A 144179-nucleotide genomic window follows, 5' to 3' on the forward strand; every position below is an offset into this window, starting at 1 on the left:
TCAGTAACAGTGGCAAGCTAAGCCATATTAAAGCCTGAGAAAAAAGGAAAGCTAAGTAATACTAACTTTGTCCTCTTTTTGGAAACTGAAAACACATTTTAGTATATTAGGGGCTTTGAAAAGTACTGCAAAAAGTTCTATTCAACTCTTTTCAGTGCTACATATCCCAAATGCATTTAACCGCACGTTTTTGCAAGCAAAATCTTTAGAATATTTTTCAGGACAAGCTAATATATTTTACTATTTTTTGACTGATAAAGAAACCAAGGCATTGAGAGTCAGCAAGATCTTTCTAATTAGGAATAAATGAATGAAAAATGTTGTGAGTGCATCCATTCTTTTCTTGTATGATTAAGTATGGTATAAGGAATAGCTTTTAACCTTTAATTATTTTTTACAAATGTTAGGTAACTATAATTACAAATTAATCAAGAACTGTCTGTGAATATGATTGCATAAATTGTAAGGAATTTTGTTAAATCTCTGCTGACTTCAGGGTAAAAACAATACCCTTCACTGTATGGGAAATAAGCATCTAAAAAACTGATCTTGCTGCCAACAGGAGTTATAAGATCTAGACAAAATACAAAAACAACTACACAAGACTCTGGAGACTGAACAAAAGCAGGCAGTTTTCGGAGGGGAGCTAAAGCCTACAGCAAGGAACACCATGGAACACAATGAGTTTTCACTTTATGTGGCTTTCCTCTGAAGGTAATAACAAGAAGATGAATCAATAAGAAGCATAGAATCTGAACAACAGGGAAAAAGAACAGAGCCTCACTGATCTATGGAACAACTTCAAAAGATCTAGCATAGTGGAAATGTAGTCAATAAAGGAAAGGAGAAAAATAATAGGACAGTAAACATATTTCAAGAAATCATAGCCAAAAATTTCCAAACTCTGGTTAATGACTTAAATTTACAGATTAAACTTGTTCCATGAATCTCAAACAGGATAAACTTGAAAAGAATCATGCTTAGGTACATCGTGATCAAACAGCTGTAAACCAAAGATAAAGAGAAAATTATGAAATCACCCCAAGAAAATGATCCACTATATTCAACAGTATTTGAATAATGATGGCTTCTCATCAGAAACCAAGGAAGCATACAGTAAAACGATAACTTTAAAGCATTGGTAGAAAAAAAAACCCTATTAACTAAGAATTTCATCTTCTGCAAAAATGTCTTTTAAGAATGAAGCTGATATAAAGATATTTTCAAATAATGAAAAACTAAGGGTATTCATTGCCACCAGACTTGTACCACAAGAAATGTTATACTGAGTTTTTTAGGCTGAAGGGAAATGATACCACAGGAAAATTCCGAAAAGAGTAAACATAAGGATACTTATAAAAGACTATTTCTTTTTTCAATTTATTTATAATACAGATGACTGTTTAGAGACAAACTTTTAGCATTGCCTTATAGAATTTACAATGTATGCATATGTAATACATATAGTAACCATAATATAGAGCATGGTAGAGGCATAAATGAATAGACCTAAATAATTGTAAGGATTATATATTTTCTATAAAGTGGTATAAGACTAACTCTAAATTAACTCACACTATGAAAAAGCTAACCATAGTACATCAACTAGAAAGATTGCACCAAGAAATATTCCTAAAAATCTAATATAGAACATTAAAAATGAATTATAAAATACATACAGATAATGCAAAAGAAAGAAGAAAGAGAACAGCAAGGGAAAAATGGGCAGAGAACAACCAAATCAATAATACATTGGTAGGACTAAATCCAATCATGTCAGTAATTTCATTAAATGCTAATGTACTAAGCATGCCAAAGATTATCAGAATGGATTATTTTAAAGGCAAGATTAAATTTATGTTGTCTATAAGAAACATATTTTAAATATGAAGACATAGACTAAATATAAAGATGGACAGTAAATAGAAGAAAAAAGAAATACCATGTAAATAGCTTAAGAAGACCGAAATTGATATATTAAAATCAGATAAAACAGACTCTCAGATAAAGAGTAAAAAATACAGTATTGTGCCTTTTTAGCTCAATTAACTGGTAAGATTTAATGATCAAAAATGTGTATACATGTAAAAATAGAGACTCAAAATACAAGAAGTGAAAATTGATACAACTAAGGCAAAAATAGACAATAGGAAAATTATAGTAGGAAAATGGAACACTCCTCTCTCAGGAATTAATAGAACAACTAGACAAAAGAAATCAACAAAATGTGATATCTCATTGTACTTTTGATTTGCAGTTTCCTGGTGATTAGTGGTGGTGAGTATCTTTTCAGATATTTTTTGGCCACTTTTATGTCTTCTTTGGAAAAACGTTTATTTAAGTCCTCTGTGCATTATTTAATGGGGTTATTTGTTCTTTTCCTATTGAGTTATATGAGTTTCTTATATATTTTGGATATTAACTCCTTATTGGATACATAGCTTGTAAATATTTTCTTCCATTATATAAGTTGTCTTTTCATTTTATCAAGTCCAAAAAATCATTTCTGTGACAGAAACAGAAAAACAATAGAGAAAAATCAATGAAAAAAAAGTTGGTCTTAGAAGAGATCAATAAAATTGATGACCCTGTAGCAAGACTGATCAAGGGAGAAAAAAGAAAACACAAAGACATTAAAAGAAAAATAAGAAGATATAACAGACAATTCTATGTCCAAAAATTTGATAATTTACATAATTAGTTCAATGTCTTGAAACATATAAACTACCAGAACTCGCTGAAGAAGAAATAAATAACTCAGATAATACTATATTTATTTTAAATTGGATTTGCAATTAAAAACCTTTCAACAAAGAAAACTACAGGCCTAGATTGTTTCACTGGTGAATTCTACAAAACATTTAAGGAAGAAGTAATACTAATTGTATACCGTCTCTTCAAGAAAACAAGAGAGAGACAACTTCTTAACTACTTTTATAGTTGGTCAGCTTTACCTTAATACTCAAACTAGACAAAGACATTACTAGAAAACAAAACTATAGACCAATATCCCTCATGAACATAAATGCAAAAATCCTCAATAAAATATTAGGAAATCAAATCCCGCAATAACTACATATGATAATATATCATAACCAATGGGAGTTTATACCAGGTTTGGTTTAACATTCAGAAATCAGTCAATGTAAGTCACAATATTAACAGACTAAAGAAGAAAAACCATGTGATTATGTCAATAGATACCCAAAAAAATTCGGTAAAATTCAACGTCTATTTATGATTTTAAAAAAACTTTCAGGAATTTAAAAAAATAAAGAAACTTCCATACTGATAAATGGCATAACAAACAAATAACTATAGCTATTAATGTTGTAAAGCTAAGTACTTTTCTCCTAAGCTTAGAAACAAGGTAATGATGCCCCCATCACCACTCCTATTCAGTATTTTACAAAAACTCCAGCCAATGTAGTAAGATTATTTTAAAAGATGATTGAAAATAAATACAACTCTCTCTGAAAACATTATTTTTCCTCTAAAACATTCTAAAAATCTATTTTTAAAAAGTTCATAGAACTAATAAGTGAGTTTGTAGGAGTTGCAGGATATACAATCAAGGTACAAAGATCAATTGCATTTCTATTAGCTAGCATAGAATTCCAAAATATAGAGGTCAAAATTTACAAAACATTGCTACTTACAATAACATACAAAAAGTGAACTAGTTAGGTCTCAATCCTACAAAATATGTATAGAATTTGTATGCAGAAAACTACAACACATTGATAAAAAAAAAAAAAAAAAACAAGATCTAAATAAATGGAGAGACATACAATGTTCATGGAAGATTTAATCTTGATAAAATGTCAATTCTCCCCAGACTGAGCAATAGTTATAATGCAATATGTATCAAAATCTCAAAGGTCTATTTCTTAGATAATAATGAGCTGAATCTAAAACTTACATGGAAAGACATAGGAACTAATACTGCCAGAACCGTTTTGAAAAAAAAAAAAGTTGAATCACCCACACTACTTAATATCAAAACTCATAAGTTTAAAGTTATCAATATATTGTGCTATTGGTAAAAATATACACATATAGACCAGTCATATAAAATAAAAAAATGCAGAAATAGATTCTACAAATATAGTTAACAGGTTTTTGGCAAATGTGCAAAAGCAAACCAATACAGGAGAGTTCCTCTTTTCAACAAATGATGCTGAAGCAATTGGATAGTCATCAGCAAAAATACAAGAACAAAAAGTTAACCTCAATCTGTATCTTACATCTTACACAAAAATTAACTCAAAATGCACCACAGAATAAAGTTAAAAAGTGTATCTATAAAGTATATAAAAGAAAACATATAAGAAAATCTTTATAACCTTGAGTTAAGCAAAGAGTTATTTAGCTATAACACCAGAAGTATGATCCATAAAAGAAATAAATTAATAAATTAGACTCCATTTAAATTAAAATGTTTTACCTGTTAAAGACACTCTTCCATGAATGAAAAGACAAGGCACAGGCTGGTAGAAAATATTTTCAATAGATACATTTGACTGAACATTTGTATTCAAAATATGTAACTAACTCTCAAAACTCAGCAGTAGGTTGAGCTCAGTGGCTCAGGCCCTTAATCTCAGCAGTTTGGGAGGCTGAGATGGGAGGATCTCTTGAGCCCAGTTTAAGACCAGCCTGAGCAACATAGTGAGACCTTTGTCTCTACAAAAATGTTTAAAATTAGCCAGATGTGGTGGTGAACACCTGCAGTCCCAGCTACTCAAGAGTGGGAGGATTTCTTGAGCCCAGGAGACTGAGGTTGCAGTGATCCATGATTGTGCCACTGCACTCCAGCCTGGGTGACAGAGTGAGACCCTGTCAAAACAAACAAACACAAAAATTCAGCAATAAGAAAACAACACAATTTTTTAAAAATGACGAAAGATCTAGACACTTCACTAATTAGGAAATATAGATGGCAAATAAGCATATGAGAAGATGCCCAACATCACTACTCATTAAGGAAATGCAAATTTAAAACAAAAAATTACTACTACGTACCTATAAGAGTTGCTAAAGAAAACGGCAATATCAAGTGCTTGTGAATATGCAGAACAATCAGAACTCTCCTACATTGTTGACTGAAATGGAAAATTATGCAGCTACTTTGGAAAAACAGGTTGATAGCTTCTTAGAAATATATGCATACTGTAATTCAGCAATCTCACTGCTATGTATTTACCCAAGAAATTTATTTATTTATCCATGAAATGTATGTTTGCATTAAAACCTATACACAAATAGTTGTACAAGCTTTATTTATAATTGTTAAAAACTAGAAACAGCTCAAATATCCATCAACATGTGAAAGAATAAATAAAATGTGGTATACTTTGAGATATTTAATGCGATATTACTTAGAAAAACATGGGATAAACTACTGATACATTCAATTACATGAATTAATCTTAGAATTTTTATGGCGAGTGAAGGAATTCACATATAATAGAGTGCATACTTAAGATTCCATTTAGGTAAAATGCAAACTAATACAAGAGGTAGTTGAAAAGTTTGTGAACAAAACTGAATGAAAAGATAAAATAGAAAATATGAACTTTATTTCTCAACATAAGTTCCATCAAAGTCATGACACATTTGTATGTGATGGTATCAGACATTTAGTTCATCCCTAAAGAACTGAAAGTCCTGGGAATTTAAACAGTCAATGCTGTGTTTTGTTTTGTTTTAACACTGTTAGCTATAGAAAAATGCGTATCCTTTACAGACTTTTTTAAGATTAAGAAACAAAAAGAAGTCAAGAGCCAAATCAGGACTGTAAGCCTAACAATTCCCCATCAAAACTCATCTTGTTGGATGAGAAGAATGAGCAGAAGCATTGTTGTGGTGGAGAAGGACTCTCTGGTGAAGCTTTCCTGGGTGTTCCTCTGCCAAAGCTTTGGCTAACTTTCTCAAAACATTTTCATAATGAGCAGATGCTATCATTCTTTGACCCTCCGGAAAGTTAGCAAGAAAAATGCCTTGAGCATCTCCCAAAAAAACCATTGCCATGACCTTTGCTCTTGACTGGTTCAGTTTTATTTTGACTGGACCATTTCCACCTGTTGGCTGCCATAGTTTTGCTTGTCCTTTGTCTTTAGGATCATACTGGTAAAGCCATGTTTTATCTCCTGTTATAATTCTTCAAAGAAATGCTTCAGGATCTTGATCCCATTGTTTAAAATGTCCATTGAAAGCTCTGCTCTTGGCTCCAGCTTATGTGGGCATCTTTCAGTCAGAATATGTAAGCTGAACCAATTGAGACGTCTGTGGTGTTGGCTATTGTTCATGTTGTTAATCATTGGTTCTCTTCAGTTAGAGTGGAACAAGATTATTTTTTCCCTGACAAATTGATGTTATAGTCTGCCACTGCAGGCTTCATCTTCAACATCATCTTGTCCCTTCTTAAAATGAGTTATCCATTTATAACTGTGGATTTCTTTGGGGCATTGCCTCCTTAAACATTTTGTGAAGCATCAGTGATTTCACCCTTCTTCCACCCAAGTTTCAGCATCAAATGGATGTTTGTTCTTGCTTCAATTTCAGCAGAATTCATGTTGCTGTGATAGGGGGTCTTTCAAACCGATGTCTTTCTTATTCTTCTTGGTGCCTCAAACCAGATCCTGTTCAGGTATGCTGTAACTAGCTAGCACAAGTTTATTTTGGTGCAAAAAAATATTTTGAATCCATCACAGGTTTTCCATAATATGCATTTTCTATGACTTACTTGAAGACTCCGCATATGTACTGAAGAAAAGAAAATCAGTGGTTGTCTATAACCATGGGTGAAGGGAAGAATGGACTGTGGTATGAAGAAGTTTTTGAGGGTAAGGAAATCTTCTGTATCTTGATTGTAGTGGTTGTGACATGGGTGTATACAACTGTCAAATTCATTGTATTGTATACTTGAAATAGATGCAGTTTATTGTAAATAAATAATTTCTTATCAAGTAGATTAAATAAAGATATTTCTAATACCATTTTTCTCTCTTATGTTTTTCTTTCTCCTAAAAGTAAATGAAACAAAAAATTTTTTCTGTCTAATGAAGTGATTTGCATAATGAAGTCATTGATATATGACCCTTCTAGAGTTTCTGACCAGCTAGTATAGTTTCATCTTTTTTCCCTCACCTGCTCCCTTGAATGTGAATTGTTTGAGCACTGGCCCCACTTCTGTGGACACTGTCCATCCCCTACCACAAAGAGCCAGCTCTCCCCAAAGATGCTTCCTTGTGTTGCCAAGGCGATATGTTCACCGCACTTGACTCCTAGAATAGCTGTGGCCCAGAATTTGGAAGTTAGTGCTCCAGGAGATACAGTTTTCCTTTGATTTGAACTAAACTTCTTGAGTCTTGCATTTTTTTACTGACTCATATTCAGATATTACTGGCTCTGCCTCAGAGCTTAATGCAACTGAATTATTGATGCCTCAGAAAATTCTACACAGACCTGGATTGATTCCCATAAACCACATGAACCTACAGGCCAGGTTGGCCCAGGCAAACTGGTGAACCAGGAATTTTATATTCAATGCCTGGCATTTAGAGTTACAAATCTAGAAGGAGCCTTAGAGAGCCCAAGTCAAAACTCGGGCCTTTGTTCAACCTGAGCTTCCCCAGCAAGTCATCCTCCAGGCTCTCTGGAACACTCCAGTGATGAGGAGTTCACAATCAAGTGTGTTGTCTTCTTTGCAGTTAATTAAATATCTCTCCTCTGAAGTTTACTCCTTGTTACCTTCCTGGCCTCCCCAGTCTCTGGGGTGCCCAGAGTTCAAACCTCAATCCCACTTGCTCATGTTCCCATCTGTGCACCTAAGCACCCCCTACTACCAGAGGGCACCCCAAGTACCACTCAGCCCCTTCCCTCTGCAGGCTTCTCCCCTGCTTCTGTTTCCTCACCTTGTTCTCTGCCCTGGGACAAGGGATCAATCAAACCATTTAATCCCTGCCAAGACACATTTAGTTTAGAGCAATTTCAGGTCACCTGGTGCTTTAACTTACGTAAAAGTGGCTGTCTCCCATAAAGAGTGCCAGAGTAGGAATTTTTGACCCCACCGGTGGTTAGAAAGGAAGACATTTGTGTCATAGGACTCTTTTAGACTTCTTTGAATCAAACTGCAAGGAGAGGTAAAAAGTTAGCCTTTTACAAGATATAAGCCAATGACCCTGTCCTCAGTGTTTAATGTGCATAAGAAGCATCTGGCCCACTCTCTTAATTAAGATTTATGGACAATCCCTTCTGTATTAGTCTGTTCTCACACTGCTATAAAGAACTACCTGAGACTAGGTAATTTATGAGGAAAAGAGGTTTAATTGACTCACAGTTCTGCAGGCTTAACAGGAAGCATGCCCAGGAAGCCTCAGGAATTATAGTGGAAGGTGAAAGGGAAGCAAGCACGTCTTACCATGGTGAAGCAAGAGAAAGAGTGAAGGGGGACATGCCACATGCCTTCAAACAAACAGATCTCATGAGAACTCACTCACTATCAAGAGAACAGCAAGGGGGAAATCCATCCCCATGATTCAATCACCTCCCACCAGGCCCATTTCCTGATGTGTGGGGATTACAATTCGACATGAGATTTGGTTGGGGACATAGAGCCAAACCATATCACCCTCTATGGGAGTTCCTCAAGAAAATGACACTTGTAATGAGACTTTATGTCACAAGATTGTTTCCTAATGTAGGGGAATTCTGTGTAGACCTTAAGTATAAAGCTGAAAATGCAACATAATCATAGGACAGGTTGAATTGAGGCACCAGAATGAGAGTTAAAATGTGGAACTGTGCATGTGTGTGTGTGTGTGTGTGTGTGTTTAAAGGGTTAGCATATTACTTATGACTAAGCAGCCCAGCCTGAAGGCCTGGCCACACTTGACAAGTGGCCAACCTATCCCAAAAAGAAGGAGCCAAATGACTGTCTGTCCAGGACTGCCTGAGGCATCAGAACATGCACGTCATCCAGTGGCCACTGCCAATCTTCCACTACACCTGCCAGGACCTGCTTGGACACTATGCTCTATGCTTGATTGGATGACACCAGGCCCAGCCCCCTTGGAGACCCACACGATGATGCAAACACCACCACCTTCTCTATCATGAACACGAGTCATGTATTAATTACTTGGAATGTCAAGATCTATCCAGCCTTTAAAAACCTATTCAGCTTGACATTCTTTCTTTTATTCCTCCCAGGTCTCAGGATGATGGGAAGCAGGATTAAAGCTTGTACATGTTTTAGCCATGTTTAGGAGTCCTTTTCTCTCCAATACCCCCTCATTTAGAGAAAGGAAAATTTGCTTCTAGCTCTTCCCATAGTGTAAATATTTACTAAGCTCTCATTTTATGCCAGGCACCCATGCAAATACTGATGACACATGAGAGAACGAAGTGCACAAGTCCTTCCTCTCAGGGGGCTTATAGTCTAATGGGGAAAGACAGAGAATGAACACATATACTAGAAACTATCTTGTGTGTTAGACGGTGGTAAGTGCTCTGAAAACCATTATAGGGATAAGGCAGAAAGCGTACCAAGGGTAGGAGCGGGGCGCTATGTTGAACAGGATGGGCAGGAAAGACCTTTCTTACAAGGTGGTATTTGAGCAGACACCTGAAGGAAATGAGAGATGAGCCATGTGAGTATCTAAAAGAAGAGCATTCCAGGCAGAGGAGTGAGCATGTGCAAAGATCCTGGGGCTGTGGGGGTTTTGAGGATCTTCCAGGAAGTCAGCATGGTACTGGACAGTGGGCCACACGGAGAGCAACAGGAGATAAAGTCAGAGAGGTAATGGGGCCCAGGTTCTGTAGAGCTTTGTAGGCCACTGCAAATACTTACTTTTTGGTCTGGGTGAGATGGGAGCCCAAATACTGTTTTGAAGGTGATGCGAAAAGATTTACAAGTACTTATAAAAGTGTCACTCTGACTGCTTGCTGTATTGAGAATACACTATGGGGAAGCAAGTATGGAAGTGGGGAGATCAGTTGAGAAACTTCTATGACAATTCTGAGAGATAGTGGTGGCTCTGAAAAGGTGGGATAAAGTGTGGTGAGAACCTAACTAAATGTCAAAGTAGATCAGACAGAATAGGAGCACCCTGGCAATTCTGATGAAGGGGGTCCAGAAACCATACTTTGAAAAGCACGACCATAGGGCAACTGTTGGAGAGAAAGTTCATGGTTATAGGTGCTCTGCTAGACTGTCTGGTGTTGTCTGGTGTTGAGGACTGTCACAGTCCTGAGCCTCCAAGTTTGTGCATCAGTCTCATAGAGAACAGAAACAAAAGTAGTAACCCAGGAATCAGGCTCACAGCTCCAGCCCCTCTCTGCCCTGTGGCTGGACCCCTTTGAGCCACAACTGAAACAATGGGTATAAAAGTCCAGCCTTCATCCTAGAAGGTTTAATGTAAGTACCACTTCGAATGATGTATATGAGTGGTCTTAGATAAGGTCTGGACCTCAAATTAGTCCCATTAGCTGTGTGTGGTATTTCACCATAAATTCATTAATGTGAACCTTGAAGACCTTCCATTTTTAGGCAAATGTTCCTTCAGTGAAATGCAAATATCCCCTGGACACAATCAGACCTTGTGCTATCAATAGCTAACACTAACAGTTTGGAGATTTTTCAACAGATCTTCTGGCATCATACCAGAAAGTATGATGCCAGAAGAAAGAGGATAATCATTTGTTCACATCAGATTTCACCCACTTCACAGTTTTCCAGATGAGGACTAACTCTCTGCTTTCTCTTTATGCATTTGCTTAAGAAATCTTCTCTCTCAATTTCTCTCTCTCTCTCTCTCTCTCTCTCTCTCTCTCTCTCTCTCTCTCTCTCCCCTCCCCTCCCCTTTTCCCCCACCCCTCCCTTATGGGACTCTAATTACACATATTTTTTTCTCTCTTTGTTTCAGTTCGGATAAATCTATTGATCTATCTTCAAGTTTACTGATTTTTTACTGTATCCAGGCTGCCAAGCCCATTAATTCTTTATCTCTTGATATTGTGAGGAGATTTGTCAGCATTTCCCTTGGAATTTGTTTAGTTTTTGTCTTTCTGCTGACATTCTTCATCTGCTCATGCATGTTGCCCACATTTTCCTCTAGATCCTTCTATATATTAATCATAATTAGTTTAATGTCCCCATCTGATAGTTCTAATATCTGGACCACTTCTTTGTCTCATTCTATTGACTGCTTTATCTCTTCACAGTGGATTATCTTTTTGTTTTTTGCCTTGTTTTATGTATGTGTATGTGTGTTCATACTTTTTATTCAATGTCAAACATAAAGGAACAGTAGAGACTGAGGTAAATAGTATTTATACCCAGAATTAAGCTTGCCTTTTCTACCAGATCATAAGTTGGGAGTTGGGGGAAGAGGCTAGATTTGGGGTTTGTTTTACTGAATTAACTTGGAATGCACCACACTCTTCAGATTCTTTCTACGATGAGCTGCTGCTGCCTTGTGCTTACTGGGAGACCTGGAGGGCCAGAGGGGCCACTCCTTGTTTCTTCTCTACTCTCAGCTCTCAGCATGCCTGTGCCACGTGGGTGGTTCTCTCTGTGTGCTCCCCAGCAGTAGAGACCAACTCACCCCAGTTTGCAGGGGACTTTTCCAGTTTAAGCATGGAAAGTCCTGTGTCCCAGGAAACCCCTCAGTCCGGGGCAGAACAGGATGCTTAGTCAACTGAGTATCTGAGGCTCCCAGGGATTCTAAACACTCATGCTAGGCCCCACTCAACTATTGATAATCTGTCAAATTTTCCCTTCTTTTCTTCTTTGCTCTTGCTCATTATTGGGTGTGAGGTGTGTGCTGGACTTAGTATAGTTCCTAGTTTCTAGGTGCCCCTACTCCAGCCTCAGTCTTAGGTGAGTCCTAAGGGGCCAGGCCACTATGGTGGGAAATGCTCAGCATACCTGCACCATATCCCACACACTGCAGCCGAATGATGGACTGTGGGGGAGACTTAGTCAGGAGGGACCCCTAGTGATGCAGACCTCTTCTTTGTAGCTCCACAGGCTTCTGTCCTGATTGGGTTTCCTGTCCTCTCCTTAAGGACAGACAGCTTCTGTGTCTACCCCACCATCAGCATCAGAGCATCAGTGTAACATTGCCTGAGACTGGGGCCATTTCCTGATGGCCTGCTAATGCTTGCTACTTGGCACAAGGCTCCTGGTGGGAGTTGGTGGATTTGCTGCCTGCTCCCCACCCACCCCCTTAGAAGAAATAGTTTTTGCTTCTACTCCTTTCTCAGTGACAATATAGCAGGGGATGGGGCAGTTTTCTGAATGCCCTCTTTTCTGGTTCTTTTTTGCTTTATCCCCTCCCCTAGAGTCAGTGGACCTTTCCCTGGGTCTTAGAGAAGGAGGATTTCCTATCCCTCTCCCAGAGGCTTGCAGCTTTTGCTTTCTGTAACAGAAAGGCCTGGAAGAGGGTGGGTGATACAGTTTGGCTGTGTCCCTACCCAAATCTCAACTTGAATTGTATCTTTCAGAATTCCCACGTGTTGTGGGAGGGACTTAATTGAATCACAGGGGCCAGTCTTTCCTGTGCTAGTCTCATGATAGTGAATAATTCTCATTTTTCTCTTGTCACCGCCATGTAAGAAATGCCTTTCACCTCCCACCATGATTCTGAGGCCTCCCCAGCCGTGTATAACTGTAAGTCTAATTAAACCTCATTTTGTTCCCAGTTTCAGGTATGTCTTTATCAGCAGCATGAAAATGAATTAATACAGTAAGTTGGTAGCAGTAGAGTGGAGTGTTGCTGAAAAGATACCCAAAAATGTGGAAGTGACTTTGGAACCGGGTAACAGGCAGAGGTTGGAACGGATTGGAGGGCTCAGAAGAAGACAGGAAAATGTGGGAAAGTTTGGAACCTCCTAGAAACTTGTCGAATAGCTTTGCCCAAAATGCTGATTGCAATATGGACAATAATGTCCAGGCTGGGGTGGTCTCAGATGGAGATGAGGAACTTGTTGGGAACTGGACTAAAGGTGACTCTTGTTATGTTTTAGCAAAGAGACTGGAGGCATTTTGCCCCTGCCCTAGAGATTTGTGGAACTTTGAACTTGAGAGGTGACTTGGGTACTATTAAGGGCATTCAGTTCTACAAAGGAAGCAGAGCATAAAAGTTTAGAAAATTTGCAGCCTGACAATGTGACAGAAAAGAAAAACCCATTTTCTGGGGAGATATTCAAGCCAGCTGCAGAAATTTTCATAAATAGCAAGGGGCCTAATGTTAATCCCCAAGACCATGGGGAAAATGTCTCCAGGCCATGTCACAGACCTTCATGGCAACTCCTCCCATCACAGGCCTCGAGGCCCAGGAGGAAAAAGTGGCTTCATGGGCTGGGCCCAGGGTCCCCATACTGTGTGCAGCCTAGGGACTTGGTGCCCTATGTTCCAGCCGCTCCACCCATGGCTGAAAGGGGCCAATGTACAGCTCAGGATGTGGCTTTAGAGGGTAAAAACTCCCAGCCTCGGCAGCTTCCATGTAATGTTGAGCCTACAGCTGCACAGAAGCCAAGAACTGAGGTTTGGGAAGCTCTGCATAGGTTTCAGAAGATGTATGGAAACACCTGGATGCCCAGGCAAGTTTGCTGCAGGGGCAGGGCCCTCATGGAGAACGTCTGATAGGGCAGTGTGGAGGGGAAATGTGGGGTCAAAGCCCCACACAAAGCCCCTAATGGGGCACTGCCTAGTGGCGCTGTGAGAAGGGGGCCACTGTTCTCTAGACCCCATAATGGTAGATCCACCAACAGCTTGCACCATGTGCCTGGAAAAGCCACAGACACTCAACACCAGCTCGTGAAGGCAGCTGGGAGGGAGGCTGCACCCTGCAAAGCCACAGGGGTGGAGCTGCCCAAGACCATGGGAACCCATCTCTTGCATCATCGTTACCTGGATGCCAGACCTGAAGTCAATGGAGATCATTTTGGAGCTTTAAAATTTGACTGACCTGCTGGATTCTGGACTTGCATGGGCCCTGTAACCCCTTTGTTTTGGCCAATTTCTCCCAGTTGGAATGGCTGTATTTACCCAATACCTGTACCCACATTGTATCTAGGAAATAACTAGCTTTCTTCTGATTTTACAGGCACATCGGTAGAAGGGACTTGCTTTGTCTCAGATGAGTCTTTGGACTGTGGACTTTGGGTTAATGCTGAAATGAATTAACACTTTGGGGGACTGTTGGGAAGGTATGATTGGTTTTGAAATGTGAGGACATGAGATTTGGAGGGGCCAGGGGTAGAATGATATGTTTTGGCTGTGTCCCCACCTAAATCTCAACTTGAATTGTATCTCCCAGAATTCCCACATGTTGTGGGAGGGACCCAGGGGCAGGTAATTGAATCACGGGAGTTGATCTTTCCCATGCTATTCTCGTGATAGTGAATAAGTCTCACGAGATCTGATGGGTTTATCAGGGGTTTCCGCTTTTGCTTTTTCCTCATTTTTCTCTTGCCGCAGCCATGATTCTGAGGCCTCCTCAGCCATGTGGAACTGTAAGTTCAATTAAACCGCTTTTTATTCCCAGTTTCGGGTATGTCTTTATCAGCAGCGTGAAAACGAACTAATACAGTGGGCTTTTGTGACTATGCACCACCAAAGAAGGATTCTCTCGGGTCTCCTACACTGTCCCCAATCCACCTCATAAGCTCCAGGTGGAGATCTGGGTAAAAGACCCCGCAAAAGACCCGGCAGAAGACCCGGCAAGCAGACCAAGGTGGCCAGGTCATCCCGGTTTGCCTAGGACTTTCCAGTTTGAGCACAGAAAGTCGTGTTTCCCGGAAAACTCCTCATTCTGGGGCAGATCTGGATGCTTGGTCAGCCAAGTGTCTCAGTCCCCCAGGGATTCTAAACTCACGCTAGCTTCCACTCAGCTATCGAGAATTCATTGAAATTTCTGTCGTTTTCTTCTTTCCCACTCTTATGGCCATTACCCTCTTCCTTCCATACTCTGCTGAAAGTGAAACCATTTGTGTGCTTCCTTTGAAATTCCGTTCTTCTGGTTGCTCTCCTATCTCGGTTCATTAAAAGGCTCAGAAGTTATAATTTTATAGACTATCTGGCTTTTTCTCATTTTTAGAGTAGGGATGGTTATCTGGTGGCTTTCTACATCCTAAGTGGGAAAAAAAAACAAACTCCTCATCCCCTTTGCTTCTAAAGAATTGAGCTGCGGCATTAGAATGTTGCCCTTGTGGAAAGACATTATAAGAAGCTGCACAACGTGACCCCTGCATTTACTGTAAAGATGCTCTCATGAACGTGGTTCCCCACATCACACAGCGTAGAAATGTATCATGAGTCTTAGTACCAGTAATAGTTGTGTTTCCCTGGTCAAGTTGTTTTTCTTTTATGAATGTTGTGGATTTAGCAACTAGTAATTTCCTTCTGTACTTTGAAGACTCAGGACCCAATTTATGTTTAGATTTAGCCACTGTACAGGATCTTTCGGACGGCATTTTTGCATTTTAACTTTATCTCTGGCTTTATTTTATTTTATTACTCCTATTTTTACTTCCCCTCACTTACTTATCTGTTGAGAGCTTATCCTGTTATAAACCACCAGAAAGGATTATTTTAATGAAATAGTATCTGAAAGGCAACTTGTAACAAATGAAGGCATTAATGAATTGACAAAATTTAATTGATTTTACGGTAATGCTTTCTAGTCAACACTGTAAAAATGCATTTCTAGAAGGAAGGATCCTTTTGTGGGGAGTGCATCTGGAGTAAAGGAAAACAAAGGCCTTGAAAAGGGGAACCCTGGCCGTTGCTTATTCCTCTGGATGCTCCCATCTCCCCGTTGGCCTCAGCCGACTTGGATGCTGCCACACACTCTAAGAGCAATTACTTCACCTCCTTCTCACAATGTCACTGCCACGCCGAACTAAAACTATCTTTATGAGGTGAGCAGACAGAAATACAATTATTTATGGTGAAGTACAGCCATATGGCTTGTGTTTTTTAAAAGTCAGCTTCTTCTCTTATGAAATGGAGCTCTAACAAGTGTTTATTCTCTCTCTCAGAGGGACATCTTTTCCTGGGAGGATAAAGAAGGGATCAGGCTTGTGCAGCCTGGACACAGGAAAGGCAGGAAGCCCACTCTGTCAGTGGGAGGCCCCTCTCTCCCAAGGGCCTTCAATGCCAACCCTCCCTTGGACCCTCCCTTATGACTCCCCTCCTTCCTCCACTTTCTCTGTTGTCCTCCTCCTCCCAGCCAGCTTGCCATGTCGGAAGGGATATTGGCTATCCCTCCAATAAAGAATCTAGATTGTGACTGCATTGAGCGAAACCAAACCCTCAACCCAAAAAAGACAAGACTAAAGAAACTAACACAGCTTGGTGCATACTTTAACCTTCTCCAATTATTTATTTTATTCACCCAAATCTCAAGCCAAGGTTGATGGGGAGAAATGAGGCACAATGCAAATAACACAGGACTTTTTAAGATCACAACTCCATGGACTTGCACAAAGAATGAACAAATCTCTTACTTAGAAATTAAATCCACTCAATGGCTTATTAAATCACCCAAGAACTCACATTGCCACCTGGCTCTATGCCTCTTTCTTTCATCACAGGATAGTGTAGATGCTATAAAATAATCAGCATCCTTCTCTAGAAAGATTCACTTTACATTTGCCGTTACCCTCCTTGTTTTCCCTGGGTGGACCTCAGCTCACAGCTTATTAGAGAACCAAAAGGCCAAGCGGGAAAGGAAATGAATCTTCATGAATCTATTCCTTCATGTGCCAAGAGCTTGCTCCCCTGCTTCTTAGTGAGATTGCCATGAGGTAACCACAAAAATCCAAGAGAACTATTATCAAACTTCAGGGTTGTAAAACCACAGATGTATTTATTTGTTCCTGAAAGGGTCTAAGCCGCCTAAATAGCTGTTTAATTGTGTATTTCTCATTAGAGCTCCGTTTTCCTTTTAGAATACAGGGGAGCCAGTGTTGTTCTTTATGAAAGTAAGCACTAGGGATAAAGGGGTTTATGACCTGAAACCTTTTTCCATGCTGAACACACATGTTGTCTTGACTACACCAATGAGGGAAAACTCTCTATTCTGTCAAATAGGTTTATGAAAGGGCAGAGCCTGATGCTCCCACAGAGCGAGGAAAGCCTCACACACACACAGGCATGGGACAAGAGGTGTACAAACTGAATTGTGCAACAGCACTTAAGCTCTGGCTATTTTTCTCCTGCATGAGCTCTGTAGAAATCCAGATGGCAGCCCTAAAGGCTGTGCCTTAAGCAGAAAAAAACATACTTCTGACCCTCAAAGGGACAAAATGAGATGGCTGCTCTGACCAGCTCTGTACCAGCTGTGAGGAGGCCTTTTAACTCTGTGGGTCTCAATGTCACTACCTATCATATGAAGTGGTAGGAATAGCTGATGTCTGAGGTCTGCTTCAGCTCTTTAATTCTGAAAAACAAGCAAAACTCAACATTTTCTTCAAGGTTGGCAGGAAAACGCCTCTTCTGTGAAAGCTTCAGCAAGACCAAGATAGAGTATCTTGTGAGCTAGGACACTGTTAGATTATTTTAGCCAAAAAACACTCCACAGAAACCTCAATTAACTATAATTTTGTTGCACTCTATTTTTAAAAGTGGGAAGAAATATGTTTAGAGATGAGTACACGTTCAGATCTTTACTGTATTTAATCCACATACATATCCTAGCCCTAAACAATGACAAACTGTCATTGAACACAACACCCCTAGAACACTGAGAATACCTGAATTATCAACGGAAGGTTTCAGCTTTCATAGAGTTCACGCTACCCTGCCCCATATTCAGATGAAGAAGTTCCACAATCATGCTAACTTGAAAGGTCCACCATCAGGCAACAGGACTGGGGTCCCCCCAATATGTTAATTACCTAATTAAATCAAGGTTGGACTAAATACTATTTTAGAAAGCGCCCTCTTGTGGCAAGAAATGAAATTGCCAAATGGCAGTTTTGTCCTGAGACTGTGAGTACTGCCATTTATTGTACACTTATTTCATCTCAAGGATCGGCCTGGATGTTTTACATGGTAGTAAAATAAAGGACTTTAGCAAGGTAGTTTTCAGAGTCATGGAGAGAACTGGAAGTCTTTTGTGTCTCAGAGCTCAAGCTACACCTGAAGATTTCTTTCACCAAGTGTATTCATTCCCCTGTGTATTCCTCAGCACCAGGAATGGTGTCTATCCTCAGGACATTTTCCTGCACGTTTATTGTAGTTCCTTGTAGTTCTGAATTGTGGCTGAGAGGCTCTATAAGTCATACTTCTTTATTTCCAGCACACAGCCCCTAATTTCATGAAGAGAGAAGAGAAGAAAGGAAACGACACTACAGACAGGGTGAATGGGAACGGGGGAAGGAGGGACAGAGAAGCATACCTCAATATCTTGTGAAAATCTCCAGAAGTCCCAGGATATTTTAATTCAAACAAAATTACTTAACATTCATGATTTTTAAGGTATTTAATGAACAACAAGAACATTTATTTATATGATTGCAATTTGTATTTTTCAGTAATCAACATCATCCTCAGACCTTCCAAGTTTCCTATGTGACTTATATAGTGAGTTTCTGTACTTAATACCACTGGTGCTCATTTCTCAAAACAGTTTGCTAAATATTGACAATGCGTTCCACAAACATAGGCCTGAGAAGACAAATATTTCCATATATTCCAATTACAAGCGTTCGGCCCCTTCCTTAGAGAGTCCATATCTCAGCACCCATGCCGGCGTGACCGCTTCACAAGAGTTTGCAAACTCAAATGCTTACTAGCTACGTAGTTCCAGTTCTGGTGTGGAAATGTGGGCTCTGTATGCTCAGATCCTCCAATTTTTTAAATGAAATTAGAATGCCAGAGTTTTATGAAGGAATCTCCTAATTTTTAAGTTTTTGAAACTTTGTAAAAAGCAAGAAAATGTCTGAGGCAAACAAAACAGGTTTTCTGCCCAGATGTGCCCTTCTGTCTGCAACTTTCAGCCTCTGCCTGCAGCTCGTTTGAGGGAGGTACTCAAGCTGCCCCTAGGAGACACCTTCTTGAACAAGTTCTGAGAACTACAATGAAGAAGTTCCAGGAAAGGAAAGTTGCTTGGGGCTTCTGCTGTACTTCACATCATTGTGGACATCTGGTGGAGGCAAGCAGCATGTAACCTCATCATTAATTCTCTTTGTTTTACACTTTTTTTTTTTTTTTTTTTTTTTTTTTTTGCCACCAGTTTCCAAGAACATGAACGTTTGCAATCTCTATTGTAAAACTGTTCTCTATCCTCTTAGTAGCCATCCAGGATCATGCTGTTCTCCACTCTCTCAGCAGCCATCCAGGGTCATGCCTTTTTCTTTGTGGTTATTAAAACCTGGCCTTCAAGAATAGCCATACCAGTTTTCCAGGGATTGTGAAATCTTCTGGAAAACAGAGGCACTCATCAACTAAGACACTGCACAAATTTGAAATGAGGTCAATGCATCAGTATCTTTTCAGCACTATGAGGAGAGGGCTCCTGTATTCAAGGTCTACCTAATAATTTCTCATCTTTCCTAATTCACCAAGGAAAAGGAAGACGTGACTGGGGTTTTCATTTGGGAGTGGGTTTGCTCTGGGTCTGTGTGGCTTCAGAGTTTAAATCTCTGCTACTCTGTATGCGTACAAAATGCATACCTTTAATAAGGTCTATAAGCACTGCCTTCAAGCCAAAAAATTCTTGATTACAGAGTTGTCCTACATTGACAGGGAGTGGGTATGAAGCCACGTGTACTTGGATTGCCCCGTGAAAGAAATAGGAGAAGTTTGTACTTTCTCAGAGCAATGCCTAAGAAGCAACCGTTGCCATTTGGAAAAGTGGCTTTTTGAAGCTTCGGGTGGAGATCAGGATGGGGTCCCTGGAAGGGTAGGAGTAAACTCGAAGCAGGCACCACTCAGAATCCCCAGGCCAGCTGGCAGAACACCAGGAGACCAACTGTTATATATGCACATACATATATATATATATATGGAGGACTATTATATCATGGAAATGACAGTTTCAGCAGCTTGACCGTTTTCATCAGCGTTGTGGGAGCTTTGCTCCTTTTTAATTTGGTTTCTTTAAAAGATGAATGGAATAAGGGCTTTCCGAGATTTGGGGTAGTCCTCAAACATCTTGAGGTAGAACCTAAAAGACAAGAAAGGAATCATTGTACATATAATGGGGCAGTGGCTGACAGCTGAGGTTTGCTGTTAACAAAATCCTTGTTACAAGTCAACCTACAGTTATTTCAAGTCTGACTATTTCGATAGTCATTTATGATTCTTATTTCTCCTTCCCACAGCCTATTTCTTGTAAATGTTGAAGCTTCTTTTGCTGGGAAATGAAAAGTAATAGGCAGAGGGTAGTAGTGATGGCTGTGCAACATTTTGAATGTACCTAATGCCACTGAATTTTACACTTAAAAATGGCTAAAGTGGTAAAATTTTTGTTATGTATGTTCTACCAGGAAAAAAAAAAGTATCTGGAAGGAAGTACTTGTTTGGATTCAGCTGGGAAACAGAAGGAACCAAAGACTAAGGGCAAAGAGAACCAGCAATGTTCCCAGGAAAATATCCTTTCACGAGGCCTGGGAATGCTAGCAAAATATCACCATGTATCATGAGTTGAATTTTGTCTCGTCAAAAGATATGTTAAAGTCCTAACTCCCAGTATCTGAAAGGGTAATTTTTTTTTCTGGAACTAGGACCATTGCAGATAAAATTAATTAAGATGAGGTCATACTGGAGTAGGGTATGCCCTTAATCCAATATGGCTGTGTCCTAAAAAGAAGAAGAGAAAAGATAAAGAGACAGAGACAGAGACACACAGGAGAGAAGGCCATGTGGAGACGGAGGCAGAGATCAGTGATGTCGCCATAAGCCACAGAACACCAAGGGCTGTCGGCCACCATTAGAAGCTAAAAAGAGGCAAGGAAGAATTCTTCCCTAGAGCCATCTTGGGGGCATGGTCCTGCCTACGCCTCGATTTCAAACTTCTAGCCTCCAGAACTATGAAAGGACAAATCTGTGTTGTTTTAAGCCTCCCAGTTTGTGGTCATGTATTGCAGCAGCCACAGGAGACAAATGCACCTTATAAGAATCCTTTCTCCTTAAGTTGCCAGGCTGTCCTCCTAACTAGTTGACACTGGCAGCACTCAAGGCATAATCAAGATGATACACTCTATTAAAGTACCTTAGTTTGAATTAGGGGGCAAATAATAAGTTACAAAAGGTGGCTAGTTTTTGGTACTGTGATGTGAGAAGGCTGGTGGGCTGCCTCCGCCGGTGCTGCCTCTGCTGTGAGTGCCTGGCTTTGTTTTATAGGAGCCTTCACAAAGTCCTGTTAGCCTGTTAAAAACTATGCCTTCTGGCCCTTCTCTGGGAGGTATGAGATCACAGAATGAAGCCTCAGTTTGGGTTTTATTGTTGCAGCAGCTGGAAACGTCTGGTGGAATTACAGCCCCTCTCCTAACCAAGCACGGTAGAGGCCATGCTTCCCAGGGGCCCTCCAAGTGCTGAGTGATGCCTTCTCTTCTCCTCTGCTTGCTCTGCCTCTGGTGGGCAGCAGACCCAGCCTGAAATGGTAAGAACTGTTATGACTCTCTTATGGGCTAGGAACCCTCTGCCACCTTTCCTCGCAGAGTCTAGGAGGTGGTAGGAATAGGTCATGAGCTGTTGCTTCATTGCAGAACGTTGTCCTCGAACAATTCTACTCAGAAAAAAAAGGAACTCATTCTTGGTTAAATCTTCAGAACTAGGCATTGAGTCATAACCCCAGGGTCCTGCTTCCAAGACCATTCATTCCCTGAGTATCCACAGTCTCCAGTAATTATAGGCTTTCTGTTTCCACAAAAGCCATTTTAGGGAAAGGATCTGAAATTTACACTTGGTAATTTAAAGCCTGTCAACAACCTAATATATTACCTTTCACTTCGAGCAATACTGTTAGTTAATTCTTTTGTCCCCACTCCACCCCAGGGGTTAGTGAAGCTTTAGGCCAGACGTTCAGAGGGAGGGTTCCGAAACACCTGCAATTCCTGGAATTTCCCAGCAGATGGAGCAGTCCTAAGATTGCCCCATACATGCGATTTCTTGTCCTACCTTCCTCGGAAGCTAGGGTTGGCCTTGTTTATGATTTATAGAGGGTGGGTGTCAGGGAAGGAAGGCAGTACCAAAATAAACCCTGGCATTGCAGAGATTCCAGGGGAAATAATCCTTCTGGAGTTCCAGGGCTCTGTGATTACCTGAACTGTTAGCACCAAATCTTGTAGCTAAAAATAGCAGCCACATAGTCACCAAAATAGTACTTTTTCCTAGTGGCTCTCTAGCCTGCTGTGCCTCAGAACATCCGTGGAGGCCAGGCGTAGTGGCTTATTCCTGTAATCCCAGCACTTTGGGAGGCTGAGGCGGGCGGATCACTTGAGGTCAGGAGTTCAGGGCCAGCCTGGCCAACATGGTGAAACCCTGTCTCCACTAAAAACACAAAAAGTTAGCTGGGCATGGTGGTGGGCCTGTAGTCTCAGTTATTTGGGAGGCTGAGGTGGGAGAATCGCTTGAACCTGGGAGGTGGAGGCTGCAGTGAGGCAAGATCGCCCCATTGCACTTCAGCCTGGGCAACAGAGTGAGACTCTAACTCAAAAATAAGTAAATAAATAAATACATACATAAATAAATACATACATAAATAACTATCTGTGGAGCTTTGGAAAGTGCTGGCCCTGGTCCTACCTATGGCACACATTTCCAGAAATGTGGTGGGAGGGAATGAAATTGAAGCATGGAAATGGAAGCAGCTTCTTCTGCTTCTTGAGGCTTTTTCTAACCATCTCCAGGTAAGCCTGCCTGGTGGGCACAGAGCCTGGGTCAGCTAACTCATGTGGGTGCAAGGCACTTCTCGCTGGACAGCCTTCTTCAACAAGTCAGGCACAGGACCTTCCTGGCCGTCACCTCAGTTTACATGGACTTATGTTTGTTCTTTAAAAAAATTTCATTACTGCTACTCTCATCCAGCTAACTTCCAACTTCAGTACAAGCCCAGTAAGTCAGAATATGCTAACCCAGATTCTTGTATCAACCTTCCCTTAAAAAGATAAATATCTTTGGTTTCTAAATCTTCCTCTGCGGGTTCAAAGCCTGTTTGGAGAAGAAGAAAGCTACATGAATGCCGCCGCTTTTATTGAAAAGTTTACCTATGGTGGTGAAAAGCTCGCAGCCCAAGGAAACAAACTGAGAAAAAAGCAAATGCAAGTGCTGGGAGGGACCAAGTGGCCAGCGCATAGCCGATCCATTCAATGATCTCACCGAGGAAATTGGCTCCGGAAACATACATAAACACGCCACCTGCGTGCAGAGGAATCAGAAGGTCAATCATTGCAACTGAATCATTGTGACATTAAACCCATCCGTGTTGTTCCAAAATACACAAAGGCAGCGAGAACAAATGTGGGGCTGGAGACTCCCTCCATAGTCGTAGGAGTCTGGTGGAATCCTCTTGGGGAGATGGGGAAACAAAGCAACAACAGCCTGTTGCCTGGAGTCACGAAGAGTGGCCTCAACTGCTTAACAGGCTCTATCCAAATCTCTAACAACTGCTGGACCACTAGCTTTGGGTAGGACAAGGGAGAGGTGTAGAAGGCCTGGCTTTTGTTTCGTTCTATTAAGGAAGGTTTTGGGGCCACTTCTTACCTCCCCATTCCTTTCCTGGACACCCACACTTTCACATTCACAGTCCCAAAATGTGAAACTGCACACTACATTAAAATAATAAAAATCTGAACTTATGGGAGAAGGAATTTAGATTCTCTTATGGGATTTGCCCCTCCCCACCCATCTGCAAAACACTCTCCTCTGTTCATGTTTAAAGTAGAGAGTAGGAGATGCAGGTATTTGTCCTGCTGGAAGCTGGTGTAGTCAGCTTCTTGATTTTAAATGTTTCATTTTCTATCCAACCAGGTATTTCTTCTCTCAGGACTGTATCTAGAAATCAGCATATTTCTAATGATATTAAATATATCCACACTCAAATTTTATTACCCACATTAAACTGGGGATGTTTAAACCAAAACAATTTTGTTCTTTCTATAGTTATATAAAAATATTTGTTTTTAAATCATTCTCTATTATAATTCAAAAGTTGGAAACTAATCTTGGCAACTGGTTTTTAAGCGCTTTCTCTGCTCTTCTTTATTTATCTAGTTATGGAGTGAATGTTTTTAAAATCAAAGCCCCTTCGAGTTGAATCTTTCTTGAAGATGAGCTTGCATCAGTGGTTCCCAGCCTGTGATTCTCTAGGACCTGGGAGGAACCATAGGTCTAATGCAAAGGGCCTATAAATTGTCTATGAATACAGTAAATGGCACATCTTAACCTACTAAATTATTTTTGTTTGATGTAGATACTGTTAGGATATTAACAACATTCAAATTCATTTGAATATGTTACTGAATTCATAGTAACTTTGACATTAATTTCTTAATGACTATTAATGTGCACTAACATCATGTCATAATTGAGGAAATTTTTTGATGTGAATAAAGGGTTGTATTTACATCAAAAAGGGTAGAAGCCAAGGACCCACACAAATGCCCATCTAAATCTATTGAAGGATGACTTGGACTGATTCACTCCCATCTGCATATATTTGTCCTTCTCATACCCTGCTTTCTTTGGAACAGTTAGGATTACAAACATGCTCACCTTTATCTCCAAAAATGCACTTGTGCTGCTAAGATCTCCCATCCTAAGTTTTTATTAAGTAAATATAGTTCTCTACACCTTTAAAAGTATATACAAGTGGCAGGAAATACACAAGTTCTAGCCTTAACTGCTCACAAGATAAGTCTAGATCAATTGGAGGGGACACATTTATTGGCCAAGCATTCAGCATCATTTGCAAACCTAGAAAGGATCAGTCCTCTGTACATGACAATCTTACCTGCCCTCTGTACGTGACAATCTTGCCTACTGCAATGAGGTTGTAGGTAGCCGATTCCAACCCTACTCAAATCTCCCCCTGTCTCCCACCTTCCAGGTATTGTGGTCTCGCACCTTACTGAGGGCTCTGGTAGCTCTCTTGAGCTTCTGGGTTCAGGTCAGAAATGCAGACGTACTGTGATGGGACTAGGTATGCAGGGGAAGTCAAGAGCAAGCTGAGAGGTACTGTATCATCTGTGCCCTCAGCGTCCCCTCTCCATCTGCTACCATAGCATCATCCCTGGGGCAGGCTCAAGGGAAGAGTGAGAGTCTGGGGGCAGGGGAGACATTACCTTGTGGAATCCTGTAGGTGATTTCTCCAGGCTTCCTGAGCTGGCGCAATATATAGTCACTATGGATGTTGACTCCCATTCCCAAAATAAATAAGAAGACACCTTGACAAAGAAGAGAGAAAGGAGAAATGTTTTAAAAAATGTGTCCAGATTTTGGTGCCTTTTTCACAAGCTAAGCTAAAATGAAAGGAGGGGCATTTAATTCCTAAAAATGAAGGGAAGGGCATTTAATTTCTAAAAGAATGGTCCTAAGATATGGCAGAAAGTGGGGAGGGCAATGAGTCCTGGTCCTGAATGCGGAGCACTGGGTGTGCTGTTTCCTAGACTCAGGCTGAAAATGCACAGTGGCACCACCGATGGAGACAGGTCAGAAAAGAGAGGACAGCAGGAGGCAGCACCATTGTCCAGTATTTAAATACAGAAACAAATAAATGAACAGATCATAATAGTAAGCCTTTAGCTCATTCACAAAGAGTCAAATCGAGGTTGCATATCTCAACAGCCAATTCCAGCCCCTTTTCTTTTGCCATCTCCCCCTATAGAGGTTGAATTGAGAAAGGTGGTCACAGGAGCCAGTTCCACCAATAAGATGTAAAGTGAAGTCTTGGTGGGGGGACTTCCTTGGAAATCGTTTGCTTTTCTGATAAAAGGTACAGGCAAGACCGGTGCCCCTACTTCCTCCTTCTTCCTGTCTTGATTGCCAGATGCAATGCCTTGAGCTACAGTCAATGTCTTGCAACCATGAAGTGACTAACAAGAGGACCACAGGTAAACATGCTAAGAATAGGGGAGACAGAAAGTGCCTGAGTTATTAATGGTGTCGGTAAGCAACCACAGGAATGCAGAAGCCACCTACTTCGACGCTTGTTGTTATGTAAGAACTATGAATTCTGCATTATTCCAGTCACTATTATTTGGTTTTCCGAGCGCATTCCTGACTGAAACACCCACTCTCATAAAAAATAACGTGAGCTAGTTTGGAGGCGTGGCCACTAACAAACTGACTTCCACCACTACCACACCCACACATACACATTCTGACATTAAAAGTAGCATACTACACACACTGTTCACATCTTTATTTTTTTTACTCAGCCACATATCCCGGAGGTGTCTCCACGTACACTATCCACTGGTACAGAAAGGGCCCTGTTCTGAGGTGAGGAGAGCCAGGATCGGGGATGCTAGTTCCTGCATCCCAAAGGGCATTACTACAACCCAGAAACACTCACCGTCCCACATAAAGGCTCAACTCAACCTCTCAGCAAAGCACATTAGTGCTTTTCAAAATACATCAGGCAAAAAGCAAGAATAGTTTAGTTAAAACAATCAGGTCTGTTCTCACCTTATTTGATACAATATAAAACAAGGATTTTCCACCTTGTCTAGTCAAATGATCATTGGCCGGGAAGAAAGGGTATCTGGGGAGGGATGGCAGGGGAGTGGGGAAGGAAGGGGGACAGCACACACAGCAGTGTCTTCAACTATTTTAGGTAGGGTGGTCAGGGAAAGTCCCTTTGAGGAGGTGCAAATTGGTGGGGAACTAAATAAAGTGAGGAATCAACCCCCATGAATACATGGGGGCAAAGCCTTCTAGGCCAAGCTTGTCCAGCCCGCAGCCCAGGACAGTTTTGGATGTGGCCCAACACAAATTCGTACACTTTCTTAAAACATTATGAAATTTCTTTTTAGCTCTGCAGCTATCATTGGTGTTAGTGTAATATAATACACTAACACCAATATATGTGTAGCCCGAGGCAATTCTTCTTATTCCAATGTATCCCAGGGAAGCCAAAAGACTGGACACCCCTGCACTAGGCAGAGGGAACAGTCCTACACAAAAACACTGGGGCCGGACAAGCTTGACAGCTTGTGGCAAAGCAGGAAGGCCACTGGCACTGGAGCACAGAAAAGGAGGTGCAGCAAGCCAGGAAAAGAGGCTGGGAAATTGGAAACACCAAGGACATTTAGAATTTAAAGGCAGTGGGAAAGAATTTGTATTTTGAAAGTAAAGGAAATCTACTGGAGAGTTTTGCAATGGGAAATGGCATGATATGTGTTTAAACAATCTCTCTGGCTACCATATAGAGAAAAGACCAGGGTTGGGGTGAGGGAGGGGAAGATGGGATCATTAGCAGGTTATTGCAGTAGGGAGAGGCCATGGCGACGTAGACTGTGGGAAGGGTTGTTAACTGGGGAGTAGGTGAGAAGTGGCTAGATTCACTTACCTAAGCAAAACCGTATGTCTGTGTACCACCCATCAGGGTATTCAGCACAGTAAATCAGATAGTAGCTTTGAAGGAATCCATTTCCAGCGCAGAAGGCAATGCCTCTGAAAATGAGTACAGCTGGATAAGGCCTCCCTCGATTGAGCAGTGAGTACACAAATGTCCTGAGACACATGGGGAGGAAAGGTTAGGAATCACTGTTAAAAAAGAACATGGTCTCATCCCCACCTCTTTCTTAAGCTCACACCAGAAGGTACCATACCTGAAAAGTACAACCACTAAGAAATAATCAACAACATAGAATACACAAATAATTTGCATAATAAATAATGAATAGCATGTACCATGTTGGTACATGTACCATCTTGTACATGTACCATGTACATAATTCCACAAAGTGGAATTATCATGACAGAATAACAATTTTAAGTAAGTACAATAAATATCCTTAAAGAAATGTTTCCTTCAAAGCAGAAAAAAATACTTGAAAAAGAACTAAATAAAAATAATTTGTCAAAAATTATAAAGCCTATTAGTGGTAGAGTAAGAGCAAGATCTAGGTCTTCTGATAATCCCAGTTTTCTACATTAAACCTTTCTAATTACTCTGGAATTGGCATTTTCAAAAAGATGTATTGTCACTGTATGCGAATGAGTAACAGACTCAAAAAAGAGAATCCATAGTTAAGTAAGTTTGGGATCTATAACATCAGACAAGACCTAATATTTACTCATTGTGGGATTTCTTCAAGCCACGGCATGCTAAGGACATGATGACTCTCTCAGAAGGAACCCCTAGTTTGGCACATTCATCACAGAGCTGGAGCTCCACTCCAGAAAACACTTTCCTAAACAGGGCAGATAATCCCATGTAGACAATTGGGTCCTGAAGCTTTGAAAACTGATATTTGATTCTGTAAATTTTACCTTCATTTTTCTTTCTCTGTCTCTCACACACAAACACACACACATATGCACGCACACACACATGCACAAATGCACACACACACACTCATGCTAGACAACCACACACATCTCCAGAGCATTCATCTGATCTTTTGCAGACAAGAAAGACTAGACAAGATCTGCAGATTTCACAGATAATCACAGTTGCATTTTGGATAGAAACACCTCTCCTTCAAAGTCTGGGAGGTTTGTCATAGATCTCCTTCTCAAAAACAGGAAGTCTAAGAAATGCCCTGGGCTTCATGTCAGGGATGTGGGTCACCATTTTTTTGTACCTAGATCATATGTGAGTGTTGCCTCCTAAAATTGATGTGAGGATGAAATTATCTAATTTGATGCTTCCTATGAAGAAGCATATTTTAAACTATGGAGTGACTGGCAAAAGTATGGAGACAGGTGTTGCACTATGTGTGAGTCAATTTATTTATTTTATTTTTTTTGAGATAGAGTCTCATTCTGTTGCCCAGGCTGAAGTGCAGTGGGGTGATCTCAGCTCACAGAAACCTCCACTTCCAGGGTTCAAGCAATTCTCCTGCCTCAACCTCCCAAGCAGCTGGGACTACAGGTGCCCGCCACCACGCCCAGCTAATTTTTGTAATTTTAGTAGAGACAGAGTTTCACCATATTGGCCAGGCTGATGGGGAACTCTTGACCTTGTGATCCACCTGCTTTGGCCTCCCAAAACACTGGGATTACAAGCATGAGCCGCCGTGCCCAGCTGAGCCAAGTTGTATAAACATAAAACATCAAGGTTGTATTGAAGACCTGCACTTTCCCCCTTGGCAACAGCAGTTTCACATCTTTCCTCTTGGCTTGAACATCTACAATTCTGCTGGAACAGGGAGGCTGCTCAGGTGTTCCCAGGATGCTGAAACTCCTCACCTCTACCATCTGCTCTCCTGGCCAGTTAATGGACTATGAGGATCTTTAAGTGTTTGTATTAAAAACTTGAAGGGGAAAGAAAGGTTAGCGTCCTGTGCTGTCTCCCTAGAAACTAAATGCTATCTGCTGTCTCCCTCTCCCCTTCACACCTGGACTCAGGTCTACTATGTCATCTGTAGAATGCCTCCCACCCCACCCAATCACAACAGTACCTGCAATTCATGTCTTTCAGTAAATAATTACCTTCTCTGTTTCTCACCTCCTTCAAAACACAAATACACACAAGGGAAAGGAAAATGAGTCGCTAATACCAGAGTGTACATAAGTGAATTAGATTAATGAGCTTTTCTTCCTTCCCCAGAGGGAAAAAGAACAGAGTGAAGATGCAGTGGGAGAGCAAGTGCTCCGTGGTTAAAAAGTTCAGGCTTGAAGGACTTCACTATTTCATAACTCTGTGATCTTGGACAAACTCCTTCATCTGTAAACTAAGGTTAATTATTAACCTCATTGGATTAATAAGGTTGGACTCATTGGACTACTATTTTATGAGAATCATTGGATTCCTATAAAAATTAAATAAGATGATGCAGGAAAAAGTAACTGATACAGGATTGTTGCTATTTGTTTCTCCTTGCATTCACACTCCATGAGAGCTTTGGGAGCCTGAAGGTGACTTCTTAGAAGAAAAGGATCCTGAAAGGCTACAGAAAGGTATTTAAAAAAAAAAAAAAAAGTTGTATTTTTGTTATACTTGTAGTAGAAGTATGTATTAATCAGGGCAGGCTCACTACTGTAACAAAAAAACTACGAAGTATCAAAAGATCAACATAATAAAAGCTCATTTCTTGCTCATGCCACAGTAAGATCCTATTCAACTTTCTGCTCCACAGCCATTCAGGACCCAGGCCCTTCCAAGGAATCTACCACATCTATCCAGCAGGCAAAGGAAGAGAGAGGACAAGGAGGATTGTGTAGAAGGTTTTCTTAATGACCATGCCTCAGGCTGGAAGTGGCATAAATTCCACCCTCATTCTTTTGGCCCCACCCAACTGCAAGGGAGGCTGGGAAATGTAATCGATTGGGTTTCCCAGCAGCAAAAAGAAGGAGGTTTGGTGAACACAGGGTACAGACAGAAGGCTTTGGAGAGCTAGAAGTCCCAGAGAACAAATAAAGTTCATCTAATCTGAATAACTTTGCTATTGGAAAGCTGGAAGTAGTTCAAAGCTTGTTGCACTTTAGAAAAAGACAAAGACAATGACGAGAAGTGGGAGAGAGTCTATTAGCTCAAGAGACTGGCAATTGGTGCTGTAGAGTTGTAGGCGAGTTTCCCCTTCAGATCCCATGCTCCACCTATGGGCTGAGACTCAGTTTCCCTCGTTTGGAACCACATCACTTTAATTACCTCCTACACCTCTAATATAAATTTTCGTTCTTTTATGGTTTGTTCTTATAGAGAGACTGATAAGTACTCTGTAAATATAAAGTTTTCTATCATTGCTAAGTAAATATTCATTTGGGGGGATTCATTGGAAAGGGTTAACTGAAATTGCAAATCCAAATTAAACCAAAGAAAAAAGCTTTAAAATTACACATCTTGCATAGATCAACTCATATTTAACTAAGTCTTCTTCAAATATAAATGCTATTGCTAAGATTATCAAGCCAATTGAAGACTTTTCACTATATGAAATTTTAGACTCATTGTCAATCAAAATAAATTCAAACTCTATATATAAATACAAGGTTTCCATGTATATATTTAATTATTCTGTATAGTAATTACTCCTTTCTTGACCCTGTAACCTTGTTCATCTACTACTCCATTTTCCTGCTTTCCTTTATAGCAACTCCAGAGAGCTGCCTATGCTTGCCATCTCTGTCTTCTCCTCCACTTCTTTCCTCCTTCTCCCTCCTCCCGTGGAAACAAATCTTGGTGAGTCCACCAGAGACGATCACATTCCCAAACCCAAGAATCAATTTACAACTCTCTTCTTATTTGACAAATTAATCACTCCCTCTTTCTGGAAACACTTTCTTTACTCAGCTTCCAGCACACCACACTCTCCTGGTTCTTCTGCTTCACTGATCTGTTCTCATTTTCCTTTGCTTGTTTCTCCTCATCATCCTGACCTCTAAATATGAGAGTGCCCCCAGAACTCAGGACTCTTTTTCTTCTTTATTTACAGTCTCTGTCTACGTGATCACATCTAGACATATCATTAAATATCATTCCTATAATCTGAATGCATCCCCCAAAATTTGTGTGCTGGAAATTTAATCCCCAATGCAACAGTGCTGAAAGGTAGGGCCTTTTAGGAGGTGTTTAGATCATGAGGGCTCTGCCAACATGAATGGATTAATGCTGCTATAAATAGGACTTGAGGAAGTGGATGTGCTCATTCTTGCCCTTTCACCTTCTGCCTTCCTCCATGTGAGAATACACCAAGAAGGCCCCCATCAGATGCTGGCACCTTGGTCTTGTACATCCCAGCCTCTAGAACTGTGTGAAATAGATTTCTGCTCTTCATAAATTACCCAGTCTCAGGTATTCTGCTAAAGCAGCACAAAACGGACAAAAACAATCATCTATAGAACAGCAAGTCCCAAATTGATACCTCCAGACAGGATATCTGCAGTCCTTAGACTCAGACTCATATGGGCAACCTCCTACTATACCTCTAGTTTAATGAATATTTCAATTTTAACACAGTCAAACCCAAACCTCTGATTCCCCATTCTTCTCCAAACTCGCACTTCCCTCAGTCTTCCCCATCTCAGTAAATGCCAAGTGTATTCTTCCAATTGCTTAAGCCAAAGACCTTAGACCATCTTTGATCTCTCTCTCTCTCTCTCATACCCCACATAAAATCTGTTAGCAATTTCTGTCATCTTTATCTGCAAAATATTTTCAGAATCTGGCCACATCTCACCAACTCCACTATTCCATCTGAGTTTCATCTCTCATTAAACCTCTCCTGGGTATTTGTAAAAGCCTCCTCATTTGACCACCACACTTACTCCACGGCAATCTATTCTCCATACAGCAGACCAAGTAAAGCTGTAAACTGGATCATATTACTTCCCTCTGAAAACCTCCTTCGTGACTAAATAAAAGCCCAAATTCTTGACTGCCTTCAAGACCCTAGACAGTCTGATTCCCCAACTACATCTCTGCTCTCTTCTACAACTTTTATCTTTGTCCATCTCACTGCAGCCACTCTGCTCAAATGTTAGCTTCCCTGACCACCTTATGTAAAATAAATAACCTCCAATGCCTCCAGCACTCACTAGCCTCATAAATCTACTTTACTTTTTCCAGTAGCACTTTTTACTAACATATTCTACTTTCTGTGTTATTGTCCACCTCTTTCCACAAGAATGTATGCACCATAAAGAGAGAAATGTTATCTATTTTGTTCATCACTATATGTGCGATGCCTTGAACAGTGCCTGGCACACAGTAGGCCTGGAATGAATTTGAATGAAAGAAAGTCTATCATGTGCTATAAGTGGCACACATCATATGCATGCAGAACTTCAAATTTTATCTCATTGTATATGCACCATAACTTTTACTTCCAGGGGGTTGTGAAGTAGAGATGCTTTTCCACATTCCTCCTGCTACATATAACTGAGTCTCTGGACATTATTTAAAAAGCAAACATGAGAAGATTCTAAAAGTTGGTGAGAACAAGGCACATGGGCTAGAGACCTTAGGATTTGAAGAAAAACAAAGCAGTGTGTTCTTGGGTTTTCATTTTGCCTCATATATTCCAGATTTAGAGCTGATGAAGTTGGCAATCATAAAATGCAATAGTCACAGATCAAAAAGCCAAACAAAATCTTACTTTCTCTAGCTAAGGAATGAGAAAAAGGGAAAAACCAGAAAGACAAAAACTTTTAGAATATAGTTGCTCTGCTATAGCAAACACCACAGAAAAACTAGCTCACTCTCACCCCACTAGCAAAGTCTGACGCAAGTGCTTCCATCAGACTTCCCCCTGTATTTCCTGTACTTCCCCCTTACCAAGCTGTGTGATAGGCACTCTAACCCCTTGCCAGGCCATGTCAGAAAAGGCTGAGTAGGGAGTCAGGTATTCCTACTGGGAAGTAACAAGCTCATCCCACTTCTGCACAGTGTTAATAAAGACCACATGGGGAACCAGGACTTCTTAACTCCACATCCTCCTGCTGGCCTGGGTAGTATCAGAGAAGCCCTAGTGGAGAGCTGAAATATTCACCATTTCCCAGTGACAACAAGGCCACCTTCCCTCCTCCACTGCATTCCATGGTGTCAGTGGAAACCAGTTGGGAGGTGAAAGGAAACATTCTTAACTCTCTCAGCCAAACAAGTATCAGTGGAGGACTAGCAGGGAGCCAAAACTCCCACCGCCACACAAAAGCAACAAGGAGCCTCTACATTCAGGTTTCAAAATGTCCAGTTTTCAACTGAAAATAACTTAACATACCAAGAACCAAGAAGGTCTCAAACTGAATTTTTAAAAATCAATAGATGCCAATACACTGTATTATGTAATTCTAAATGTATGAAGGGGAAATATTTAAGACAATTATACTATAAATGAGGAATAAAAAAGTGGCATTGCGGGAAGTATGTTTTCTGCACTCAAACTGGTAAAATGACAACACTTTTAAACTATGAAAAATTGTGCACATATAATTTAACACCAAGAGCAACCACTAAAAAACTATATGAAAGAGATTCTCTTGTATCAAATCTAAGGATGAATCAAAATGAAATTCTAAAAAATGTTCATATAATCACCAGGAAGTATAAAAAAAAGAAAACAGACATAGAAAAACAGAGAGAACAAACATAAAACAAAAAATAAAATTTCAGACTTAAGCATTAATACATTAATAATTACAATAAATGTAAATTATTCAAATCATTATAAAGACAAGACTTGGCTAAAGACAATTAAAAGACAAGAGTTGACTAAAACATAAACAAACAATAGGTTGATGACAAGAAACTCACTCAAATATAACAATATAGGCAGGGTAAAAGTAATAAAATGGGAAAAGATGTATCATAGAAACATTAAATAGAGGAAGGTAGGGAGAGCATCCTGGAGAGCTGGAAGAGTAAGAAACATGAGGAATCTGTCTCCCTGATTAGGCAATAATTGCACTGACAGAGTATGTCTGATATAACTATTTTGGAAATCTGGAGTCTACCGAAGGCTTGCAACTTTCAGGGAAACATTTGGATGGCACATTGCAGTTAATTTTGATTTCAGTTCAGTCCATTTTAGCTCTTAGCACAGTAGCAGCTACCCACTTCCCATCCCCACCCCTGTGGCAGGCAGCTGTGCATGTATTCCTGCAGCAGTTTGCACACAGCTTGAAGGAGCCAGGATAAGCAAAAAGGACCCTGTCCTCTAAATATCAGGCATATGTGCTTAGATTGATGATTACTGCTTCTGATCAGAGAGGTACAGACAAAGAGGTGGTGGGTCTTTGCTGTTACACCTTATTGCATTGTTGCAAACCCCTTCCCATCTAGCTGAAATGACTTCTAGGGATTTAAAGGGCTGGCACCCTATTTCCACTCTCTTTTTCATTTTTTCTTTTTCTCCTTTTGGGAACCAGATATTAAAGATAAGGACATTCACAAACAACTGAATATATGGGAAAAATTATAAAGTTAACACACATGACCATAGAAGGATGCAAGCTCTGAGAATATCAGTAAAGACTTTACGTTTACACCTCAGGCTGATCCTTGGCACAGAGACAGACTAAAGCAATTTTAATAAACAAAACAATAACAAAAAGCAAACAACCCTGAGGAAAAAGAAGAATCTGCATTCCAGAGTTATCACATTATTAAATTCAAATGCCCAAGTATCAACAACAACAACAACAACAACAGGCATTCAAAAAAGGAAAATATGGCCCATTCAAAGGAAAAAACAGTCAACAGAAACTGCCCCTGAAAAAAACCTAACAGCAGATCTACTCAAAAAAGACTTTAAAATAACTGTCTTGAAGATATTTTAAGAACTGAAAAAGGGAGGGTGGAGCAAGATGGCCAAACAGAAGCCTTCAACAACGATCCCCGCTGCAGGAAGACCAATTTAACAACTATCTACACACATAAAAAGCACTTTTGTAAAAACAGAAAATCAGGTAAGCAATCACAGTACTTGGTTTTAACTTCGTATTGCTGAAAGAGGCACTGAGGAGGGTAAGAAACATAGTGTTGAATTGCCAGTGATGCCCCTCCCCTATGCCTCTGGCAGCAGCCACATAGCACAGAGAGAGAATCTGTAAACCTGGGGAAGGGAAAGTGCAGTGATTGTGGGGCTCTGCATTGAACTCAGTGCTGGCCTGTCACAGTGGAAAGTAAAACTGGGCTAAATTCAGCCAATGCCAACACGCACAGGGAGCATACAGATCAGTCCTAGCCAGAGGAGAATCACCATCCCAGCAGTTGGAATTTGAATTTTCACAAGACTTGCCACCATGGGCTGAAGTGCTCTGGGATCCTAAACAAACTTGAAAGGCAGTCTAGGCCACAAGGACTGCAATTCCTAGGCAAGTCCTAGTGCTGTGCTGGGCTTAGAGTCAGTGGACATGGGACACCAGCCAGGGTGGCTAAGGAAGTGTTTATGCCATTCCTCCTGCAACACCAGGCAGTACAGCTCACAACAACAAAATTTATTCCCATCATCTGCTCAAGGAGAGGAGAGTGAAGAGTAAAGAGGGCTTTATCTTGCATCTTGGAAGTGATCATTATGCACTGCATGCGTGTATCAAAATACTTCATGTACCTCATGAATATATACACCTACTACATACCCACAAAAATAAAATTTAAAAGCCTAGGCAACATAGTGAGACCTCATCTCTATTAAATTTATTTATTTATATAATTATCCAGGCATAGATGGCATGCACCTATAGTCCTAGCTGCTCAACAGGCTGAGGCAGAAGGATCACCTGAGCCAAGGAGGTTGAGGCTGCAGTGAGCTAATTGAACCATGTACTATAGCCTGGATGACAGGGCAAGACCCTGTCTAAAAAAATAAATAAATAAATAAAACAAAACCAAATGTGGATAAAGTCAAGAAAATAATATATAAAACAAAATGACAATACAAATAAAGATTTTGAAAACCTAAAAAGAACATCTGGAGCTAAAAATTAAAATAACAGAAATGAAAATTTTACTAGAGGGCTCTGAGGGAAGATATGAGTAGGCAAAAGAAACAATCAGATAACTCAAAGATAAGGCAATGGAAATTACCAAGTCTGAGGAACAGAAAGAAGAAAAAATTGAAGAAAAGTGAGCAGAGCCCAAGAGACCTGTGAGACATCATCGAGGGGCCCAACATACACATTGTGAGAGTCCCAGAAGAAGCAGAGAGAAAGGAGTAGAGAGAATATTGGAAGAAATAATGGTGGAAAAACTCTCAAATTTGAAAAAAGACATGAATATAAACCTCCAAGAAGCTCAATTAACTCAAAGTAAGCTGAATTCATAGAGACCGACATGGATATACATTATAATCAAACTTTCCAAATACAAAGGCAAAGACAAAATCTTGAAAGCAGCAAGTTAGCCGGGCGAGGTGGCGGGCGCCTATAGTCCCAGCTACTCGGGAGGCTGAGGCAGGAGAATGGCGTAAACCCGGGGGGCGGAGCTTGCAGTGAGCTGAGATCCAGCCACTGCACTCCAGCCTGGGAGACACAGCGAGACTCCGTCTCAAAAAAAAAAAAGAAAGCAGCAAGAGATAGAAATGATTTGTCACATACAAAGCATCTGCAATAAGATTATCTACAAATTTATCATCAGAAACTTTACAGATCAGAAGGCAGTGGGCTGATATTTTCAAAGTGCTGATATAAAAAAAGAAACTGTCAAGCAAGAATACCATATCTGGCAAAACTTGAAAGTGAGGAGAAACTTAAGACATTTCCAGATAAACAAAAGCTGAGAGAGTTTGCTACCCTACATCCGCCATGCAAAAACTGCTAAATGGAGTCCTGCAGGTTAAAATGAAAGCATAATATAGAGTAACTAGAATCTATATAAAGAAATAAAAATATCAATGAAGGTAAATATAGGGACATTGTAAAAGGTGGTATTATTATAACAATGTTTCTTGACTTTGTGTTCTCTACATGATTTAAGAAACTAATACTTTTTAAAAGTCTAAAAGTTAATATCACTGAAACTATGGTTTCTAACTCATTATTTTTTTCCATATAAGAGTTTAATGCATTTCAAAGAATTACTTCTGTTTTGTGACACATGATATATAAAGTTGCAATTTTGTGATATTAACAATCAAAAGAGATGGGAAGGTAGCTGTTAAAGTAGCAGAGTTTTATGTTATTGAAGTTAAACTGGTTTAAAAGTTAGAATGTTATAAATTTAGGATGTTAAATGTATTCCAAAGGTAATTGCAAAGAAAATAGCTATAGAATATATACAAAAGGGAACAGGGATGGGGAGTTATAAGGTGTATAGAAAACAAATATAAAAGTTATAGAAGTAAGTTCCTCCTTTTCAGTAATAACATAAATGAAAATGTATTAAACTCTTCAACCAATATAGATGAGCAGAACGGATTTTTCAAATGGTCCAAATATATACTGTCTACAAGAGACTCACTTTAGATCCAAAGACACAAATAACTTGAAAGTGAAAAAATGGAAGATGACATTTCACGCAAATGGAAATGAAAAAAGAGCAGATGTGGCCGTACTAACAGACAAAATAGACTTTAAATTTAAAAAAAAAATGATTACAGGAAGAAAAAAGTACATTAATATTAAAAGGTTCAGTATAGAAAGAAGATAGAAGACTTACAAGCATTTATGCACCTAATGACAGACCATCAAAATAAAGACAGCAAAAACTTCAGAATTGAAGGAAAAAGAGACATTTCTGCAATAATAGTTAAAGAATTCAATACCACACTGTCAAAAATGAACAGAATAACTACACAGAGTATAAGTAATGACATAGAGGATTTAACACAATAAACCAACTAGATCTAACAGAAATATACAAAACAACTCTGACCACAACAGGATAAAGTTAGAAATCAATATCAAAAGTAAAACTGAAAAATCTATAAATATGTGAAAATTTTAAAACACATTCTTCAAAAAAAATCAATGGATCAAAGGAGAAAGCAAAGGGAAATTAGAAAATACTTAGATATGAATGAAAATGAAAACACAACATGCCAAAACTTATAGGATGCAGCAAAAGTAGTGTTAAGCATGAAATCTGAAACTACAAATGATTATATTAAAAACAAGGAAGATCCCATATCAACCACTTAACTTTACAACTTAAAGAACTAGAAAAGAACAAGCTAAACCCAAAGCTAGCAGAAAGAAGAAAATAATTAAGATTAGAACAAATATCAAAGAAATAAAGAATAGAAAAACAAGAGAAAACCAATAGAATCAAATGCTCCTTCATTAAAAAAAAATTTTTTAAATGACAATTCTACACCTAGATGGACTAAGAAAAATAGAGACAAGACTCAAATTACTAAAATCAGAAATGAAAGTGGGACATTACTACTTATTCTATAGGGATAAAAAGAATTCTAAGAGAGCATTGTGAATAATTGTACCCACCAAAATTGGATAACCTACATGAAATGTTCAAATTCCTAGAAATACTAAGCCTACCAAGACTAAATCATGAAGAAATAGAAAATTTGAATAGACCTATAACTAGCAAGGAGATTACATCAGTAATCAAAAATCAAAATCTCACAATGGAAAAAAAAAAAGCCCTTGATCTGACAGTTTCACTGGTGAATTCTACCAATAGTAGAAATACTTCTACCATTTAAAGAACTAACCCCAATTGTTTTCAAACTTTTCCAAAAAAAGAAAACATGAAGAGGAGAGAACACTTCCTGACTTATTCTGTGAGGTCAGCATTATCCCAACATCAAATTTAGACACAGATACTACCAGAAAAAAAAATTATAGAGCAGTATTTTTTGTCAACATCAAAGCAATTTTTTAAACAAAATCCTAGCAAACCAAATTCAGCAGCATATAAACAGAATTATAGACCATGATCAAGTGAGACTTAATTCTGGAATGCAAGGATAAGTCAACATACAAAAATCAATCAATGCAATCCATACATTGTCAGACTTAAGGAGGGTAAAACACATGGTCAAATAATTGATGCAGAAAAAGCATTTGAAAAATTCACTCTTTCATGATAAAAGCACCCACCAAACTGAGAATGGAAGGAAACTTCCACAACATAATAAAAGCTGTATATTAAAAACCCAAAGCAAACATACTCAAAGATGAAAGCTCTTCTTTTAAGATCAAGAACAAGGCAAGCGTGCCTGCTTTTGCCACTTCTATTCAACATAGTGCTAGAAGTTTTAGCCAGAGCAATGAGACAAGGAAAAGAAATCAAAAAGATACAAATCAGAAAGGAGGAACTAAAATTATCTCTGCTTACAGATGATATGATCATGTGTCTAGAACACTCTATTAGAGTCCACATACATTTTTTAAAAACTGGTAAATTAATAGATGAAGTAAGCAAAGTAGCAGGATAGAGTTGACACAAAAATCAGTTGCATTTCTATACACTTACAATAAACAATGTGAAAAGGATATTAAGAAAGTCTCATTCACAATAGCATCAAAAGAAATAAAACACTTAGGAATTAACTAAAGACGTGAAGACTTGTACAGTAAAAAATTATAAAATATTGCTGAAAAAAGTTAAAGAAGAATATGAAAATGGAAAACATTCCATGTTCATGGACTGGAAAACAATATTTTTCAAATGTCCATACTACCAACACAATCTATTGACTCAATGCAATCCCTACCAAAATTCCAATGACGTTTCCTTTTTTGCACAAATAAAAGTCCACTCTAAAATTCATATGGAATCTCAGGAGACATCAAAAAGTCAAAACAATTTTGAAAAAGAATAAAAAATATTGAGGATTCACATTTCCTGATTTCAAATCTTACTACAAGCCATAGTAATGAAAGCAATATAGTCCTGGCATATAGACAATAAAAGTCTATAAAGACAAAGACATGCAATCAACCTGGATGCCCATTAATGATGGACTGGACAAAGAAAATGTGTTACATATACATCTTGGAATACTATGCAATCATAAAAAATTAAATTACATCCTTTGCAGCAACATGGATGCAGCTAGAGGCCTTTATCCTAAGCAAATTAATATAGGAACAGAAAACCAAATACTGCACATTCTCACTTATAAGTAGGAGCTAAACGTTGAAGACACCTGAACCTAAAGACACAAATAACAGACACTGGGGACTAATAAAGTGGGAAGGGTGAGAGGGGGCTGAGGGCTGAAAAACTACCAGTTGGCTACCATGCTCACTAACTGGGTGATGGGATCATTTGTACACCAAACCTCATAGGACAAAAGCATCGTAATACTGTATCCAGCAGTGATTTCTTGGATATGTTACCAAAGGTGCAGGCAACAAAAGAAAAAAAACAAAAAAATTGGGCTTCGTGGAGAATCTTTAAAATTGTGCATCAAAGACACTATTAATAGAGGAAAAAGGCAACTCACAAAATATTTGCAAAGCATATATCTGACAAGAGATCAACATCCAGAATATATAAAGCACTCCTAAAACTCAACAACAACAACAAAAACAAAAACCAGATTCAAAATTGGGCAATGGACTTGAATAAATGTTTCTCCAAAGAAGCTATGCAAATGGCCCATAAGAACCTGAAAAGATGCTCAACATCACTAATCATTAGGGAAATTAAAATCAAAACTACAATGAGATACCATCTCAAACCAAACCAATTAAGATGGCTACTATTAAGAAAACAAAAAATAACAAGTCTTGGCAAAGATGTGGAGAAACTGCAACAATTGTGCCCCGATAGTAGAAATGTAAAATGGTGCAGCCACTGTGGAAAACAATATGGTGGTTCCTCAAAAATTAAAAATAGAATTACTACATGATAGAGCAAATCTACTTCTGAATATGCATCCAAAAGAACTGAAAACAGGGTCTTGAAGCAATATTTGTGCACACATTTATAGACGCATTATTCACAATAGCTAAAATGTGGAAGCAACCAAGTGTCTATTGACAGATGAATGAATGGATAAGCCAAATGTGGTATATACTTACAATGGCTTTATAAAGGAAGAAAATTCTGTCACGTACTATAACATGGATGAACCCTGACAGCAATGTGCAAGTGAAATAAGCCAGTCACAAGAAGACAAATTCCACATGGTTCACTTACATAGGTAGTTAAAAGTAGTCAAAATCATAGAAACAGAAAGTGGTATGGTGGCTTCCAGGGGCTGGAAGTAGAGGGAATTATAATTATTATTATAATTATTTGAGATGGAGTCTCACTCTGCCACCAAGGTTGGAGGGCAGTGGCACAATCTCGGTGCACTGCAACCCCTGCCTCCCAGGTTCAAGCGATTCTCCTGCCTCAGCCTCCCAAGTAGCTGGGACTACAGGTGCCCACCACCACGCCAGGATAATTTTTTGTATTTTTAGTACAGATGGGGTTTCGCCTTATTAGCCAGGTTGGTCTCGATCTCCTGACTTCATGATCCACCCACCTCAGCCTTCCAAAGTGCTGGGATCACAGGCGTGAATTATTTTCTTAATAGTTACAGAGTTTCAGTTTTATAAGATGAAGAGTCATGAGCTGAATAGAAAAGTGATGGTTGCACAACATTAAGAATGTATTTAATGTCACTCAAAATGGTTCAAATGTTGTTTTATTATGTGTATTTTACCACAGTAAAAAATAATAAATGTTAAAAGTAAAAATGAAGTAGGGTTACTATACTAATTTCAGATAAAGTAGACTCTGAGCAAATAAAATTACCAGAATTAGAGAGGTACATTATATAATGATAAAATGGTAAGTTCACCATGAAGATATAGAAGTTTTAAATGTGTGTGCATCAAGCAACAAAGCTGCAAATTACATGAAGCAAAACCAAAAGGAAAAATAAATTGATCCACTATTAAAACTGAAATCTTCAACACTCATTTCTAAACAATAGATAGGAAAACTAGAAAACTAGAAAAACTAGAAAATCAGCAAGGATATAAAAGAACTCAACAACACTATCAACCAACAAGATATAATCAACATTTCTATTACACAGCATCCAACAACAGCAGAATACACATTCTTTTCAAGGGGCCATGGGATATATACCACAGTAGACCACATCTTATATCATAAGGCAACCCTAGACAAATTTTTAAAAAGTAAAATTATATAGAATATGTTACCTGACCATAATAGAATCAAAACAGAGATCAGATATAAAAATAACAAGAAATTCTCCAAAATTTAGAAACTAAACAGCATAATTTTCAATAATTCATGGATCAAAGACAAAGTCTCAAGGTAAATTAAAAGCTACATTCATCTTTGTTTTTTGTAACCACTTTATAAAATAAACTAGGTAGTTTATTTCATAATTTTCATATTTTATTATTATACTTTAAGTTCTAGGGTACATGTGCACAACGTGCAGGTTTGTTACATATGTATACATGTGCCATGTTGGTGTGCTGCACCCATTAACTCATCATTTACATTAGGTATATCTCCTAATGCTATCCCTCCCCCATCCCCACACCCCACGACAGGACCCGGTGTGTGATATTCCCCACTCTGTGTCCAAGTGTTCTCATTGTTCAATTCCCACCTACGAGTGAGAACATGCGGTGTTTGATTTTCTGTCCTTGTGATAGTTTGCTCAGAATGATGGTTTCCAGCTGCATCCATGTCCTTACAAAGGACGTGAACTCATCCTTTTTTTATGGCTGCATAGTATTCCATGGTGTATATGTGCCACATTTTCTTAATCCAGTCTATCACTGATGGACATTTGACTTGGTTCCAAGTCTTTGCTATTGTGAATAGTGTCACAATAAATATACATGTGCATGTGTCTTTATAGCAGCATAATTTATAATCCTTTGGGTATATGCCCAGTACTGGGATGGCTGGGTCAAATGGTATTTCTAGTTCTAGATCCTTGAGGAATCGCCACACTGTCTTCCACAATGGTTGAACTAGTTTACAGTCCCACCAATAGTGTAAAAACGTTCCTATTTCTCCACATCCTCTTCAGCACCTATTGTTTCCTGACTTTTTAATGATCACCATTCTAACTGGTGTGAGATGGTATCTCACGGTGGTTTTGATTTGCATTTCTCTGATGGCCAGTGATGATGAGCATTTTTTCATGTGTCTGTTGGCTTCATGAATGTCTTCTTTTGAGAAGTGTCTGTTCATATCCTTTGCCCACTTTTAGATGAGGTTGTTTGATTTTTTTTCTTGTAAATTTGTTTAAGTTCTTTGTAGATTCTGGATATTAGCCCTTTGTCAGGTGGGTATATTATAGAAATTTTCTTGCATTATGTAGGTTGTCTGTTCACTCTGATGGTAGTTTCTTTTGCTGGGCAGAAGCTCTTTAGTTTAATTAGATCCCATTTGTCAATTTTGGCTTTTGTTGCCGTTGCTTTTGGTGTTTTAGACATGAAGTCCTTGCCCGTGCCTATGTCCTGAATGGTATTCCCTAGGTTTTCTTCTAGGATTTTTATGGTATTAGGTCTAACATTTAAGTCTCTAATCCATCTTGAGTTAATCTTCATATAAGGAGTAAGGCAAGGATCCAGTTTCAGCTTTCTACTTATGGCTAGCCAATTTTCCCAGCACCATTTATTAAATAGGGAATCCTTTCCCCATTTCTTGTTTTTCTCAGGTTTGTCAAAGATCAGATAGTTGTAGATGTGTGGTATTATTTCCGAGGGCTCTATTCTGTTCCATTGATCTATATCTCTGTTTTGGTACCAGTACCATGCTGTTTTGGTTACTGTAGCCTTGTAGTACGGTTTGAAGTCACGTAACGCGATGCCTCTAGCTTTGTTCTTTTGGCTTAGGATTGTCTTGGCAATGCAGGCTGTTTTTTGGTTCCATGTGAACTTTAAAGTAGTTTTTTCCAATTCTGTGAAGAAAGTTATTGGTAGCTTGATGGGAATAGCATTGAATCTATAAATTATCTCGGGCAGTATGGCCATTTCACCATACTGATTCTTCCTATCCATGAGCATGGAATGTTCTTCCATTTGTCTGTGTCCTCTTTGATTTTGTTGAGCAGTGGTTTGTAGTCCTCCTTGAAGAGGTCATTCACATCCCTTGTAAGTTGGATTCCTAGGTATTTTATTCTCTTTGTAGTCATCATGAATGGGAGTTCACTCGAGATTTGGCTCTCTGTTTGTCTGTTATTGGTGTATAAGAATGCTTGTGATTTTTGCACATTGATTTTGTATCCTGAGACTTTGCTGAAATTGCTTATCAGCTTAAGGAGATTTTGCACTGAGATTATGGGGTTTTCTAAATACACAATCATGTCATCGGCAAACAGGGACAATTTGACTTCCTCTTTTCCTAATTGAATACCCTTTATTTCTTTCTCTTGCCTGAATGCCCCGGCCGGAACTTCCAACACTATGTTGAATAGGAGTGGTGAGAGAGGGCATCCCTGTCTTGTGCCAGTTTTCAAAAGGAATGCTTCCAGTTTTTGCCCATTCAGTATGATATTGATTATGGGTTTGTCATAAATAGCTCTTATTATTCTGAGATATGTCCCATCAATACCTAGTTTATTGAGAGTTTTTAGCATGAAGGGCTGCTGAATTTTGTCAAAGGCCTTTTCTGCATCCATTGAGATAATCATGTGGTTTTTGTGTTTGCTTCTGTTTATGTGATGGATTATGTTTATTGATTTGCATATGTTGAACCAGCCTTGCATCCCAGGGATGAAGCTGACTTGATAGTGGTGGATAAGCTTTTTGATGTGCTGCTGGATTCAGTTTGCCAGCACATTATTGACGACTTCTGCATCGATGTTCATCAGGGATATTGGTCTAAAATTCTCTTTTTTTGTTGTGTCTCTGCCAGGCTTTGGTATCAGGATGATGTTGGCCTCATAAAATGAATTAGGGAGGATTCCCTCTTTTTCTATTGATTGGAATAGTTTCAGAAGGAATGGTACCAGCTCATCTTTGTGCCTCTGGTGGAATTCAGCTGTGAATCCATCTGGTCCTGGACTTTTTTTGGTTGGTAGGCTATTAATTATTGCCTCAATTTCAGAACCTGTTATTTGTCTATTCAGTGATTCAACTTCTTCCTGGTTTAGTCTTGAGAGGGTGTAGGTGGCTGGGAATTTATCCATTTCTTCTAGATTTTCTAGTTTATTTGTGTAGAGGTTTTTTTTTTTTTTTTTTTTTTTTTTTTTTGAGAAGGAGTCTCACTCTGTCACCCAGGCTGGAGTGCAGTGGCCAGATCTCAGCTCACTGCAAACTCCGCCTCCTGGGTTTACGCCATTCTCCTGCCTCAGCCTCCCGAGTAGCTAGGACTACAGGCGCCCGCCACCTCGCCCGGCTAGTTTTTTGTATTTTTTTAGTAGAGACGGGGTTTCACCGTGTTAGCCAGGATGGTCTCGATCTCCTGACCTCGTGATCCGCCCGCCTCGGCCTCCCAAAGTGCTGGGATTACAGGCTTGAGCCACCGCGCCCGGCCTTGTGTAGAGGTTTTTATTGTATTCTCTGATGTTAGTCTGTATGCCTGTGGGATCAGTGGTGATATCACCTTTATCATTTTTTATTGTGTCTATTTGATTCTTCTCTCTTTTCTTCTTATATATTTAGGATAGTTAGCTCTTCTTGTTGAATTGATCCCTTTACCATTATGTAGTGGCCTTCTTTGTCTCTTTTGATCTTTTTTGGTTTAAAGTGTGTTTTATCAGAGACTAAGATTGCAACCCCTGCTTTTCTTTGTTTTCCATTTGCTGAGTAGATCTTCCTCCCTCCCTTTATTTTGAGCCTATGTGTGCCTCTGCATGTGAGATGGGTCTCCTGAATACAGCACACTGATGGGTCTTGACTCTTTATCCAATTTGCCAGTCTGTGTCTTTTAATGGGAGCATTTAGCCCATTTACATTTAAGGTTAATATTGTTGTATGTGAATGTGATACTGTCATTATGATGTTAGCTGGTTATTTTGCTCATTAATTGATGCAGTTTTTTCCTAGCATTGATGGTCTTTACAATTTGGCATGTTTTTGCAGTGGCTCATACTGGTTGTTCCTTTCCATGTTTAGTACTTCCTTCAGGAGCTCTTGTAAGGCAGGCCTGGTGGTGACAAAAATCTCTCAGCATTTGCTTGTCTGTAAAGGATTTTATTTCTCCTTCACTTATGAAGCTTAGTTTGACTGGATATGAAATTCTGGGTTGAAAATTCTTTTCTTTAAGAATGTTGAATATTGACCCCCACTCTCTTCTGGCTTGTAGAGTTTCTGCTGAGAGATGTGCTGTTAGTCTGATGGGCTTCCCTTTGTGGGTAACCTGACCTTTCTGTCTGGCTGCCCTTAACATTTTCTCCTTCATTTCAACTTTGGTGAATCTGACAATTATGTGTCTTGGAGTTGCTCTTCTTGAGGAGTATCTTTGTGGCATTCTCTGTAGTTCCTGAATTTGAATGTTGGCCTGCCTTGCTAGGTTGGGGAAGTTCTCCTGGATGATATCCTGAAGAGTGTTTTCCAACTTGGTTCCATTCTCCCCGTCACTTTCAGGTACACCAATAAGATGTAGATTTGGTCTTTTCACATAGTCCCATATTTCTTGGAGGCTTTGTTCATTTCTTTTTACTCTTTTTTCTCTAAACTTCTCTTCTTGCTTCATTTCATTCATTTGATCTTCAATCACTGATACCCTTTCTTCCGCTTGATCAAATCAGCTACTGAAGCTTGTGCATGCATCATGTAATTCTCATGTCATGGTTTTCAGCTCCATCAGGCCATTTAAGGACTTTTCTACACTGTTTATTCTAGTTAGCCATTCATCTAACCTTTTCTCAAGGTTTTTAGCTTCTTTGCAATGGGTTCAAACATCCTCCTTTAGCTCAGAGAAGTTTGTTATTACCAGTCGTCTGAAGGCTTCTCAACTCATCAGAGTCATTCTCTGTCCAGCTTTGTTCCGTTGCTGGTAAGGAGCTGCATTCCTTTTGAGGAGAAGAGGCGCTCTGATTTTTAGAATTTCCAGCTTTTCTGCTCTAGTTTCTCCCCAACTTTGAGGTTTTATCTACCTTTGGTCTTTGATGATGGTGACGTACTGATGGGGTTTTGGTGTGGATGTCCTTTCTGTTTGTTAGTTTTCCTTCTTACAGTCAGGACCCTCAGCTGCAGGTCTGTTGGAGTTTGCTGGAGGTTCACTCCAGACCCTGTTTGCCTGGGTATCACCAGCGGAGTCTGCAGAACAGCAAATATTGCAGAACAGCAGATGTTGCTGCCTGATCCTTCCTCTGGAAGCTTCATCTCAGAGGGGCACCCAGCTGTATGAGGTATCAGTCAGCCCCTACTTGGAGGTGTCTCCCAGTTAGGCTACTCTGGGGTCAGGGACCCACTTGAGGAGGGAGTCTGTCCATTCTCAGATCTCAAACTCTGTGCTGGGAGAACCACTACTCCCTTCAAAGTTGTCAGACAAGGACGTTTAAGTCTGCAGAAGTTTTTGCTGCCTTTTGTTCAGCTATGCCCTGCCCCCAGAGGTGGAGTCTACAGAGGCAGACAGGCCTCCTTGAGCTGTGGTGGGCTCCACCTAGTTCGAGCTTCCCAGCTGCTTTGTTTACCTACTCAAGCCTCAGCAATAGTGGATGCCCCTTCCCCAGCCTCACTGCCACCTTGAAGTTCAATCTCAGACTGCTGTGCTAGCAGTGAGCGACGGTCCATGGGTGTGGGACCCTCCAAGCCAGGCACAGGATGTAATCTCCTGGTGTGCCATTTGCTAAGGCCATTGGAAAAGTGCAGTATTAGAGTGGGAGTGTCCTGATTTTCCAGGTGCCGTCTGTCATGGCTTCCCTTTGCTAGGAAAGGGAATTCCCCAACCCCTTGCACTTCTCGGGTGAGGTGATGCCCCACCCTGCTCCGTGGGCTGCACCCACTGTCTGACAAGCCCTAGTGAGATGAACCCAGTACCTCAGTTGGAAATGTAGAAATCACCCATCTTCTGTGTCGCTCACACTGGGAGCTGCAGACTGGAGCTGTTCTTATTCAGCCATCTTGGAACCTCTCTCTCCCGATTTGCATTTTTTACCTGGCTCTCTGGAAACATGTTGCTTTAAACATTCCTTCTATTACTCAAATGGTAGAAATTTCCAACATGTTTCAGGACCATGAAAAAAATGTAGGGACAGATGGTTCTTTGGTACCAATTAGACTGTGTTCAGGTAGGCTTATTCTGTTTATGTGCCCTGGTGATGAATGGTCCTGATAAGATGGCCTCTATCCTGCTCGTCTGTGTGTGTGTGTGTGTGTGTGTGTGTGTGTGTGTGTGTGTGTGTGTGTATGTTACTGCTGGGCCAGTGAATAATTTAAAGCTCACAGAGATAAGGTAATGTGCACAAGGTCACACAGCCACAAAGGGGCAGCAGAGATGGAATTTAAATGTGGGTCTTCTGCTTCAAAATAACTCATTTATTTCCAGGTGGAGAGGGAAATTGTGACCAACACATACAATTAGAAAAAAAAAAAAAAAAAAAGTCCCACATGCCCTTCAAGAAAACCAAGGTTTGGATTTCAGACATTTTAGTCCAAGGACCTAATTGCATCTACAGTGGTCATCTGTTGTATTTGCCACCCAATATTCATTTTCCTTTCTGATGGTACCTACACTGGTTCTTCAGAACAGACCTACCTCCTACCCCAATCTTAGCCCATGTATTAAGAGGGGTCATCTTCTCCAAGGTCCTCAGCCAAACAGAACAGGAGGGGGTGCTATCACATTGGTTGTCTCAGGCATGAGCATTCAACCCAACAAATCTCGATAAGGTTTTGCTTACATTTATTTCTAGGACTGTTTATTTTCACGTGCCTTGAACCTGAGAGAATGTAGGTCTTAGATACTATAGCTGTCTTGCCAGTACCTAAGGACGGTCTTTCTGAAACTACAGCCAGCAAAAGTAGAGCCAAGAGCTGGAGAAAGAAACTAGGTCCTGATATTATCTTTGGAATCACTGCATCAATCTGGACCTGAAGCTAGAATTTTCCAGTTATGAGAGTTAATAAATTAGAGTTTCATTTAAGCCTACTCAGATTGATTTTTCTATCACTTGGGACAGAAAAATGTCCTGATAATGTAGCATCGCCCTGTTCTCTTTTAAAATAAGCATCAGAATTTTCCGAATGTAAACCCAAAATTAGCAAGGTCATACAGCCTATAGTCCTAGCTACTCGGGAGGCTAAGGCAGGAAGATCTATTGAGCCCAGGAGTTCAAGGCCAGCCTGGGCAATATAGTGAGACCCTATCTCTAAAACAAAAACAAAAACAGCCATCATTGGTGAGATTTTGGGTACACATTTAAGCACAAAATAGAGTTTCTCAAAAATTGTTCTCTTTGGAGCAAAACTACCAACAGGCCTTTCCTTGTTGGAGCTCTCCATATGCCAGAGGCCATTGGGCCAACCAGTCCTCTGAGCACTTGCTCCACTTCTGTGGGTCCTTGCTGAGAAGTAACCACAAACACTTACAATAAATAGTCACTTGTTTGTATATTTGGATAGTACCTGTTGTGTAAATAATGGTTTTGGACATATTAGAGAATGGGATGTGCAGGCCAAATGTGAAGTCCACTAAACACAGAATGAGTCAGTGATGCGTCCCATCCAAGCTTACTTTTTATTATTCCATCTTGTATAGTGGGTTGAATGGTAGGCCCCAAAAAGATATCTCTGTGTCCTAATTCCAGGAACTTATGAATAGTACCTTCTGATAGCAAAAAAAAAAAAAAAAAAGTGAATATTATCTTCTCTGGCAAAAGATGTGATCACATTAAGAATCCTTAGAAAAGGAGCTCATCCTGTATAATCCACGTGGGCCCTAGATGCAATCACATGGATTCTTATACAAGAAAGACCAGGAGAAGAAAGACACACAGAGGAGGAAGTAATATGAAGATAGAGCAAACAGAGATGTGACCACAAGCCAAGGAATGCTAATAGTCACCAGAAGCTGAAAGAGAAAAGGAGCAGATTTTCCTTCAGAGCTTCCAGAGGAAGTGTGACCCTGCTGACACCTTGATTTCAGACTTCTGGCCTTCAGAATAGTAAGAGTAAGATTTATTTTGTTTTAAGCAGTCACAGGAAGTTAATGTAACTTGTTGGAGTAATATTAGACCATTGAGATCAATTTCAGTTCAGACACCCAGTAAGGGAAATGTCAGCAAATTACCACAGACAACTAATATTTATATATTGCTTACTATGCTCAAGGCAATGTTCTAAGTACTTTGCCCGTATTAACTCATTTAATCTTTATAACAACCCTAGGCGATAGGTATTAGTATTCCTATTCTACAGAGAAGGAACCTGAGGCACAACGAGATTAAGTTAGCCCAAGGTCCGATAGTTATGAGATATCAGAGTTGGAATCCAGGTGGCACTGATTCCAGAGTTTCTGCTCTCTAGCATTTTCCTCTATTGCAGTCAATGTCCGCATCAGAGGATTACACCCCTAGTTGCACAAGCAAGTCACCTAAGTGGCTTTAGAAATATTAAAGGGGAGGAATCACCCTGAAGACAAATTAATCACAACTTTGGGCACATGACTTTGAGCAGAAGTCATTTTTAAGAGTTCCCCCAGATGATTTTAACGTGCAGCCAGATTAAAAGCCAATGACATAATGACTGCCAGTGGCAGATTTAATTAATTTGTTTAAATGTGCATTGCTTAGATGTTTTGGCTTTTCCAAAGTCTATGTCTACACAGAGAAATTGGACTGCAAAACCTAGTAGGAAAAACTAGTACAAAACCATAGGAAAAACTCATTGTGAGGGCTACCTAGTAATCAACAAGTTGTTTTAATTTTGGTATTGAGGGAGTAGTAATGGAAAATGATAAAATGGAGATGGAATAGGAATGGATGAGAAATGGAAATTCATCCACATCCCCAGAACCCATTCTGGCCAATTTCTGGTCAACTCTGGTCTGTGTATCTGCGACCTAGAAATCCAGAGTACAGCACCTTGGGGACGCTTGATTTTGGAATGCCCTAGAGCAAACTCAAAGGCTGTTATTGCTTCTAAAATAGGACCAACTTCCTTATAGTCTCCTGAACAAAAAGGAACTCATCATGAAAGCAGCCTCCCAGAGCCTGCCCCAGGCCTGACACAGGTCAGTGCTACCTAACCTGTGTCTGATGCAGTCTCAGGTTGAACGATCCTATGATAGGGCTAGTGCTATCTCACTTTCAGATCGGCACTATGAAGCACTTTAGAAACTAGGCATTTCCAGATTCAATGCCATCCCCATCAAGCTACCAATGAGTTTCTTCACAGAATTGGAAAAAACTGCTTTAAAGTTCATATGGAACCAAAAAAGAGCCTGCATTGACAAGACAATCCTAAGTCAAAAGAACAAAGCTGGAGGCATCATGCTACCTAACTTCAAACTATACTACAAGGCTACAGTAACCAAAACAGCATGGTACTGGTACCAAAACAGAGATATAGACCAGTGGAACAGAACAGAGCCCTCAGAAATAATACCACACATCTACAGCCATCTGATCTTTGACAAACCTGAGAAAAACAAGAAATGGGGAAAGGATTCCCTATTTAATAAATGGTGCTGGGAAAATTGGCTAGCCATAAGTAGAAAGCTGAAACTGGATCCTTGCCTTACTCCTTATATGAAGATTAACTCAAGATGGATTAGAGACTTAAATGTTAGACCTAATACCGTAAAAACCCTAGAAGAAAACCTAGGGAATGCCATTCAGGACATAGGCACGGGCAAGGACTTTATGTCTAAAACACCAAAAGCAACGGCAACAAAAGCCAAAATTGACAAATGGGATCTAATTAAACTAAAGAGCTTCTGCCCAGCAAAAGAAACTACCATCAGAGTGAACAGGCAACCTACAGAATGGGAGAAAATTTTTGCAATCTACTCATCTGACAAAGGGCTAATATCCAGAACCTACAAAGAACTCAAACAAATCTACAAGAAAAAAACAAACAACCCCATCAAAAAGTGGGCAAAGGATATGAACAGACATTTCTCAAAAGAAGACATGCATACAGCCAACAGACACATGAAAAAATGCTCGTCATCACTGGCCATCAGAGAAATGCAAGTCAAAACCACAATGAGATACCATCTCACACCAGTTAGAATGGCGATCATTCAAAAGTCAGGAAACAACAGGTGCTGGAGAGGATGTAGAGAAATAGAACACTTTTACACTGTTGGTGGGACTGTGAACTAGTTCAACCATTATGGAAAACAGTATGGCGATTCCTCAAGGATCTAGAACTAGAAGTACCATATGACCCAGCAATCCCATTACTGGGTATATACCCAAAGGATTATAAATCATGCTGCTATAAAGACACATGCACACGTATGTTCATTGCGGCACTATTCACAATAGCAAAGACTTGGAATCAACCCAAATGTCCATCAGTGACAGACTGGATTAAGAAAATGTGGCACATATACACCATGGAATACTATGCAGCCATTAAAAAGAATGAGTCTGTGTCCTTTGTAGGGACATGGATGCAGCTGGAAACCATCATTCTGAGCAAACTATCGCAAGAACAGAAAACCAAACACCGCATGTTCTCATTCATAGATGGGAACTGAACAATGAGATCACTTGGACTTGGGAAGGGGAACATCACACACCGGGGCCTATTGTGGGAAGGGAGTAGGGGGGAGGGATTGCATTGGGAGTTATACCTGATGTAAATGACGAGTTGATGGGTGCTGATGAGTTGATGGGTGCAGCACACCAACATGGCACAAGTATACATATGTAACAAACCTGCATGTTATGCACATGTACCCTAGAACTTAAAGTATAATAATTTTTAAAAAAAGAAAAAAAAAAACTAGGCTCTACAGAGTCTAAATCTGCCCATAATACCAATGGATTTTAAAGCTTTTTAGCCATGGACCACTTTCTTCAATGGAAATCTTACTTGGAAGGCCAGCAAACATAAAAATCAGGGGAGAGTTTATGTACTTGAAGAGAATCTGAACCCCTACTTGGCCAGACCTTTAGTGTAGGAATATACAAAGAGCCTTTGCCAAGAGAGGGCCAAGTAAATATCAAGAACTACTCCAACATTATAAATAATTCTAATAATAGAAGACCTATTTGGTTATTCCTTGACCTGTCCTGCTCTGAAGTGTGCCTGGTGTTAATTTCCTAGGCTGCTGTAACAAATTTGCCACAGACCAGATAGCTTAAAATAATAGAAATGTATTGTATCACACAGTTTTGAAGGCTGGAAGTATGAGATAAAGGGGCTGGCAGAGTCATGCTTCCTCTAAAGGTTCTAGGGAGGAGTCCTTCCTTGAGTGTTGCTAGCTTCTGGCAATGGTTTGCAGTCCTTGGCATTCCTTGGTTGTCATTGCATCACTCCGATGTTTGCCTCTGTCTTCAGATGGCCATCTTCCCGGTGTTTCCCTGTGTTTGTGTCTGTTTCTCTCATCTTATGAGGACACCAGTCACATTGGATTTAGAACCTACCTAATCCAGTATGGCCTCATCTTAACTACAGTCATGGATGATAATGACATTTCAGTCAATGGCAGACTACATATATGATTATGGTCTCATTAGATTATTGTGCCCCAATTGCCTGCAGTATTCAGTACAGTAACTGCCTGCAGTAATTGCCTGCAGTATTCAGTACAGTAACATGCTGTACAGGTTTGTAGCCTAGGAACAATAGGATATACTATACAGTCTAGATGTGTAGTAGACTATACCATCTAGGTTTGTGTGAGTACACTCTATGATGTTTGAACAATGATGAAATCACCTAACAAGACATTACTCAGAATGTATCCACAATGTTAAGCAATGTGTGTCATCGCAAAGAACCTATTTCCAAGTAAGGTCATAATCTAAGGTTCTAGAAAAAACATAAATTTAGGAGAGACACGCTTCAACCCAGTACACAGCTTCAGTCCTACCTCTGAACTTGTTTATATGGCTGGGCCCCACCACCATGGCCAGATCTCCCCCAGCAGCTACCCTGACACCAGATACCCATGGCTTGGCTTTTTGGCTTCCATCAGCTCCTATTGCCTAAATGTTTGAGCTCCCAGACTGGTCGCCGGGTTCCAAATGTTGCCACTCTGGCTTGACCTGCTGCCAGTCCAGAATGGAATGTTTTCTTGCATGTTTTCCTTTCCAGATTTCAATCAAGAAAAAATGAGTAAGCTGTCTGCAGAAAATCCTATGGTGTCTTTCCAGACAAAGAAAGACTTCCCTGGAAACCACTCTTTGACTCATTCAATACCCCTCTTTTTCTTAATGATGGCTAATATAAATTGTTTTTTAGAACGTGTTTCTTACTAAGTGATACCATATTTTAACTGAGTCATGCTAGAACCTACTATTATTCTTTAAAAAACCTCTTTATTCTTTGAATATTTTAACATATCTTTGCATAAAACAAAAAATGTTAATTTGTATTTCAATTTTATTTTAGTTATTCCCAAATTGCCCCCAAAAAAGAAAAAGAGGGGAGATTTAAGGCCATAAATATAGATGTATAAAGTGCTTCAAGATGGCCTAAAAAATAAAGAAAAAGGAGGCAAATGAAAATAAAGATATGAAAGTAAGGTTAATTGACTAATGAAGTTAGCACCTAGACTCTATGTCAACAAGTCAGGTATGTTTGTCTATTGAATAGGACAAAAATTTAACTATGAACTTTCTAGTAATCAATATGTCAGTGCCCATAAGTAAAAGCAAACAAACCAGCACACACACGCACACACACACACGCACACACACACAAAGTCAAACAACACACCCCAACCACCAAACTCAGCTCTGAAGAGAAATCTCAAAGTTTCCTCCAGGAACTGTTAGAATTTAAGTAGAACAGAGTGGTTTGTGAAGGTACCTATAGAACTTCATCATCACTTTTTTAAAAATTGTATGTGCCTACAATATCTATGTACACACCAATCCCCTCCTTTTTAAAAAAAAAAAAAAAAAGTCATTGACCACTGGGAATCAAGTATTTTAGGTAGGTGAGAGGACAGGTGCTCCAGGATATTCTATGACACGTGATTAATATATATGAACTCTTTCTGAAGACTTGGCCCTATATCCTCTAATGGGATATTCCATTCTTCTTTCCATCTTGTTGCTACTGATACTTAGAAATCTATCAAGCAAGCACTGCCTTTGATGTAAGCATCTAGATAGACTGTGGGGATGGGGAGAGAGCTCTGACCAATGAACCTGAAACCAAGATGCCTAAGGGTGTCTAGGGCTCCCATCTCCTATCCATCTTCCCCTGATTTTCCTTCTATATCTCACAGTTCCCCTGAACTTCTCCAGCACTTTTGGTATGTCTACTTTACTATCCTGGGCAGTAGCACTGATTCTTAATAAGCCCATGTTATTTGAGAACAGGCACCTGATTTCAGACTCCTGGTCTTTGATGTAACTTGTTCAATGCTTTCCCCAATATATAGGCTCCTTGAAAACCTGCATCAGCACTCTCTCTTCTTTTTCTATCTTTTTTGCTGCACTTCCTTTCTCCCTTCCCAGCTTTTCTTCTTTTTACTGTTTTATCTCCTTTCAACCTCTTTTCCCATTTCCTTTTACTCCCCTTTCCCTGTTCTTTTTATGCATCTACTCTTTTTCTTCATACCCTTGCCCTCTCTCTGAGTAGCTTCTCTATAATCCTATGGCCCTACAGAGCTTGTCACACATTACGTCAAGACTTTGTTACTCAATCTCTCCACAAGAATGGCCTGCAGGAAGACAAGCAAAATAAACTGGATACCAAGTTTAGAAAGAAGATCAGAAGATATAGTATCCTAAGGACTGCTGCAGAGAAAGGCAGCAACTCATCTAGTTTCCTGGATGGGTGCCCTCCCTAAAATATTACTCAAAGTCCACAGAATGTTGTTTTATAAATTCTAGAATCAAACCTTCTATATACCTATCCCATCCCTAGAAAAGCAATAGAGAAATGCCTCCCTGGGGAAAGCAAAGTGATTCCCTCCACATCTAATCCCTTTTTCTAAAACGAAGGCTCAGCACCTTTCCAAGAGCTCAATAATAATGCAGTGAGATTTGTAAAAGAGCACACCTGACTCCTCTCCAAGTGTGCCCTAACTGGGGAAACACATGGCCTCCAGTATTTACAGTGTGGATTAGCCCAGTTTTCAGGATCCAAGATTCTATTAGCACAGCAATATTAACCTAATTCGTTTCTCTAGTAAGAGAAATATTAAGGCTCATAGACATATAATGATATTTTCCCCAAACACCAGTGACTCAAGACTTCTTCCCATCTTACTCTGCCATGCTGGAAGACAGCGCAGCCACATCCCATTGTCAACCCCATGCAAATAAATGTTGTCTGGTTTGAATTATCTAATGGTCCTAATCTGGCAGATCCATTTAAATCATGCAAAATCTTTGAGATGATTAGCTTGTGAAGATCTAAAATACAGCAGAAAACTTTTAAGTTCCCTGTTTATGTTTTTAAGTATTTATGGCATGTCCTGGTAATACTGGGAGACCTTGGAACTGTCCACTCAGTATCTTTCTTCCTGCCTCTACATTAAAGTAGATGTTCAATCCAAACATCTAATGAATTACCAAGGTTTTAAAAAACTTTGAGGATTCCCCTGAATGATAGAAAGAATAATGATCATTGGAGTGAAACCTCCTATAAGAGACATGCTACTGACCACTGGCTCCACTTCTAAAAAGAATTTAATACCCCAGAAGATCAAAATCAAAGAGAATCAGATCAACTTCTTGGCCTGAGTAACTGAATCAACTTATTTGAATAACTAGTTTACCTTTTTCTATAAACTGATCAACTTGGGGTGGATTTTGGCATCGTGAAGCAACATTTGCTCAGCCACTCAGGCTAACTGATCATTACCAAATCAATAAAATATAAAAGTTGACATGGGGTGGTTTTCAGCTTGAAGTACAAAGCTCAGCAAGCCTATGAAGGTAGGCTAAGGACATAATGGGCACTTTCACTGTTGGATTAATATATGCCATTTCTCTGAGCTATAATTTTGTCTCCTTTATTTCTCAAGGTTTGCAAAAAGAAAACTGTGGTTTTCTAATTTCAATTGTTTAGCTTCTTGGTGCAGCCCAGGTTTACAGGTCTTTTTTTCCTTTTTAAAAATTTTTTTTGTTTAATATTTGTGGGTATAGTTAATATATATATATTTATGTGGCACATGAAATATTTTGATACAGGGATGCAATGTGTAATTATCACATTAGGGTAAAACGGGGTATCCACCACCTCAAGTATTTATCCTTACTGTTACAAACAATCCAATTATACTATTTTAGTTATTTTTTAAATGTGTAATAAAGTATTACTGACTGTAGTCATCCTGTATCAAATACTAGAACTTATTCATTCAATCTAACCATATTAATGTACCCATTAACAATCCCAAATCTTCTGATGTTATTTGGAAGCAAACAGTTCTGTACAGTTTTGCAGCAATGAAGCCTAGATATTGCCATCAATTTGAGAACTTTTAAAGAGTTTACACCTACATTTAAATATTGTCCTGATACAAAGATGGGAACAATACACACTAGGGATTCCAAAAGAGGAAAGGAGGGAGAGGGACAAGGGTTGAAAAACTACCCATTGGGTACTATGTTCACGACTTGGGTGATGGGATCATTAGAAGCCCAAACCTCAGCATCACACAATATACCCATGCAACAAACCTGCACACGTACCCCCTGAATTAAAATTTTAAAACAAATCAATAAATGGCCAGGGACTCAGTAGCCCTGATCAAAGGCAATGTTCAAAGACTGATCCACCTCAGCATATCTCCCTCCTACATCTACCTCCGTTCCAGTGTTCATTTGGACCAAACAAAAAAAGAACAAAAGCACATTCTGAGGTTTCTGCAACAGAATTTGCCATGTGAAAGTTTCAAACCAATCATTCATAAGCATCTGTTGGTATCTCCCACTCTTTATCTCCTACTCTGTAGTCCTACAGCCACCTTCCCAGCTGCAGCTACATGGAGCCACAGGACTCATGTAAAGGAAATCATCATTCTCCTATCCCACTTAGTCTTCTACAAACTTACAAACTTGTAAAATACTTCCCAAAGCATTACAAGTCAAGCCTGAAGACGGAAAGTTTGGGGGAAAAAAACATGACATTGAGTACAAGTAGAGGTCACTAAAACCAATAAATCAACCACTATTGCAAATTTTCAAATTAGCAAAGATAAATACTAAAATCCATTGGAGACACGTGTGCTTCCAGTCAAGGAGGAATAATAGGAGTTGGATTTCTCCTCCAGGCTAGAAAATAAAAGACAAGTTATATGAAATAATTATTTACAAAACACAGGATATTAGGCAATGAAAAACAGTGAGTGGCAAGAAAAAAAAATGACTCACACCACTTCATAACTGATCCAGCTTCCTGGTTTGAGAAAACTTCCAGGCTGAGGTACAGGGAAGGGGATCCCAGGGAGAAGCTAAAAGACTTCCTGAGTTGAGGGGGAAAAAACCTGAGATTTCAAGAAATCAAGACACATAGAATTTTCAAGATAGAGTGCTGAAAAGGACAGAGACACACGGAGACCTGCAGAGAATTTTCCTCAAGTATTAGCAGAGTATTAATTAGTGCATTTGTGGGAGGAAAGAATTGCCCAAAAGAATTAAAGGGAACAGTATCCAGTTATCACACATGGCCACAAATAGAGCCTGTACCCAAAAGCCAGATAGAAAAGGTCATATGAGACATTGGGTAGAATACTCAAAAAGGCCTTACCTCAGAGGAGATGATTAGCCCTAGCACTAACACTTTTCTGGAACCACTGAACAAATCAGATCAAGACCTGAAAGGATCAAATTGTTTCCAAGTAACTTAACTGCATCCCAGAACAAAGCTCAAGAATATTTATAGAAATACAAAAATATCCAACACCCAACAAGGTACAATTTCTGACCCTCCAATCAAAGATTGCCAGGCATGCAAAAAGGGGTGAAAACACTTCCTATAATAGGAAAAATAATCAATCAATCAAAACTGACACTGAAATGACACAGCGATTAGGTTAGCAATGATATTAAAACAGCTGTTATAATTGCATTCCATGTGTTCACAAAATTAAGTAGAGACGTGGAAGATAGAAAAAAAGTCCAAAATCCAAAATTCTAGAGATGGAAACTACAATCTCTGAGATAAAAATACCAGAGATGGGATTAGCAACAGATAACACATTGTAGAATGAAAGAATATGAACTTGAAGAATAGCAATAGAAACTACCCAAAGGAAGCACACAGACAAAAAAGAATAAACAAAAATGAAAAGAGCATCGGTGAGTTGTAGGACAGTTTAATACACATGTAGGTCTCATACATATTTTCCTGAATAAAAAAAAAGGAGAAGTGGGGTGGGAGGTGGGGTGGGGGGAGTGAAGAATAGTGTATGAAAATCGTCCAATTTTGATGAAAGCCTTAAGCTCACAGATTCAAGTTTAAGGAACCCCAGAATAAGAAATATAAATACACCAAGGAATATAGTAACCAAATATCTCAAATCCAGTGATAAAATGAAAATGTTAAAAGTAGGCAAAGATAAGAAGACACATTAAGTACAAAGGACAAGGATAAGGGCAAGAACTGGTTTCTTGTTGGAAACAATGCAAGCAATGTGACAGTGAAACATCTTTAATGAAACAAAGCAGCTGTCAATCTGGATTGCTATATTTTAGAATTTTATATCTTTGAAAACAAAGAAGAAATAAAAATACTTTCAGATATACAAATTCTGATTTCAGGTAAAAGGAAAAAATGATACCACATAGAAATATAAATCAACCCTCAAAAATGAAGAGCATCAAATATGGCAGCCACATAAGTAAATATATGTTTTTTATTATTTTATTTAAAACTGTTTAAAAGATAATTGACTATTTAAACAAAAATAATATTAATAAGTTGAGGCTTTTACAACACGTGTATAAGTAAAACAACAACAATAACATAAGGGCAAGAGGGAAGAAATGGAAGCATATTATTTCAGATTTTTATACCATACTTGAAGTGGTATAATATCACCTTAAGGTAGACTGATAAATTTCAGATATATGCAATAAACCTTTAAGCAAATTAACAAAAGAAAGAGTTATAATGAATAAACTGACAGCAATATAAATTGAAATAAAATATCACTCAATCCAAAAGACGGAATATAAATAGGAAATAGGAACAAATAACAGAGACACAAATGGAAACAAATAGCAAGACAATAGACGTAATTCAAACTACATAAATAATCTCATTAAATATAAACATTCTAACATCCCAGTTAAAAATCAGAGATTGTCGGTGGCTTGGAAGACCCACACGATGAAGCCTAGACCCGCCCGGTTCGTGGATAATAAACTCAAGCAACGAGTCATCCAGTACCTTACCGGTAACAAATGTGGCAAATATGTGGACATTGGAGTCTTAGCATCTGATTTACAAAGAATGTACAGTATAGACTATGGTCGAAGAAAAAGAAATGCTTTTAGGATTCAGGTAGAAAAAGTATTTAGCATAATTAGTAGTGAGAAGGAATTTAAGAATTTAACAGAATTAGAAGATAAACATTTAGCAAAAAGAGCAAGACAAGATGAAGAGGACAATGAGTATACTGAAAGCTATTCTGATGATGATTCAAGTATGGAAGACTACCAAGATCCACAGTCAGCAAATCACATGAACAGTTCCCTGCTGTCTTTGTATCGAAAAGGAAATCCTGATTCTGTTTCAAATACTCCTGAGAGGGAGCAAAGAGAAACCACCTCTTCAACACCACGGATAAGTTCCAAAACAGGCTCTGTTCCCTTGAAGACCCCTGCCAAAGATTCTGAGGGAGGATGGTTTATTGACAAAACCCCAAGTGGAAAGAAGGACAGTTTTTTCTTGGATCTATCAGATGAGAAAAGTGATCCTAAGAAGTCAATAACTGAGATACAGGGTTCAAAAGATTCTTCTCTTTTGGAGAGTGCTATGAAACGGAAACGCAGGCTAAAGAATAAAGGAAGCAAAAGGAAGAAAGAAGATCTTCAGGAAGTAGATGGAGAAGTTGAAGCTGTCCTGCAAAAGAAAGCTAAAGCCAGGGGGTTAGAATTCCAGATCTCCAACGTGAAGTTTGAAGATGTGGGAGGCAATGATATGACATTAAAAGAGGTCTGCAAGATGCTCATACACATGCATCACCCGGAGGTGTACCACCACCTGGGCGTCGTGCCCCCTCATGGAGTTCTCCTTCATGGGCCACCAGGCTGTGGGAAGACTTTACTTGCACATGCAATTGCTGGGGAACTTGACCTGCCGATTTTGAAAGTGGCTGCTCCAGAGATTGTGTCTGGAGTATCCGGAGAGTCTGAGCAGAAGCTGAGAGAACTATTTGAGCAAGCTGTGTCAAATGCACCATGTATCATTTTCATTGATGAAATTGATGCTATTACCCCTAAAAGAGAAGTTGCTTCAAAAGATATGGAACGAAGAATTGTAGCCCAACTCCTAACCTGCATGGATGATCTGAATAATGTGGCTGCTACAGCCCGAGTCCTAGTTATTGGAGCTACTAATCGACCAGACTCGTTAGACCCTGCTTTGAGACATGCAGGAAGGTTCGACCGAGAAATATGCCTAGGTATCCCAGGTGAAGCATGCAGAGAAAGAATACTTCAAACGTTGTGCAGAAAACTGAGGCTTCCTCAAGCTTTTGATTTCTGTCACTTAGCACACCTAACTCCAGGCTTTGTTGGTGCTGATCTGATGGCACTGTGCCGAGAGGCAGCAATGTGTGCAGTCAACAGAGTCTTAATGAAGCTACAGGAACAGGAGAAGAAAGATCCTGAAATGGAAGATTCGCCATCTAAAGGAGTCCAGGAGGAAAGTCTGGGAACTGAGTCCACTTCTGAAACACAGGATGAATTACAGAGGCTGCTGGGGTTGCTAAGAGACCAAGATCCCCTCTCAGAGGAGCAGATGCAAGGCCTGTGCATTGAACTGAATTATTTCATTGTTGCTCTATCCTCAGTCCAACCCTCTGCCAAAAGGGAAGGCTTTGTCACTGTCCCTAATGTGACATGGGCAGATATTGGTGCCCTGGAAGACATTAGAGAGGAGCTCACCATGGCAATATTGGCACCAGTACGCAACCCAGACCAGTTCAAAGCTCTTGGATTGGTGACTCCAGCTGGGGTCCTCCTTGCTGGTCCTCCTGGCTGTGGGGAGACTCTGCTGGCAAAGGCTGTTGCAAATGAGTCTGGACTAAATTTTATATCTGTCAAGGGCCCTGAATTACTAAATATGTACGTTGGTGAGAGTGAACGTGCTGTGCGACAAGTTTTTCAACGAGCCAAGAACTCAGCACCCTGTGTGATATTCTTTGATGAAGTGGATGCTTTATGTCCTCGAAGATCAGACCGAGAGACAGGGGCAAGTGTCCGAGTGGTGAATCAGCTACTTACAGAGATGGATGGTCTGGAAGCACGCCAGCAGGTTTTTATTATGGCAGCCACTAACAGGCCAGATATAATTGACCCTGCAATCCTGCGCCCAGGCCGCCTGGACAAAACACTGTTTGTGGGTTTACCACCGCCTGCAGATCGCCTTGCCATCTTAAAAACTATCACAAAAAATGGTACCAAACCACCACTGGATGCAGATGTAAATTTGGAAGCAATTGCTGGTGACCTTCGCTGTGATTGCTATACGGGCGCAGATCTCTCTGCTTTGGTAAGAGAAGCTTCTATCTGTGCCCTGAGACAGGAAATGGCAAGACAGAAGAGTGGAAATGAAAAAGGTGAACTCAAGATTAGTCATAAGCATTTTGAAGAAGCTTTCAAGAAAGTAAGATCATCTATATCAAAAAAGGATCAAATCATGTATAAACAGTTTCAGGACTCCCTCAGCTGGTGACATGTCCAGCAGCTGGCTTAGAGGAGCCCATCAAGCTGGCAGAGAATCCTCTACACGCTCTGAAGGACCTGCTTTCAGCTGGACACAGGTGCGGCCTCATGTAAATATTTTATTTTCAAGTGAATGAGGCCAAGCTGAAGCTGAAGATTCTTCCCATCTGGCCAGCCTTGTGGGAAAATGCCTTCTTCCTCTTTAAGAAAAAGGAAAAATTTTAAACTGCTGAAATAAAATGACTGTTATATTTTTCAAAAAAAAATAAAAAATAAAAAAATAAAAAATAAATAAAAATAAAAATCAGAGATTGTCAGAATGGCAGGGGGCAGGGGGAGAAAAATTCAACAGTATGCCGCCTTTGAGACACACACAGTAAATCTAAAGACAGAAACAGATTAAAGTACAATGTTGGAATAAACATAGATACATATACCACGTTAACCCTACTAAAAAGAAATCTGTAGTGGCTAACTTAATATCGGACAAAAGTAGATTTCAAAGCAAAATATTACCAAGAACAAAGAAGATTGTTTCATCATGATAAAAGGATCAGTTCATCAAGAGGACATACCAGTTCTAAGCCTCTATGCCTGTAGTAATAGACCTTCAAAATACGTGAAGCAAAAACTGACAGAACTGTCAGAAAAAAAAGGCAAGTCTACAATTTTGATCAGATACCTCAGTACTCTTCTCTCAATAATTGGTAGAATAGGTAGAGAGAAAATCATCAGGATATAGAAATTTGAAGCACACTAACTATCAAAATCGCCTATGGACAATTTTAGAACACTCCTCCTCTCGGCAGTATACACGCTCTTTTCGTGTTTACACAGAGCAATTATTATGATTGATAGACCCAATTCTGGGCCATAAAACAAGTTTTAAATTCAATAAGTTTAAAAGGATGTATGTCATACAAAGTATGCTCTCTATCCACAGTGGAATTAAATTAGAAATGAATACATGTCTGGAAAATTCCTAAACATTTGGAAACTAAATAACACCCTTCTAAATAACCCTTAGATATGAGAATAAATCAAAAGAGAAATTAAAATATTTGAAATAAATGAAAATGGTAACAACATATCAGAATTTGTGAGGTGCCATAAAACAATATTTAGGATGAAATTCAAAGCAATAAGTGCCCATATTAGAAGAAAGAGAAAGTCTCCATTTATAACCTTGCCTTCCATCTTAAGAAAAATAGAAAAAGGAGAGCAAATTAAACTCAAAGCAAGCATAAGAAAAAACATAATAAAGATCAAAACAGAAAACAAATGTAAAACAAAATAAATAGTGAAACTCAATGAAATAAAAATCTAGTTCTGAGACGATCAATACAATTTCTAAAGCTCTAGTCAAAAAGATCTGAAAAAAAAAAGTGAGAAAACATAAATTACCATGATTAAGGATGAAAGAGATGAGATGCTCTCAGATTCAAAATATTAGAAGGATAATAGTTTGGACTTTGCCAGGTTACATGATTGCATGTTAAGGGATCTTCCACATCTTGATACGAAGGAGAAATAGAAAGATGACAATTTCATAAGTGGGTGGTGTAATAGCAGCTCAGTGGGGGAGATCTCACACACGAAGGGTGACTTTTAAAATCCCTCAGAACAGTAACTACTTAAGGGGTGTCGTATCTCTGTGAGATTTAATTGCATGATCAGTTTGTAAAATACATCTTAAAATTTTGTAATACAGTATCATTTCTTCTATTAGGTATAATAGGAGTTAAATAATTAACTGCTTTAATAATACTACAAGAAAAAAATACAAACCTAAAGTATCAGCTATTTCAAATCTAAAGTATCAGCTATTTATATCACTTTATATTCCAGTCATGGTCAGTTTTCATTTGCACATGTCAACATGGATTAATTTAGAGTGTACTCTTTATGTGCTACTTTTTAACTAAATGGCTTCATATATTTATTTCCATACACAGATATAGTCCATGCAACTAATATTTTTGGAGTACATATGGTAATTTAACCATATGGATTACAATCAATCCCCAATTGTAGAGCATTTAGGTAACTTCCAGTGTTTCACAGGTTGTGAATAGTAACACTATAACTTTGTGTAGACTGATTTCTTCCTTTTGGATTATTTCCCTTGAGTAGAATTCCTGGCCCTCCTCCTACCCACCCCTCAAAAAACTGAAACAGTTTATCAGCACTTGTTGAACATTTCCAGATGAACTTCACAGAAACTTTGAACAATTCTAAGTGACACAGGGCCACATATACATATAATTTTTTCACAGGCCTACCTAGTTTTCTTATTTTTATTGAAGTAAATTACCATATAGTCAACTGAACATATTTAAAAGGTACAATTTGGTGTCTGTGTGTGTGTGTGTGTGTATATATATATATATATATATATATATATATCTACCAGTGCAATTTGGTAGGTATATTTTATGTCACATGAAGCCATGTGACATAAAAAGAACACATCCATCACAACAAAAGGTTCTTCATACCCTTTGTAGTTCTACCTTCTTGTCCCTCTTGTGTCCTCAGGAAACCACTGATATACTTTGTGTCACCAGAGATTAGTTTGAATTTCATAGAATTTTATATAAACATAATTATAAAGCATGTACTCTTTCTAGTTTTTGGCTTCTACAAATAAAGCTACTACAAACATTTTATACAAGTCTTTGTGTCAAGGGATCATTGGGTGTCACTTCACCAGCTGGAAACCTCTGTGGCCAGCAGTGCCGTCTGCCTGAGTATTGCTCATGCCCACTGGGCTCAATCTGCCCACTTGGCCTGGCAGGCTGCACTTGGCTCTTGCTACCGGCCTGGATCCCACACCTGCCAAGGGTGAACCAGGCACAGAACGATGAGGGGTGTGTGTGTGAGTGAGTGCAGGGTGCAGCCACTGCACATAGCCGGGCACACCGTTTGCTGTGGCAGGGCAAGCAGCTCCAGATGATAGCACAAGTGCCAGCTCCATGTGAGGCTGTGGTTGGACCAGATGTACCCCAAGTGGCTTCCACTGTTGGCACCCACATCTGGATGAGGGGAACATGGTAGTGCCTGGAAGTTTGGAGATGCCAGGAACCACAAGCCCCAAAGAGGGTGTCATAGCCCTGGCTCAGGGCATCCCTAGTTCTGGGCTCCCCGAAGGGCCCCAGATCTTCTCGCCTTCTTTTTGCCTGCAATGTGATAAGCAGGGGGGTATGTTTCAGACCTGTTTGTGTTACAGCTCTTTCAGTCCCCACATTCGGCAAGTCCTGATTTCTTGTCCCGTGTCCAGGAACAATGAGGTATGCAGACAACTGGAGGATGAGCAAGGCAGAGAGGAGCTTCAGTGAGTGACAGAGCAGCTCTTGGGAGACCCAAAGTGGGCAGCTCCTTCCCACAGCTGGTAGTGTTGATGTCTGCCCAAGGCTGGATGAGTCCAGAGTTTTTACAGCCTCAGAAGGAAGTGCGTGCTGATTGGTCCATGGGCAACCATGAGTGGGTTCAGAAAAAGCACCGTAAATTGTCATTCTGGGCCACTGACTCCATCCGGAATTGACAGCCCAGCACCCAGGCTTCAGGCCATCCCCGGCTTGAAGGTATTGTTTCACCCGAGACCTGCCCCTTTCACCCAGGAGCCTGTCTACCTCCTGCCACGATCCACATGCCATCCATGGTGCCCAGTCTGTTAGTGCCAAGGGGTGCCTGCAGGCCTGCACCAAGCCGCTCTCAGCCCCCACGTGCCCCTCCTCCCATCCTCATCAGCACCCAAAGTCTGGAGGGGGCCGAGGAGGCAGGGTGTTGGTGTGTCAATGCCGCCCTAAGCTTGCACAGGTCAGGCTGGGTTGCAACAGCACCTTAGCTCAGCCACAACTTTGCTCTGCCCCAGAGCAGGTGCCTAGAGCGGGAAGAAGCCAAGGAGTGGGAGCAGATACTTCCAAGCCTGCAGGGGCAGGGGTGCTTCCCAGGCCCCTGAGAGCACAGGGAAGCCCGGGTCCAGAGCCATGGCTGAGTGGCTGCAGCTGTGCCCAGGAGCACTGGGCTTCTGCCCCACCAACTTGATAGAGGATGGGGTTCATGCCTGTTCCTGGACCTGCCAGCTCCACGGAGTAGGCGGCCCTAGCTGCACCTCTTCCACTGCAGCCACTCCAGGCTGCTGCTACCATCATTTGTATGAACACATGCTTTTATTTTTCTTGGAAAAATAACCAGAAGCGCAATGGCTAGATTATATGATAGGCATATGTTTCACTTTTTAAGAAACTATCAAACCATTTTCCAAAGTGGTTTTCATTTCAACTTCCCATCAAAGGTATGAGAGTTCCGGTTCTTCCACATCTTCAAAAACACTTGGTATGGTCAGTATTTTTCAATGTAGCCATTCTATCAGACACATAGTCATACCCCATTGTGGTTTAATTTGCATTTCCCTAATCACTAACAATGAGCATCTTTTCATGTTCTTATTTGCCAGTCATATGTTTTCTTTGGCAAGGTATCTGTTCATATAATTCTCCCATTTTTAAAGTTAAGGTGCAAAGGCAGTTCATTGGAGAAAAAGTAGTATTTTCAACAAATGGTACTAAAACAATTGGTTGTCCGCATGCAAAAAAAAAAAAATTGATTCATACTTGGAACCCTACTTTAAAAATTAATTCAAAATGTGTCATAGACTTGAAATTCAAACCTAAAACTACACATCTTCTAGAAGGAAATATAAGAGAAAATCACTGTGACCTTAGATTAGGCAAAACTTTTTTAGATATGACATCAAAAGCCAAAGAAAAATGGAAAAATTCGACTTCATCAAAATTAAAAATTTCTGTTTTTCAAAACACAGTTAAGACAAATTATACCAGATGTGTAAAGAAGAGCTAGTACCATTCCTACTTAAACTACTCCAAAAAATTGAGGAAGAGGGACTCCTCCCCAACACATTCTATGAGGGCAGCATCATCCTCATACCAAAATCTCACAGAGACACAACAGAAAAAGAAAACTTCAGGCCAATATCCCTGATGAACATCGAGGCAAAAATCCTCAATAAAACACTGGCAAACTGAATCTGGTAGGACATCAAAAAGCTAATACACCACGATCAAGCAGGCTTTATCCCTGGGATACAAGGTTGAGTCAACATATGCAAATCAATAAATGTGATCTACATAAACAGAACTAAAAACAAAAACTACACGATTGTCTTAATAGATGCAGAAAAAGCTTTCAATACAACTAAACACTTCATCATGTTAAAAACCCTCTACAAATGAGGCACTGAAGAAACATATTCAAAATAATAAGAGCCATCAATGACAAACCCACAGCTAACATCATACTGAATAGGCAAAAGCTGGAAGCATTCCCCTTGAAAACTAGAACAAGATAAGGATACCCTCTCTCACTACTCCTTTTCAATGTAGTACTGGAAATCCTGGCCAGAGCAATCAGATAAGAGAAAGAAATAAAAGGCACCCAAACAGGAAGAGAAGAGGTTAAACTATCCCTGTTTGCAGATGATGTAATTCTATACCTGGAACACCCCATAGTCTCTTCCCAAAAGCTTCTTGGTCTGCTAAACAAGTTCAGTAAAGTTTCAGGACACAAAATCAATGTACAAAACTTACTAGCATTCCTATACACCAACAATATCCTAAACTGACAGCCAAATCAAGAATGCAATCCCATTCATGATTGCAGCAAAGAGAATAAAATACCTACGAATACAACTAACCAGGGAGGTGAAAGAGCTCTACAATGAGAATGACAAAACACTGCTGAAAGAAATCAGAGATGACACAAACAGAAAAACATTCCATGCTCATGGATAGAAGGAATCAATATTGTTAAAATGGCTATACTGCCAAAGCAATTTACAGATTAAATACTATTCCTATCAAACTACTGATGGCATTCTTCACAGAATTAGAAAAAAACTACTTTAAAATTCATATGAAATAAAAAAGAGCTGGGATAGGCAGGCAATCCTAAGAAAAAAGAACAAAGCTGGAGGCATCACATTACCTGACTTCAAACTACACTACAAGGCTACAGTAATCAAAACAGCATGACACTGGTACAAAAAGAGACATATAGACCAATGGAACAAGATAGAGAGCCCAGAAACAATGCTGCACACCTACAACCATCCGATATTTAACAAAGTTGACAAAAATAAGTAACAGGGAAAGGACTCCCTATTCAAAATGGTGTTGGAATAACTGGCCAGCCATATGCAGAAAATTGGAACTGGACCTCTACCTTATACCATACACAAAAATCAACGCAAGATGAATTAAAGACTTAAGTGCAAAACCTAAAACTATAAACACCCTAGAAGAAAACCTAGAAAATGCCATTCTGGACATAGGACCTGGCAAAGACTTCATGGCAAAGACAGTAAAAGCAATTGCAACGAACCAAAAATTGACAAACAGGACCTAATTAAACTAAAGAGCTTCTGCATAGGAAAAAAAAACTATCAAGAGAGTAAACATGCAACTTACAGAATGGGAAAAAATATCTGCAAACTGTGCATTTGACAAAGGTCTAATATCCAGCATCTATAAGGAACTTAAACTAATTTACAAGCAAAAACCAAACAATCGAATTAAAAGTGGGCAAAGGACATCAACAGATACTTTTTAAAAGAAGACATATGTGGCCAACAAGGATATGAAAAACTGCTCTGCATTACTAATCATTAGAGAAATGCAAATCAAAACCACCATAAAATATCATCTCACAACAATCAGAATAGCTACTATTAAAAAGTCAAAAATAATAAATGCTGGCAAGGTTGTGGAGAAAAGGGAATGCCTATACACTGCTAGGGGAATTTCTCAAATAATTTAAAACAGACTCACCATTCAACTCAGCAATCCCATTATTGGATATATCCCCAAAGGAATATATATTGTTCTACCATAAAGACACATGCATGTGTATGCTCATTGCAGCAGTATTCACAACAGCAAAGACATGAAATCAACCTAAATATCATCAATGGTGGACTGGATAAATATTCCATATATATCATGGAATATTATGCAGCCATAAAAATAATGAGATCATGTCCTTTGCAGGCCATTATCCTCAGCAAACTAACACAGAAACAGAAAACCAACTGCATATCCTCACTTATAAATGGGAGCTAAACACCAAGTACATATGGATACTAAGGGAACAACAGAACTGGGGTCTACTTAAGGGTGGAGAATGGAAGGAGGGTGATGATTGAAAAAATACCTATCAGGTAGTATGCTTATTACTGGGGTGATAAAATAATTTGTACACCAAACTCCTGAGACATGTAGTTTACCTGTATAACAAAACTGCATATGTAAACTTGAACTTAAAAATAATTTTTTTAAACAAAAGACAGTTAAGAGAATAAAAAAAGACAAGTCACAAACTGAGAGAAAACATTTGCTAAGTTTATACCTGGCAAAATACCTCTATCCAGAATACATAAACAACTTTTAAAACTCAATAATAAGAAAACAAACAACCCAATACACTGGAACTCAGATTTGTTTATCGCATAAATAACTTTTGGCAAGTAAAGAGCATTGACTGAGAGCATGAGACACAAAGAGTTAAGTTTTAAAAGATAGAAGTAAGATCATGTACTGCTGATACAAGAGAGCAGGCAGAGAGTCAAAAGAGAACCAGAGTCTGTACATGACAAAAAGATCTTGGGCTGTTTCATGATTAGAAAGAAAAAATATCAAAAGCATATTACCCTGTTTTCTTCACAGTAACTTCTAGGATCAGCCTTAACAATATGGAACAAATATTAAAAAACAAACTTGAAAGTGGCCCAGAGCCTAATTTAAGACTTGGGACTGGATAATATGGCATAGTTACAGAAGATGTTTGGAATCTAAAAATAGAGAGATATTCCAAGACTGAATATACAGAGTATAAGGCAAATTTAAGTCACAGATCACCAAATGGGCACCTTTTCCCAACAGACATCACGTCCCCACCCAGAAATCTGGGAACAGGCCATTCTTCAAGGACCAGGTCAAGTCTCCCATCCTCACTCCCACTCACTCCACCAATGCTCTGCACTGCAAGCACTTGTAAAATAGCACTAATAACAGGGATTGCCTCAAGGACAAAATGAGATAGCCAATGTAAAGAACATAATATAATGCCTGGAACACCCAGAGCTCAATAAATATTGGTTTCCTTTCTCTCCCTTCTATAACCAAATAGAAGACAAATTGCACTGTTGGCCCTAGTTCAGGGTTTTTTAAAATTTAGAGCTCCTATGTTGAGCTGAGTCTCGTTAAAGGCTCCTGGGTTGAGCACAGAAACTTCTTAAACAACTTGAGTGCAGACTTTGATGTCCCCATTGCCATACATGGCAGGGAGTCAACAACAGAATGGGAAGTACACCAAGTTGCAGAAATAAGTTGCCAGGCTGTGGCAAAATTCAATAAGTAGACAACTTCTGTATTCCATCTAGTAACAAAAAATATTTATGCTCCCCCTTCAGCTGGCTGAGGAGCATATGTGATATAAATATTTCTGAGTGATAGAGCATCACTGCAAGTCTTTCCACTGTCCCTCACCCATTCCTCCTCAGGCAATGAAACGTGAATTACCTGATGGGTCAATCTGGGAGCAGGACCTGCCAAAGGATGTGTACAGCTCAGCCCTTCTGCTGTCTTTTCAGAACAGGCACCACTGTGAGAGGCCTGTGGTCGCCCAGCCATGATCATAGCTAAGTATTTCTAAGGTACTGTGTTAGAAGGCCCACATAATCCAAAAATCAAAGCCACATTCCCCCAAACCAGCTTTACCAGTAATAAAAGGTGATAATGTGTCTCTAGTTACCTAATTCCTGGATCTCCCAGTTAGTTCTGAACTTGAATGGAGAAGAAGGGTGCCACTTTGAGGCCCTGTCAACACCTACCCACCTATCTGCTGCCTGTCCCATGCACATTCAAACATAGACAGGCACTAGGGCCCTCTCAGATGAATGTTCAGTGGCCTGGCTGGGGCCTGTGCTAACCAGGCCTCTTTCCCCTTCAGTTTACATTTTCCCACCTGCCTGATACTCTCAGACTGACATTGCTGCCACCCAGGTTTCACAACAGAAAGAGTGAGAAGCACACAATGAAGGTTCTTTCCTGCCTTCTTCCTAGAGGGCAAGCACTAGGCATTGTACTCCTATGACTCCCATGAGACCTAGCATAGTTCTGAGCTAATAGAACTCTGATAAAGATCAGGAGACCTGGCTTCAAGCTCCACTCTTGCCCTTTCTTGCCGTGTAACTTGGCACTTGTCACTTGGCCAATCTGAATCCTTGAATTCCAATCGTAATTATTTATTTTGTTTGTTCTTTTTAAGTGACATTAAATTAGATTCTAAATGGGCAAAAAGTTGGTCCTTTCTTCAATGTGGTAAAAGTGAAATGGTCACGATCTCCAAAGCTGGTTTATATTTTTGGCAAACATAACTATATATTTTTCAGATGTGCTTATGATGTCGTTCCATTTAGAATGAAAATTCCAAGACTCCTACTATTTTCCCATAAAGGATCAAATAAAAAACTTGGAACCCAAGAATTCTCAGAAAACAATATTTACTACCAAGTCCCCACTTACATGTAGCAGAAATTTTCTAAAATATGTCCGCAGCTTTGCTACAGAATTTAACCAAATTTTATTATAAAATTACCAGGGCACTGAATGTAAACCTATGCCATTCATAGTTTTCTTAAGAAGGGATTGGTAAACTGTGGCCCATAGGCCAAATATGGCCCACTGCTTGTTTTTGCAAATAAAGCTTTATTGGAATACAACCACATTCATCTGTTTACATAATGTCTGTAGCTGCTTTCCTGCTATAGGAGTAGGGGTGAGTTGCTGCAATAGAGATCATGACCTGACTTTTTACAGAAAAAGTTTGCTGACTCTTGTTCTTAAAAAATCCTTCTGTTGATCTTAATTGATTCAAATTATGCCTCAGGAACATCCTTAACACATGATTCAGTGATCACAGGAATGTTGCTTATCTTGTTTGGGCTTTTTTTTTCTTAATGTGTAAGAGGAGAGATTTGTCTATTGTTTCCAATGTAGCCATTACTTCTCATTCTGATTCTCAGCAAATGAGTAGTTGCCTTAGTGAGGTCTGATTACTTCTGAATAGTTGAGACATCTGCACCTCTCATGAAATAAGAGAAGCATTGGCAGGGGCTCATGAGGAGACTCAAGTTCCAACTCCTTGATTTGCCCCTAACTGACCCAACCTTTTGTGCTTTGCTTCTGTAAAATGAAGAGGCTGGGCAGGTGAGAACTATGTTTCCTTAGAACAGATAATTGTGGTCCAGTGTGTGAAATGCCTCATGCAAAGCCACACTGGCTACTATGAAAGCCCAAGGAACAGTATCACAAACTGGATTTAGAGAGAAGACTCAGACAAGGCTTCTTGGAGGAAATGATGCCTGACCTGAATCTTGAAGATGAGGAGAAATTCTGCTGGAGAATCAACTGACTAATAAAGCAAATAGGCATCTTATTGAAGCCATCATTTTATTTGGCTAATTTAAAAAATGTTTCAGCATCTAAACCTCAGGGGATATCTCTCTGAATTTAAGCAGATTCTAATGTGTGCATTATACTCTGCTTCTAGATGTATATCATGGAAGTTACACTGCCCAAAACCTTTTCACAATGTAGTCACTTTTTCTCTGGGAAAAAAAAAAAAAAATGTTTATTTGTCTTGTTCATTCAGTTATCAAGGTCCCATCAAAGTCTTGAAAAAGGCATCAGCCACCACATGCAGAAGTTGTGTGACTGGCCACTGTATGGAACACCAAGACTTCTTGGCAAAGTGAAGATCAATCAGAGAGTTTAGACAAGGGGTCGTTCCACAGCTGTAATCACAGTCAACAAGAGGTGAGATAACTCTTGACTTCAAATGACTTTGGCAGTGGGATTAGGCAACAGTGCTTAGGCAGCAGTTATTTTCATGTGGCTAAAGAATCCAAACAGCCACAACAATAGATTCGGAAGGGAGGAAAGTTATCTGAATTGACCTAACTATGCAATCTCAGCAATTATGATTCCCAAGTAATTGCTAGCTCTCCTACAATTCTATCTGTACTGTTGTTGTAAGTAGAGTTCATTCATGCATTCAACAAATTCTAGTGAGTACCAACTATGTACCAGCTCTTTGTATACAATGGGGATACAGCCATAAAAAAGTGAGACAAAAACCCTTGACCCTGTGGAATCTACATTCTTGAGTGCCATCCTTGTATTGAGAAAAGTGCAATGAGTTTTAACTTCTATTTGAAGGGACATATTGCTGCTTTGAACAGTCCCCAATGGACATTTTGCAAAAGAGTCTGAGCCAAACCTGAGCCATCCTTCCTCCTTTTCTCTCTGTCTTTTTCTCTGTCTTAGCAATACACAAGACAAGATAAAACCAAGATAGCCTGAAGTTTGTTCCTTAATGCACCCTCAGTATCAAGCCAAATGACACCTTAAGCCTCAAAACAGACATGTATGATTACATCAAGACCCTAAAGAATGCTCATAACCTTTGAACCACTTCTGGGAATCCTGACTAAGAAAATAGACCTAACCTTTGAAAAGAATTTAGATGCAAAAAATGTACATCACAGCTTCAATGAACCTAGCCTCACCCCAAGACAAATTAACTGTCCAACTAAAAATGAATATATAGGTAAATTATTATTTTTACAGTAGATGAAATAAGCAGATATTAAGAAATCTATGATAATGTGGGAAAATACTTACTATAAAATGTTAGGTAATTAAACAGAACAAAAAAAAAACCATATATTCAACATAACAAGCATGTGTGAAAATCTAAGGAAAAAGATTTGATAGAAATTCTCTGAAACATTAATATTTAATATACTTAGATGTAATTATGAGTATTTTCTACTTTTGGTATTTTTCCATTTTTCACTAGAAGAAATGTTTTCATAATTTAAAAAATTTTTAAAGAATAATTTTAAGCATAAATATAGTTTTTAAAAAGCAAGAATGAGGTCGCATTTATCCAACAAGTATAAAACAGTTTATTAACATACCTGAAGCGCCTGAGATCTGGACTCGTACTGCCTGGGTTTGAACTCTGATTCCTTGTTATTGTGTGACCTTGGGCAAGTAAGTTACTTAACCTTTTCTTGCTCCAGTTTCCCACCTGCAAAATGGGTGTGCCTACCTAAATGAGTTGGTATGAGGATGAGTAAATTATTTACTCAGAGTGTTTGGCACAGAGTGTAACACCCTGTAAGCACTCAAATAATAATAGATCAAACACTCCAGTGGCCTCAAAGAAAGAATTCAAACAAGAGGAAAGACAAACATCAGGTCCTGATGCCTCAGGGACAAGTAACTCAGAGTTGTACTTCCAGTGGGCAATTTTCCCTCAGGCAGAATGAATCTCCAAGTCCTTTACTAATATTTTAAAATTTCCTCTGAAGAAGGACAGTATGTAGATATTTGTTTTATGCATACTTATTCCTTTGGGGTTTTTTTTAAATGCACTGATCATAATTTATTGTGTAAAGTGCCTTTTGATTTCAAAAACAAGCCTAAACGTTATGTTAATCAGATTGTCACAAAACACTAATCATTAAGATGAAATGACCTCATAAAATATTGCTTATGTTGCCAACATATGGTAATAAATTTGAAGATAAAAATAATTGTTGATAAAAATCACATTTCTCTGTCAAATGTTCAAAAATCAGTGAAATAAAGAACTAATATCTTATCTCCTGTATCCAACATCCTTCTTCCTGTGCAAATTAAACCATCTAAATCTGAGTAAAATAAAATCTGTGTAAAATAAAGAATCTTGTTCACAATAGACTTTGAGTAAATATTTGTTGAAAGGATACAGTTTAGTTCTTATTACTTGACAACATTTGCCTTTTTAAAAGAGTGAGAATTCGGTTAAGATTGCATAAATATTAAATTTTGACCAATAAAGAAGATTCAGAGGATAAGAGGCAATTAAGAAAGACAGTTTGAAATTTGTCTCTGACACCTCTCGAAATGAGGCATCACTTTCTTTTTATGAGAGAGATTATGCCAGAGGCATTTTTATCCTAATTTCTAATCCAAACTTCCTAGATCTTTTGACCCTGGGAATCTTCTACTCAAAATAAGGCAGTGCTTCTTCGAGATTTTGATTTTGTTTGATAACCTTTCTTTGTTTATGGGCTCTGTTCTCTCCTTGCATGGAACATCCGACTACTCAAAATGGCTAAAAGGTCTTAAACTTCAGAGATTCACAGGCTCAGATTTGAATCTTAGCGGGCACCAGCTGTATTGTCTTTTTTCAGTTCCATAACCTTACTCATCCTCAGTTTCTTTATAACGTGGACATAATAAATATCTCTCAGAAGGTTACAATAGAGTTAAGTGAGACCATAGATACTAAACGATTGGGCATGGTAGGCAATTTAACAATGTGTTCGTTCTTCCCTTTCCCTGTGAGACTTTACTGAGGCTGGACGGTCTTTCTCTGAACCCTGACATCCCTTGGTCTCTTTCCTGTCTTTCCTTCCCAGAGCACAAGGCAAAGTTCTCCTGAACCCAGATTTTTTAAATCTAGAAGAACATTTGAGCTCTAAGTTACCCACTCACAATTAAAGTCCCAGGGAAATTAGAAAGGCAGATGAATTGGTGGTGTGCTTGGTTGCTTTGGGGAGGGGCCTAAGAAGCCGGGACCCTCGCTTAAGTCAGTGGGATCTCACGATATTCTCTTCCCCATCTGTGAAGTCTGGATTTGGGCTCTACCCACCTTCCTCTTTAGACCTGCAAAGACTAAATCGATGAGAACCTCTGAGCTGAGTTTCCCTCGGGAGATGCCAAACGCGTAAGACTCTCCCAAGATCCCAGAACTGACCTGTCCCCACCCTGCAAGGAAAAGGTGAAGGAAGAAAGAGAAGCGGGGCGGGGCGCGAGATGCCACAGGTAACCGCCGACTGCACGCAGTTGATTAAGGAGCAGTCCCGTCCAATAGATCTGCCCAACCTGAGCTTTCCAGCTCGCCTCCCGCCCGCAGGACCTCTTTCTCTCGAGCAGCCAGAGGATTTGGAGAGGCTGAGAGCGGATGAGGTCCGGGGAGTGAAGGTGGCACCTGTCCCGCGGCCACTTGTCAACTCTCTATTGTCCAGGCCCCGGCCCCTGCCCCGGCCCCCGCCAGATGCGCCCCGCAGGCTGGCCTCGCGTTTCTCACCGCGCTGCGCGCTGCCTCTTTGGCGTTCCTCGGTGCGCGCCCCACGCTGCGCTCCTGGACGCCGGGAGCAGGGCAGTGCGCTGCACTGGGCGCCCGTAGGGGAAAAACGCTACCTGTGGAAGTAATGTACGCAGAAGAGGCCCAGAAGCACCGTCCCAGGTGGCCCGAAGAGGGAGAGGGGTTGCCGAGCGAGGATCCCCGCGGGCACCGCGAAGGAGGGCAGCTCCTGCAGGAACCAGGCTGCGCGGGCTGGCAGGCGGGTAGCCGCGGGCTTCAGGCTCTCTGTGTGCTTCCCGTAGCCGGAGGGCTTCGCGACGTACAAGACCAGTGCCCCAAGAGCGACCAAAGTGGCGCTGCCTGCCAGCACTGGGCTCTGCTGGCACTGAACCTGCATCGCGCCGTGTTCCTCGCCGGTGGCCGCTGCCCTAGCAGAAGAGAGCGCGGCCCCCGCAACCCCTTTATGGAGCGCCAGACGCCACCCCATGTCCGCCCCCTCGGCCTTGGCTCCCGCCCCTCCATCCTGCCTCCCACCTCGGCGCGGCCAGCCCTGGCGCGGCTTCACAGCAATACCCCTTTCTCAGGGATGCAGCCGCGGGGGGCGGGAGGAGAACGAAGGCCTTAGTTCCACAAGGTGTCTGCGTCCTCGCGCCCGCCCTCTCCACTGCTTCACATTCACCTCCCCCTTAGGCTGTCCTTCAATGACTTGTTCCTCAATCATTAGCCTCTGATGCGGCAACTTCTGGAACTAAGACACTGGAAGAAAACCCCATGGGGACGATTCAGCTGGGGTAGTTCTTCCTCCCCAACACACACCCTCTGTGCTGTCCGTCGCCACGCAGCCTCACCCTCGAACACCCAAGCCAGGATTTTTCCAACTCCTCCGGTTCCTTATGCACCTTCACTCCCCCACAGCTCCCACCCAACAGCATATGATCTTCCTTGGACCCTGAACCATCCTGGCTCTCTGAGCGTCTGCCAGCCCCTCTGCTCTGGTCTGCTCTGGGGCGCCGCGCTCCTTAGCCACTCTCAGCATCAGTGCCAGCTCTGCCCTACCGCGCGACCCCGGCAGGTACCAGTCTCTCCCGGCCCTAATTCCTCAGCGGTTTCTCCCTGCATCCCCGCACGCGTCCCTGAGCCGCCCGCCTGGGTGAGAGAGGAGCGTCCGCTGAGCTCGGGTGACCGTGCACAGATCCGGGCCAGAAGTTGAGATTCTGTCAGTCCTCCCCCGCCATCCCACTCCCGGTCCCCTAGAGTGGCCCAGACTCAGGCTAAAGTCTAGGGCTTCTTTCCTGGGATGCCCTTTCCCAGCTCCTAGAGCCAACGAGCCGTGGCCCATAAGATGGTGGCCTGGCGACTCCGCTGTTCTGTGAACTCCTGTCTAACCGTCATACACCCAGACGCCTTTCTTTTTCTCTTCCATTTCCCACCTTTATCTTATCCTCCAGCCCCGCCTTCTCCTACCTCTTCCGTTCTATGATTCAGCTTCCAGGCTTTCTTGGCTGCCTCCTCCTCTGTCTCCCATCCCTTCTTTTCTTCTCTCCCTTCTTTCTTCGACCTGGCTTTCTCCTTTAGGTCGACCTCCTCTTCCCACCTGCTGTTTACCTCATTCTTCCATCTTCATGTCCCATCTCCCTTGATTACTTTATCCCTGTTTTCTCCTCTGGTCCTTACTTGGGGCTCCACCCTAGTCCTTCCCACTTTTCACACTTCCCTTACTTTGGAGGTCTTTTCTCTTCCTTCTCCTTCAACTCAGGCCTCTCAGGAGTCCCATTCAGTGTATCTCCATCTGCTTCTGCTGCATCAGGCTGGCTGGTCCATTGATAGACACACTCCCTCATCTGCTCCAGTTTGGGGTGTCTCCTGATTCTTGGCACACATGGTATACGGTGATGCTTTAGCACCACAGGGCACCCTCTGCTTGCTGACCAAGAGTCGTTTATCATATTCCCATTGGGTTATAATTAATGCCAATCATGCTTCAGTTTTTAATTGATCACCACTTAGGAATCACTCATACTGAGTGAAGCATGTTTCATGGAATAACCAGGTGTTAGCCATCACAGCTGTTTCAAGTGTGTTTTGCACTGGCTTTAGAGTGCAAGTCCAGTCCCAGCTTCCTCAGGTACAACCTGCTTGTTGAAGATGCCCAAATCTAGATCTCCAGCAAAGATATGAGCTTTAGCTCTGCCTTTTCTCTCTGCTGGAAAACTCCACTTACATATCTATCAGAGACCTCAAAACCAGCCCTACCCAAAACTAAACCCAGTTATTTTTCCCTCCACCCACTTGGACCCAAATTCTCCTTTTATATTCCTGAGTGTTACCTCTTCCCTGTCCTCAGTTGCCACAGCATCCCTAGGAAGCTGGCTCACAGACTCAGGAAACAATAGATTTCATGATACCATACAGCATTAAGAGAACAGGCAGTGTGATATTTCAAACCTAGCTCAATGGAATAATTTTTTTAAACGAAATGTTTTCTGTCTCAATTTCTTCCTCTCTTTTCTTCTAACTCTGCCCAATTTTTGTCCTCATGATCTTTTCTCCACTCTCATAACAATTAGCTTGTTAAAACCAGTCATCTTCAGCTTATGCATCTGTGGGTTGGCTGTAGGTCAGAAATATGGGCTGGGCTTGACTTATCTTGACAGTTTTCACTCATCCATCTGTGTAACAACTTAGAGTCCAGCTCCAGGCTGTGTTTGGATGGAGAAACTTAGCTGAGGCTGTTATCCTGGAATGAGTGAGCTAGACCCACCATGTCTATATAATGTTAATAACAAAAACACAAGAGTAGAAGAAACACACAAGGCCTCTTGAGGCTCAGGCCAAGAACAAGCACACCCTTACTTTCTATTTATTATACTGGCCAAATCAAGTCATATGGTGGATTCTAGAGTCAGAGTGAGTGAGTATTTGTAAAGTTACATGGTAAAGGGCAGGGATATAGGGGGAGGTAGAAAATTGGAACCAATAATGCAACTGTTCTGTATTACATGCAAGAAGAAAGTGCCCAAATTATAAATATACAGCTCAGTTGATTTGTACAAACTTAACACCCTCTTGCAAGCTGCACCTAGGTCAAGAAACAGATTATCAGCATACCAGGATCTGTGCTCCTGCCTCCTTGCATCCTCCTTCTAGAAAAAAAAAAATACTACACTGACTTCTAACACCATAAATTAGTTTTGTCTGCTTTTGAATTTCATGTAAATAGAATCATACAGTACTTACTCTCTGTATGTATTTTAATGGTACCTGGGATTTATTTTAATCAGTGTGGTAACATATGCAGACACAGAAATGACTATCATGAAGGAAAAGGTTTATATCGACAGATCCCTACAAACAGGAGACACAGCACACCACCCAAGATCACATGGGGAAGCACCAGTGTTAGGAGGCAGCCGGAGTGAGGGGTCAAGGTGGGCAAGAGCCTTTACTATGGTTTCTGCAGGAAAGAGTGGGCATGACAAGGTAACCAGGCTTAGGATTAGCTAGTTTGAATCTTTTAGCAGGCTCTGGGGTAGAGGGGCTGTCTTTAGTTTTCCATTACCTGGACCTGGCTGATTAGGGCAGAAGAATAGTGACCCAGGGTGTAGAGTCCTGATAAAGGAAGTGGTTGGGGAATGTATGAGCCCTGAATTAGTTGGTTTGCATATGAAAGATGTGTTAGGGTCATTTACAATCTCCAGGAAACAGTTAGCTGGGAGATCCCAGAAGGCCATGGTTTAGTGGTAGAAACGATCTATAGAATATTAGAATTAGGTAGAATAAAAGCTATCTCCTTAACAAAACATAAAATCAATCCCCCAAAGGATCAAGATAACTCACAAGTAACCTAACACAGTCCAACACTGTTTAAAGGAAGTCAATTAAGTGCAGACAAGTAAGAATATAGCCTATATCCAACATTCCTAAAATTACTAGGCATGTTACTTCAACTTTTGACAACAACTACTAGAGTTGAGCCAAACTTCAAAAGTTAAGGACATGGTCCTCCATGACATTGTCCTTACTTCAGACATCAGCTACAAGTTCAAGGTTATGTAAGCCACCTATACTTCTAAACAGCTGGCTACCGTATTTAGGAATCCCACTAACACTTCAAACTTGATAATTCACTAAAAAAAAAATTAAAGAACTCTGGAAAGCACTATACTATGACTACAGTTTTATTATAGCAAAAATATACAAATCAGAACTAGCCAAAAGAGGAGATGTATAGTACTATGGGAGGTAGAGCAAGATGGTGGAATAGAAGCCTCCACTGATTGTTCCCCCAACAAGGACTCCGATCTAACAACTATCTATGCAAGCAAAGCCCCTTCACAAGAACCAAAACTCAGGTGAGCGCTTGCAGTACCTGCTTTTAACGTTGTGTCACTGAAAGAGGCACTGAAAAGATTGTAGAAGGAGTCTTGAGTCACTGAAGGCACCGCTCCGTCACACCCTGGCAGCTGTGGTGTGGTGCAAAGAGCATTTTTGTGCACTGGGTGAGGGAGAACACATCCATCGTGAGGCATTAAACTCAGTGTTATCCTATTACAGCAAAAAGGAAAGCCAGAGAAAGTTCAGCTAATGCCCACACATAAAGGAAGCATTCGAACCAGTCCCAGCCAAAGGAGAATCACTAATTCCAGCAGTCAGAATTTCAGTTCCCATAAACCTCACCACTGAAGGCTGAAGTGCTCTGGGTCTGTAACTAAACTTGAAAGGCAATTTAGCCCAAAAGAACTGCAATTCTTAGACAAGTCCTAGTACTGAATTAGGGCCAGAGACGGTGGACTGGGGGACACAAAATATACTGAGACACCAGCTGGGGCAGCCAAGGGAGTGCTGGCATCACCCCTCCCCAACCCCAGGCTGCACAACTCACAGCTCTAAAAGAGACCCCTTCCTGCTGCTTGAGGAGAGGAGAAGAAAGGGTTGGGGAGGACTCTGTCTTGCATCTTGGAAAGCAGCTCAGTCACAACAGAATCAGCAACCAGTCAGAATCATGAGGTCCCTGTTCCAGGCCCTAGCTTCCAGGTAACATTCCTAGAAACACCCTGGGCCAGAAAGGAAGCCACTGCTTTGAAGGGAAAGACCCAGTTGTGGCAGCATTCATCACCTGCTAGCTGAAAAGCCTTTTGGCTCTGAATAACCAGCAGTGATACCCAGATACTGCATCAAGGGCCTTGGGTGAGCCTCTGAGACTAGCTGACCTCAGGTACTGGCTCAGCCACAGGGAGGTAAAGCACCAAGCAAGCTCTTGGGGTCCTTGATTCCAAGAGTTGGCTCTTCGACAGCATTTCTAGACCTTTCCTAAGCCACAGGGAAGCCCACTGCCCCAAAGAGTGAGTCCTAGACCAGGCAGCATTCACCACAAGCTGACTTAATAGCCTTTCTACCTTGAAGAAATACCAGTGATAATCCAGCAGTATTTCTTGCGGGCCATGGAGTGAGGCTCCTCTGCCTTTGGAAAGGGGAGGAAAGAGTGGGAAAAATTGTGTTTTGTGGTGTGAGTGCCAGCTCAGTGTTTTTATTTATTCATATTATTATTATTATTATTATTATTTCAATAGGTTTGTGGGGAGCAGGTGGTGTTTGGTTACATGGATAAGTTCTTCAGTGGTGGTTTCTGAGATTTTGGTGCACCCATCACCCAAGCAGTTTACACTGTACCGTGTGTAGTCTTTTATCCCTTATTCCCCTACCACCCTTTCCCCCGAGACCCCCGAAGCTCAGTTTTAATGCAGTAGAATACCAGGTAGACTTCAAACGTTTTTTACTCTAGTCCCTGACTCCTAGACAACATCTCTGGACCCACTTGGGGCTTGGGGGAACTTGCCACCCTGAAGGGAAGGGCACAGACCTGGATGGCTTTTCCACCTGTTCATTGCAGAGCTCCAAGGCCTTGAGCAAACATAGGCAGTGGCTAGGGAGTGGTTACAGCAGGCCTTGGGCAAGACCCAGTGTTGTGCTGGCTTCAAGTCTGACTGAGTACAGTCATAGTGGGGGTGTCCTCAGGGGTACTGTTTCACTCCACTCCCAGCTTCAGGTGGCTCAGAACTGAGAGAGGGACTCTATTTGGGAGAAAGGAAAGAAAATCAGAGTCTCTGCCTGGTAATCCAGAGAATTCTCCCGGATCTTGTCCAGGACCATCAAAGCAGTATATCTATGAATCTGCAAGAACCACAGCATTACTGGGATTACGGTACCCTCTAAAGCAGATACACTATTGATCAAAATACTCCAGATCTTTTCAAATATCTGAAAATCCATCCCAAGGAGGACAGGAGCAAAAAAAAAAAACCAGACAGTGAAGACTACAATAAGTCCTAACACCAAAGAACATTTACAAGTATCAAGATAATCCAGGAAAACACGACTTCACCAAATGAACTAAGTAAGGCACCATGGACCAATCCTGGAGAAACAAGATATATGACCAAACAGAGAGAGAATTCAAAATAGCTGCTTTGAGAAATCTCAAAGAAATTAAAGGTAACACATATAAGAAATTCAGAATTCTATCAGATAAATTTAAAAAAGAGATTAAAATACTTAAAAAGAATCAAACAGAAACCCCATCAAAAAAGTGGATGAAGGATATGAAAAGATACTTCTCAAAAGAAGACATTTATGCGGTCAACAAACAGATGAAAAAAAGCTCATCGGCCGGGCGCAGCGGCTCACGTCTGTAATCCCAGTACTGTGGGAGGCCAAGGTGGGTGGATCACGAGGTCAGGAGATTGAGACCATCCTAGCTAACACGGTGAAATCCCATCTCTACTAAAAAAATACAAAAAATTAGCTGGGTGTGGTGGCAGGTGCCTGTAGTCCCAGCTACTTGGGAGGCTGAGGCAGGAAAATGGCGTGAACCTGGGAGACGGAGCTTGCAGTGAGCCGAGATCATGCCACTGCACTCCAGCTTGGGCAACAGAGCGAGAACAAAGATACAACATACCAGAATCTCTGGGACACATTTAAAGCAGTGTGTAGAGGGAAATTTATAGCACTAAATGCCCACAAGAGAAAGCTAGAAAGATCTAAAATTGACACTCTAACATCACAAAAGAACTAGAGAAGCAACAGCAAACACATTCAAAAGCTAGCAGAAGGCAAGAAATAACTAAGATCAGAGCAGAACTAAAAGAGATAGAGAAACAAAAAACCCTCCAAAAAATCAATGAATCCAGGAGCTGGTTTTTTGAAAAGATCAACAAAATTGATAGACTGCTAGCAAGGCTAATAAAGAAGAAAAGAGAGAAGAATCAAATAGACGCAATAAAAAATGATAAAAGGGATATCACCACTGACCCCACAGAAATACAAACTATCATCAGAGAATACTATAAACACCTCTACACAAATCAACTAGAAAATCTAGAAGAAATGGATAATTTCCTGGATGCTTACATTCTCCCAAGACTAAACCAGGAAGAAGTTGAATCCCTGAAGAGACCAATAGCAGGCTCTGAAATTGAGGCAATAATTAATAGCCTACCAACCAAAAAAGTCCAGGACCAGATGGACTCACAGCTGAATTCTACCAGAGGTACAGGAGGAGCTGGTACCATTCCTTCTGAAACTATTCCAATCAATAGAAAAAGACAGAATCCTCCCTAAATCATTTTATGAGGCCAATATCATCCTGATACCAAAGCCTGGCAGAGACACAACAAAAAGAATTTTAGATCAATATCCCTGCTGAACATTGATGCAAAAATCCTCAATAAAATACTGGCAAACTGAATCCAGCAGCACATCAAAAAGCTTATCCACCATGATCAAGTGGGCTTCATCCCTGGGATGCAAGGCTGGTTCAACATATGCAAATCAATAAACATAATCCATCACATAAACAGAAGCAAACACAAAAACCACATGATTATCTCAATAGATGCAGAAAAGGCCTTTGACAAAATTCAACAGCCCTTCATGCTAAAAACTCTCAATAAACTAGGTATTGATGGGACATACCTCAGAATAATAAGAGCTATTTATGACAAACCCACAGCCAATATCATACTGAATGGGCAAAAACTGGAAGCATTCCCTTTGAAAACTGGCACAAGACAGGGATGCCCTCTCTCACCACTCCTATTCAACATAGTGTTGGAAGTTCTGGCTAGGGCAATCAGGCAAGAGAAAGAAATCAAGGGTATTCAGTTAGGAAAAGAAGAAGTCAAATTGTCTGTGTTTGCAGATGACATGATTGTATATTTAGAAAACCCCATCATCTCGGCCCAAAATCTCCTTAAGCTGATAAGCAACTTCAGCAAAGTCTCAGGATACAAAATTAGTGTGCCAAAATCACAAGCATTCTTATACACCAGTAACAAACAGAGAGCCAAATCATGAATGAACTTCCATTCACAATTGCTTCAAAGAGAATAAAATACCTAGGAATCCAACTTACAAGGGATGTAAAGGACCTCTTCAAGAACTACAAACCACTGCTCAGTGAAATAAAAGAGGACACAAACAAATGGAAGAACATACCATGCTCATGGATAGGAAGAATCAATATTGTGAAAATGGCCATACTGCCCAAGGTAATTTATAGATTCAATGCCATCCCCATCAAGCTACCAATGAGTTTCTTCACAGAATTGGAAAAAACTGCTTTAAAGTTCATATGGAACCAAAAAAGACCCCGCATTGCCAAGACAATCCTAAGTCAAAAGGACAAAGCTGGAGGCATCATGCTACCTGCCTTCAAACTATACTACAAGGCTACAGTAACCAAAACAGCATGGTACTGGTACCAAAACAGAGATATAGATCAATGGAACAGAATAGAGCCCTCGGAAATAATACCACACATCTACAACTATCTGATCTTTAACAAACCTGAGAAAAACAAGAAATGGGGAAAGGATTCCCTATTTAATAAATGGTGCTGGGAAAATTGGCTAGCCATAAGTAGAAAGCTGAAACTGGATCCTTGCCTTACTCCTTATATGAAGATTAACTCAAGATGGATTAGAGACTTAAATGTTAGACCTAATACCATAAAAATCCTAGAAGAAAACCTAGGGAATACCATTCAGGACATAGGCATGGGCAAGGACTTCATGCCTAAAACACCAAAAGCAATGGCAACAAAAGCCAAAATTGACAAATGGGATCTAATTAAACTAAAGAGCTTCTGCACAGCAAAAGAAACTACCATCAGAGTGAACAGGCAACCTACAGAATGGGAGAAAATTTTTGCAATCTACTCATCTGACAAAGGGCTAATATCCAGAACCTACAAAGAACTCAAACAAATTTACAAGAAAAAATCAAACAACCCCATCAAAAAGTGGGCAAAGGATATGAACAGACATTTCTCAAAAGAAGACATGCATACAGCCAACAGACACATGAAAAAATGCTCGACATCACTGGCCATCAGAGAAATGCAAATCAAAACCACCGTGAGATACCATCTCACACCAGTTAGAATGGCAACCATTAAAAAGTCAGGAAACAACAGGTGCTGGAGAGGATGTGGAGAAAAAGGAACACTTTTACACTGTTGGTGGGACTGTAAACTAGTTCAACCATTATGGAAAACAGTATGGCGATTCCTCAAGGATCTAGAACTAGAAGTACCATATGACCCAGCCATCCCATTACTGGGTATATACCCAAAGGATTATAAATCATGCTGCTGTAAAGACACATGCACACGTATGTTCATTGCAGCACTAGTTACAATAGCAAAGACTTGGAATCAACCCAAATGTCCGTCGGTGACAGACTGGATTAAGCAAATGTGGCACATATACACCATGGAATACTATGCAGCCATTAAAAAGGATGAGTCTGTGTCCTTTGTAGGGACATGGATGCAGCTGGAAACCATCATTCTCAGCAAACTATCGCAAGAACAGAAAACTGAACACCGCATGTTCTCACTCATAGATGGGAACTGAACAATGAGATCACTTGGACTCGGGAAGGGGAACATCACACATTGGGGCCTATCATGGGGAGGGGGGAGGAGGGAGGGATTGCACTGGGAGTTATACCTGATGTAAATGACGAGTTGATGGGTACAGCACACCAACATGGCACAAGTATACATATGTAACAAACCTGTACATTATGCACATGTACCCTAGAACTTAAAGTATAATAATAAAAAATAAATAAAAATAAACAAATATAAATAAATAAATAAATAAATAAAGCTCATCATCACTGGTCACTAGAGAAATGCACATCAGAACCACAATGAGATACCATCTCATTGGTTATCTCATCTCCAGCTAAAATGGTGATCATTAAAAAGTCAGAAAACAACAGATGCTGGCAAAGCTATGGAGAAATAGGAACACTTTTACATTGTTGGTGGGAATGTCAATTAGTTCAACCATTGTGGAAGACAGTGTGGTGATTCCTCAAGGATCTACAGCCAGAAATACCATTTGACCCAGTAATCCCATTACTGGGTATATACATAAAGGATCATAAATCATTCTACTATAAAGACACATGCACATGTTATGTTTACGGCAGCACTATTTACAATAGCAAAGTCATGGAACCAACCCAAATGCCCATCAATGATAGACTGGATAAGGAAAATGTGGCACATATACACCATGGAATACTATGCAACCATGAAAAAGAATGAGTTCATGTCCTTTGCAGGGACATGGATGAAGCTGTAAGCCATCATTCTCAGTAAATGAACACAGGGACAGAAAATCAAATGCCCCATGTTCTCACTCATAAGTGGGAGTTGAACAATGAGAACACATGGACACAGGGAGGGGAACATTATACAGCAGGACCTGTCAAGGGGTTGGGGGCAAGGGAAGGGAGAGCATTAGGACAAATTCCTAATGCATGTGGGGCTTGAAACCTAGATGATGGGTTGAAGGTGCAGCTAACCACCATGGCACATGTATATCTATGTAACAAACCTGTACGTTCTGCACATGTATTCCAGAACTTAAAGTAAAATTTTAAAAAATTTTTAAAAGAATCAAACAAATTCTGGAGCTAAAAATGCAATTGGCATACTGCAGAATGCATCCGAATCTTTTCATAGCAGAACTGATCAAGCAGAAGAATTAGTGAGCTTGAAGACAAGCTATTTGAAAATATACAGTCAGAGGAGACAAAAGAAAAAAAATCGAAAAGAATGAAGCATGCCTACAGGATCTAGAAAATAGCCTCCAAAAGGCAAATCTAAGAGTCATTGCTCTAAAGAGGACATAGAGAAAGAGAGAGGGGTGGAAAATTTATTCAAAGGGATAATAACAGAGAACTTCCCAAACCTAGAGAAAGATATCAATATTCAAGTACAAGAAGGTTATATAGAACATTAAGCAGATGTAACCCAAAGAAGACTACCTCAGGCATGTAATAATTAAACTCCCAAAGATCAAGGGTAAAGAAAGAATCATAAAACAAACAAGAGAAAAGAAACAAATAATGTACAATGGGGCTCCAATCCATCTTGCAGCAGTCTTCACAGTAGAAACTTTACCTTACAGGCCAGGAGAGAATGGCATGATATATTTAAAATCCTGAAGGAAAAAAACTTTTACCTTAGAACAATATATCTAGTGAAAATATTCTGCAAACATGGAGGAGAGAAATAAAGACTTTCCGAAACAAAAGGTGAGGAATTTCATCAGCATCAGACCTGTCCTACAAGAAATGCTAAAGGGAATACTTCAATCAAAAAGAAAAGGACATTAATGAGCAGTAAGTAATCACTTATTAAGTAATAATAAGTAATATGAAGATACAAAACAAACTGGTAATAGTAAGTACACAGAAAAACACTGAATATTATAACCCTAACTGCAGTGTGTATGCTACTCTTGTCCGAAGTAGAAAGACGAAACATCAAACCAATCAAAAATCATAACTATACCACAAAATTGAAAAATGGTGGAGAGGAGACAGAACGAACATGCAGCTCCTGCTTGGATGGACAGAACAGTGTGTGGAGACTCGCATTGTGAGCTTTTACTGCAAGAACCACCACAGGAATATACCAGGAAAACTGAAAGAATTCACAGACCCTTTGAAAGAAGCAGTTTTACTGTTGCAAACTCTGTGAGACAGCCAAAAAACTGTGAATTCCCAAAGTGTGAGCAGGGAAAATTTGCCTCTGAATACACATCCCCACTGAGGAACCTGAAAATCCAGATCACAGGAGAAGGATTTAACCTCACCCAGAGCTGAAACAGATTTAGGACGCCGAGCAAAACATAAAAGTAGAAGAAGCAACGGGAAGAGCCCTATAGGCACTTCCACTGAGCTGCCCATGTCAAGAGAGCTTTTACAGTGCACAGACAGCCCCCAGCCCCTGGACCCTCATCCAGCACAAGCTTTCCCATGGTGGAGCTCATTCCCAACTGTTGGGAAAATGAATTTACATGAGCTGATAACGTAGACACGAATTCAGTCAGTGGCCAGGAGTGCAGAAGTTAATAAATACCTCTCTAGTGAGGACAGGAAGGTGTGCTCTTAATTGTAGCTCCCATAATTCCCATGTGTTGTGGGAGGGACCCAGTGGGAGACAATTGAATCATGGGGGCAGTTTCCCTCACACTGTTTGCATAGTAGTGAATAAGTCTCATGAGGTCCAATGGTTTTATAAAGGGAAACACCCTTCACTTGGTTCCCATTCTCTCTTGCCTGCCACCATGTAAGACATGCCTTTCATCTTCTGCCATGATTGTGAGGCCTCACCAGCCACATGGAACTATGAGTCTATTAAATCTCTTTTTTAAAAAAAATAATAAATTACCCAGTCTCAAGTAAGCCTTTATCAGTAGCATGAGAACAGACTAACACAGTAAATTGGTACTGGTAGAGTGGGGTGCTGCTGTTAAGATACCCAAAAATGTGGAAGTGACTTTAGAACTGGGTAATAGAGGTTGCAGCAGGTTGGAGGGCTAAGAAGAAGACAGGAAAATGTGGGAAAGTTTGAAACTTCCCAGAGACTTTCCGAATGGCTTTGACCAAAATGCTGATAGTGATATGGACAATAAGGCCCAGGCTGAGGTGGTCTCAGATGGAGATGAGGAGCTAGTTGGGAACTGGAATAATGGTGACTCTTGCTATGTTTTAGCAAAGAGATTGGTGGCATTTTCCCCCTGCCCTGGAGATCTGTGGAACTTTGAACTTGAGGGAGATTATTTAGGGTATCTGGCAGAAGAAATTTCTGAGCAGCAAAGAATTCAAGACATGACTTGGTGCTGTTAAAAGCATTCAGTTTTAAAAAGGGAAACAGCATACAATTTTGGAAAATTTCCAGCCTGGCAATGTGATAGAAAAGAAAACTCCATTTTCTGACAAGAAGTTCAAGCTATCTTCAGAAATTTGCATAGGTAATGAGGAGCCAAATGTGAATCCCCAAGACAATGGGGAAAATGTCTCCAAAGCATGTCAAAGGTCTTCATGGCAGCATTTCAATCAGAGGCCCAAAGGCCTAGGAGGAAAAAATGGTTTCATGGGCCAGGCCCAGGCCACCCCGCTGTATGCAGCCTAGAGACTTGGTGCCCTGCACCCGAACTGCTCTAGCCATGGCTAATAGGGGCCAAGGTACAGCTCAGGCCATAGTTTCAGAGGGTTCAAGTACCAAGCCTTGGCAGCTTCCACATGTTGTTGAGCCTGCCAGGGCACAGAAGTCAATAATTTAGGTTTGGGAATCTGCACCTAAATCTCAGAGAATGCATGGAAATGCCTGGATGTCCAGGCAGAAGTTTGCTGCAGGGGTGGGCACAGAAGCCAAGAATTTGGGTTTGGGAACTTGCACCTAGATCTCAGAGGATGCATGGAAATGCCTGGAGGTCCAAGCAGAAGTTTGCTATAGGGGTGGGGTCTTCATGGAGAACCTCTGCTAGGGCAGTGTGGAAAGGGAATGCAGGATTGAAGCCCATACACAGAGTCCCAACTGGGGCACTGCCTAGTGGTGCTGTGAGAAGAGGGCCACCATCCTCCAGATCCCAGAATGGTAGATTTACTGACAGCTTGCAGTGTGCACCTGGAAAAGCCATAGACACTCAATGCCAGCCCATGAAAGCGGCCAGGAGGAGAGGTGTACCTTGCAAAGCCACAGGTGCAGAGCTACCCAAGGCCATAGGAGCCCACCTCTTGCATCAGCATGACCTGGATATGAGACATGGAGCCAAAGAAGATCATTTCGGAGCTTTAAGATATGACTGCCCCACTGAATTTTGGACTTGCATGGGGCCTGTAGCCCCCTTTGTTTTGGCCAATTTCTCCCATTTGGAATGGCTGTAGTTACCTAATGCCTGTACCCCCACTGTATCTAGGAAGTAACCAGTTTCCTTTTGATTTTACAGGCTCATAGAGGTAAAAGGGACTTGCCTTGCTTCAAATGAGACTTTGGACTGTGGACTGTGAGTTAATGCTGACATGAGTTAAGACTTTGGGGGGCTGTTGGGAAGGCACGATTGGTTTTGAAATGTGGGTACATGAAAGTTGGAAGGGGCCAGGTACAAAATAAATATGGTTTGGCTGTGTCCTCACCCAAATCTTATCTTTAATCATAGCTCCCATAATTCCTATGTGTTGTGGGAGGAACCTGGTGTGAGATAATTGAATCACGGGGTCAGTTTCCTTCATACTGTTCTTGTGGTAGTGAATAAGTCTCATGAGATCTGATGATGGTTTTATAAGGGGAAACTCCTTTCCTTGGTTCTCATTCTCTCTTGCCTGCCACTATGTAAGGCATGCTTTACACCTTCCACCATGATTATGAGGCTTCCCCAGCCACAAGGAACTGTGAGTTCATTAAACCTCTTTTTCTTTATAAATTACCCAATCTCAAGTATGTATCAGCAGCATGAAAATGGACTAATACAGCCACCAAGGCTTGGGACTTACAACATCTGAAAGCCTGAGCTGTACATTGACCCCTTATAGCCATGGCTGGAGCAACTGGGACACAGGCCACCAGGTCCTGAGGCAGCACACAGCAGGGGGCCCCAGGGTGCAGCCGTGGAAACCATTTTTTCCTCCTAGATCTCTGGGCTGGTGATGGGAGGAGCTGCCACAAAGGTCTCTGACATGCCCTGGAGACATTTCCCCCATTGTCTTGGAGATTAACATTTGGCTCCTCATTACTCATGCAAATTTCTGCTGCCTGCTTGAATTTCTCCCCAGAAAATAAGGTTTTCTTTTCTATTGCATCATCAGGCTGCAAATTTTCCCAACTTTCCTGCTCTGCTTCCTCTTGAATGCTTTACTGCTTAGAAATTTCTTCCCCGCGATGCCCTAAATCATCTCTCTCGAGATCAAAGTTCCACAGATCTCTCAGACAGGGGCAAAAGGCTGCCAGTCTCTTTGCTAAAACATAACAAGCATCACCTTTATTGCAGTTCCCAAAAAGCTCCTCATCGCCATCTGAGACCACCTTGGCCTGGGCCTTATTGTCCGTATCACTATCAGCATTTCGGTCAAACACATTCAACAAGTCTCTGGGAAGTTCCAAACTTTCCCACATTTTCCTGTCTTCTTTTGAGCCCTCCAAACTATTTCAACCTCTGCCTGTCACCCAATTCCAAAGTCACTTCCACATTTGCTGGGTATCTTAACTGCAGCACCCCACTCTACTGGTACCAATGTACTGTATTAGTCTATTCTCATGATACTGATAAAGACATACCTGAGACTGGGTATTTTATAAAGGAAAGAGGATTAATTGACTCACAGTTTTACATGACTGGGGAGGTCTCACAATCATGGCAGAAGGTGAATGAGGAGCAGAGTAAAGTCTTACATGGCAGCAGGCAAGACAGCTTGTGCAGAGGAACTCCCATTTATAAAACTGTCAGATCTTGTGAGACTTACTCACTACCACAAGAACAGTATGGGGGAAACTGCCCCCATGATTCAATTATCTCCACCTGGCCTTGCCTTGACACATGAGGATTAATACAATTCAAGGTGAGATTTGGGTGGGAACACAGTCAAACCATATCAGTATCCAAAGGAAATAAAATTGATATGTTGAAGAGTTATCTGCACTCCCATTTTCAGCATTATTCATAATAGCCAAGATATGGAATCAAACTAAGTTTCCATCAACACATGAATGGACAAAGAAATATGTTATATATACACAATGGAATATTATACAGCTTTTAAAAATAAGGAAATTCTATTATTTGCAACAATATGGATGGTACTGGAAGACATTATTTTAAATAAAATAAACCAGACACAGAAAGACATATACCACATGATCTTACACATACGTGGAATCTAAAAAATTCAATCTCATAAAAACAGAGAGTAGAAGGGTGGTTACCTGAGGCTGAGGGTAAGAGGGAGAGAGGAAGAAAGGGAAGATGTTGATCAAAGGATACAAAGTTTTAGTTAGACTGGAAAAATAAGTTTTAGTAAACTGCATAGTGACCACAGTTAGTTGATAATGTGTGGTATATTTCAAAATTGCTTACCTAGATTTTTAATGTTCTCACCAAAAAAAGATAAATATGTGAGTTCATGGATACATTAATTACCTTAATTGAACATTTCTGTAATGTACACACAGATCAAAACATCACATTGTACCTGATAAATCTACACAATTATTAGTGAATTAATAATTTTCCCCTCAAAATTTTAAGTGTGCAAAGAATCTGAATAAACATTTTTCAAAGCATATATACAAATGGCCAGTAAATACATGAAAAGATGCCCAGCATCATTAGTCATTAAGGGAATGCAAATCAAAATCACATTTAGAAACCACTTCACACTTCTCAGGATGGCTATAATCAAAACGACAATAACAAATGTTAACAAGGATATAGGAAAATTAGAACTCTCATACATTGTTAGTGGGGATGTAAAATGGTGTAGCCCCTTTGGGAAACAATTTGGCAGTTCCTCAAAAAGTTTAGAGTTACCACATGACCCAGCAATTCTATTTCTAAGTATGTACCACATTTTTTTTATCCAGGCTATCACTGATAGGCAGTTAGGTTGATTCCATATCTTTGCTATTGTGAATAGTGCTGTAATGAACATACACACACATGTGTCTTTATAATAGAATGATTTATATTCCTTTAGGTATATACCCAGTAATGAAATTTCTAAATCAAATGGTGTTTCTGTCTTTAGGTCTTTGAAGAATTGCCACACTGTCTTTCACAATGACTGAACTAATTTACACTCCCACCAACAGTGTAAAATTGCTTTATTTTCTCCACAACCTCACCAGCATCTGTTATTTTGTGACTTTTTAGTAATAGCCATTCAGAATGGTGTGAGGTGGTATCTCATGGTGGTTTTGATTTACATTTCTCTAATTATCAGTGATGAGCTTTTTTTCATATGATTGTTGGCCACATGTATGTCTTTTTTTGAAAGGTATCTGTCCATGTCCTTTGCCCACTTTTTTATGGGGTTGTTTGTTTGTTTCTTATACATTTGTTTAAGTTCCTTGTACATGGTGGATATTAGACCTTTGTCAGATGTATAGTTCGCAAAATATTTCTCCCATTCTTCAGGTTATCTGTTTATTCCATTGAGAGTTCCTTTTGCTGTGCAGAAGCTCTTTAGTTTAATTAGATCTCATTTGTCAATTTTTGCTTGTGTTACAATTGCCCTTGGCATCTTTGTCATGAAATCTTTGTCAGTGCCTATGTCCTGAATGGTATCGCTTATGTTGTCTTCCAGGATTTTATAGTTTTGGGTTTTTCATTTAAGTCTTTAATCCATCTTGAGATGCAGAAAAGGTTTTTGATAAAATTCAACATCCCTTCATGTTAAAAACTCTCAATAAACTAGATATTGAAGGAACATACCTCAAAATAATAGCCATCTATGACAAACCCACAGCAAACACCATACTGAAATGAGCAAAAGCTGGAAGCATTCCCCTTGAAAACTGGCATAAGACAAGGATGCCCTCTCTCACCATTCCTATTCAGCATAGTATTGGAATTTCTGGCGCAATCAGGCAGGAGAGAAAAAAAGTACATTCAAATAGGAAGAGAGGAAGTCAAACTACCTTTATTTGCAGATGACATTATTCTTCATGTAGAAAACCCCATCATCTCGGCCCAAAAGCTTCTTAACCTGATAAGCAACTTCAGCAAAGTCTCAGGATACAAAATCAATGTGCAAAAATTGCTAGCACTTACTTTTTTTTAATGTGATTTGCTTTATTGTGATATTTGATTTATTGTGGTGGTCTGGAATTGAACCCACAATATCTCCAAGGTGCCTACATTAGTATACCTATGTTAGTAATGCCTATATTAGTGTATACTTCGTATAATTGGTCTTTGTATTAATATGCAAATAGTATTGACACTTAAATGCTCTGAAAAGGTCTCTGTAGAGAACTGCTATCTAGAGGAAAGGATGGGCTGCATATCCACCAGGTAATTTTACATGCATATTTTATATATATTTATTTATTTCTATAAAACTGCTTGTGAATCCATGATGGTCTCAAAATATAAAATTTAATTTAAAGAATCCATTATATTTACTGACCCTTAAAAATGATATCTAAAAATTATATATAAATATAATTAATATAATATAAATTATATATAACATATATCATTTTTAAGGGTCAGATAGTAAATATAATGGATTTTTTAAAATTAAATTTTATATTTTGAGACCATTATGGATTCATATGCGTTTTAAAAAGTATTAGAAAGATATCCTGTGCATTCTTTGCCTGGTTTGCCTCAATAGTAACATCTTCCAAAACTACAGTATGATAGCACAACCAGATTATTGACATTGATACAATCAAGATACAGAATAGTGTCATCACCACAAAGTTTCCTTGTTTTGCCTTCTTATAGTCACACCCACTTTACCCCTTTCCATTGCCCCTCATTTCCCATCTCTGACATCTGACACCTATAAATTATTAATCTGTTTCTATTTGTAAATTTTGTCATTTCAGTAAGATTACCTGAATGGAATCGTGGTATGTAACTATTTGGGATTTTCAATCAGCATAATTCTTTGAGGATTCATCCATGTAATATAAATATTTTGTTCATATTTATTGCTGAGTAGTATTCTATTACATGAATACTGCACAGTTTGTTTATTAATTCATCCTTTGAAAGGCAGTTCAGTCAGGTTTTGGTTATTACAAGTAAGCTGCTATGAAGATTAATGTATAGTTTTTTGTGTGAATGTAAGTTGTCAGTTTTCTGAGATATGTTTTTGTTTTGTTTTGTTTTGCTTTGTTTAAAGACATGGTCTCACTCTGTCACCCAGACTAGAGTGCAGTAGCATGATCATAGCTCACTGCAACCTTGAATTCCTGGACTCAAGCCATCTGCCTGCCACAGCCTCTGATCTGGAGTAGCTAGAACTACAGGTATATACCACCATGCCTGGCTAATTTTTAAAAATTATTTTTTGTAGAGGTGAGGTCTTGCTATGTTGGCCAAGTTGGTCTCAAACTCATGGCCTCAAGTGCTTCTCCTACCCCCGCCTTCCAAAGAGTTGGAATTACAGGCATGAGCCACTATGACCTGCCAGATATGTAATTTTTAAATTTTTTCTTCAACTTTTATTTTAAACCAAGGGTACATGTACAGGATACGCATGTTTGTTACCTAAGTAAACAAATGCCACGGTGGTTTGCTGCACAGATTATCCCATCACCTAGGTATTACACCCAGCATCCATTCAATATTCTTCCTGATGCTCTCCCTCCCCTCACTCCAAACTCTGACAGGCCCCAGTGCATGTTGTTTTCCCCCATGTGTTCTCATCATTCAGCTCCCACTTATAAGTGAGAACATGCAGTATTTGGTTTTCTGTTTCTTTGTTAGTTTGCTGAGGATAATGGCTTCCACCTCCGTCCATGTCCCTACACAGGACATGATCTCATTCCTCTTTCTGGCTGCATAGTATTCCATATTGTGTGTATGTTCCACATTTTCTTTATTCAATCTATAATTGATGGGCATTTAGGTTGATTCCATGCCTTTTCTACTGTAAATAGTGCTGCAAAAAGTTGTTGAGATACTTGAAGAAGTGGTAGTCAGTTGGCAAGAGGTCAGGTGAATATGACGGAAAAAGTAAAAATTCGTGACCCAATTCATTCAACTTTTGAAGCATTGTTTGTGCAATGGCATTGTCGTGGAGAATTGGGCCCTTCCTATTGACCAATGTTGGCTGCAGGCATTGCAGTTTTTAGTGCATCTCATCAATTTGCTGAGCATACTTCTCAAATGTAATGGTTTTACCGGGATTCAGAAAGCTGTAGTAGATCAGACCAGCAGCAAACCACCATACAGTGACCATGACCTTTTTTTGATATAAGTTTGGCTGTGGGAAGTGCTTTGGTACTTCTTCTCAGTCCAGCCACTGAGCTGGTCATCACCAGTTGTCTAACAAAATCCACTTTTCATCACACATCACAAGTTGATTGAGAATGATTCCTGGTAGCATAGAATAAGAGAAGACGATGCTTCAAAACGATATTTTTGATTTTCACTTAGCTCATGAGGCACTCACTTATCAAGCTTTTTCACCTCCTTTTTCACCTGCTTCAAATGCCAAATGAGTTCTTCAGCAACTTCTTGTGTAGTTGTAAGAGGATCAACTTCAATGATTGCTCTCAATTGGTCGTTGTCAACTTCTGATTGCTGGCCACTATGCTCCTCATATTCAAAGCTCTCCTCTCCTTTGTAAAACTTCTTGAACCACCACTTCACTGTACACTCATTAGCCATTCCTGGGCCAAAGGTGTTGTTGACGTTGCAAGTTGTCTCCAGTGCTATCCATTTTGAACTCGAATAAGAAAATTGCTTAAGTTTGCTTTTTGTCTAACATCATTTCCATGCTCTAAGATAAATATAAAATAAACAGCAAGTAATAAGTCATTTGCAAAAAAAAAAAGAAATGTGCATTAAGATGATATATAACACAACCACATTTACTTAGGAATGTATTCCAATATCAAATGCAAATTTCAACAATGCAAAAACCTTAATTATGTTTCCACCATCTCAGCCTCAGCCCAGTTCTGTGCCCTTGCCGGAGAGGTACTGCAGTCATTTGCAGGAGAAGAGGCACTCTGGTTTTTGAGGTTTTAGTGTTTTTACATCTATTATTTCTCATCTTTGTGGGCTTATGTACCTTTGATTTTTGAGAGTGCTGACTTTTGAACTGGGATTTTCTGGAGTCTCCTATGTTGAAAAGCAGTGGTGAGAGAGGGCCTCCTTGTCTTGGGCCGCTTTTCAAGGGGAATGTTTTCAGGTTTTGCCCATTTAGTATGATGTTGGCTGTGGATTTGTCATTTACAGCTTTTATTATTTAGAGGTATGTTCCTTCAGTATCTACTTTAGTAAGAGTTTTTAACATGAAGCAATGTTGAATTTTATTGAAGCCCTTTTCTGCATCAATTGAGATAATCATGTGGTTTTTGCCTTTAGTTCTGTTTACGTGATAAATAACATTGATTAATTTGCATGTGTTGAACCAACCTTACATCCAGTGATGAAGCTAACCTGATCATGTTGGATAAGCTTCGTGATGGGCTGCTAGATTTTGTTTGCCAGTATTTTATTGAGGATTTTTGCATCAACATTCATTAAGGATATTGGCCTTACATTTTCTTTTTTGGTTGTTTTTGTTTTTTATTTCTTATTTTAATTTTTGTAAGTACATAATAGGTGTATATATTTATGGGGCACATGAGATGCTTTGATACAGGCATGGAATGCATAATCACATCACATAAAACAGGGGTAGCCATCATGTCAAACATTTATCCCTTGTGTTACAAACAATCCAATTACACTCTTTTAGTTACTTTAAAATGTACAATTAAATTATTGTTGACTATACTCACCCTGTTGTGCCAGCAAATACTAGGTCTTATTCATCCTTTCTGGGTTTTTTTCCACTTTTTAAATTAATTTATTTATTATTATTATTTTTAATTGTACTTTAAGTTCTAGGGTACATGTGCACAACATGCAGGTTTATTACATATGTATACATGTGCCATGTCGGTGTGCTGCACTCATTAACTCGTCATTTACATTAGGTATTAGAAGCCATGGGTCAAGGAAGAGAACCATGTAACCTAGTGACTAGTGTTTAGCTCAATTAGGATGCAACTTCTCCATGGGTAGATGGTTAGTGCTTATTATTCAGTGTTTTCTAGATTGACATTGGGGGCAGTGTTGTCCTGTATTGTTCTGGCCAAGCACCACCCTAGTTTAAACAAGGTTCACCAATAAGTTTTTAATTTGGTTTGAAACTGAGAAAAAAATCATACATTTAAGAACATTTTACTTTGGGAGGCCGAGACGGGCGGATCACGAGGTCAGGAGATCGAGACCATCCTGGCTAACATGGTGAAACCCCGTCTCTACTAAAAAATACAAAAAACTAGCCGGGCCAGGTGGCGGGCGCCTGTAGTCCCAGCTACTTGGGAGGCTGAGACAGGAGAATGGCGTAAACCCAGGAGGCGGAGCTTCCAGTGAGCTGAGATCCGGCCACTGCACTCCAGCCTGGGCGGCAGAGCGAGACTCCTTCTCAAAAAAAAAAAAAAAAAAAAAAAAAAAAGAACATTTTATAACACTCAAACACTGATGCCTTCCTATCAAAAATCCTTAACCCAGGAACCCGCAGATGGCCCAAATGCATTCAATCTGTAGTGGCAACTGCTTTGCTAACAGAAGAAAGTAGAAAAGTAACTTTTCAAGGAAACCTCGTTTGAGCACGCCTCACCAGTTCAGAATTACTCTAAGTCAAAAAAGCAAAAAGGTGGCTTACTAACTCAAAAATCTTAAAGTATGGGGCTATTCTATTAGAAAAAGGTGATTTAACATTAACCACTGAAAATTCCCTTAACCCAGCAGATTTCCTAACAGGGGATTTAAATCTTAATTACCATACAAGGGTCTGACCAGACCTAGAAGGAACTCCCTTCGGAACAGAAGGATAGATGATTCCTCCCGGGTGATTGAGGAAAAATCACAATGGGTGTTCAGTAATTGATAGGGAGACTCTTTTGGAAGCAGAGTTACGAGAATTGCCTAATAATTGGTCCGCCATAACTGAGGCTGGAGAGTTTGGTGATCTCTGGCATCTCAGTCAGGTCAATGATAGGATGACAACAGAGGAAAGAGAACAATTCCCCACAGGTCATCAGGCAGTTCCCAGTGTAGACCCTCATTGGGATGCAGAATCAGAACATGGAGATTGGTGCTGCAGACATTTACTGACTTGCGTGCTAGAAGGACTAAGGAAAACTAGGAAGAAGCCTATAAATTATTCAATGATGCCCACTATAACACAGGGAAAGGAAGAAAATCCTACTGCCTTTCTGCAGAGACTAAGGGAGGCACTGAGGAAGCATACCTCCCTGTCACCTGACTCTATTGAGGGCCAACTAATCTTAAAGGATGAGTTTATCACTCAGTCAGCTGCAGACAGTAGAAAAAAACTTCGTAAGTCCACCTTAGGCCCGGAGCAAAACTTAGAAACCCTATTGAACCTGGCAACCTCAGTTTTTTATAATAGAGATCAGGAGGAACAGACGGAATGGGACAAACAAGAAAAGAAAAAGGCCACTGCTTGAATCATGGCCCTCAGGCAAGTGGACTTTGGAGGCTCTGGAACACAGAAAGTCTGGGCAAATCGAATGCCTAACAGGGCTTGCTTTCAGTGCGGTCTACAAAGACACTTTACAAAAGATTGTCCAAACAGAAATAAGCCACCCCCTCATCCATGCCCCTTATGTCAAAGGAATCACTGGAAGGCCCACTGCCTCAGGGGATGAAGGTCCCTGAGTCAGAAGCCACTAACCAGATGACCCAGCAGCAGGACTGAGGGTGCCCGGGGCAAGTGCTGGCCCATGCCATCACCCTCACAGAGCCCCAGGTTTGCTTGAGCATTGACAGCCAGGATGTTAACTAACTCCTGGACACTGGCACAGCCTTCTCAGTCTTACTCTCCTGTCCTGGACAACTGTCCTCCATATCTGTCACTATCGGAGGGGTCCTAGGACAGGCAGTCACTAGATACTTCTCCCAGTCACTAAGTTGTGACTGAGGAACTTTACTCTTTTCACATGCCTTTCTAATTATACCTGAAAGCCCCACTCCTTTGTTAGGGAGAGACATCCTAGGAAAAGCAGGGGCCATTATACACTAGAATTAGGAGAAGGAAAAAGGGTAAATACATATAGAGACTCTAAGTATGCTTACCTCGTCCTCCATGCCCACGCAGCAATATGGAGAGAAAGGGAATTCCTAACTTCCAAGGGAACACCTATCAAACTTCAGGAAGCCATCAGGAGATTATTATTGGCTGTACAGGAACCTAAAGACGTGGCAGTCTTACACTGCCAGGGTCATCAGGAAGGAAAGGAAAGAAGAAATAGAAGGGAACTGCCAAGTGGATATTGAAGCCAAGAGCTGCAAGGTGGGACCCTCCATTAGAAATGCTTATAGAAGGACCCCTAATACGGGGTAATCCCCTCCGGGAAACCAAGCCCCAGTGCTCAACAGAAGAAATAGAATGGGGAACCTCATGAGGACATAATTTCCTCTCCTCAGGATGGCTAGCCACCGAAAAAGGAAAAATACTTTTGCCTGCGGCTAACCAATGGAAATTACTTAAAACCCTTCACCAAACCTTTCACTTAGGCATTGATAGCACCCATCTGATGGCCAAATTATTATTTACTGGGCCAGGCCTTTTCAAAACTATCAAGCAGATAGTCAGGGCCTGTGAAGTGTGCCAAAGAAATAATCCCCTGCACTGCAGGTCATACATTGCAATCTTTAACCTCCTTGTTAAGTTTGTCTCTTCCAGAATCAAAGCTGTAAAACTGCAAATCGCTCTTCAAATGGAGCCCCAGGTGCAGTCCATGATTAAGATCTACTGCGGACCCCTGGCCCAGCCTGCTAGCCCATGATCCAATGTTGATGACATCGAAGGCACCCCTCCCGAGGAAATTTCAATGGCACAAGCCCTACTATGCCCCAATTCAGCAGGAAGCAGTTAGAGCAGTCGTCAGACAACCTCCCCAACAGCACTTGGGTTTTCCTGTTGAGAGGCAGTACTGAGAGACAGGACTAGCTGGATTTCCTAGGCTGACTAAGAATCCCTAAGCCTAGCTGGGAAGGTGACTGCATCCACTTCTAAACATGGGGCTTGCAACTTAGCTCACACCCAACCAATCAAGTAGTAAAGAGATATGAACAGACATTTCTCAAAAGAAGACATTCATACAGCCAACAGACACATGAAAAAATGCTCATCATCACTCGCCATCAGAGAAATGCAAATCAAAACCACAATGAGATACCATCTCACACCAGTTAGAATGGCGATCATTAAAAAGTCAGGAAACAACAGGTGCTGGAGAGGATGTGGAGAAATAGGAACACTTTTACACTGTTGGTGGGATTGTAAACTAGTTCAACCATTATGGAAAACAGTATGGCAATTCCTCAAGGATCTAGAACTATATGTACCATATGACCCAGCCATCCCACTACTGGGTATATACCCAAAGGATTATAAATCATGCTGCTATAAAGACACATGCACACGTATGTTTATTGCGGCACTATTCACAATAGCAAAGACTTGGAATCAACCCAAATGTCCATCTGTGACAGACTGGATTAAGAAAATGTGGCACATATACACCATGGAATACTATGCAGCCATAAAAAAGGATGAGTTTGCATCCTTTGTAGGGACATGGATGCAGCTGGAAACCATCATTCTTAGCAAACTATCACAAGAACAGAAAACCAAACACCGCATGTTCTCACTCATAGGTGGGAACTGAACAATGAGATCACTTGGACTCAGGAAAGGGAATATCACACACCGGGGCCTATCATGGGGTGGGGGGTGGGGGGAGGGATTGCATTGGGAGTTATACCTGATGTAAATGACGAGTTGATGGGTGCTGACGAGTTGATGGGTGCAGCACACCAACATGGCACAAGTATACATATGTAACAAACCTGCATGTTATGCACATGTACCCTAGAACTTAAAGTATAATAATAAGAACTAAAAAAAAAAAAAAAAGAGAGAGAGCTCACTAAAATGCTAATTAGGCAAAAACAGGAGGTAAAGAAATAGCCAATCATCTATTGCCTGAGAGCACAGGGGGAGGGACAATGATTGGGATATAAACCCAGGCATTCAAGCCGGCAACAGAAACCCCCTTTGGGTCCCCTCCCATTTTATGGGAGCTCTGTTTTCACTCTATTAAATCTTACAACTGCCAAAAAAATACATATATATATATTTTTTTTTTAATGGAAGTGCTAGAAATAAAACACATGATAAAAGAGATGAAGAATTGTTTTGACAGACTTTTTAATAGACTGGACAGTTTTAAGAAAAGAATCACTGAACTTGAAGACTGGCCAAAAGAAGTTACACTGAAACACAAAGAAAGAAAAAAGGTTTAAAAAAGGTAGAGAGGGCCGGGCGCGGTGGCTCAAGCCTGTAATCCCAGCACTTTGGGAGGCCGAGACGGGCGGATCACGAGGTCAGGAGATCGAGACCATCCTGGCTAACACGGTGAAACCCCGTCTCTACTAAAAATACAAAAACTAGCCGGGCGAAGTGGCGGGCGCCTGTAGTCCCAGCTACTCGGGAGGCTGAGGCAGGAGAATGGCGTAAACTCGGGAGGCGGAGCTTGCAGTGAGCTGAGATCTGGCCACTGCACTCCAGTCCGGGCGACAGAGCGAGACTCCGCCTCAAAAAAAATAAATAAATAAAATAAAATAAAAAAGGTAGAGAGACAAAACAGAGAATCTAAAACTGTGGAATAATATCAAATGTGTTAATATATGTGTAACTGTAATCCTAGAGAGAGAAAACAGAGGATGGAGGGGCATATCTGAAGAGACAGTGGTCAGGGATTTTGAAGAAATATTAAAAGACACTAAACCTCACCTCCAATAAGCTCAGAGAACCAGAATCAAAACAAATACCAAACACACACACACAAACACAGACATCATGTTTAAACTTATTTTTTATAACTCAGAGTAATATTTATTTTTTATTTTTTATTGAGGATATATATGTATACATACATATAATGTATTGTCTTTACCATTTTTAAGGGTACAGTTTAGTGGTAATAAATACATTCATATTCTTTTATTGCCTTTTATCCTTGTCTACTTCCTTCCCTTCCAAGCCTCTGGTAACCACCAATCTACTCTCTATCTTCATGAGTTCTACTTTTTTAGCTCCCACATATAAATGAGATCATGCAATATTTGTTTTTCTTTGTTTGGTTTATTTCACTTAACATAATGACCTCCATTTCCATCCATGTTACTGCAAATGACAGGATTTCCTTCTCTTTTATGGTTGAATAATATTCCATTGAGTATATGTAGCACATTTTCTTGATTCACTCATTCACTGATGGACACTGGTTGAATCTGTATTTTGGATATTGTGAATAGCGCTGCAATAAACATGGGAGTGCAGCTATCTCTTTGATACACTGATTTCTTATCTTTCAGATAAGACCCCAGTAGTGGAATTGCTGGATCATATGATAGCTCTATTTTCAGTTTTTTAAGGAACTTCCAAAGTGTTCTCTATAGTGTCTGTACTAATTTACGTTCCTACCAACAATGTATGAGGGTTCCCCTTTCCCCTTTCTCCATATCCTTGCTAGCATATGTTATTGCTGCTTATTGATACAAGTCATTTTAACTGGGATTACGTAATGTCATATTGTGGTTTTGATTTGCATTTCTCTGATGATAGGTGATGTTAAGCATTTTTATATGCCTGTTGGCCATTTGTATATCTTCTTTTGAGAAATGTCTATTCAGACCTTTTGCCCTTCTTTAATTGGATTATTAGATATTTTTCCTACATAGTTGTTTGAGTTCCTTATATATTCTTGTTATTAATCCCTTGGCAGATGGAGAGCTGCAAATATTTTCTCTCATTTTGTGGACTGTTTCTTCACTTTGTTGATTGCTCCCTTTGCTTTGTAGAAGTGTTTTAGCTTTACATAATCCCAATTGTTTATTTTTACTTTGGTTGCTTGTACTTTTGAGAAGTTATGCCAAAAAACTTTGCCCAGACCAATGTCCTGGAGCATTTCTCCATTCTTTTCTTCTAGTAGTTTCATAGTTTCAGATCTTATATTTAAGTCTTTAATACATTTTGATTTAAATTTTGTGTATGCTGAGAGACAGAAGTGTAGTTTTTCTTTTTCATATAGTTTTCATAACACAATTTATTGAAAAGGCTTTTCTTTTCCCATTTTATTCTCTTGGTACTCTTGTCAAAGATGAGTTAATTGTAAATGAATGGATTTATATCTGGATACCGTATTCTGTTCCATTGGTCTAGGAGTCTATTTTTATGCCAATTCTATGATGTTACTATAGTTTTGTAGCAAAGTTTGAAGTCAAGTAGTGTAATGCTTCTAGCTTTGCTGTTTTTGCTCAGGATTGCTTTGTCTATTCAGCAACTTTTGTGATTCCATATAAATTTTAGGATTTTTTTTTCTATTTCTGTGAAGAATATCATTTTTTTAATAGAGACTGCATTGAATCTGTGTATTTCTTTGGGTAGTATTATCATTTTACACTATTATTTCTTCCAATCCAAAAGCATTGACTAGCTTTCCATTTTTGTGTCTTTTTCTATTTCTTTCATCAGAGTTTTATGGTTGTCCTTACATAGATATTTCACTTATTTGGCTAGATTGATTTGTAGTTATTTTATGTTTTTATAGCTATTGTAAATGAGGTTGTGTTCTTTATTTTTTTCAGATTATTCAGTTGGCATATAAATGCTACTGATTTTTGTACATTGATTTTGTATCCTGCAACTTTACTGAATTATGAACAACTATATGCCAACAAAACAAGGCTAATGTGACTCCTTCCTTCCAAATCAGATGCCCTTTATTTCTTTCTCTTGTCTAATTGCTCTGGCAAGGACTTCTACTATTATGTTGAATAACAGCAGCGAAAGTGGACATCCTTGTCTTGTTCCAGTCTTTAGAGGAAAGGTCTTCATATTTTTCCCCACGAGTATGATGTTAGCTGTGGGTTTGTCATATGTGGTCTTTTTTAAAGGTATGTCCCTCCTATACTCATGTTGATGAGGGTTTTTATCATGAAGGGGTGCTCAATTTTATCAAATGCTTTTTCAGGTTCTATTGAAATAATCGTATGGTTTTTGTTCTGGATTCTGTAATGTGAAGTATTATATTTACTGATTTGCATATGTTGAACTAACCTTCTATCTCTGGAACAAATCCTATTTGATCATGGTAAATGATCTTTTTAATACGTTGTTGAATTAAGTTTGCTAGCATTTTGTTGAGGATTTTTGCATCTATGTTCATCGGGGATATTGGCCTCTTTTTTTTTTTTTTATTGTATCTTTATCTGGTTTCAGTGTCAGGATAATTCTGGCCTCAAAAATGAGTTTGGAAGTATTTCCTTCTTTTCCATTTTTTTTGAAGAGTTTGAATAGAACTGGTATTAGTTCTTCTTTAAATGTTTGGTAAAATTAAGCAGTGAAGTCATCTGTTCCTGGGCTTTTCTTTGATGAGAGATTTTTTTACTATAGCTTAGATCTCATTACTTGTAATTTGTTTTTAGAGGTTTTTTGTTTTGTTTTGTTGAGACGGTGTCTCCCTCTGTAGCCCAGGCTGGAGTGCAGTGGCGTGATTTCTCTCACTGCAAGCTCCACCTCCCTCCTGGGTTCATGCCATTTTCCTGCCTCAGCCTCCTGAGTAGCTGGGACTACAGGCGCCCGCTACCACACCCGGCTAATTTTTTTGTATTTTTAGTAGAGATGGGGTTTCACCGTGTTATCCAGGATGATCTCGATCTCCTGACCTCGTTATCCACCTGCCTCAGCCTCCCAAAGTGTTTAGATTACAGGCATGAGCCACCACGCACAGCCTATTAAGGTTTTCTATTTCAGCATTATTCAGTCGTAGTAAGTTGTATATGTCCAGGAATTTATCCATTTCCTCTAGGTTTTCCAATTTGTTGGTTTGTAGTGGTTCATAATAGTCTCATTAAAGAATAATGACACTTTGCACTTCTGAGGTCTCATTTGTTATGAGGTAGGAGATCAGCAGGGTTTGTTTTCTGAACACTGGTCATGATCCTGCTGATAAAAACAGGTTGTAGCAAAGAAGCCACCCAAAAACAGGTAGGACTAGGTATTACAACATATTTTCATAAGACATTCCCACCAGCAACAGTTTATATTATGGCAACAACCTGGAAGTCAGCTTTTATGGTTCTAAGAACTCCCTGCCCCTTGTCCAGAAAGTTTGTAATCTGCCCCTTAATTAGTATATAATTAGTAGTAGGTGTAAATATAGGTAGCCTTCAATCTGAGTGGTACTCTGCCTATGCGATATCCCTAACCTGTTTATGAAGCAGCCATTTTTCTATACATTGTTGCTCAAATAAACTTGCTTTGTTTCACCCTCAGCTCACTCTTGAATTCTGTCCTGAGTAAAACCAAGAACCCTCCCAAGCTGAGCCCCAGTCTTGGGGTTTGACTGCATCAGTTATGTTTTCTTTATTATTTCTGATTTTATTCATTTAAGTCTTCTCTCTTCTCTTTTTTCTTAGTCTAGCTAAGGGTTTGTTAATTTTATTTTCTAAAAATACAAATTTTTATTGCATTGATCTGTAATTTTTGTCTCCATTTCATTTATATCTGCTCTGATCTTTATTATCTGTTTCCTTCTACTAATTTGGGGTTTGGTTTATTGAGATGTTCGTTGAGATGCATCATTAGGTTGTTTATTTGAAGTCTTTCCACTTTTTTGAGGTAAGCATTTATTGCTATAAACTTCCCTGTTAGTACTGCTTTTGCTGTATGCCATAGATTTTAATATGTTGTATTTTCATTTTTATTTATTTCAAAAAATTTTTAAATTTTCTTCTTACTTTATTAATCCATTGCTCATTCAGGATCAGGTTGTTTGATATCCGTTTGTTTGTGTCTTTTCAGAGGTTCCTCTTGTTTTTGTTTTCTAGTTTTATTTCATTGTGGTCAGGAAGGTCACTTGATATGATTTCTGTTTTTAAATTCATTTAGACTTGTTTTGTGGTTAAGATATGGCCTATTCTGGAGAATGTCCCACGTGCTAATTAAAAGAATGTGTATTCTACAGCAGTTGGATGAAATGTTCTGTAAATATCAGTTAGGTTTACTAGGTTTAGTATGTAGTTTAATGTTTCTTTGTTGATTTTCTGTCTGGATGATCTGTGTTATCCAGATCATCCTATGGGGTGTTAAAGTCTCCTATCATTATTGTATTCCACTCTATTTCTCCTTTTATATCTATTAATGTTTACTTTATATACTAGGAACTCTTTTGTTGGGTGCATAGATATTTACAATTGTTATATCCGTTTGCTGTATTGACCACTTTATCACTGGGTAGTGACTTTTTTGTCTTTTTTTAGAGTCTCTGATTTGTAGTCTATTTTATCAACATACAGCTATTTCTTCTCTTTTTTTTTTTTCAAGTTCCATAGAATATTTGTTCCACCCTTTTACTTTCAGCCTATGTGTCTTTATAGGTGACTAGGGTTCTTGAAGTCAGTATATAATTGGGTCTTGCTTTTTTCTCCATTGAGTCACTCTGTGCCTTTGAATTAGAGAATTGAGGCCATTTATATTAAGTGTTATTATTGATAAGTAAGGTCTTACTACTGCCATTTTGTTGCCTGTTTTCTGGTTGTTTTGAGACATCTCTTGCCCTCCCTTCTTTTTTTACTATCTTCCTTTGTGGTTACGTGGGAGTATCTTTTAGTTTGTTCCTTTTTATTTTTGTGAATCCATTATAGGTTTTTGCATTGCAGTTACCATGAGGCTATTTTTTAAAATCTTATAGAAAGTTATTTTAAAAAGATGACAACTTATCTTAGATCACCAACAAAAGAATAGAAACACAGGCAAAGACAAACACACAAAAAAATTCTATGCTTTAACTGCATCCCCACCCAACTCCCATATTTTTACTTTTAGTTGTCTCAATTTACATATTATTATATTACCTGTATCTTAACAGGTTGCTGTAGCTATTATTGTTTTTGATAGATTAATCTTTTGGGCTTCATACTATAGTTATGAGGAAATGCATACTACAAAAACAATGATAGAGTATTCTGAGTTTGTCCATGTACTTAATTTTACTAATGGGCTTCATACCTAGAAAAGTTTCCTTTCACATGTTAGTATTTTTATTTTCTTTCAGATTGAAGAACTCCCTTTAGTATTTTTTTTTTACAAGAAAGGATTAGTGGTGCTGAATTTTCTCAGCTTCTGTTTGTCTAGCAAAGAGTTTCTCTCTCTTTCATATTTGAATTATAATTTTGCTGGATACAATATTCTCACATGGCAGTTTCTTTTTTCTTTGAGCACCCTAAAATGTTGTTCCAGTCCCTCCTGGCCTGTATGTTTCTATTTAAAAGCCTGTTGCAAGACAAATTGAAACTCCTTTAGATGTTATTTGCATCTTTTCTTTTGTTGCTTTTAGAATCTTATCTTTGTCCTTGACATTTGAGAATCTGATTGTTGTATGTTGGGGGTAGCCTTATTTTGGGTTGAATCTGTTTACTGTTCTAAGATCTTCCTATACCTTGATATTTATATTTTCAATTTTGGAAAGTTTTCTATTATTTGTTTAAATAAGCTTTCTTCCCCTTGTTCTTGTTCAGATGCCTCTTGAACACTACTAATTCTTAGATTTGGTCTTTTAAGGTAATTTTTTAATATCTTGCAGGCAGTCTTTGCTCCTTTTCATTCTTTTTTCTTTTTTCTCCTATGACTGTGTATTTTCTAATAGCAGGTCTTTGAGCTCATTCATTGTTTCTTTTGCTTAGTTAATTTTGCTATTTAGAGTCTCTAAGGAGTTCTTCAGTTCAGCATATGCATTTCTCAGTTCTCAGCTTTCTGTGTTTTTTTCAATTCTTTGTTCAATTTTTCTGATACATTTTTGAACTGCTTTTCTGTGTTATCTTAAAGATCATCAAGTGTCTTTAAAATTGCTATTTTGAACTCTTGTTCAGAGAGCTTACAAATCACCTTCTTGTTAGGGTCAGTCACTGGATTTTTTCTTTGTCCTTTTGGGGAGTTTGTGGTCCCTTGTTTGTTATTGTTTCTTGTGAGTTTTTTATCTACATCTTTGCATTTTAGGATTAGTTATTAATCCCCAAATTCTCTGACTGACTTATTTTGGTTTTCATTTAGTATATTTGCTTGGTAAACCTTTACCACTACGTCTCTGCCTCCTTTTCAGCTCTAGATTGTACCATAAGCCCAAGTTTGCCACGATTCTATTAAATAGTTGAAGCATTGCCTGTTCCAAATAGGGGAGGTCCCAAAGGGATTATTTGGCAGTGTGGAAAGGCTGGCCAGGGGTGCATGCTCAGGGACCTGTGAACCATACCTACTATAGCATAATGCCACTAAACAGCCACTCCAATTTGTTGTCTCCTTTGGCCAAGTTGCAAAGCAGAGTCTCCAGGGTTGGGGATGGCAGTCCCACCTGCCCGCTTTGTCTCTGCCTGTCCTCAGAGATATTTCTCTTTGAGGCACTCGTGACACTTCCTGTGGTTTAAGGCAAAAATAATAATAATAATAATGTCTCCTGCCAGGGAACCCAAGAAGGTGGAAAAGATAATTGGTTACCTCAATTTCACTTCTTGCAGTGAAGAAAGTGTGAGTTAGGTGGAGATTTTCTGTGTGTTGGTGCTGAGCAGAATGTGGGGAAGGGTGATGCAAATGTAAAAGTCTTATTCTTCACCTCCCATCTACTCATTTTTCCACTATTCTATGGCCCTGGGAACTGTCTCATCCTCATATTTGAGCTTTAGGTTGTTGCTGGTAAAAATCTCAGTGTTGTATATTTATTTTTAGTTTTCTATGACAGGGAGCAAATCCCATTTATCTCTATACCACCATTTCAGAAGAAAACTCTCTATATTTAAACTTCTGAAGACCAAAATTGCAGATGAAATATCAAAGATATACAGAGTAAAAAAAAAATCGTTAGAAAGAGAGGAACAGACTTCTTGTCAGAAACTGTGCAAGCAAGATGATGGAGTGACATCTTTAAAGTATGTAAGGAAAATATTGTTAGTCATAATTCTATGTGCAGTAATAGTATCTTTGAAAAATGAGGGTAAAATAATTTTTCAGTCTTTCAAAAGCTGAGACAATTCATTTCTGGCAGGCTTACATTACAAGAAATAGTAAAGGAAGTTCTTCAGGCATAAAGAATGTTATACAAGACATAATCCTTTACAATATCTCTTAAAAATTTCTCAACAACATATTAACAAATCAAATACAGAGATATATTTAAAAGGTAATAGATTATGAACACATGGTATTATTCCCAAGCTAGAAAGGTTGGCTCTACATTTGAAAATCTATTAATGTAATTCACAGATTAAGAGAGTAAAGAGAAAAGCTAAATAATCATTTCAATGAACACAGAAAAAGTCTGGACAAAATTCAAGATCCATTCCTGGGGGGGAAAAACAATACTCTTTGGATCACTCAATGTTGTTAAAATATCACTTAACTTCCAATTAATCTACAGATTCAGTGCAATCTCAATCAAAATCTCAACAGGATTTTCAGTAGAATTATTAAGCTTCTAAGCTTATATGGAAAAGCAAAGTAATTACAATAGCCAAAATAAGTTTGAAAAAAATAATAAAGTTAAAGGACTCACACAAGCTGATTTTAAGACATATTAAAAAGATATCACAATAAAGGCAACATGGTATTGGTGAAAAGATAGAAACACAGACTATTGTAACAAAATATAGCCCAGAAATAGATTCACAAATGTGATCAACTGAGATAGACAAAGGCTTAAAGGTAATTCAATTGAGAAAGGAAAGTCTTCAATAAGTAGTGTGGAAAAATTAGATGTTCATATACCAAACATATGAATTTTTTACCTATAATTCACATCATACCCAAAAATTAATTCAAAGTGGATCATAGAGTTAAATTTAAAACTGAAACTGTAAAACTTCAAGAAAACATAGGAGACAATTTTTTTGACCTTTCTGAACAAGTACTTTTTGACCAAGTCCTTGCATCTGAATCTATAGACAACTCTTACAACTCAATATTAAAAAGACAATAACCCCATTAAAATATAGGTGAAATACTTGAACAAGCACTTCACAAAAGAAGATATAAAAATAGCTCATAATCAAAAAAGTTATTAGTCATCAGATAAGCTAAAATTAAAACCACTACATAATGCCATTACACATTTACTAGAATGTCTGAAAATAAAAAGAATAACACCAAAAAATGTTAACAAAAATGTAGACAGTTTTATAAAGTTAAGTATACACCTACCTTATGATCTGACAATTCAACGCCAAGGTAGTCTTCCCCCCAAAAATGAAAAGTCCACAAACATACTCATACAAGGAAGTACATTGAAACTTTACTAATAATAACCTAAAACTATCAAACAACCCAAATGTCCACTAAGAGGAGAATAGACTCCAAAAATTGGATTCTATATATTCCAACAACTGAGCCAAACTACTACTCAGACAAAAAGCGACTACTACTGATACTATTGACACATGCAAAATCATGGATTTATCCCATAGACATTATGCTATGTATGCAAAAAAGTATATATTAAGTGCTTCCACGTGTATAATGTTCCAAAGAAGGTAAAATTAACCTATAGTGAAAAAAAGATCAGAAAAATAGTTATCTGGGCAGGAGGGACACTGCATGGGAAGGGACATGGAAATCTTTCTGGCATGATAAAAACATTCTGTATCTTGATACAGGTTTGAGTTACATAAGTGCACGCATTCATAAAAACTCATCAAATAGTCCTCTTAAGATTTGCACATTTCATTATATATGAAATTTACCTCAAAGAAATTGGCAAATTTTAATATAATTGTTATATTTGCTTTGCACAGAAGCATGGATTAGAGATTATCAAACTACTCCTAGTGTCTTCTTGGTTTGAGCAAATGTATAAATATATTCAAGACAATTCAAATCAGTTTTCTCATTGTTAAAGAAATTACAAATACGGAAAAAGAGGAGATGAAAATGTAGTATGCAATGTTGGATTAGAACAGTCAGCATGAACATGAATGATTTTTATATAGATAGATAAATAGGCAAATAAATATAGATATGTGTGTACTTATTTATATATCTGTGTATTTTTTTTAGCTTTGTCTCTTGAGGGGGCGTAGGACCAATGACACACCAGAGCTCTGTGCACACACAGTACCTGGATCTTTATTTCTAAATAGCATCTTCCACCAAAAGGAACTAATGCATGTGGAGAAAAGGCTAATTTCAGGACAGGGGCAGAAAAAATACAGATAATACACACAGAATATCTTCCTGTGGCAGAAGGTAAAGAAGTTTTCACAGAATGATGTGAAAAAGATACAAGAGTCTACCGCTGGTTAAATCTGGGGAAATTTGAGCCTCAAAATAAGTAATTGTGATAAGTAATTATAATCCACTGAGTAAAGTAAAATCCATGTGACCATGCTGATATGAATACATATTTCAACAGTCAATAAATGAGGAGAGGAACACTTCCTTACAATAGAATAGCAACTAATATTTATAGACAGAGAGAATTGGAAAATCATCAATAGTTGCTAAAAATCCATGTGTGAAAGCATTCTAAAGAGCTGACTATTCAAATAGCCTTGAAGAATCTTCCACAATCAATTTATTAATCATAGGGGAAGATAGTAACTTCACAGTGGAGGAATATTATGGGCTCAACTGAGTGATTAAAATTAAATTGCCAAATGTTGAGATAAGCAGACTGATATTGCTGCAATATCACTTCTGTGCTAATCCTGCAAAAATAAAAATACCAAAGTAATATGTAACAATGAGAAAACATAAGGCAAACTCAAGTTGAGAGACTATAAAATAACTAACCTGCACTCTTCAAACATGTCAAGGTGAGAAAAGACAAAGAAAGTCTGAGATATTGTTCCAGTTAAATGACCAGAGAACCAGGACCCAAAAATGTGATGCACAATCCAGGACTGGATTTTGAGCCAGGACAGATGGAGGAAGAAGAGGAATACCTATAAAGCACCAGTCCTCAACCTTTTTGGCACCAGGAACCTATTCCATGGAAGCAATTTTTTGGCAGTGGGTGACGGTGGGGCTAGTTAGAGTCTCATAAGGTGCACACAACCTGGATCCCTCACATGTGCAGTTCACAATAGGGTTCTTGCTCCTATGAGAATCTAATGCGGCAGCTGATCTGACAGGAGGCAGAGCTCAGGCGGTGATGCTCTCTACCTCCTGCTTTGTGGCCCGGTTCCTAACAGGCTAGGACCCGTACCAGTCCACAGCCTGTGGATTGAGAACCCTTGATATAAAGGATATATTGAAACAATTGACAAAATTCAAATATTGACTGCTGATTACATCATCATAATCCATAAATGTTAAATTTCCTTATTTGTAATTATACTGATTATGAGAGAGAATGTATTATTCCTAGGAAATACACACTGAAGCATTAAAGGACAGAGAGGTGTGATGTCTTCATATTTCTCTAAAATGGTTCAGGAAAAATTAATATTCAAAAATAATATGTCCACATTCATACCCAAAGGCAAGATTATTAATTTATGTCAAAACTGAGTTAATGTGTTTAGTTGTTAACAACTTATTCTTTTCTGAAGATACAAGTGGCATGCCTACTGACATTGCAATTTCGAGAAACAGATACAACTTGTTTTGTGTCAGCTATAACCCTAATTCTGGCATCACACTTGTTTCGCTATTAACACATACCACAATATTTTGAGCCACGTGTCACAAGCCTCTACTTTAAAAGGTCATCTGGTGGGGATGGTTAATGAGTATTTTAAAAAAAGTTAGAAAAAGTGAATAAGACTTACTGTTTGACAGCACAACAGGGTGACTATAGTCAATAGCAAGTTAACTCTAAAATAACTTAAAAAGAGAGTTTGCAACTCAATGGATAAATGCTTGAGGGGATGGATACCCCATTCTCCATGATGTGATTATTTCACATTGCATGCCTGTATTAAAACATTTTCTGTACCCCACAAATATATACACCTACTATGTACCCATAAAAATTAAAAATGTTTAAAAAGTTTAAAACTAAACGGTCATCTACTTGTTATCTTTCTGACAGATGTAAATTTGATTCTTTTTAGTTCAATTTGTGTCGAGCTAAAACTAGAAACTATCTTTTATTTGTAGAAATGAAAGAGAAATGAAAGTTTGTGTTCATCCTGGTTTTTAAAAAGTTAGAAATGTTCATTACAAATACCTCCCCAAAGTGTTCTAGGGAGGATTTAATGGGATACTCTAAAGTTTTCAACATAATTCTTGAATAATATGAGTTTCTCAATAAACATTAGTTTTTATTATCTTTATATCAGCAGCACCTACCTAGCACCTGAGATAAAATAGAGATTGAATGAAAGAGCAAATGTGCAATTCACTGATGTGTATAGGTGTGTGTGTACATGTGTGGCTCACGTATAGAATTCATGCACATAAGGCATATTCACCTGACTACACACACACAGGTGGCCTTCTTTACCATGGGGTACCTTCCTGCATAAGGGGGCTCCATCTTGAGGCCATGTCTATCCCACCTACCTCATTAGTTTCCTTCCACTACACTGAAATCACTTGCAACTTTACCTCTTTCATCTTTCTTTTCTAGGAAAATCGTATTAATGATAATAAGAATGTATTTTAATACCATAAACATGGCTTTTCACTTGATCATGGCTCATCAATTAGCTCTGATGCTCCAAAAACTGCCGCCAAACACACACAAATAGGCACGTGCGCGCGCACACACACACACACACAAATTAGAAGTCATGTGCCTTCTTGCATCTATATTCAAAAGCCTCAGAATTTTATTTACATTAAAAAATCAACTTCAAGATGTGAAACTCATCATTAATTATTAATAGGTAAATGTTGAGCTTTACCTGTATGTCAGGCTCCAGGATCTCATAGTTGCATTAGGCTTCTTTTCTCCAGTTGCTTCCTAAGCATGGTTCCCACTCCCAACTCCCAAGGCTACCCACGGCTGCTAGGGCTTTAGACATTGCATTCCTATTTCAGGAAAAATGAAGGAGGAACATTCAAAAAGAGCACAACCCCTCTCTAATGACATGTCCCAGGAGATGCAAACACCCCTTCAGCCAGAACCTAGTCACTTGGCTGCATCTAGGTAAGAGGATGGTTGAGGAATATAACCATTACATGGGCTTCCATGTGCCTAACAAGTAGCTAAGAGTTTTATTTCTGAGGAAGAAGAAGAGAACAAATATGAGAGAAAACCAGCAGTCATAGCCAGCATACTATAGAGGAAAAAGTACCCAGTCTAAGAAAGAATTTTAAAAAAAATTGAGGTTAGACGTCTGGCTTCTGTTAATACTTGTGCCAGGTCAAGCAAAGCTTAGTTTGTCCCCAAACACCTAACACTGGTACAAAAAAAAAGAAAAAAAAAAACAACACACCAAAAAAAACAGCAATAGGCCAGGTGCAGTGGCTCAGGCCTGTAATCCCAACACTGTGGGAGGCCAAGGCGGGCGGATCACTCAAGGTCAGTAGTTCAAGACTAGCTTGGCCAACGTGACAAAACCTTGTCTCTACTGAATACAAAAATTAGTGGGGAGTCGTGGAGGGTACCTGCAATTCCAGCTACTTGGCAGGCCGAGGCAGGAGAATCGCTGGAATTTGAGAGGCGGAGGTTGCAGTGAGCCAAGATCACACTACTGCACTCCAGCCTGGGTGACAGAGTAAGACCCTGTCTCAGAGAAAAAAAAAAAAAAAAAAAAAAAAAAAAAAAAAAAAAACAGCTGTACCATAGGCACAGAGGAATAGTGGAAGAAGAATATAGAACAGTGTTTTTCACACCTTAGCGTGTATTCAATCCAGGAATCTTCTTAAACTGTGTGATCCGATTCAGAGAGTCTGGGATGGGGGTTGAAATTCTGCATTTCTAACAAGCTCTCAGGTGATGCCCACACTGATAGCCCATGGAACACACGTGCAGTAATATGAATCAAATCTGAGAATCCATCTTTCCCTTTCTTAATAAAACACATCATTGATATTCCCCCTTTTTTCCTTTCATAGCTTTAACTATTAAGTTGCCTCAAGGGTTTAAGACATATGGTGGTTTGTCATTCGCTAACACAAAAATTAGTTTTCCTAGATTATTTCATTTTATTCCTTTTTGGAAAGCTAGTTATAAATGCTATAATATTCAAAAGATTAAAAATGCAGTGAAAAACAACCCCTTCTCTCATCTCTGCTGGCCAACAAACTCCTCAGTTCTATTCCTAAGAGACAAACACTGCCACCAGTTTTGATGTGTCCTTCCAGAAGTGCTCTGTACATACAGAAGTAAATGTGTGTGTGTTACACAAATAGCACTAAATTATATACATTATCTTGAACATTTGCTTTTTATTTAACATTATATCTTGAAGATAATGACTCTAAAATACATAAAGAATTATCTCATTTTTTTAAAGAAACAGATGTATAATGGTTCACTCTCTGGATGTGTCTAATTTTTTTATGTGTATGAAAATTGTTTCTATCATTTTGCTAAATAACCTTGCATGTATATTACTTTGCATAAGCGTGAGTGCTTTTGCAGACGAGTTCCTAGAAGGAGAATTGTAGAGCCAAAGGCTATGTGCATGTTTTATTTTGCTAATACTACCAAGTTGCCCTCCTTTGAGGTTTTAATAAGTTACATGCCCCTCAGCACAATATAAGGGTGATTCACTGTGAGGCTAGTGTTTGTGAAGTGATGACTTGCCCATTAAATAAATTCAGCATGTACTGAAGACACCAGCATGGCAAAGGCATCAAAAAATAGAGGAAAAATGGGCTTTAAAATGTCAAAATTTCAAAAGAATTAAAATAGTCATTTTGGGAACAGCAAAAACTTTACTTACTTTGTGGTTTAGTGCTGTTTTCCATTTGGATTACATATATGAAGAGACACAATGTTTTCAGTGCTTAAACCACTCAAGGTCTAGTCCAGCCATGTGGGTGGGAGTGATTCCCTTAGTAACTGGGTGACCTTAGTCAGCCACCTAGCAACTGCATTTCAACCTGGCAATAACATCCAGTGTTGAAGCTTGAGCTAGCCAGCTTGGTGTCTGTTGATCATCATGGATCAAATTTTATGCCAGGCCACATCAAAGGCAGTGCGATTCCGTTAGTTTCAGCCAATATGTGATTTCTTCTTCACACATGTGTTAGTCTGTGGACCAACAGTTAGAGCAAGAGCTGCTTCCTCTTAAAAGGAAAAGAATCTATTCAGTTCACATTCCTCAGAAGAAAGCAACCAAACTGCTGGATGCTTTATGGGCTCTCCAGTTTGAGCACCGTGAACTTGAACCTAAACATCATTAGGAACACGGGTGTTCTTTTCTCGAGGCATATAATCTTTTCTGAGCTTCAATTCTATTTGAATCGTGCTTTGAAAATATGCTTTGACCTCTGAATAGCCTTTTTAAACAAGTATTTGCAGATTTGAATAGATGGTTCTACGTCCTTCAGTTGCCAGGCACCTGCATTCCTAGAAAGACTAGCAGAAAACTAAGTGCCCTTGGAGGCCTTAGATGTGCTTCTCTTTCCTGGGTTTCCCACTTCAGTCAGCTCCTGAAATTCATGCCCTCTAAATTATCAGATGGCTCAGTTCCACAGAGGGACTATATACTTACCTCTAGAACCCAACCATGTTCCTCCAATATGTTTTCCAGCACATCACATTTCTCATTTGGAGTGGATAACTGGTTAGCAGTGCTATGTTTCCCACATTTTAAACAGCTGCTAGCTATTCCATTTCCTTTGGCCTGGATCTTAATACTTTAAGAAGAGAATGACTATTTTCCTTAACTGCACTTCATGGGAGAGAAAAAGTGACAACCAGTTAGCTCAACCTGAATACACACCTTATTGATTATCTTCCTGTAGAGATAACCCATCCACTGGCTCCTGATACATTAGACAGGACTACTATTGTTGCAAGCAATTGACACGCAACACCCACTGCCTTGTATATCAACTACAGCCTTCCATTTTCCCAAGGAGGAAATTTTAAAATTAAAAAATAAATTATTATCCCAAATCAATACTTTCAGAAATTTATGTCAAATATCAAATACCTATGTATCATTACTTCATATTATTTTTACTCTATATTTAAAATTATATATAAAATAATAGGAAACTACTGGGATAACTTTTTTATAATGAATACTATGCATTTCTCTAAATCACTTTATCACACTCTTCTGATGCATTCTCATTATCACTAAATCATTCAACACAATTTTCCCAGAGTGTATCATTGTAATTTCTAGATTTTTCAGTATAGCATTTTTTGAATCTGTATATGATACTATCCCTGGAAGTTTTGTCTCAAGCCATAGGATAGTCATGTAACAGGTGATTTTCCCCATTCACCCTAGAGATGCATATTTCTGATGTCCATACGTAAACCTTTTACTGTATTATTATGACATCCAAAGTCACATTAATTTGTCTTTTGAAACAATGACAAAATGTATTTTGTCATTGTTAATGATCAACATTTCTAATTAATTTTAGACTGATTGATTGATCAGATTGATTACAGGTAAAGCTCAACATTATCAGTACCCAAAACTAGCACTGGATGAAAGTTATTTCAGGCTCATGTGCTCCCCAGACATCATTGTACGTTGTTCTTCAGAATGAAACCATTGAGAGGGTCCCCTAAATAGGATAAACTATTTTCTGAGGTACAGCTATAGAGAGGGAAAACAAGTCTGCAGACGTAGAGCTCCCACAACATTGCTAGCACCTTTTGTATTTGTGTCCTCCTCTGCGTTCTCACGCATGAGATGGTGAGATAGGTTTATTTTTCCTGTTTATAGATGGACACATATGGCATCTCAAGCAAAAGAAAAAGTGAGAGATGGGCATAATCCAGGGTGGGGAAGTAAACTGTAGGGATCCTGGGATGGGTCACTAAAGTGAAGAAAGAATAGTAAGGGCCAGAGTAGCTCCATGAACCTCAAGAACTGCACTCTGTCTGTGCAGTCGGAGCCTTCCCTCTTTCGTCTGTTTAGCTTCATCCTTTCCTCCTCTAGATAGTTTCTCTATGGAACACATAGTCACGGTACAAATTCTCATTATTTTAGTTCCATGAACTGACAAGTAGTAAACCATCACCCTCTCACTTCCACCATATAAAATTCCAGGAACTATTTCTAGTTTTTATATTCTAAGCCAAACACATATTATATGCTCTAGTTTTGCCAACATTAAAAATAATTTAAAAGATAATTATTAAAATTTAGTAAGTGTGGAGCTCCACTCCAAAACAAGATGGAAGCTTCAAAGAATCAGACTTTGTGAGGAATCTTCAAGATACTGAGAAGAGACAGGATTGGAAGGAAGAGGGAAAACCACACACCATCTCACAGGTGAGAACCGAGAAGAGGGCACAACTACACAAGATGCTAGCAATGTTGTGGGAGCTCTATATCTGGAGGTGGCAGAAGCTGGGATCAGGAGGGGTCACCACATAATAATGAGATTTGTGGGCATACTTCAAAGGAAGCAACCAGACTGGTTGACTAACTATAGATCTCCACCTGCCTTCTGCAGTCCAATCACCTGCAACAGAAAATGTCTTCAGGTGGGATCAGTGTCTGGGTATCTGATCATTTCAGGGGAAAATTAACAGTTTAGCTCAGAAGACCGATAGATGCTGCCTCATGCCTAAGGGCATGTCCCACCCATCCTTGGCTCTCAGAGAAAACAGTACAAAGCATAAAACTTAATAGCAGCTTCACCCCATCTTCTTCAGTGAAATGTACAAAGACCATCATGGAACAGGAAATCTAATCTAAAAAAAATTATCCCATAGACAAGAATTTTCAGATTTCTGAAGAGTGAGACATGAAAGACAGACAATAAATGCAATTTATTGTTGAGTCAAATGACTTAGTCAGACAACTAGAAGAAAAAAAAAAGAGCAATCTGGATGCTGGCATGTACAAACGAGATAACAGTGGCAATGACATCATCATGCTGGCCAAGCAGACTTATGGTAATGTACCTGCTAATGATGGAGATGACTGACTTTACCCAATGTGAAGGACCGCTCAAAAATTCATCAAACAAGATCAGAGCAGCCAAGAAAATTGCTAAGACAAGATCTAAGATGGATCATCTTAGCTTTATCATTACAACTACTGCTCAGACTCAGCCTGCAAGCTGCACTTGCTAGCCCACCTCCAGCACATCACCCTCTACTGCCACCACCTCAATATCTGCACCAAAATCATGGCCATGGTTCATAACCTCAGTGAGAAGCTTGTTATCTCCAGGATGGACAGCACAGTATCCCCTATCCAGCAGCCAAGGACTTGCTGAACATTGTGTTTGTACAATGAACACAAACAGTGAAGGCATCCCATGTGATCTCTATCAAATGCCAGTAAGAGAAGTACACAAGTCCCATGCAGGCCTTCGCCAAGTTCAAAGCTATGGACAGCATCTAAAGGCTGCCCTAGCCAGCTGCCCCCACCCCTCTGAGTCACTGTTTTTCTTTTCTTTTTTGAGATAGCATCTTGCTCTGTTGCCCAGGCTGAAGTGCAGTGATGACTTCAGTCTCCGCCTCCTGGATGCAGGCAATCCTTCTGCCTTAGCCCCCCAGTAGCTGGGATTATAGGCCCATGCCACCACAACTAATTTTTATTTTTTGTAGAGATGAGGTTTTGCCATGTTTCTCAGGTTGGCCTCAAACTTCTGGGCTCAAGCGATCTGCCCACCTTGGCCTCCCAAAATGCTGTGATTACAGGCATGAGCCACCCCACCCAGCCCTAGTCACTGTTTTTCATTCATCAAATACATTTGCTAAGGAGAATACTGATGTGAGATTCTATTGGGAAATAGGCAGATTTTTAACTTGGCCAACTGGCGAATTTTGCAAGGACCTGTTTGCATTTGAGTTGGTCAAAATATGCATCAGTATCTAGCAGCATATTTCCAGCTACATTTTTTCTAATCTAAAAAAAAAAAAAGAAACTTCTATGGTCAAAAATAAATAAATAAATAAGGCCTAGCACTCCAAAATAAGGATATTATATCAGAAAGATGAGGAAGGACATTGCACCCGTAAAACAAAAACAGAGATGAAAAAGAATGTATCCGAGGCCTTAGAAATGAAAACAAATTATTGAAATCAAAAAATTTAGTTATTCACTACCTGATTGGATATAGTTGAAATGCAAATTAGTGAGTTAGAAGATCAAGCTAAAAAAGCACACAGTATAAAAGGATAAAGACCATGGAGAATACATCCAGAAGTGCCAAACTTAGTCTACAGAAGAAAGTGAGAATAAAGTAGCTAAAGAACAAAAATGCAGATTTTGTCAGAATTAAAGAAAGCTATGTGTTTTTACCTGAAAAAGATACTGAACTGCTGTCCCATAATTGCAAACCCAGACTCTGCCCTTTGCTTTATGGCACTGGTTCCCTGTTGCTCTCTGCCAATGTGTGAGACTCTGCACTAGTGTGAGACTGGGAGCCTAGAGGAGGAACAAAGGATTTGCTCCTTCCTGTTTATTCCCTGATCCTATCAGTGTCACTACAGCAATGGTTCATCAACTGAGAGCACCAGTTGATTCCAGTTTACTTGTTTCTTCCAATTTGCATTTTTCCCACACTAACAAAATTGTCTTCATTTCCTCACCCCACCCCCAGTCCCCTAGAGCTGCCAACACCAACCAGCCAATACCTCTTCAGAAGTCGGTCCTAGCTCCAAGGGTTTCCTCTTACAAGACCAGAGACACCAGCTCCAGTCAAGTAGCTATCAATCGTGCAGCAGTCTGAGTCCCACCATCATGGAACTGTATTGCAAATTCTTGAGGTACAAGTACCAGCCAAAAATTGTCCCTCCATCTCAGAGTTTGAGCTGCAGATCTACAAGGACTGCTCATTAATGCCTTGAGGTTTTATGAATCCCAAATCCTTCTCTTTGTATGCTCAGCAAAAGGAGTAGCAGCTTCTTTCTGTCATTGTTGCCTCTGGGATATCTCACTCTCTCTTTTGTCTTTTCTTTACATTAGATTGTTTCTGATGAAATAATTGCTGTAATTCTTGTCTTTGTACGTACCCTCAATGATACAACTCCCAAAATTTCTGGTATGAACATAGCTGCATAAGTCAAAGTGTTACCCTTTGTCCTCTTGCAAGGAAACATTGAGAATGAGTAGAATAAAATATCCTGCAAACTCCAATTTTTTTTTCTTTTTGAGACAGAGTTTTGCTCTTGTTGCCCAGGCGGGAGTGCAATGGTGCAGTCTCAGCTCACTGCAGCCTCCACCTCTTGGGTTCAAGCGATTCTCCTGCCTCAACTTCCGGAGTAGCTGGGATTACAGGTGCCCACCACCATGCCCAGCTAATTTTTGTATTTTTAGTAGAAACAGGGTTTCACCATGTTCTCCAGGCTAGTCTCAAATGGACCTCAGGTGATCTGCCCGCCTCAGCCTCCCAGAGTGCTGGGATTACAGGCGTGACTCACTGCGCCCAGCCTACACTTTTAACACAACTAGGAGATTGATAACGTTTTCAATCTCCAGAATATATATAGGGGCTGCCAAAAGTAGCTGAAATCAGGCATAAACTAGTGTGAGAAAGAAAAAGAAGTACAGAAAGTTAAAAAAAAAAAAAAAAGCCCGCATAGTTCATAATGTGCCAGCAAAAATATACAGTTCCAGAGATATGGGACTCATCAGAAGTGGAAAAGTTATACCTGCTTTTTGCAAAAATGGGGTCAGAAATTAGGATGAACAGGATTGAGACTGGGCTGAAACCACATAAGCAGAAGTAGCAAGAGCCCAGCAGTTGCATATCTCAAAGCATTGGCAAGAATACACTACTTGCAGGTGAGAGATTCACTCTGCTGTGTAAAACCTGGAACCTTTATTTACAACAATGGCAGCAGGAACTGGAGCAAACATAATAGAGCAAAAAGCACCCAGGACTGAATTTAGTTCAGAGTTGTCATAGTAGGAAGCTATCAGCTGGTGCATGGGTGAGTGCTGGGGGATCCAAAGCAGAACACCAAAAACATTTGCTGCATGAATTTTACGGGCTTGAGTAACATGTAGTGCATCAGACTTCAGAAGCATTTCTTTGTCCTCATCTTTTTACAGAAGTAACATCTGACAATTCTGGATTCTAAAATAAATAAATAAATAATAAATGTTAAAAACAACTTGATAAAAACCGTGTTGCATCTACTCAAGCCTTAAAAGCCTTTATACTGAAGTACCATCTGTTCTGAAGTGAGTCTTTACTAGATAGAACTAAAACACTCTGATCTGATGCCAGTATTAGGCACACCCACCATATCTGCTCTCAACAATGTACAGCAAACCACACTGATCAGAGACATGCTAAATCCTCTTCTCTGGTCACACAAGAAGGTTCTTTCTTGCTACAGGGTAATCTTGTCTCCAAATGAGAGTCTACTCTGAAGGTTTCCCAGCATTTTATGTTGAAAGTTGCAGGTACTAATTATAGCTTTCTTCTTCTCCAAGTTCTGAACCAAATAGATAAGCAGATACGCGTCAAATAGGAGGGGAAATATCAGTTATGTTCATAACGAAGTTGAAACAGAGAACAAAGCTTGCACTTGAAATTGAAATGTGCTTTTTTTTCTTTTTTCTTTTTAGATGGAGTTTCACCCTTGTCTCCCAGGCTGGAGTAGAATGGCATGATCTCAACTCACTGCAACCTCTGCCTCCTAGGTTCAAGCGATTCTCCTGCCTCAGCCTCCTGAGTAGCTGAGACTACAGGTGCCCACCACCACGACCAGCAAATTTTTGTATTTTTAGTAGAGACAGGGTTTCACCATGTTGACCAGGCTGATCTTGAACTCCTGACCTCAGGTGATCCGGCTGCCTCAGCCTCCCAAAGTGCTGGGACTACAGGCGTGAGCCACTGCACCCAGCCTGAAAAGTGCTTCCTAACTGACTTCCAAAAGCCAAAGTATCTCACTCAGTTCTACACAGAGGATGGGAAGTTGTGGGGCCTGAGCAGGCACATCATGGTTTCCACCAGCATTTTGCATAGAGGAGACAGCCTAGAAAGAATGTCAAATCTCACCAATCAAAATAGCTGGCTGTACAGGAGAGAAGGCAAAAACACAGACCACTCATGAGCATTTCCTCTTGCCCTGATCTCACCAGCAAGATAAATTGTCCCACTCATGTTGAGGAAGTGGGAGGAAGTGGTGGGAAGAACTAGAAATATTGCTTCAATGCTGTTTTCTCCCTAAGGGTAGGCAGAATTCCCCTCCACGCTTTAGAAGAATAAATAAATAATAAGCATAAGCTCATCTACATTTTCTCAGTTCAGCTTCCCCCACTCCACTGGAAAGAACCTACTGGACAGAAAGAAACTAAAAATATAAAGATAAAGGAAACTAATAAGCAATTTTCAACAGGGGACTTGTGGGACTTAAACAAAAATGCTGGCTGTGGGGGGACATCTTAAACAGAAAACAGTCCACCCATCCTCTGATGCTGAGAGAGTAAGATGAAAGCAGATGCACATACAGACAGATAGAGGTACAAAGCTGATAAGTTGGGGAAGTTAAAATCTGATCATATCCATTCTCTCTGTGAAGCAGAAGACAAACCATCTTGAAGGAAAGGAAATCATGAGGGGTGAAGGTTTAGAAGAGCCACAACAGTGAATAGTAGTGAAAGTTATTTTTGGAGATCATGAATGTGTTGGACACCAAGCAATGCCATTCCTTCTGGCATAGTTTTGCATACTGGGGATGGAGCAGAGAAGATGAATGGTTTGATTCATTAATGCTTTCCTTCTTTACTTGGCTCTCAACACATCATATTCCCATGGTTTCCTTCTACCGTATTGGCTGTTCTATTCATCCTCCTTTGATGATCCCTTTTCAGTTTCTTGAACTCTAGACTTTAAAAATGCCTCAGAATCCACTTGTTTGACATGTTTTTCCCTCTATTTACTTTCAATATTCATGTTGAAAATGAATCCCCATTGTGGTGGAATTAAGAAATGGGATCTTTTGAGAATTGACTAAGTAACAAGGGCTCTGCCCTCATAAATAGATTAGTGCCTTATAAAAAAAATAGGTTGGAGGAAAATAGTTGATGCCCTTTTTGCCCTTCCACCATTCTGCTATATGAGGACACACCATTCATCCCTCAGGAAGACGCAGTAACAAGGCACCATCTTTGAAGCAGAGAGACTAGGACCCCACCAGACACTGAACCTACAGCCACCTTGATCTTGGACTTCCCAGCCTCCAGAACTTTGAGAAATAAATTTCTGTTGCTTATATGTTACCTAGACTCAGGTATTTTGGGACAGTAGCATGAACAGACTAAGGCAGTCATATTGATAGTATGTACCTCTCATATAATGTGTTGAAAATGACAGTTTACCTATATTTTATTCCTTCCCTAAGAATCCATAGCCCCAGTAAAATCATGGGGGAAAAACAGACAGATCCAAATTCAGAAACATTCCACAAAATAACTGAATAATACTTCTCAAAACTTACAATGTCATTGAAAACAAAGTAAATCTGAGAAACCGTCACAAAAAAGTAAACACAAACCAGGAGGATCCTGATGAGACAGGACAACTAAATATGGTATAGTATCCTGGGTAGGATCCTGAAACACAACACGGACATTCATTTGAAAATAAGGAAATCTAACTAAAATGTGTGTTTTAGTTAATAATAACCTGTCAATATTGGTTCTTTTTTTGTGTGCACACAACTGTGTGTCCCATGATAATATAAGGTGTTAATAATAGGGAAAACTGGATGTGGGGTATGAGAAATCTTTCTAGACTATCTTCAGAATTTTTCCATACATCTAAAATTAAAAGTTTATATTTGAAAGGATTGTAATACATTATGGTACTGATATTTGAATTTAATGATTTATGATAGGTATTTTTTTGTTTGTTTTGTTTTTGAGACAGGCTGTTTCCCAGGTGGAGTGCAGTGGCACAATCGTAGCTCACTTCATCCTCAAACTTCTGCCTTCAAGCAATTCTCCTTCCTCAGGCTCTCAAAGCATTGTGAGTACAGGTGTGAGCTACCATGTTCAACCAACAGATTCTCTTGAACTAGACTCCAGTATTTAATAAAGTAACCACCACAACCCAAATAATAAAAAACTAATCATATTATGACATGTCATGGTTTTGAAAAATAGGCTATTTAAGGAAAAAATTAGAGGTAAATCCTTACTTTACCATTACAAATTGGTTGAAGAGTTAAATGTAAAAAAGCTCAAGTAGAGAAATAAACTAGGCTTTCAGGAAAAATAAAGGATCAAATTCCAACAGTTTCTACCAACAGCCTCTGCTACAACCACAATCCTGTGGGTATGAAGAGTGTGGGGGGGTGGGAAGGAAATAAAAAGTCATCATGAAAAAGAAGAAAAGGGAGGAGAGAACTTACAAGAAATACAAACAAAAATCATCTCTAGAAGAAAAAAAGAGAATAATAAATACAAAAAAATACCAAACACAGCCTGGAAACAAAACCCTGACTATGGAAAAAGTACTTGAAAGTTTGTAGGTCTAGAAGTAGTAGCCTCAGAGAACCAGCTTCTGTGGAAGAATTTGAGAAGAGAAAACCACACAACGTAGAAATTAAACAACCTGTTACTGAATGACCTTGGGTAAACAATTAAGGCAGAAACAAAAAAATTCTTTGAAGCAAATGAAAACAAAGAAACAACATATGAGAATTTCTGGGACACAGCTAAAGCAGTGTTAAAAGGAATGTTTATAGTACTAAACACTCACATCAAAAACTTAGATCTCAAATTAATAACCTAACATTATACCTAGAGAAATGAGAAAAACAAGAGCAAACCAACCCCAACGCTGGCAGAAGAAAAGAAATAACTAACATCAGAGCCGACCTGAAGGGAATTGAGACCAAAAAATCATACAAAAGATCAATGAAACCAAAAATTAATTCTTTGAAAGAATGAATAATATATTGATCGATCACTAGCTAGAGTGATAAAGAAAAAGAGAAAGAAGATCCAAATAAACACAATCTGAAATGACAAAGGGGACAGTACCACCGACCCCACAGAAATTTAAAAAAAAAAAATCCTCAGAGACTATTACAAACATCTCTATGCACACAAACTAAAAAACCTAGAAGAAATGGACAAATTCCTGGAAACATACAATCTCCCAAGGTTGAACCAGGAAGAAACTGAAACCCTGAACAGAAAAAATAATGAGTTCTGAAATTGAATCAGTAATGAAAAGCCTACCAACCAAAAAAAGTTTGGCCCAGATGAATACACAGCCAATTCCTATCAGATGTATAAAGAAGAGCCGGCACCATTCCAAATGAAACTATTTCAAAAAATTAAGGAGAGACTCTTCCGTAACTCATCCTTTGAGGCCAGCATCATTCTGCTACTGCAACCTGGCAGAGACACAACAAAGAAAGGAAACTTCAGGCCAATATCCCAACATAGATGCAAAAATCTGCAACAAAGGCCGGGCGCGGTGGCTCAAGCCTGTAATCCCAGCACTTTGGGAGGCCGAGTCGGGCGGATCACGAGGTCAGGAGATCGAGACCATCCTGGCTAACACGGTGAAACCCCGTCTCTACTAAAAACTACAAAAAACTAGCCGGGCGACGTGGCGGCGCCTGTAGTCCCAGCTACCCGGGAGGCTGAGACAGGAGAATGGCGTGAACCCAGGAGGCGGAGCTTGCAGTGAGCTGAGATCCGGCCACAGCACTCCAGCCTGGGTGACAGAGCGAGACTCCGTCTCAAAAAAAAAAAAAAAAAAAAAATCTGCAACAAAATACTAGCAAACCAAATCCAGCAGCACATCAAAAAGTTAATCCACCAAGATCAAGTAGGCTTTATTCCTGGGATTCAAGGTTGGTTAACATATGCAAATCAATAAATGTGACTTATTACATAAACAGAACTAGATGCAGAAAAGGCTTTTAATAAAATTCAACATCACTTCATGTTGAAACTGAACAAACTAGGCATTGAAGGAACATGCTTCAAAATAGTAAGAGCCTTCTATGATAAACCCATAGCCAACATGATATTGAATAGGCAAAAACCGCAAGCATTCCCCCTTGAAAACCAGAATAAGACCAGGATGCCCACTCTCAGAACTCCTATTCAACACAGTACTGGAAGTCCTAGCCAGAGCAATCAGGCAAGAGAAAGAAATAAAAGTCATAGATAGGAATAGAGGAAGTCAAACTATTCCTATTTGCATGCAATATGATTTTATACCTAGAAAACCTCATAGTCTCTGCTTAAAGCCTTCTTGATCTAATAAACAACTTCATCAAAGTTTCAGAATACAAAATTAATGTACAGAAATCAATAGTGTTTCTATATACCAACAACATCCAAGCTGAGAGCCAGATCAAGACTGTGATCCCATTCAAAATTGCCACAAAAAGAATAAAATACCTATGAATACAGCTAACAAGGGAAGTGAAGGATGTCTTCAAGGAGAGCTACAAATCACTGCACAGGAAATCAGAGATGACACAAACAAATGGAAAAACATTCCACTTTCATGGATAGGAAGAATCAGTATTGCTAAAACGGCCATACTACCCAAAGTAATTTGTAGATTCAATGCTATTTCTATCAAACTACCAGTGATATTTTTCACAGAATTAGAAAAAAACTATTAAAAAGAAATAAAAAATGGTAATTCCTTTTACCCATGTAGTAGGGTGTTTAAAGTTTTCCCACTGAGGGTCTTTTTATTTTTTAAATTCCTTTTTCCTTGAATGTTTCATTTGTGTCAGTTTCTACTTCTATTTCTTCTAGCTCATTAATCTTTTCTTCTGCAATTGTTTTGTTTGTTTTCTTCTGCAGTGCTTTTTTTCATTTCACATTATAAACTGTAGATTTTTTCTACAGAATTTGATATTTTTAAAAATCTTCCATATCTCTACTTAATTAAAATACAATTATAATTTTTTAAAGTGGTCATAGAGAATGTTGTTGAAATGGAAGTCAGACAAAGGAAAAACAAGAATTAAAACCACCGAGACACCATGTGTTACTCTTCAGACTGGCAAAAGTTCAGGAGCTTGACAATATATCCTGCAGGCAATGATACAGAGGGGAAAAGAGCTTTTATAGATTGCTGGTGGGAATGCAATCTATAATAACCCTGATTGGAAGAGAATATAGCAATATCTGACAAAATTATGCATTTACTTCTTGACTCAGCAACCCCACTTCTAAAGATACACCGTTAGTGATACAAAAACACATGTGCATGAGTCATACATACATGTTATTGTACATTTGTCCAAACCCGTAGAATGAACAAGACTGAACTCTAAGGTAAACTTACAAACTTTGGGTGATTATGCTGTGTCAATGTAGGTTCATCAATTGTCAATAATTTTACCACTTTGGTGGAGGATGTTGATAATGGGGGACACTATGCACGGGTGGGGGCAGCAGGTGTATGGGAAATCTTAGTATCTTCCTCTTAATTTTGCTGTGAACCTAAAACTACTATAAAAATTTTAAGTAAAATGTATGCATATGCATGAGGTTTATTCACTAAAGGATTATTTGTAATTGCAAAACATTGGAAGCTATCTAAATGTTCAAGCATAAAAGATTGATTAAATAAAATATGGTAACATAAACAAAATAGAGTCCCATGCTGCTCTTAAAAAAAAAAAAGATGGGCCCTTACTGTAGGCATCTATGAGTAATTCAGACAGTTCAGCTGGCAGCCACAGTTTGTTCTCATGGTTCATGGCCCCAAAGAAGGGTTTCATTAATCCACCAGTGTGTTGCTTCTGTGTGGCATACCAAATGCCAGGCCACTGGCAACAGCTCAAGTTGGTCAGATTTTAGTCTAACCACCTGTTAACTAAACCTTGGTGATTCAAGGGCCCATGGAGCAGTAGTTTTGCTTCAGGCAGTAAAATGGGAGATGAAATTTCTCCCAAAGGAATAAAAGGCGCTTTTTCATGTAAAGTCAAGATACCACTGGAATCTGGCCAGCTACATTTTTGAACATACCATTTCCGTTTGACAAGAAGAGCTCTTAGATTCCTACTCATTGAGTCTGAGTTAACACACCCAAAAATGGTTATATCAAGGCAGAGAGTCACAACACAATGCCTCCATGGTCAGGTGTTCAGTTTACACAGGAACTCAGTAGCAAGCTAAGAGTTCAGTAAGCCTGCCAGACCTTGGTCCTGGAGGGAGACATTACATTTCTTACACTGAGCAGTAAACAAATCTGTCCTGTGCTACACAAGGAGATACCCTGTCTTCCAAGGCTGTTTGATATACAACTATCCTTGAAAAGGTAGTCTGGAACAAAAGGGAAATTAGTCTCTCTTGATCAGATGTGTAGAAACACAAGAGACCAGTGAAGAATTGTATCAAATATTAAAATGTCTTTTACCTTTTGTTTTCAGCAATTGACTCTTAGTGATTTAGTTTTCTGTATATTTATCCTGTTTGGGATTCTCCAAGACTCTTGGATCATAGATTGGTATCTTTTTACCCAATCTGGAAATTTTTCTACCAAGATTCCTTCAACTATTTTTTCCTCATTCTCCCTCACCTCTCCTTCTGAAACTTCAATATATATTCAGGAGTGTCCCATAGATCACTTGGACTCTGCTATTTTTCAACCATTTTTTCTCTGTGTACTTCAGTTTGGATGATTTCTATTGACCTGTCTTCAAATTTATAATCCTTTCTTCTATAGCGACCAAACTTCTACTAATCTCATCCAATTTTTTACTTCAGACACTTCATTTTTCTGTGGTAGAATTTTCATTAGAATTTTTTTTTTACAGTGCCTGTATATCTTCTAAAATTTCCTGACTTTTCACTCTTAACATTTTTCCCATAGATTCTTTTATATATCTTGGTAAAGTACTTCTCTGCTTTTTCAAACATCTGAGTAACTATAGTCAGCTCCTATAAACTGATTTTTCTCTTGACCTTGGATCATATTTTCCTGTTTCTTTAACATCTGAGAGTTCTGTATTACCTATTGAACGTGGTGAATGACATGTTGTGGAGACTCTAAATTTGATCCCTCTTCTTCTTGATCACTTTGAACTTGTGAAGACGTGGTTTGCAAGCTGTTTTGTCTGTTTGTTTATGTTTTTGTTTTTGAAATACAGTCTCACTCTGTCACCCAGTCTGGAGCATAGTGGTGAATTACAGCTCCTTGCAGATTTGACCTCCCAGGCTCAAGCAATTCTCCCACCTCAGCTTCCTGAGTAGCCGGGACTATAGGTGTACACCACCACATCCAGCTAATTTTTAAATCTTTTGTAAGAAACAAGGTTTCATTATGTTGTCCAGGCTGATCTCAAGCTCCTGGGCTTAAGTGATGCTCCAAAGTGCTGGGATTACAAGCATGAGGGATCGTGCCTGGTCTGTTTTGTTTTTAAGAGTAGCTCTATTCTGGTATCACCCTTAGTCCTGGGGAAAATCATTTAGTCCTGTAACATTGTCTTTATTTCTAAGATGTGAAGCCTCAATGGGAAGGCCAAGGTGTTCATCCAATCACTCTCATTTGGCAGGAATTAAAATCCAAATTCCAAATCTACTAAAGTGGGAACCCACCAAAATCTCTATTCAGCTCTTTTAGCTTTCTAGCTGTTGTTGCGAAGTTTCTTGGAGTCTTACCTTGTATGTGTGCATTTCTGAGGCCGGTTGGTGATTTGATTGGAGTTTATATGTCACTCGGACAGATCCATACCCCAGCTATTAATGTCATAGGGAGGAAAGTTGGTCTAATATAAGTTGGAAGCTGTCCTGGATCTCACCAGGTTGTTTCACTGCAGACATAAGAACCAGAGATGTAAAGGAACTCAGAGTGTGGAAAGGATTTGTGACAAAAACACTTAGATAAAAGAAAATACAAATTAATTAGTTTTAAAGTACTTCTTCCTATATAGCATGAGAAAATTAACTCTTCAATAAGAAGGGTTCTTTAATAAGAAAGTATTGTTTCCAAGTAATGTCAAGTTTATTTTCTTGCTTCTCAAGTTCTAATTCAGAGGTATTCAGTAATCACAACGTTTGCAACAGTTCTACATGGCAACTAGAAAGAAATATTAGACAATCACATTTTGTGTATATATAAATGTAGATATACAATGATAACAATAGATTGGCAACTGATGAGCTTTGAACGACAAATAGTTTTGTTTTTATAAAAATATTCAATGGTTGAATTATATTTCCAAATAATAAAATTAAAAATTTGATTCATTAAAGCTGATTTTAAATGCTGATATCCATTAATTATAATTTAATTTTTATATACTAAATAATATCTAATATTTTAAAAGAAATAAATGTAATACATAGTCTTAAATTTTTTCTTGTATAAACTTATACTTTTTTATAAAACATATTCATGTTATATTCACTTAAAACACAGTTAAATTTAAAATTTTTTAATCATTAATGTTAACAGAACAGGTAAAAATTTTGATTGTAACAATGTAATTAGTGATTTTGATGAAATGAAGGCAAGACAAATAAATATTGTAAAATTAGCTATAACAGCTAATGAATTGTGCACGTTCTTATTATCTATCCAAATATCATAGGCCTATCAACAAAATATCCAGACACACTTGATATAATTAAGTTAAATCCAATGATGTTTTCATGAGCTCCAGTCAAATAAAAATCATAGCTTTACACATGTTTTTCAATTTTGTCACCTTGGAAGTTTAATCAATTCACATAATTCATACTAGTTATGTTCTATAAAGTCACTGTGAACAATGAACTATTGAATGCTGATTGCTTATCCCAGGAGATACACAGGGTTAGGTTCCCAAAAGCTTTGATCACAACATTTTTGTCAACTGATTAATATTTAACTTTCTTTTGCATTTTTGCCAGCTAATCAATACATAACCTCATTTTACATGTACTTCTGTTGATTCAGTAACACTGAACTCATGGTCAACAGTACTATAACCCATGCCTGAATGAAGCTCATCTCATACTTGTATTTCTCCCTAAGGCACATCACAACCTTCTTCCACTTAGGAATACTAGACAGCACATTAGCACTACACTTGGGGGCCATTTTTAATAACAAAATCACCAACAGAAAAAAAAACGTGAAAAACATGGCACTTCAGCTGAGAACACACACATTAGGCAACTCATATTTGTTGCTACTCTGTGCATGTGCATCAGTGACCATGAAAGTGCTCCAAGTATTGACTTTGGGGTCAAGAATAAATTTTAGCAAATAGGCAAATTTGAAAAGACAGAATCCATGAATAATAAAAATCAACTGTATATTGGTCAAGTTAAGAGAGAATAGATTTGGCCACGCATGGTGGCTCACATCTGTAATCCCAGCATTCCCAGGCTGAGGAGGATCACTTCAATCCAAAAGCTCAGGACCAGTCTGGGCAGCACAGTGAGACCCCATCTCTACAAAGAATAAAAAAAAAAATAGCCAGGTGTGGTAGTACATGCTTGTAGTCCTAGCTACTCAGGAGTCTGAGGTGAGAGAATCACTTGAGCCTGGGAGGTCAGCCTGCAGTGAGCTGTAACTGTGCCACTACACTCCAGACTGGGCAACAGAGTGAGATCCTCTCAAAAAAAATGAAAAAAAAAAAGAGAAAAGAACAGATTTTACTTAATAGTTCATTGGTTTAATTTATACCTTTTAAATATTTAGATATATGTAATTAGAGCATTAATGTGATCCTTAGCCCCACAAATGTTAGAGGCAGGCCTATTTCTTATCCTTCAGGCCAACCCTGGACAGAATTGTGAAGCAGGCAGATGTTTGTGGCTAATGCCCTTAATCCATATATTTTTGGTATGTAATACCTTCTTTTAGCTCCTGTTTTATTAGTCATGAGTCTTCATTACCTCCCTGTGCTTGGAGACACACACACACACACACACACATACACACACACTCTCATAAACACTTCATGAGTTTCTTCAGCAACCTTCTCCATTCAGAGTAGAATAAAACTCTAATGCACAATCAGTTTCATCCCTACATCACCCCGTCCAATTTCCTACTTGCCCGTGTCTGATTTCTTCAAGGCCCTGTGATATGCTAGATAAGAAAATAATTATCAAATAAGTTTTTTCATGATAGTGGGCTGAACAGCTCTAACAAACTATGCTAATGCACTACTGCTTCCAGGTAAAAAATAATTTTTCTTTTTTTCTGGAAGACCACTGAAAAAAATCTCAGTGGGAATTTAAGTGACCTTTCTTAAAGATATTTGAGGGTTATACAGAGCTTTTAAATCATATCTCCAAGTTAGAATCTGTTCCATGGGGCACTTTATGTATTAATGTGATCTTTTTTCATAGTAGTGGGCCAAAAATGCCATTAGGAAGAACAGGAAGACATCACCTTATGTGTTCTGAAGGAGAATGGACAGGCCATTAGTCAGGCAGAACTATAAACACCAAAGGACATAAGCTATGGGGGTGGACACAAACCACAGCTCTGCCGGGCCAAGTTCACTATGTTCTTGGAGAAGCAGGGCTGCACAATGAGGAAATTGGGTCACGGTTAAGGGTAAATGAGGTCTAAGAAAGGAACAGTGCAAGGGAGGACTGGGGGATGAATGAATCTAGAAGCAAAGAGCTTTAAACCCACATCTTCTAAAAACCCTCCTACTAATCAATCCCCAGCCTCTGAGAAACCAGTTTTTCCTTGGTCAAAAAGAGAGGCTCACAGACTAAATTTAATTTTCTTAAAAATTAAGACCCAAGGATTGCCAACTTTTTACTTTGCTAATTAAATATATTTTTTAAAAAAACTAATGTTTGCCATTATAATAATTTCATACAAGAAATATTTTTGATATTAAAAAGTAGAAAAATACAATTATAGAATAAAAGAAAGTCTTTTCCATTCTAGAAAAAAAAGTTATTGACCTGACACTGACAGTTCACTGCATTCCAGTGAAAACATCACTGTGGACAGGCACAGTCCTGGGAGCAAGCATCTGGGACCTCTGTTCCAGAACAAAGGTCAAACTCTGGCCTCAGTGCCCCAGAGCCACACTTGACATTCAAGCTGAGCTAGCTTTGTCTTCAGGAGGGGGCTCCATGGCTTCTTCAGAGAAAAGCCTGTGGCCATTTGGGGGCCTCAACTGTGGGCCTCACTGTGCTTTTTCCAAGAGATCTCCTTTCCCTCAACCTGCTTCCTTTGGTGTTTATCAGAATTTGTGGTGCCAGAGTGAGTACAGACCCCAAAAGGAACCTGATAAAGAAAGAGCTTGAAGTCAGGTGGCTCTTACCTGGAAAGTAGCTCATGCTCTCCTCCAGCGATGGTTAATACCGAGTGTCAACTTGATTGGATTGAGGGATACAAAGTATTAATCCTGGGTGTGTCCGTGTGGGTGTCACCAAAAGAGATTAACATTTCAGTCAGTGGGCTAGGGAAGGCAGATCCACACTTAATCTGGTGGGCACAATCTAATCAGCTTCCAGAGAATCTAAAGCAGGCAAAAATATGTGAAAAGGCAAGATGGGCCTAGCCTCCCAGTCTACATCTTTCTCCCATGCTAGATGCTTCCTACCCTCGAACATCTTCAGTTTTGGGTCTCAGACTGGCTCTTCTTGCTCTTCAGCTTACAAGACAGCCTATTGTGGGACCTTGTGATAGGGTGAGTTAATACTTAATAAACTCCCCTATAAGAGAACCCTGACTAATACACCACCCATCCTTAAAGACAGATCCTGGCTGAGGAGAAAGTATGTTAAAAGCACAAAAACAATGATTGTTTCATAATGCAACACTTTCCTTCAGCAAGATTTCTAAACGTAGTCAATAGACTAGTGGGAAGGACAAGTTAGAGAAAACACTGTAGAGGCCACAGCCAAAGGTGTGTTTCCAAACAGCCCTTAGCAAAATATTAAGCCTAGAAGCTCCCTTGTGTTATAGCATTGCCCCAAATGTGCCTTCCATTCTGTGAACCTTTTATAGATGATTTCACTCCACCTGGGCTCCTAGAAAAAAAGATGACTCTGCCAAGGTCATGGGTGACATGAGAATCCTATTCAGAATGGGCCTTCAGAGATAGAGGAGCTAGCATCTAGCATGGAGAAATGGCTGACAGGTCTATTTCACCCTTAGATGAGCTTTCTAAGTTACTTCTTAACCAGGAAAACCTTCTCACAGTCATAGCCCCAGTGAGGTTCCCTTTCTGAGAAACACTGTCCTAGAGCCCTTCTCATTTGCTTGGTGCCTACTTGGGAGCTACAGTGGAATGCCCTGGAACTTAAAAGTAAGTTTTGACTAGCAAAACTCTTATGAAATGGATGGTCTCCTGACCTAAAGGGACATAATGATTGCTTGATCAAAGCAGGAAGAATGACCTGCGAATCAAATCAAAGTATAAATAAATTTGAAAAAAAAAAATCTGTTGTATAACCAATTGTATTAAAATGTGTGAGCAAAAAGACTCAAATACCAGGCTTGAGTAGTATTAATTCCACCCAGTCCAAAGGAGTTACAGTGAAGACACTGAACAAGATGGGTAGATGGGTCTGGTCACATTAAGGTAATCTTCCTTCTAAGTCTATCTGGTATCCTTTGCTCTGATTCAAAAATCACCAGGCAAAATGCTGGTGATGGTTTGGCTCTCTCTTCTTTAGGAAGAGAATCCTCTGAATAAAGATACAACTATCTGGGTCCCTAAATAGGTATAGTCTCCCCTGAAAACCTATAAATTGGCCTTCTGTATTTCACAGCAATCTCTTGAGAATGTCACTTGGGTGGATTGGGCCTAAACAGTATTGTGCTCTCGGGAAACATGGGAAAAACCAAGTTTCTTGTCCTGTAAGACTATAATTTGAGGAACCCACTGAAAAATCACCTAAAGACTCAACCAGCCTAGTTCTGTGCCTTTTAGAAAAGCATCCTCTGACATCAGCACTCTTTACTCACTTGCCATGTGCATATGCTGCCTTGTGTTACTGTGCTGCCCCGCATTACTATTTCACCATTAATTTTCCAACTAAAGCACAATCTAGTTCTTTTGTTTTTATTTCAATAGTTTTTGGAGTACAAGTGGTTTTGGGTTACATGGATAAATTAATTGTGTAATGGTGATGTCTTAGATTTTAGTGTAACCATCACCCAAGTAGTGTACATTGTATCCAATATGTAGGTTTTTATCCCTCATCCTGCTTCCACCCTCCCCCTTCTGAGTCTCAAAAGTCTATTATGTCATTCTGTATGCCTTTGTGTACCCATAGTTTATCTCTCATAAGTGAGAACATATGGTATTTCATTTTCCATTCCTGAGTTACTTCGCTTAGAATAATGGCCTCCAGCTCTACCCAAGTTGCTGCAAAATACATTATTTCATTCTTTTTTATGGCTGAGTAATTAATATTCCATGATGTATACATACCATGTTTTCTTTATCCACTCATTGGTCAATGGGCACATAGGTTGGTTCCATATATTTGCAATTGTGAATTGTGCTCCAGTAAATGTATGTATGCAGGCTCTTTTTTATATAATGACTTATTTTCCTGTGGGTAGATACCCAGTAATGGGTTTGCTGGATCAAATGTAGATCTACTTTTAATTCTTTAAGAAATCTCTATACTCTTTTCCATGGAGATTGTACCAAATTACATTCCCACCAGCAGTGTCTAAGCATTCCCTTTTTACCATAACCATGCCAACGTCTACTGTTTTCTGACTTTTTAATGATGGCCATTCTTGCAGGGGTAAGATAGTATCTCCTTGTAGTTTTAATTTGCATTTACCTGATGATTAGTGATGTTGAGCATTTTTTCATATGTTTATTGGCAATTTGTATATATTCTTCGAAGAAACGTCTATCCATGTCATTAGTCCACTTTTTGATGGGATTTTTTTTTTCTTGCTTATTTGTTTGAGTTCCTTGTAGATTCTGGATACTGCTCCTTTGTCAGACACACAATTTGCAAATATTTTCTCCTATTCTGTGGGTTGTCTGTTTACTGTGATGATTATTTCTTTTGCTGTACAGAGGCTTTTAGTTTAATTAGGTACCTTTTTTTATTTTTGCTTTAGTTGTATTTGTTTTGGGGGTCTTAGTCATGAATTATTTGCCTAGGCCAATGTTCGGTAGAGGTTTTCCTAGGTTTTCTTCTAGAATTTTTATGGTTTCAGGTCTTAGACTTAAGATCTGAAGTTCTCTGAATCATCTTGAGTTTATTTTTGTATAAGGTGAGAAATAGTGATCCAGTTTCATTATTCTACATGCGGTTATCCAGTTTTCCCAGCACCGTTTATTAAATAGGGTGTCCTTTCCTCAATTTATATTTCTGTATGCTTGGTCAAAGATAAGTTGGTTGTAAGTATTTGGCTTTATTTCTGGGTTCTCTATTATTTTTCACTGGTCTATGTGTCTACTTTTATACCATGTTGTTTTGGTAACTATACCTTAGTAGTATAATTTGAAGTTTGGTAATGTGATGCCTCCAGATCTGTTCTTTTTGCTTAGGTTTCTTTGGCTATTTGGGCTCTTTCTGGTTTCATATGAATTTTAGAATTGTTTTTTCTAATTTTATGAAAAATTATGTTGGTATTTTGATAGGAATTGCATTGAATCTGTAGACTGTTTTAGCTAATATAGTCATTTTCATGATATTGATTCTTCCAATCCATAATGTGGGATGTGTTCCCACTTGTTTTTGCCATCCATTATTTTTTTAGCAGTGTTCTGTAGTTCTCCTTATAGAGATCTTTCATCTCCTTGACTAAGTGTATTCCTAGGGTTGTTTTTTTTTTTCAGCTATTGTAAAAAAAATGGAGTTCTTGATTTGATCCTCAGCTTGGCTGTTATTGGTATACAGCAGTGATACTGCTTTGTGTACATTGATTTCATAACCTGAGGCTTTACTAAATTCATTTATCAAATCTAGGAATCTTTTGAACAAGTATTTGGGGTTTTCTAGGTATATAATCATATCATCAGCAAAGAGCGATAATTTGACTTCTTCTTTTCCATTTTGGATGCCCTTTATTTCCTTCTCTTGCCTGATTGTTCTTGCTAATATTTCCAATACTATGTTGAATAGAAATGATGACAGTGGGCATTCTTGTCTTATTCCGGTTATAAGCATGGGGGAATGCTTTCAACTTTTCCCCATTCAGTATGATGTTGGCTGTGGGTTTGTCATATATGGCTCTTACTATTTTGAGGTAAGTCCCTTCTATGCCTAGTTTGTTGAGGGTTTTTACCATGAAAGAATGCTGGATTTTATCAAATGCTTTTTCTGCATCTATTGAGATGATCCTATGGTTTTTATTTTTTAATTCTCTTTAAGTGATGTATCATATTTATTGACTTATGTATGTTAAAACATTCCTGCATCCCTGGGATGAAACCCACTTGATCATGGTGAATTATCTTTTTTATGTGCTATTGGATTTAGTTAGTTAGTATTTTGTTGAGGATTTTTGCATCTATGTTTATTAGGGATATTTGTCTATAGTTTTCTTTTTTTGTTAAGTACTTTCCTTGTTTTGGCTTTAGGGTGATATTGTCTTCATAGAATGATTTAGAGATGATTCATTCTTTCTCAATTTTTTGGAATAGTTTCAGTAGGATTCATACCAACTCTTCTCTGGATGTCTCGTAGAATTCAGTTGTGAATCCATTTCATCCTGGGCTGTTGTTGTTGCTGTCACTGCTGCTGTTGTTGTTGGCAAATTTTATTACTAGTTCAATCTCACTGCTCATTATTGGTTTGTTCATGCTTTCTACTTCTTCCTAATTTAATGTAGGAGGGTTGTATGTTTCCAGGAGTTTATCTATTTCCTCTGGTTTTCTAGTTTGTGTGCATAGAAGTGTTCATAGTAGTCTTAAATGATTGTTTGTACATCTGTAGTTTTTGGTTGTAATGTCTCCAGTTTCACTTCTAATTGAGCTTATTTGAATCTTCTCCCTTCTTGGTTAATGTAGCTAATGATGTGTCAATTCTGTTTATCTTTTCAAAGAACCAACTTTTTGTTTCATTGATCTTTTGTATTTTTTGTTTCAAATTCATTTAGTTCTGTTCTGATCTTTGTTATTTCTTTTCTTCTGCCAGCTTTGGTTTTAGTTTGTTCTAGTTTCTCTAGTTCCTTGAGATGTGACATTATATTGTCAGTTTGTGATCTTTCAGGCTTTCCAATGTAGGCATTTAACACTATAAACTTTCCTTTTAGCACTGTTTTTGCTGTATCCCAGAGGTTTTGATAACTTGCGTTGCTAATATCATTCATTTCAAATAATTTTTTAAATTTCCATCTTGGTTTCATTGTTAACCCCAAAATTATTTGGAAGCAGGTTGTTTAATTCTTATGTATTTATATACTTTTGAATGTTTCTTTTGGAGTTGATTTCTAGTTTTATTCCACTGTGGTCTGAGAAAATACTTAATATTATTCTGATGTTTTTAATTTATTGAGACTTGTTTTGTGGTCTATCACATGGTCAATCTTGGAGAACATTCCATGTGGTAAAGAGAAGAATGTATATTCTTCAGTTTTTGGGTAGAATGTTCTGTAAATATCTGTTAGGTCCATTTGTTCTAGAGTGTAGTTTAATTCCATTGTTTCTTTGTTGCCTTTCTGTCTTGATGATCTGTCTAATGCTGTCAGTGGAGTGTTGAAGTTCCCCACTATTACTGTGTTGCTGTTATCTCATTTCTTAGGTCTAGCAATAATTGTTTTATTAATCTGGGAGCTCCAATGTTAGGTGTGTATAAATTTAGGATAGTAATGTCTTCTTGTGGGATCGATCCTTTAAGCATTATATAATTACTTTCTTTGTCTTTTTTTTAACTTTTGTTCCTTTAAAGTCTGTTTTATCTGATATGAGAATAGCTACTCATGCTCACTTTTGGTTTCCATTTGCATGGAATATCTTTTCCCACCCGTTTACCTTAAGTTTATATGAATTCTTACAAGTTAGGTGAGTCTCTTGAAGGCAGCAGATATTAGGTTTGTGATTTTTTTAAATCCATGCAGCCAATCAGTATTTTTTAAGTGGAGTATTTAGGCCATTTACAATCAATGTTAATATTGAGATGTGAGATCCTGTTCCAGTCATCAACAGAGATCCTGTTAACATCATGATGTTAGGTGCTACCTACTTTGTTTTATTCATAATGTTATTGTTTTATAGCTCCTGTGAGTTTTATGTTTTCAAGAGATTTTATTCTGGTGCATACTGACCTTTTGTTTCAATATTTAAAACTTCTTTTAGCATTTCTTGTAGGGCTTCTCTGATAGTGACAAATTTACTCAGTATTTGTTTGTCTGAAAATGACTTTATTTCTCCTTCATTTATGAAACTTAGTTTTGCTGGATACAAAATTCTTGACTGACATTTGCTCTGTTTAAGAAAGCTAAAGATAGATTAAAATCCCTTCTGGCTTGTAAGTTTTTACTGAGAAGTAGGAACTTAGGTTTTGCTTCATTGGTTATCTGATGCTTTAGTCTCACTGCTCTTAGAATTCTTTCCTTCATGTTGACTTTAGATAGCTTGGTGACTATATGGTGATGTCCTTTTCACAATGAATCTCCCAGGAGTTCTTTGAGCTGCTTATATTTTCATATCTAAATCTCTAGCAAAGCCAGTGAGGTTTCCTCATTTATTTCCTCAAATAAGTTTTCCAAACCATTTGCTTTTTCTTCGTTCTCAGAAACACCGATTTTTCTTAGGTTTGGTCATTTTACATAATCCCATATTTTTTGGAGAATTTGTTTATTTCTTTTGATTCTTTTTTTTTTTTTCTTGTTTTTTGTCTGATTGGGTTAATTCTAAAGCCTTGCCTTCAAGTTCTGAAATTCTTTCTTTTGCTTGTTCTAGTCTATTGTTAAAACGTTCCACCACATTTTGTAATTCCCTTAATGTGATTTTCATTTCAAGAAGTTCTAATTGACTTTTCTTTAAAATATCTCTTTAGGAAATTTTTTATTCATGTCCTGAATTGTTTTTTTAACTTTTTTATGCTGGTTTTCAGGTTTCTCTGGTATCTCTTTGAGTAGCTTAATAATCAACCTTTTGAATTCTTTGTCTAGTATTTCAAAGTTTTTATCTTGGTTTGGATCCATTGCTGGAGACCTAGTATGGTCTTTTGGGGGTGTTATAGAACCCTGCTTTGTCATATTATCAAAATTACTTTTCTGACTCCTTCTCATTTGGGTATACTAATTATTCTAAGTAGTCTTGAATTTATTTTTGGTTTGACTGTGTTTTTAAAAATTAAATTTTCCCTCTTAAGGATGTGACTTTAATGCATGTAGTTTATTGTAGCCTAATTCAGCTCTTGGTGCTTTCAAAGGTGAAGATGCTATTTGAGTTC

General features: G+C 39.2%; 2 protein-coding genes across 3 annotated transcripts; one reads left to right on the forward strand and one right to left on the reverse strand.

Annotated features, from left to right (window-relative positions):
* Window positions 1-16366: 16366 nt before the first annotated feature.
* On the reverse strand, window positions 16367-78104 carry SRD5A2 (steroid 5 alpha-reductase 2). Its single transcript, XM_010372593.2, has 5 exons — window positions 77784-78104; window positions 27534-27697; window positions 25306-25407; window positions 23230-23380; window positions 16367-20186 (listed from the first exon to the last, which is right to left on the reverse strand). The coding sequence occupies exons 1-5, from the start codon at window positions 78062-78064 to the stop codon at window positions 20120-20122; spliced, it is 765 nt and encodes a 254-aa protein (XP_010370895.1). The 5' UTR covers window positions 78065-78104; the 3' UTR covers window positions 16367-20119.
* Window positions 60871-63701, forward strand: LOC104669587 (nuclear valosin-containing protein-like). 2 transcript variants are annotated; one of them, XM_030921799.1, is made up of 2 exons: window positions 60871-63252; window positions 63342-63446. In XM_030921799.1, exons 1-2 carry the CDS (start codon window positions 60887-60889, stop codon window positions 63343-63345), a joined length of 2370 nt encoding a protein of 789 aa, XP_030777659.1. In that variant the 5' UTR covers window positions 60871-60886; the 3' UTR covers window positions 63346-63446. The 2 variants fall into 2 exon arrangements, with proteins under 2 accessions (XP_030777659.1, XP_030777658.1); XM_030921798.1 differs by having other exon boundaries at window positions 60871-63701.
* Window positions 78105-144179: the final 66075 nt, after the last annotated feature.

This window comes from Rhinopithecus roxellana, chromosome 17 (assembly GCF_007565055.1).
Source record: "Rhinopithecus roxellana isolate Shanxi Qingling chromosome 17, ASM756505v1, whole genome shotgun sequence".
Lineage (NCBI taxonomy): Eukaryota > Metazoa > Chordata > Mammalia > Primates > Cercopithecidae > Rhinopithecus > Rhinopithecus roxellana.

Excerpts from the sequence above, each read along its gene's own strand:
- LOC104669587 (XM_030921798.1), top strand. The coding sequence starts at position 60,887 with ATGAAGCCTAGACCCGCCCGGTTCGTGGATAATAAACTCAAGCAACGA.
- SRD5A2 (XM_010372593.2), bottom strand. The coding sequence starts at position 78,064 with ATGCAGGTTCAGTGCCAGCAGAGCCCAGTGCTGGCAGGCAGCGCCACT. Across the intron at positions 27,698-77,783 it reads TGCGTACATTACTTCCACAG|GACATTTGTGTACTCACTGC; the intron begins GTAGCGTTTTTC and ends CATGTGTCTCAG. Across the intron at positions 23,381-25,305 it reads CACCTACAGGATTCCACAAG|GTGGCGTGTTTATGTATGTT; the intron begins GTAATGTCTCCC and ends CTCTGCACGCAG.